Source organism: Cynocephalus volans, chromosome X (assembly GCF_027409185.1).
Source record: "Cynocephalus volans isolate mCynVol1 chromosome X, mCynVol1.pri, whole genome shotgun sequence".
In the NCBI taxonomy this organism is placed as follows: domain Eukaryota; kingdom Metazoa; phylum Chordata; class Mammalia; order Dermoptera; family Cynocephalidae; genus Cynocephalus; species Cynocephalus volans.
The window spans coordinates 131,973,297-132,117,475 of record NC_084478.1 but is presented as its reverse complement, the minus strand read 5'-3'; the positions used below and the strand labels follow the sequence as shown (position 1 = coordinate 132,117,475).

General features: G+C 43.4%; 4 protein-coding genes across 7 annotated transcripts in view; 3 read left to right on the top strand and 1 right to left on the bottom strand.

The window, feature by feature from the left end:
* The first annotated feature begins 41,895 nt into the window (after nt 1–41,895).
* On the top strand, nt 41,896–104,083 carry SEPTIN6 (septin 6). 4 transcript variants are annotated; one of them, XM_063083191.1, is made up of 11 exons: nt 41,896–42,044; nt 55,180–55,294; nt 64,285–64,480; nt 75,306–75,492; nt 77,975–78,136; nt 85,043–85,139; nt 88,091–88,259; nt 91,244–91,376; nt 93,770–93,960; nt 100,990–101,063; nt 103,070–104,083. In XM_063083191.1, the coding sequence occupies exons 1-10, from the start codon at nt 42,015–42,017 to the stop codon at nt 101,012–101,014; spliced, it is 1,305 nt and encodes a 434-aa protein (XP_062939261.1). In that variant the 5' UTR covers nt 41,896–42,014; the 3' UTR covers nt 101,015–101,063; nt 103,070–104,083. The 4 variants fall into 4 exon arrangements, with proteins under 4 accessions (XP_062939261.1, XP_062939263.1, XP_062939260.1 ...); XM_063083193.1 differs by lacking the exon at nt 100,990–101,063; XM_063083190.1 differs by lacking the exon at nt 103,070–104,083 and having other exon boundaries at nt 100,990–102,542.
* Nucleotides 104,084–107,545: 3,462 nt separating this feature from the next.
* On the top strand, nt 107,546–119,869 carry NKRF (NFKB repressing factor). The gene is made up of 3 exons (XM_063083858.1): nt 107,546–108,152; nt 116,708–116,838; nt 117,846–119,869. The coding sequence occupies exons 1-3, from the start codon at nt 107,887–107,889 to the stop codon at nt 119,801–119,803; spliced, it is 2,355 nt and encodes a 784-aa protein (XP_062939928.1). The 5' UTR covers nt 107,546–107,886; the 3' UTR covers nt 119,804–119,869.
* Nucleotides 119,870–123,581: 3,712 nt separating this feature from the next.
* Nucleotides 123,582–132,724, bottom strand: UBE2A (ubiquitin conjugating enzyme E2 A). Its single transcript, XM_063083486.1, has 6 exons — nt 132,503–132,724; nt 132,283–132,363; nt 131,861–131,886; nt 126,277–126,366; nt 125,192–125,280; nt 123,582–124,857 (listed from the first exon to the last, which is right to left on the bottom strand). Exons 1-6 carry the CDS (start codon nt 132,544–132,546, stop codon nt 124,729–124,731), a joined length of 459 nt encoding a protein of 152 aa, XP_062939556.1. The 5' UTR covers nt 132,547–132,724; the 3' UTR covers nt 123,582–124,728.
* Nucleotides 132,725–136,404: 3,680 nt separating this feature from the next.
* STEEP1 (STING1 ER exit protein 1) overlaps nt 136,405–144,179 on the top strand; it is a 20,730-nt gene continuing 12,955 nt past the window's right edge. The window contains exons 1-2 of the mRNA XM_063083447.1: nt 136,405–136,602; nt 139,389–139,506. Coding sequence (XP_062939517.1) covers nt 136,479–136,602; nt 139,389–139,506 — 242 coding nt within the window. The 5' untranslated portion in view covers nt 136,405–136,478. The remainder of the gene's footprint in view (nt 136,603–139,388; nt 139,507–144,179) is intronic.

Below are 144,179 nucleotides of genomic sequence, written 5' to 3'. Positions count from 1 at the left end.
CCACTATTTATCAGAGTTATTCTTCTTAAGATCATCAACAACTTACATGCTGCCAAATCCAGTGATCAATTTTCTCCATTCTCTCCTGACTTGTCACATCTATGTAATTGATAAAGTTGACCTCTCCCTGCTTCTCCAAGACAGCACACTCTCCTGGCTTTCCTTCTATCTCTTAGTCTCCTTGGTGGGTTCCTTCTCATCTCCTGACTTCTAAATGGTGGGGTGCCCCAGGGCTGTGTCCTCAGACCTCTTTTCTTTCCTAGTGTTTCCTAGTGGTCTCATCCACTCCTGGCTTATATACTGGACATGGTTCTTGCCTCTGGACGACTCCCCATATCTCCAGGTGAACTGCAGACTGGTATAACCAATGGCCTCCTTGATATCCCCACCTGGGTGCCTAATAGCCATGTCACATTTAAGGGGCTCAACACCAAATCCCTGATATTGAAACCTGCTCCTCCCACGATCTTCATCGATTCAGAAATGGTTACTCCATACTTTAAGTCACTCAGACCAAGAACCTTAGGATCATCTCATACCTCCCATCCAATTCATCAGCAAAACATGTTAGCTCTATCTTCAATATGGACTCAGAACCCAACCACTTCTGACCTCCTCCACTAGTCTTACACTGATCCAAGCCACCATTATCTCACACCTGAGTTACTCCAGAGTTTCCCAACTGGACTCCCTGATTTCACTGTGCAGACACTAAGGTCTAGTCTCAACACACCAGCTAGGGGGTCCTGTTAAAACATGAATCAGATCGGGCCGGCCCGTGGCTCACTTGGGAGAGTGTGGTGCTGATAACACCAAGGCCCCGGGTTCGGATCCCATATAGGGATGGCCTGTTAGCTCACTGGGTGAGCGTGGTGCTGACAGCACCAAGTCAAGGGTTAAGATCCCCTTACCGGTCATCTTTAAAAACAAAAACAAAAAAACCTGAATCAGATCATGTCACTTCTCTGCTCAGAACTGTCCAATGGCTCCATCTTACTCAAAGCAAAAGCTGAAGTCCTCATCTCTAACTACCTCCCCCTCACTCACTGTGCTCCAGGCATTGGCTAACCTCCTTGCTATTCTTCCAACATGCCAGGCAAGCTCCCGTCTAGAATGCTCTTTCCCCAGATATCTGGTTGGCTCGCTCCCTCACCTTGTGCAGGTCTTCTTGGTGAGGCCTTCCTTGACCATCCTACTTAAAATCACAACTCCCCTGCCATCCCCTCTCTCACTTGCCCTTCCCTGCTTTATCTTTCTCCTTAGAACTCATCCCCACTCATCATACTATATGTTTTACTCACTTATTTTGTTCATTATTGAATGTAAGCTCCCTGAGGGCAGGGATTTTTGTCTGTGTTGTTCACTGAGGCCTCTCCAGCTCCTAGAACAGTGCCAGGCACAGGATGGGTGCTCAGTCAATGTTCATCTCCCAGACAGACTGGTAAGTGACAAATGCAAGTTGCAGAACAGCAATAGTGTGATTTAATGTGTTAGAGAACTCACACGAAGCTCCCCTCTATATCTGTATATATACGTGCATATGGATGTGAATGCATGGAATAGGGTCCCAAGGGTCACAACGAAGCCGTAGCAGTGGGAATGGGGGAGGGGTGCCAAAGGAGACTTTAGTCATATCTGTAATGTTTTCATTTTGTCCAAGGAAAATGTATTCCTGTATTGCTTTTGTAGCATTTAAAAGAAGTAAATCATCATGTTGAAGGAATACCTGCACTCCCATGTTCATCGCAGCTGTGTTTACAATAGCCAAGACATAGAACCAACCTAAATGTCCATCAGTGGATGATTGGATAAGGAAACTGTGGTATATATTCACCATAGAATACTACTCTGCCATAAAAAAGAATGAAATACTCCCATTTGCAGCAACATGGATGAACCTGGAGAAACTTATGTTGAGTGAAATAAGCAAAGCACAGAGGGATAAATTCCACATGTGCTCACTCATATGTGGGAGCTAAGAGAGAAAGAAGGAAGGAAAGAAAGACCACAATAGTGCATTGGTCTTGCAGAGGGAGAGAAAATTCTATGGGCTACAAAGTGGAGTAGGGGGAAGGGCGGAGGGGGAAGGAGGTTGGGGATAATTGGGTGGGGGATACAGGGTACAAATGCAATTTGTGATAAGGGGTATACAGCCAGTGTGAATCTGGCCCCCACATCATGGGGACGAGTGGTGACAATCAGCTTTGTATCTCATGAATATTCATAACCAATAAAAAATAAATAAAAATAAATAAAATAAAATAATTTTTTAAAAGAAATAAAAATCAATCAATTAAAAAATGTATGTTGGGGGGAGGGAGAGGGGGATGGGGAGAGATTGGACAAGGGGCATAAAGAATAATTACGATTTGTAATAATATATATGCTAGTAATATTGATTTGATCAACATATCTCAATGTTGAACCCCCAAAATATGTATAATCAATTTTGATTCAAGAAATTTTTTTTAAAAATTGCAATTTTTCTTTAAATCAATGTTCAATGTTTACATTAGGATAATTATGCAAACACTGTTCACAGCTGGTCCATGTACTGAATTATGCTTTATTTCTTTTCATGTACAACCTTTTGTTCTCCCCAGAGTTGATAATTACCTCGGTTTCTTTTTTTTTAATTTGCTTATTATCTGTTTCTATTACTATATCCCAAAACTTATTACAGAAGAATAAATTTCATCTCAATATATTAAAAATATAAAAATATAATATAAAAAAATTAAAATTGTATGTTGTGACAATTTCTGGAAAGTGAGCAGAAAAAGTTTGAAGGACTCAGTAAGTGCTAAAAGCCATTCTTAGGGCTGGGGTCTGCCGGTAGGAGTCCCCCGCACCCCCATCCCCCAGCACATCAGATGCCTGTGCCGCATCTACTCTGTGTCAGGCACTGTTCGGAGAGCTGGGGATATAGCAGTGAGGGAACACTTTTCCTTGTGAGTTGACTTTCTGCTAGGGGAGCCAGAGCCCTCCAGCTGCTCAGTCAGGCCTCTGTACTTAGAAGGTCTGGATTCTGCAGCTGCAGGCATAGTGTCCCTGAGGGTTGATATCCAGGCCCGGGCTGTCTCAGGTCACGTAAACTTGTCCTGGGAATCCTTCCTTCTAGAGACTGGAACAAGCCACCTCCTTCTCACTTGGTTAGGGTTGGGAGATGGACTATCACTGATCAGAGTTAACATATGTTGAAACTGCAGGGAGTCTTTCTCTGCCATTCCCCACCCCCCCCAGCCCCCAGGCCCCCTAGGCCTACTCTGCAGAGCCTGAAGACACCAGATCCAAGATATTCCTTCACCTCTTGTTATCTTCAGTTGGGCCACGGCTGCCCATGAACAGGCTCTCTGACTTCTCTCCAGCTGTCTTGGCTGGAGGCCTGGAAGTGGAATTTCTCTGTTCAGTTCACTGTCATAAGGGACAGGTTCATGCACTATTTTCTGCAGAGCCTGGACTGTCCTCCCCCATCTTGTCACTTCCCTCCTTCAAGCCAGTGCCTCAAAATGCCACCCTGTGCAGTGCCTCTTGATGGAGCCCAATGAAAAGCCTTTAGCAAAGCTGCTGGGGGTGGGGAGGAGGGTTATGTCCTGGTCCTCTTTCTCCCACCAGCCTGGGCAGCCCCCAGCCTAGGCCTTGCCCATGTGCTGCATATCCTCAGGCTGCCTGCTGGCAGCAATGGGCTCCCATCACTGTCCCTTAGCTCAGTGCAGAGTTGCCCCTCCAGTTAGTAGAGCTGGTTTAAAAGCCCAACCTCCTTGTACCACACCCTCTGTCTGGGGAACTGTGGGTCCCAGGCTTGCTGCTCCTGACTTCCTGTTAGTGTGAAGAGAACCCTAACAGGGCCTGTGTATCTGCAGGGCGGGTCCTAGTGGTTAAGGACACAGGCTCTGGAGCCACCTGCTTGGGTTGAATTTTCGGCTTTACTACCTGGAGGACCCTGGGCAACTTGCAAAAACTGCCCTCTGCCTCAGGTTGCACAAATGAGAGTCCTCATTTGGAGAAGGGGAGTGATAATATTAATAATACCTACTTTACAGGGTTGTGGTGACAATTAAATGGGTTAGTTATTGCCTGTAAAAGCTCTTAGAAAAATGTCTGGCACATAGTAGGTACTCAATACAAGAAGGCTGTTATTTTCACTACTATTAATACCATATTTTATCTCATTTAATGATTATAACAGCCCTGCGGGAGAGAATGAACAGAATGGGCTTTGGAGTCAGACAGACCTGGTTTGAATCCATGCTTGGAGAATTAACTATGTGACCTGTGTAAGGTACTTTACTTCTCTGTGCCTCGGCTTCCTCATCTATGGCGTGGATGCCATAATAATTACACCTGCCTGTAGGACTGTCCTAAGAACGAAAGGAGCTCTTCCAAAGACGGCACATAGCACAGTGCCTGGCACATGCCAAGCCTCGGTTAATGGGAGCTTGGGTTTGTTTTGTTTTATGATCCTGATTCAACTGTGACCTACCTGGCCGGCCTTGAGTTTACCTGTCCCTCTCCCTGGAGATTGCTTTCTTCAGCTGCCATACAGGGAGCTGTCTCCAGCCTTCCACTCCTGCAGATGGAGCCACTTAGCCTCCTCACTCCGCTTGGATCCCACCTGATGGTCTGTGACAGGTGCCCCGCTGAGGAGCTGCTGGCCCCGCGCATTCTCTGGTCCCTTTCTTAGCTTCTGGACACCTCAGCTCCCCCAGGGATGGGACTTCAGTGTTCCTAGTCTTGACTTTGGTGGCTAAACAGTAAATATCAGGTTTAGTTGTTCCCAAGTTGTTGAGATGGCACGAGTCTGGCCACGTCAGCCTGCAGCCCGAGCTCCCAGGTGAGGAGGACGCTGTAGCACAAATCACCACTGTGCCTCCCTGACCATTTCCAGGCCTGAAAGTGACATTTCTCTGTTCAGTTCACTGTCACAAAAGACAGGTTCATGTGCTGTTTTCACCAGAGTCTGGACTGCCCTCCCACCCATTCCTGCCACTCAGCCCAGCTTGTCACTTCCCTCCTTCATCAGCACCTCAAACTGCCACCCTGATGCAGCCTCATGGAGACAGCCACTGCCCCTGCCCAACAGCTGCACCGAGGATTCTAGTGCTTCTCGCAGCAGCCCTTGTCCATGGTTCTGTCTCTCCTGGCTCCATCGTCTTCTCTGGGGCAGAGGCACACAGCCTGAGCCTGTGGGACCCCATGCCCTTACAGTGCCCTTCGCAGGGCTCTCGGCTTTAGTGGGTCTTCTCTATGAGCCTGGGTGGCTGCCACCTGGCTGACTCTGAAGCTGACTCTGGGGATGGAGTCCTGCCAAGGGCTGGCCTGGATCACTGTTGCCAGAGGAGCAGCTGCCACCCCCCATAGAGACAATGGTTTCTGTACTCACTAGTGGGCATGCCTCAGGAATTTGCTGCCCCCACTCCTTGCGTGTGGAAGGCTGGCTACAACGGGCAGCCAACGAGAGGGGGAAAGACCTTGTTGTGACTGGAGTCCTAGGTCTGCCAGTCACTGGCTGTGTGGCCTTGGGCAATCACCTAACCTGTCTGAGCCTCCATTTTCTCATCTGATAAATGGACACGAAAAGAATTACTTTATTATCTCACCAGCCTTCTGTGAGGATCACACGAGATGGTGGATGTGAACACTCTTGGTAAGCACACTGGTGACGAGGGCTGCTGCTGCGGGGTGTGGGTGCAGCATTTCAACTAAGACACAAAATGCTGATTTATGTTTGTGGGGGCAGATACAATTCGCCATAGACTCTCCTCTGAAGTACTCAAGGACTTTGCTTGAACAAGTGTCCTCTCCTGTTCCTGCATCATTAATCCCCCACCCCCACCACCAAGAATTGCCATCCACATTCAAGCATATCGTAATGTTTCCTCTCTTTAAAAACTACAACCTTCTTTGCTCAGTATCCCCGTCCCACCACCCCATTGCTCTTCCCTCCTTTGCAGCAAGACTGCTGGAATTCAAGTTATCTTTTCTGGCACTATCTACTTCTTCACCTCTCATTGTCTCTTGAACACATTCCAATAAAATTCACACCCCGCCAAGCCTCAGAATCTGCACGTGCCAAGGCAGGACAGGCTGCATAATTTGGGGGGTCCAGTGCAAAGTGAAAATGTGGGGACCATTGTTCAAATGTGTATTTGTTTCCTAGAGTTATCATAACAAATTCCCACAAACTGAGTGGCTTAAAATAACAGCGATTTATTCTCTCACAGTTCTGGAGGTCAGAAGCCCTCAGATCAAGGTGTCGGCAGGGTGCATTCCTTCTGGAGGCTCTGAGAGAATCTGTTCCAGCCTCGCTCCCAGCTTCTGGTGGCTGCAGGCAATCCTTGGTGCTCCTCAGCATGTAGACACATCACTCCAATCTCTGCCTCCGTCTTCACGTTACCTTCTCTGTGTCTTTTCCCCTTCTCTTATTAGGACTCCTGACATTGGATTCAGGGCCCACCCTAATCCAATATGATCTGATTTCAAGATTTTTATCTTAATTACATCTACTAAGACCCTTTTTCCAAATAAGGTCACATTCTGAGTGGACATATCTTTTGGGGGAGGGTCCATTTTCAACTCATTGCAAAAAGTCATTAAGAACTTTGAGACTGTCACAGAAGAGGATTAGACCAATTGGAGAACCCTGCTGAGAGCAGCGCCCTGACCAACTGCATGGGTCACATGCCCACGGAGCCAGAGTGTGTCAAGGTCATCCATGTCCTCCCTTCCTGCTGTCAAATCCAGTGGGGGCTTCTGAGTCCTCATCTTACTGGGCCTCTGGGCAGCATTACACATGGTTAATCACTCTGTCCTCCTTGAAACTCTTGCTTCCTTTGGTTCTGGGACACCTGGCTCTCCTGGTTTTCCTTTGATCTCTCTAGCGGGGCAGTCAGTTCTCAGTGCCTTGTGCTTGCTCCTGCGGGCTCCATCCTCTAGAGGATGTGGAAGAGCATCCTCCTCTGGAGGCTGGAGAGCCACAGGGCTCGGGCCTTGCACCGCTTCTCTCCGTGCACTCACTCCCTTGAGGGTCTCATCCGGTCTCAGGCCTTTAAATGCCCCCTCTGCACAGACAGCTGCTGCTCTGGCCCCTCTTGTGAGCTCTGGACACACAGGGCCAGCTGCCTCCTCGGCAGCTCCCCTTGGAGGTCTAATAGGCTTCTTAAACTTAGCATATCCACACCAAAGTCCTGTCAGTGGCTTGGGTGAAAACTTTTGAGTCATCCTAATTCCTGTCTTTCCTCTCACATCCCAAAATGCAGTCTCAGCAAACACTTCCCATCCCACGTAGAGTGAGTGAGATCTCCGCTCCTTGCCATGGCCCGCAAGGTCCCACATGAAGACATGACCGAGTCCTCTGTTCCCTCACCCACCTGTCTCCTACCAACTTCACCCCCCCACCGCAACCCCCACCCATGCTGCTCCAGCGCTCCCCCACCCCTCCTCTCCTTCCTTGATCACGCCAAGCACGCTCCCACACCAGGGCCTTCGCACCTGCAGTTCCCTCTGCCTGGCCTGATCTTTTCCATTCATCCACGAGGCTTGCTCCCTCACTTCATTCAGTCCTGTTCAAATATCACCTGGTCAGGCCTTCCCTTACCACTCTATCTAAAATAGCACCATCTGGTCCCTCTCTATTCCCATCCCCTGCTTTGTTTCTATCTATAGACAAAGTGTATATTCATTTGCTCCATGTCTGTCTCCCCAACTAGAACATTAACTCTGTGAGTTTAGGGACTTGGTTTTGTTTACTGCTATCATCCCCACCACCCAGCATAGCATGTGACACATATATGTTGAATTGAGGAATGAATCAATCTGATTGTGTTGCTGTCCCAGCTTAAAATCCCACAGTGCTCCATCACGTCTCTGTGCCTCTGCCCATGCTGTTCCCTCTGCTTGGACTGCCCTTCCTCCTCCTGGTCTGTGTGGGAAACTTTTTTTCTTTTTTTTTTTTGGTGGCTGGCTGTTATAGGCATCTGAACCCTTGACCTTGGTGTTATAACATTGCACTCTGACCAACTGCACTAAATGGCCAGCCCATGTCTGGGAAACTTACTCATTCCTCAAGACCCAACTCAACTGTCATCACCTTTGTGAAGCCGCTAGCTGCTGTAAGAGATGTATTTTCTCCTCATTATAACCCCCCCAAAAAACCAACAACAAATGTCAACCCCAATCATGTTTCCCTTTTTAAAAATTTTATTTTATTTTTATTGAAACATAATTGATTGTACATATCTGTGGGGAACAGAGTTGAATATCAATACCTGTGTGCAATATGTGATGCTCAAATCAGGATAATTAGTATATTCAACATTACACAATGTGATCATTTTTTGTGGCCCTTTACCAATTTCTCACTAACCCCCCTCCAACTCCCCCTTTCCCACCTCTGGTAATTATCTGTTTCCCTTGCCTCTCCCAAGGCAACACCTTTCCTGGAGGAAAACGATCACAACAGAAAAGACGGTTATTTATTATTATTATTATTACTACTATTGTTAATTTTAAGTAAAGCGGAAGCCGGAGGTAGAAACTTGGTCAGTCACAAGGGGGCAGCAAAGTGTTCCTACTCAGAAGAGGGCTAGGAAGCTTTTCATCACTGGCTAGGAACACGAATCAGTTTTAAGCCATGTAGTAATAAAGGATGAGCTACTTGATTTACGAATAACTGGCCATCAACCACTTCAGTGTCAGTATTTGAAAAAGAAACGAATTTAAATCTCTGCTCAGCTATTTAGTATATGTCCTTGGGCCAGTCACAATCTATTTGACCCTCAATTTCCTCATCCGGAAACTAGAGATACCTGTTTCCTAGAACCACACCTTCCTCATATGGTTGTCCTGATAACAAACTGGGATGATTAAGGTAATAGGAAAATTCCTGGCATATAGTAAGTGTTCATATGTTAAATATTATTATTACTATATAAAGAACCAAAGGAATTTACTGTTTCTGAATCCCTATTGAATCCTTAAAGCAGTCATGTGAGGACTGATGAGGGGTTCAACAAGAATTTGAATGACAGATGAGAGGTTAAATGACATGCCCAAGGCCACACAGCTAGCAACAATAATAGCAGCTAATGCATAGCAAGCACTTACTATATGCCAGATGCTCTCTGTTCTAAGCACTTTGCATGAATTATCTCGCCTCGTACAATGATACTATGGAGTGAGTACTATTAGTATTCCCATTTGACAGAAAGGGAAACTGAGGCACAACAAGTAACTGGCCCAAAGTCACATTCTGGCATGTAAGTGGGGAGCTGGGATGAGAGCTGAGGCCATCTGGCTCCTGAGCCTGAGCTCTAACCACCACGCCATCCGGCAGAAATGGGACTTAAACTGAGGTCCAGCTGAGTAAAAGCCCAAGCTCTTTCCACCACCCTGTGCTGCTTCAGGCTAACTGGCATCAAAGCCTACTCCAGACTTTCACAAAAAGCAAAAGCAACATCCCCCGCCTTGGCCCACTACGTCCCTCTCCAGCCACTGCTGTCTCTCCCTCTTCCCATCATAACCGCACCTCTTAGGTCGTCTATACTCACTGCCTCCGTTTCTTCCCCTGGCACTTCCACCTCCACGCACTCCGGTCTGGTTTCTGCCACCACCACTCCACAGAAACAGCCATCAGCAAGGTCACTAATAGCCTCCATGTCACCAAAGCCAAAGGATATTTTTCAGACCTTTCCTGAAAACTTGGAATTCTCCGATGTGGACACTGCAGATATCCTTGGCTTCTGTGACACCACCCTCCCTCGGGTTTCCTCCCCGCTTTCTGGCTGTCCCCCTCTCCTTTGCAGGTTCAGTATTGTCTCACTGGCTATCGGGTGTAGATGTGCCTCAGGTCTTGTTTCTGGGCCTTCTTTTCTTCATCTCCTCTCTGTGCTCTTCCCCGTCCCCTCTTCTCTCTGTACTGTTCCCAGCTTCAGTACCATCTACATGCCAGTGACTCCCAAATTTGCATCACTAGCCCAGACGTGCCTCTGAACTCCACACCTGTGCCTCTGACATCTCAACCTGAATGTCTCAAAGGCCTCGCCAACTCAACATGCATAAGAGCAAATGTGGCCGCTCCCCTCCAGACCTCTGGCTCTCCTGGTGGTCCATCTCTCTGTTCTCTTCCTTCACCCCCCTACTTAACCCACTGCCATGCTCTGTTGCTATGAATCTTCTTAAGGTCTCCAAAATTTGTTCACTTCCCTCCACCCCCAAAGTCACCACTGTGCTCTTCTTCCTGAGTGGAATCCCGGGATGGTCGCCTAACTGGTCTCCCTGCTTCTACTTACCCCTGTCTAGACAACTTCGATGGTTTCCCTTCATCTTAAAATAAATTCGTGGCCTAGCCTCTGAGGCTCTGTGGGGTCTGGCTCTGCCTCCTCCGGCCTCATCACTTCTCAGCTCCCACTTGCTCTCAGGACTCTAGTTTCACTGGAATCCTTTCAGTTTCTCATACGTATCCTGCTCCCTCCTGCCGCGGGGCATTTACACATACTGTCCCCTGTTTTCTGAAACAAGTCTTTGCCCAGTTAACACCTACTCATCCCTTAGATCTCAGCTCCATGATCACTGCCTCAGAAAAGACCTGTTTCCCATATTATGTGCTCTCCGCTAATTCTCCTTTTTACACTGATTATGGTTGTGACAGGTCTGTATGTGATTCTTGATTACTGGCCTCCACTAGACTGTAAGCTCCATGAGGGTTGGGATGGTGTCAGTCCTTCCCACACGTGTGTTCCCAGTTCCCAGAACAGTGCTGAGTACATAGCAGCTTCTCAAGGAATCTTTGTGGAAAGAAGGAATGAAAATGCATTGTTTTCTTTTTCCCGAGCCTCTACCATTGCATCTGCCACCTAGGATCCAGTGAACTACCCTGGCTACTTTGAGCTATTTCTGTCAGGAAGAAGAGCAGATTGGTGAGTGGAGTCACATGTGGGGTCAAGGACTAAGTGTGAGTTAAATATGTAACCTCTCCCAGGAGTGTTTGCCCTAGAGAAGTGGAAACCGTCATACTGTAGCCATGTTAGGAGATGGGAGCTACTTTGGAAATGGGGGACTCTTTCAGGTATCACTGAAATCATACCCTAAATCCCCAGTCCACCTTAATTAGGGGTGAGACCAGTCCTAGGTGTAGTCTACGACTGGCAGAAGATGTTGGAATGAGCGAGACTGAAGCCATGTTGGGACCTAAAACTGTCTGGGCTGCAGGAAAATTTAAAAGACACTGTTTTTTCTTGGCATGCATTTCTCTGAGTTCCCTCTTTTCCCATGGTTATTTGATATTTCAAACCTTGGTTATGGGGCAAGATGATATTATTTACATAAATGTAGAGTTGTTTTCCAGTCAGCCTGAAGCTGCAGACTTGCTACAAGATGTGTCCTATACAGACCCTGAGAAACCAAGGAAGACATCAATAATGCTGTATTGATTCCACCCCTTCAACAGGACGCTGAGATAACAGCAAGGATGGAACAGACACCAGAAGGAGTCCTGGTGAGACCTTGCACCAGCTCCTTGCACGGAGCCCCCACAACTCCTGTCCCCTTCTCTCCTGCTTTTCATCTCCCACGTTCCATTCCCTCAGCCCCCTCTTCAAAAACCCCTCAGTAAATCTGAATCCGGGAGATGGCTTTAGTCTGGCCATTTTCCTTCAGATTTATCAGAGAGGTAGGTTAGCCTAACATCTCTCCTCAGGTCACCAGTATTCCTGAATGAAAATGCTGACTTCCATTTTCATCAACATTTGACTCTTTGGTTGTTTGCTTTTAATTGGGAGCAGGCAGCTGGACCTGGGTTTGGTAACAAGATTTTGACAAGCCTAAGCCAGGAGTTGAATGCCCTGGGGTAACAGATTTTGGCAAGTGCTGTGGATTGATTGAATTGTGTCCCCCAAATTTCATATATTAGAAGCTTAATCCCCATTGTAACTGTTGAGGGTGGGAAATCCTATTATGGAAATTGAAAGGTGGGGCCTTGAAGAGGTGATGAGATTGTAGGACCATGCAGTAGTGAATGGATTAAAAATGGTGGTCAGGGGTGCGGTTCTGAGGGCTTTTTTTTTTTTGTCACCGGCGTACCGCGCTCAGCCAGTGAGCGCACTGGCCATCTCTATATAGGATCCGAACCCGTGGCGGGAGCACTGCTGCGCTCCCAGCGTGGCACTCTCCCAAGTGCGCCACGGGGTCGGCCCCTGAGGGCTTTAAAAGAAGAGGAGAGTCTTTCTCTCTGCTCTATCTGCTCCACCATTTTTGCAATGTGATATCCTGACATCACTGAAGTCACCACCAAAGAAAGCCCTCACCAGCTGTGTTCCCTGGACTTTGAACTTCCCAGCCTCTGAAACTGTAAATAACAAATTTTGTTTTCTTTCTGAATTACCCAGTTCCAGGTATTTTGTTATAAGCAATAGAAATTGACTAATACAGCAAGTCAAGCCAGGGTGTTTATTTGGGGCAAGCAGCTGGACTTGGGCCCTATAACAAAGAGTCATATTTATATTGACAATGAGTGGTGAGGTGTCACAGTAAATCCACGTGTCCTCTCTGAGGCTTGCTAGCTTCCTGTTCACTAGTTCAATTCTGTCTACTGAATGTTTGTTGAATGCACACTGTGTGCCAGGCACTGTGCTAGGAGCTGGGGATGCAGTGGTGACATGGTCCTGCCCTGGAGTAAGGGAGATAGACACAGCGAGAAATAATAGGGCAACATGATAAGTGCCCTGAGACATATAAGCATTGGGTGCTGTGGGAGCCTGGAAGAGGGATCCCAGCCCAGCCTGGGGGTGGAGGGGACATGCCCCTGAACCCAATTATAAAGAATGAGTAGGACCTAACCAAGTCATCAAGGATAGGGCACTAGGAAGGAAGGGCTATTGAAGTTGAAGGAACCACATGAGCAGAGGCACAGAGGTGGGAGCTGGGCAAGGCTGGCAATGCGAGGAGAAGAGGTTGGTGGGGTGAGGCATGGGCCTATCACACAGGGGCTTGGATGCCATGACAAGGCAATGAGGAGGGCTTACTGTGGTTTTTTTCACAGGGGAGTGGCATGTTTGTTGTTTGGAAAAGTCCCTCGGCTGCTGTGTTGAGGACACATTAGAGCTGGACCCACATGGGGAGACGTACCTCAGTCAGACATTGGGGGTGGGGACAATTCAGAGGGTAGTGCTTCCGGGGAGCAGTCATATCTGGGAGATGTTTGTCTGGCAACAAACCACCATGACATACTCTGGCAATGGGTTAATAACAAATTTATCTAAAAATCTGCAGTGTGCAGTGGACATGACTTGTGACAGCAAAGATGATTCAAGGAGCACCCCTAACCATCTGTCACAGGGCTGCCCCTCGCCTTCTGGCCAGAATGACCACAAGGAAGGAAGAAGTCTCCAGAAGGCAATTGTTTGTTTTAAATTAAATTTTTAACTTTTTATTTTGAAATTATTTCAAGTTTACAAAAAAGCTGGAAGATTCATACATAGAACCTTTGTATAACTCCAGTTTTAAAAATCTTTGTTACTCAAAGGCACCCCTAGTGTTTCCTGAGCATGCCAGGCTGCCTTTCTTTCAGTCACCATGAAACCTGAGCAGTCAGGATATCGCACCAGGCGAGGTAGACAGAAGCCAGTCCCAGGTGATCAAGAAGGCAGCAGAAAGATGCAGGGCCTCAAGGGCAGTACAAGGTCAGGACGTGCTGCCCAGGGCCTAGGGTGCCGAAGATCAATTGCATATCTTGGCTTGGAGCCAGCCTGATTCCTGTCTTACCTGATTCACTCAGGTACCTCCCTGGGATTTAATGTATACACTCAGTCCAGAAGGGAGTCAAGCCAGAGTCATCTCACAGAGAGACCCAGGGGGGAGGGAGCAGGAAGGTGTCGTGTGTCCTCTAGAGGCCTCATAGTCTGTCAGCTGAAATGGATACCCTCCAGGCCTGGGACAGAGAAGAGTCCGCAATTCTCCTCAGCCCCCTGTGGTAGTTAGTGCAGTGTTTCTGAAACACTTTTTAAAGCGACCTGCATTAGTCCATTTTTGTGTTGCTATAACAGAATACCCAAGACTGAGTAATCTGCAAAGAAAAAACGTTTATTTGGCGCACCATTCTGGGACAGCTGCATCTGGTGCAGACCTCAGGCTGCTTCTGCTCATGGTGGAAAATGGCAGGGCAGCCAGCAAGTTCAAGATCATATGGCAAGAGAAAGCAAGAGAGATGAAGAAGTGTCAGGGTCCTTTAAACAACCAGCTCTCACGGGAACCAATAGAGCAAGATCTCACTCAGTACCCTGTCCTGCAAGGGAGAGCATTAATCCATTCATGTGGGATCTGCCCCCATGGCTCAAACAGCTCCCAACACTGACACATTGGGGATCAGATTTCCACATGAACTTCAGGGGAACAAAGGTTGGGAGGATGAACATATCCAAAGTATATCACAACCCATACTGAGAAATGCATTTTTATTATGACCCAGTACACATGCACTCATACACACACATAAAATTATCATAGAAGTTTCAAAATAATAACCTCACTACATGTGATGCACTCTGATGCTTTTCATTCTTTTCTATTTTATTAAAAAGAAAATGCTTGATTTCAAAAGCCACTAATAGCTTGCAACTCACAGTTTGAAACGCACTGAATTAGGACTCTCAGTTTGCAGATAAGAGAAACTCATAAGAGCTAGTAAAAAAACCAAGTTAATCTATGTTGGTAGAGAGGACAGAGCAGTGGTTACCTTTAGGGGAGATTGGCTGGGTGGCATCAGGAGGAAGACTTCTAGGGAGTCAGAAACGTCCTACATCATGACTTGGGTACATGTACACAGGTGTATGTAAAAATATGTAAAAATTAATTGATCTATACACTTAGGGTGTGTATACTTTATTACAATGCTACAGGAACATGTCAGGGATTCAAGGACAAGAATGTATTTGGGTCTCAGGATGGAACTAGAACGGAAGCCATGATCCAGTGTGATCACTGGGAGCACAGGGCTGTGAATTCAGGCAGATTTGAAACCTGGCTCTGCTACTTAATAGCTGGGTGACTGTGCGAAAGCAATGTAATCTTTCTGAGCCTCACTTTCCTCATCTTTAACGTGGGGCTAATGTACATTAAGACGATCCAATGAGCTAATGGACATAAAACAGTTGCTCAGCACCTTGCCCATCTTAAGTACTCAGTAACTGGGAGCTGCATAGACTATCTGCCTTCCTCCTCTATATCTCTATATGCATCTACTTCAATATTCCCTCTGCACACTGGCTATATGTTTCTCAGTCTCAAATCCAAATTCCTGAGAACAAAAGCCTGATTGATTTACCTTGGGTCAGGTGTCCACCTTTAGTCCAATCAGCCATGGCAAGGAGAAGGGAGTAGGAGGGCAATGTGGAGCCCAGCAATCTAAACGTGATTGCCTGCTGTGGAGGAGGCCGGCTGTGGGTTGAATTGTGTTCCTTCTCCAAAGATATGCTGAAGTTCTCATCCTCAGTACCTCAGAATATGATCTTACTTGGAGATAAAGTCTTTACAGAAGTAACCAAGTTAAAATAAAGTCAATAGAGTGGGCCCTCATCCAGTGTGACTGGTATCCTCATCAAAATGGGAAATTTGGGCACAGAGACAGACATGCACCAAGGGAAGATACGTGAAGACACATGGGCAGCAGATGCCCAAGTGTAGACAGAGGACTGGAGTGATGCTTCTCCAAGCCCAAGGAGCGCCAAAGATTGGCAGCAAACCACCAGAAGCTCGTAAGAGACAAGGAAGGGTTTCGGAGAGAGCATGGCCCTGCCATCACCTTGATTTTGGACTTTTAGCCTCTAGAACTGTGAGACAATAAATTTCTGTTGTTTCCAGTCACCTGGTTTGTGCTACTTTGTTACGGAAGCCCCAGGAAGCTAATGCAGAGCCCATCCTTGTGGATCCAAAGGAGTGGTTCCCACAGAAGGAAACACCAAAAAAGTGACCACTACGCTCGGCAAGCCCCTTTTAGACCAGGGTCCCGTGAAGTCACTCTCTTTGCAGAACCAGCTTGGTGGCATAGCATCCCCAGCAAGCAGTCTTCAGGTAGACTCAACAGAATGCTGCTGCTCCCAGAACCACATGGCAATTTGAAATCTACTGTCAAGTGTTTATCACATCCAGCTTCTCACTTCTTCCCTAGGCTTGGGGGTTGCAGACGAGGGAGTGTGGGTGTGTGTGGGACACTGAGTTGAGGATCAAGTTTGAGAAGCAAAACACCAAAAATTCAAATACAAATTTGCCTCAAATAGGGCCTACTTTTATGTAAGGTAAGCCCTGTCTCCTTGATCTCCAGTTCCCAAGCATACCCTCATCAAATAATCATCAACGAACATTTAAAGTGTGCCAGTTTTTGTTGTTTCTTATTGACTGGCCAGTACATGGATTGGGTGCCAGTTATTTACAAGACACTGTGCTAAGCACGGTGAAGATTTGTATTACTATTGAGGGACATAAACGAAGCCCTCACTATTTGGAGAGACCCACTACATTCAAGGTTGGAAACGCTCGATATCATAAAGATGTCACTTGGGGCACATAGAATTCATAGTTAATGAGAGCTTTTTAAAAAACATATAATGTGGTGTCAGACTATAAATACTGGTTTGCAATATATATATATATATATATATATTTTTTTTTTTTTTTTTTTAAGATGACCGGTAAAGGGATCTTAACCCTTGACTTGGTGTTGTCAGCACCACGCTCACCCAGTGAGCTAACCGGCCATCCCTGTATAGGATCCGAACCCGGGGCCTTGGTGTTCTCAGCACCACACTCTCCCGAGTGAGCCACGGGCCGGCCCTTGCAATATTTTTTTTTCATTTAACGTATATCTTTGAGTTTACTCCATGTCAGTGCACAGATAAATATACATATAGAGAAAGTGCCGGTACAGGGATTGAACCCCAGTTCTTGGTGTTATCAGCACCATGCTCTAACCAACTGAGCTAACCAGCCAACCCTGATAAGCTTATATTTTCAGACTTAAACATTAAAAGGCTGATTTATGTAATGTCCCCACTCTGTTGTTTACATATCCTTTGCGCCTGCATCATTCAATCATTTTTTCATTCAGTTGTTATTGAACATATTCTACATGCACGTCATTGTGTTAGATGCAGAGGGTATATGAGAAATGTAAAATAGAGTTTGGTTTCTGTTGATTAGCAGACTTAAAACTGTGTAGGAGAATTGAGGGCAAGCCTTCCTCAAAGTAAAAAAATTAGCATATGACAGATAAGATCAGACATAAAAAAAATACTTTGGGAGCGAAACATTTCCCAGGCCCAAGCAGAAAGATTAAGAAATTGACTGTAACTTACCTGGAAGTTATAAGCTAAAGAAAGAATGTGTCTGTCTGAAGGAGGGTAGTCACGTTACACACAGAGAAACAAGAATTTGAGAGACAGAGTTGTCAGGAACCACCCAGTGCAATTGAGCCCAAGGGCCTCAGTCACCTTATTGAAATATCTGAAGTTACCCTTGTCTGAGGCCCCATGTCCTGCCCCGACCCAAGGAATGGGACAAGGAGAGGCAGGGCCCCTACTGGGGGTTCTGCAGCTAGAGAAGCTTAGTAGGATGAGTCAGGGAGCAAGTCCAGACTGAAATTTATTAGGAAGTGGCTGCAAATTAAGCCTCAAAGAGACCAAGGGCAAATGCTAACACAGAGGGACAGACACCAGACCACAAACGGATGCAAGGCTGGGTTGTGGAGCTGAGAGTTTATTGCTAGCTAGATACGCGGTCAGGTGAGGGTAAGCGAGAAGGGGTCAGGGAGATGGGATCAAATGATCTTGGGGTGGATTCCTGGGGCATTAGTTGTGTTGGGCTGTTTTAAAAGCTGTATTCAGGGAGGGCAGTTTATCACTGCAGTAGAGATGATGGATCAAGCTATTGTTGCTTTCTATCTTTCGCTATTAGAGGCACCCAGCTAAGCCCCTTGCTCTGGTTCTGTGGTCACTAAACAACCTCCTGATTAAATGTGGCCCCCCTCAGTAGATCTGCCTACTGGGAGATAATGGGCTGGCTAGCCCACATGAGTGGTCCTTCTCTGTTGGCCTTTATCTCTCATTGTAATGGGTTTTTTTCAAAATACAATATATTTAATTATGTGCTCTTATTATACAAGTAATATATGCTAATCATAGAAAATATAGACAAGCAAAAAGGGAGCATAAAGATCACCCATAATCCTTCAACCAGAACAACTACCGTTAAGACTTTTGTATTAGTTCAGATAAGGTTTATATGTATATTTATCTACAACACATCTACATATGGTCATATATGTATATTTACCTTTGGCATTATGTCTTTTTTTTTCCCCTCTTAATTTAAAATTCCTTCAAGTATGCAAGTGATACCTTTTCATAAAAGATTTTAACACAATATAGAATTATAAAGAGTAAAATGTGAAAGACCCTGGAAGCAACTCATAGTAAATAGCTTCATATCTATCCTTGCACTTTTTTCTATGCATTTAGATATCTTTATTCCAAGAAAATGATTACTTAAGTGCATAATGGTACACACAGGAGGATGTTTATTGAAGCACTGCTTGTAATAGAAGGTTGGAAACAACCTAAATGTTCAACAGGAGGGTTAGTGAAATAAAATCATGGTGCATTCATACAATAGAATATTGTGTGGCCATTAAAAATGATAATGTAAATTATATTTATTGACATCATAAGATGTTCATGATAGAATCTTTAGTAAAAATAGGCGGGTTCAGGTTTTTGGTCTTTATTCTAAGTGCGAAGGGAAATCTTTTCATGACATGATCAGACTTGCATTATGAGAAGATCACTGTAGCTCCAATGTAGAGACCAGACTGGCAGGGAACATGAGTGGATGTAGGTAGACCATCCCAGAGGGCAGTGGATGAAATGAGTGATGATGGTGGCTTGGACCAGTGTAGTAGTCTTGTAGATAGAGAGCAATGCACAGATACAGATTCTGGTAGTATCAGGACTGATACCATGGAACCAGGAATCAAGCCAAAAACTACCCATCACCAAGTCCTGGCCTATTTCCATCCTGAATGTCTCTTGAATCTATTCCATAAACCTTGTTCCAGCTCGGGCCTCATGCTTTCCTGCCTGGACCATGCACTAGTCACTTCTGTGGCCTCCAGTCTCACCTCCTCCAGTTTCTTTTCCACAGCCACCACCACAGAGTATTTTTAATAACAGCTTTATCGAGATATAATTCATATACCATACAATTGACCCTTTAAAAACATATAGTTCAATGGCTTTTAGTATTTCACAGATATGTGCAACTATCACAACTGTCTAACTTTAAAACATTTTCATTGCCTAAAACAGATACCCCCATGCCCATTAGCAATCACTCCCCATTCCCAGCCAATACTCCTAGCCCTAGGTAACTACTAATCTACCTTCTAAAGAGACACTTTAGATTTCTCTATTCTGGCCATTGTATAAAATTAGAATCATACAATATGTGTTTTTTTTGTGACTGGCTTTTTTCACTTAGCATCATGTTTTCAAGGTTAATGCATATATCATAAACTTCATTTCTTTTCTTTTTTTTTTTTTGGTGGCTAGCAGGTACAGGAATTGAACTCTGGACCTTGGTGTTATCAGCACCATTCTCTATCCAACTGAGCTAACTGGCTAGTCTTGACTTCATTCCTTTTTATTGCAGAATAATATTCCATTGTGTGGAAATACCACATTTATTTATCCCTTCATTCATTGATGAACATTTAGGTGTTTCCACTTTGGGGCTATTATCATTAATGCTGCTATGAGCATCCATGTACAAGTTTTAGTGCGGACATACATTTTAATTTCTCTTGGGTAGATACCTATGAGTGGAATTGCTGGGTCATGTGGTAACTCTATGTTTAACATTTGAGGAACTGCCAAACTGTTTTCCAAAATGATTGCACTATTATACACTACCACCAGCTGTGAATGAGTGTTTCAATGACTGTACATTCTTGCCAACACTTGTTGTTCTATATCTTTTTGAGTATAGTCACTAAAGTAGGTGTGAAGTAGTATCTCACTGTGGTTTTTATTTGCATTTCCCTGATGGCTAATGATATTGAGTATCTTTTCATAAGCTTATTGGGCACTCCTATCTTCTTTGGAGAAATGTCTATTTAGATCTTTTGTACCAACCTCATTTTAAAAATTGAGTTATTTTGCTTTTTATTTTGAGATGTAAGAGTTCTTTACACATTTTAGTTAAAAATCTCCTAGATATATGATTTGCAAGTATTTTTCCCCATTCTGTGTGATATCTTTTCACTTTCTCATTGATATCCTTTAAAGTACAAAATTTTTAAACTTCGATGAAGTCCGATTAGTCTATTTTTTTCTTTTCTTTTCTTTCTTTTATTATTTAAAGATGACCAGTAAGGGGATCTTCACCCTTGATTTGGTGTTGTCAGCACCACGCTCTCCCAAGTGAGCTAACCGGCCATCCCTATATAGGGATCCGAACTTGTGCCTTGGTGTTATCAGCACCGCACTCTCCCAAGTGAGCCACGGGCCAGCCCTAGTCTATTTTTTTTCTTGCTTGTACTTTTGGTTTCATATCTAAGAACCCATTGCGTAAAACATGATCATGCAGATTTACTCTTGTTTCCTTCTAAGAGTTTTATAATTCTAGTTCTTACATTTAGGTCTTTGATACATTTTAAGTTAATTTTTATATATGGTATGTCATAGGGGTCCAGTTTCATTCTTTTGCATGTGAATATCCAGTTTTTCCAGCATCATTTATGGAAAAGGGTATTCTTTCTCCACTGAATTATCTTGATACCTACTATGGTCTGAATGATTGTTCCCCTCACCTCAGATTCATATGTTGAAATCCTAACCCCCAAGGTGATATTATTAGCGGGTGGGGCATTTTGGAAGGTTAGTGCCCTTATAAAAGAGACCCCAGGGAGCTAGTCAGCCCCTTCCACCATGTGAGGACAGAGTGAGAAGGTGCCATCTATGAACCAGAAATTGGACCCTCAGCATACACTGAATCTGCTGGCACTTTGACTGTGGACTTCCCAGCCTCCAGAACTGTGAGAAATAAATCTCTATTATTTATAAGGTACCCAGTTTATGGTATTTTGTTATAATAGCCTGAATGTATTAGGACAACACTCTTGTTGAAAATCAATTAACTGTAAACCAGAGGGTTTATTTCTGAACTCTTAAATTTATTCCATTGATCTATATGTCTATCCTTACACTAGGATCACACTGTCTTGATTACTGTACCTTTGTAATAAGTTTTGAAATGGGGAAGTGTGAGTCCTCCAACTTTGTTTTTCTTTTTCAAGACTATTCTGGCAATTTTGGGTCCTTTGAGTTTCCATATGAATTTTAGGATCAGCTTGTCAATTTCTGGAAAAAATGTAGTTTGTATTTTGATAGACCTTGTGTTGAATCTGTAGATTAGTTTGGGAATTAATGCTATCTTAACAGTTTTAAGTTTTCTAATCCTTGAACATTGGATGTCTTTTCCATGTTTCTTTTGAAAATGTTTTATAGTTTTCAGTGTATAAATCTTGCACTTCTTTTGTTAAATTTATTTCTAATTATTTAATTCTTTTTGATGCTATTATAAATAGAATTGTTTCTTAATTTTATTTTCCAATTGTTTATTGCAAGTGTATAGAAATGCAACTGATTTTTGTGTGATCTTGTATCCTGCAACCTTGCTGAATTTATTCATTATTATTATTTTTTTTTTAATTTTTCAGCAACTGGCTGGTACAAGGATCCAAACCCTTGACCTTGGTGTTATAACACCATTTATTAGTTCTAATAGTTTTTAATGAATTCCTTAGGATTTTCTTTTTCTAAAGTTTTATTTTATTTTTAGTTGACATATAATAAATGTACATATTTATGGGGAACAATGTGATGTTTTGATACATGTATACATCGTGTAATGATCAAATCAGGGTAATTAGCAAATTCATCATCTGAAACATTTATCATTTCTTTGTGGTAAGAACATTCAAAATCCTCCCTTCTAGCTATTTTAAAATATACAATACGTTATTATTAACTATAGTCACTCTACTGTGGAATAGAACACCAGAATTCATTCCTCCTATCTAACAGTAAGGAATGTACCCATTGACCAACCTCTCTCCATCCCTTCCTCCCCTCTCCCCTCCCCAGCCTCTGAAACCACTATTCTACTCTCTACTTCTATGAGATCAACTTTTTTTCCCATTTTTTTTTTATTGTGGTAAAACCTATACAACTTAAGAATTTCCATTTAAAGCTTTTTAAAACATACACTTGTGTGGAAATTCTTTAGAATTTTCTATATATGAGATCATGTCAACTGCAAATAGAGATAGTTTTACTTTTTCTTTTTCAATCTGTATGTCCTTTATTTCGTCTTGTTGCTTAATTACCCTGGCTAGAACTTCCAATACAATTTCAAATAGAATTGGTGAGAGTGGACATCCTTGTCTTATTCCTGATTTTATGAGAAAAGCAGTCTTTCACTGTTTTTCTTTCTTTCTTTCTTTTTTTTTTTTTTTGGCAGCTGGCTGGTATGGGGATCCAAACTCTTGTCCTTGGTGTTAGCAGCACTGTGCTCTAAACGACTGAGCTAACTGGTCAGCCAGTTTTTCACTATTATGATGTTAGCTGTGGATCTTTTTACAGATGCTCTTTGTCATGATGAGATGTTCCCTAGTATTCCTAGTTTATTCAGTATTATCATTCCTAGTTTATTGAGTTCATCATAAAAGTGTGTTGAATTTTGTCAGATATTTTTTCTACATCTATTGAAATAATCATTTGGTTTTTGGTTTTTATTCTATTAATTTGTTGTATCACATTATTGATTTTCAGATGTTAAACCAATCTTGCATCCTTGTTATAAATTTCACTTTATTGTGGAGAATAATCCTTTTTGTATGTTGCCAGATTCAGTTTGCTAGTGTTTTGCTGAAATTTTTTACATCTATATTCATAAGGGACATTGTTTTTCTTTTCTTATAATATCTTTATCTAGTTTTGGTGTCGAATGCTTTATTAATGTAGTATATTACATTGATTTTCATGTGTTGAACCATCTTTGCATTCCAGGAATAAATATCCCTTGGTCATGGTGTATAACCCTTTTAATACATTGTCGAATTCAGTTGCTATATTTTGTTGAAGATTTTTGCATCAATATTCATAAGGAATATTTGTCACACAATGAGTTTAAAGTACTCCCTCCTCTTCTACCTTTTGTAAGAATTTGAAAAGAATTGGTGTTAATTCCTCTTTAAATATTTGCTATAATTCATCAGTGATACCATCTAAGCTTTTCCTTGTTGGAAGTTATTGAATTACTGACTCAAACTCTTTACTTGTTATACATCTCTTTAGATTTCCTGTTTCTTCTTGACTCAGTTTCTGTAGTTTATGCCTTTCTGGGAATTTTTCTATTTCATCGAAGTTATCTAACTGGTTGGCCTACAGTTGTTCATAGTATTTCCATATAATCCTTCTTATTTCTGTAAAGCTGATAATAATTTCCCCACTTTCATTCTTGATTCTAGTAATTTGAGTGCTTTCTCTTTTCCTAGTCTAGCTAAATGTTTGTCAATTCATTGATCATTTCAAAGACTCAACTTTTGTTTTCATTGATTTCCTATAGTTTTCTGTTTTCTATTTCATTAATTTCTGCTCTATTAATTCTTTGTTAATCTTTATTAACTCTTCCCTTGATGAGTTTCCCATTTGAGTGCTTTCTTTTTAAATGTAGGTGTTTACAGCTGTATGTTTCCCTCTAAGCACTGCTTTAGCTTCATCCCATAAGTTTTCGTATATTGTGTCATTTTCATTAATCTCAAAGCTTTTTTTAATTTCTTATATTTTTTCTTTGACCTATTGGTTATATGTGAGTATGTTATTTAATTTCTGCATATTTGTGCATTTCCCCCAGTATTTTCTTATTTATCTCTGATTTCACTTTATTGTGGTGGAGAACAAAACTTTTATGATTTAAATTTATTGAGGCTTGTTTTATGGCCCAGCATATGGCTTATCCTGTAGAATGTTCCATGGGCACTTGAGAAGAGTGTCCATTTCACTATTATTGAGTGGAGTGTTCTCTGGATGTCTGCTAGGTCAATTTAGTTTATAATGTTGTTCAAGCCTTATATCTCCTTTTAAAGTCTTTTCTCTATTCATTCTATCCCTTTTAAGAGTTTGTTGTTAGGTGTACACAGAGGCATTTTTAACCACCAGATCTGATTGTGTCCCTCCTCCATTTGGATACCTTGGATTCTCATCTACCACAGGATAGAGAAGGCTCCTCAATGTGGCACTCAAGGCAAAGATCCAGCTACTGGCAATTTCCAGTCTCTTCAAACTGTGCCTTTCAGCCACACTGAACACCTTAGAGTTCCTTGAACACACCGTGTTCTTTCTTTCTTCTGGTCTTTGTACAAGCTATTACTTTTGCCTAGACTATCTCTAATCTCAGCTTTCCCTTCTCCAGCTAACTCTTACTCATCCTTCAAGGTCTAGGAAGTCTTTTTAACTTGCTGCTCTTCTGTAGGTTCTTAGTATCGTGCTTACTGACCTCTGCTTATGGCACAGCACTTCTCCCCTAAAAAGGAATTGGAAATTTATCTACCTCCCCCACCAGACTGGGAGCACCCTGAGGAAAATAACAGATTGGGGTCATCCCTATTTCTCCAGCAGCCATCAAAGAGCTGAGTAAAGAGGGGAACTTCAGGTTTTATTGAATTAACAAAAAATTAAACATCTGGGTTCCTGTCATCCACAAGCCAATAGGGTTGGTGACACTGTTATGCGAAAAGTCAGAAGAATAGTTTGTATACACTAGTCATGGCTCTGTCAAAACAGATGTGTGGGCTTTGGATATTCAAGAGATATTTAGAAGGTGAAATAGGCTGGTTTTGGCAATGGATTGCTATAGGGGTTGAGGGAGAAGGACATGTCAAGGATAACTCCTATGATTCTGACCTGTGTGACAGAATAAATGGTGGTTCCATTCTCTGAGAGGTAGAACACTAGATGAAAATCAGGTTGGGAGTCAGGAGTGGCAGGAGACCATGTGTTTGTTCTTAGATGTGTTGAATTTGTTTCTTTTGAAATATGGAAGTGGAGATGCCAGATGGACAGCTGAATACATGGGTCTAGAGCTCAAGAGGGGGCTTTGAGCTGGAGGAACAAACATGTACTATATTGGATATTGTTCCCAACAATTTTTTTTTTTTTACAGCCAGTGTAGAAATGCATTTCACATGATTCTTTATTGTAGTGTCATTTGGAAAATAGTTGAAGGCCTAGCATCAGAAGTAAAACTCAGGGAAGGTGATTCTGCAAAAGTGGCCAAGTATACAGGATTCCAGTGGTCTAATTTGACTGAAGAATAGAACTTAGAGTGTTGCTTTGCCTCCCACGGATTTGTCACCACTTTTCCCCTGGGTGATGCAGCCTCCAAAAATTACTCAAAGCCCATCTCTTTTGAGCAGTGAGAAGCCCTAGAAAGGGGTTAATATCCCAGGACCTCAAGCATGAGGCATCCTTCCATTTGGAAATTAACCACGAATTGTGGTTCTCTTCCTGCATTTATTCTCCAGACCAGCAAGTTACAGGAAGAGATATCAGTGGGGTTTTGTTGCACAGTTTAACAAATTTTTTTTTTCTTTTTTGACCAGTAAAGGGATCGCGACCCTCGGCACAGTGTTGTCCACACCACGTTCAGCCAGCGAGCGCACCGGCCATCCCTATATAGGATCCAAACCCACGGCCTCAGCGCTACCAGTGCCGTACTCTCCCAAGTGAGCCATGGGGCCAGCCCCAGTTTAACAAGTTTTAACAATAGAAGCTGGTAACATGCAATTAAGTCGATCCACTAACAAAAGCTTGATCTAGCAAACATTCCTTCTCCCTCCAGCAGCATTTTAGTAACTTTACATATCAATTAGTAACCTGTGTGTCTTTGAACCAGCAGCCTTGCTGTGTTATGATTCTTATCTTGCAACAGAGACTCAAAAGCCTGGGGAAATTTTCTTGTCCTTTGTAAGGTCAATATTTGAAACTACAAGGCTTTGGAAAACCAGGTCCTGTGAATTACATTTGCTTTATGAATCCTGTACAACTCCCCCCATTTTATTTATTTAAAAGAAAAAGCAAAGGCTATAGATCAGGTTTGTATAGTTAAGACAAAAGCATTTAAAGCAAAGTTGGTATCATTAGCATGGCAAGTCCTTTTAATTTACTTCAGGTGAGGACTGATGATGTCATCGTCTCAGAGTGCAGCTGCATGGGCATCACATTTGCTTTATGGATCCTCTACATTAGAGTACTTAGGAGAATGGATGGACTATATGTCCCTTTTCTAGGGAGTCTAATATGAAGCCTGAAGACCCGAACATGACTTGAGAAAAAGGAAGGGGCCATTTGTGCCTGCTTGAGATTTTTAGCAAAAATAACTCTCTCAGTCAGTTCAGGCTGCTATAACAAAGCATCACAGACTGGGTGGCTTATAAACAACAGAAATTTATTTCTCACAGTTCTGGAGTCTGGAAGTCCAAGATCAGGGTGCCAGCATGGTCAGGTTCTGGTGAGGACCTTCTTCTGGGTTGCAGACTGCTGACTTCTTGTTGTATCCTCACGTGACAGGAAAGAGAGCAAGCTAGCTCAAATCCCATTTATGAGGGCACCACCCTCATGATCTAATCACCTCCCAAATGCCCCACCTACAAATAACGTCACACTGGGGATTAAATCTCAGCATAAGAATTTGGGGAGGACAGAAACATTTAGTCCATAACAATAACTTACTAAGCTAATTTACTTAATAACCAACATAGCACTTACTATATGCTAGTACTGTTCTAAGCACTTTACAAATTTCAACATATTTAAACCTCATAACAACCCTAAACATCAATAAAATAAACCCATAACATCAATAGTCTTACTATAATTATCTGAATTTTACAAAGAAAGAAGCTGAGGCACAAAGAGGTTAAGTATTTTGCTGAAGACCACATAGCTAGCAAGAGGCATACTGAGATTTAAATCTAAGGGGTCTGGCTCCAGTGTCCATGCTTTTTGATGCCAACTCACATGAATTAGTAGGTTCTAATCAGCTCAACATAAGAACTTAAAAAGTCCTAAACATGGAAAAGTTTACTTGCTATAAATGCGGCATCTGCATTGAAAGGCACACAAGATGTCAACAATGTCTTCAAGCCAAGAGAAATTTGGTGGGCCCAGCTGTCATTGCTTCATGACTTATGCCATGAACTTTGCAAGTCCGGTTTACCAATGATGTGATGGAGAAAAAAATAATTATGAATTTTCTCTGCACTAATGCCTTTAACCATGACCAGTTTATGAGCTATTTGGAAGAGATTGATCCCAAGTATGGAGATTTACTGAGCTGTCATCCCCAATCAAGGACTTTTTGAAATTAAAGAGCCCCCAAATCCAATTTGTTAGACCTCTAGTGATTCACAAGATTGTATTTTCTTATGGATGTGAAAAGACATCTGAATACATTGAACTCAAAACTGCAGGGGACAAACAAAAGCTCTGCTGATTTGTTCAAGCAAATCTAGACTCAAACTGGACATGTGGATTGGGCAGATGGTGACTGGAAACCTCTCATTATCTGCTGCTGAGCTGTCTTGCTTTCAATGCATTCATAGATTTTGAAGAACACTGCACTATATTTGGTGGGAAATAAGTCACAATTGCACTAGGATTCCCTTCCCTGGATGCAGGAGGAAGGGTGCAGAGGAGAGTTTAGACCACAGAGTCCAAGTCCAGAGAAAGGAGACTCTCACTTTAGGATAGACATGAAGGGCCAGGAACCTGCAGGCCAAAAAGACCACAGCAACAAGGTGGGGGTCAGAGCCAACCTCTGGGTTGGCCATGCTTGGCAGTCACCAGGCACGGTTGATTGTCCTGTATTTTGTGTAGCAACTTTGGTAGGCTGCGAAGGGCCCAGATGAGTTTAAGGCACAGTGATGGGATGGTCAGAAGAGGTCCATAGTTTTTTTTTTTTTTTTTCTTTTAATATAACAGCTTTATTGAGATACAATTCACATACCATACAATTCACCTTGTCCATAGGTTTTGATGAGTAATAAACAGTCCTTTGTTTTCATAAGCAAACAAAATATAATTTTTTTTCACCTGCCCCCTCACTCCACAAAATATAATTTTAAAGACATTTTTATCATTGCCTTGGGAATCCAGACCTTTTCCTTATTTATATTCTGCCTTTGATGAAATTATCAAACCCACTACCAGTGTGTGTCAACATTCAGCTCAGTGAACTGGAGCCACGAAGAAGTACACCATCCCTAGAATTTTGTAGGTGAACATTATCCAAACCTCTTGGGCTGGGTGGCCGAGCTCTAGACTAGGTTAGGGTCTTCCTGATGCAGCTGAAATTTGCATTCTCTTTCTTAAAACTGCCAAAATTGAAGCCCCCTTCAGGAGTCTGTCTCTGGAGTCAGCATAAGACAGGCCCAGACCGAATAGTTCCTGCTATTCATTTTGTTAAATACCAGTGCTCTAGTCTTATTATAGGATCAATCAGAATTGACCAATGGTGAACAGTAGGCCTATAAATGTGTACTTTTGAGTGAATACAGTTTAAACTTTTTTGGGATGCTTTTGTATTACTGTCCCCACCATACATATTGTCGAATAGCCAACAATCCACATTTTACCGTTATTATCAATTTATATGGCCTGTACATATCTGCATCTTTTATTATGTGACCTACAACAGAAAAACATGTGGGCACACTGCCTTAAACAAACTTTCCTAAAATTTCAAGTCTCTTGGCTAGATTTGTGATCAGAACTCCATGGCAGGTTATTTAAACCTATAATCTCTGACAAGGGCTTAGAGAGAAAGTATTTTACCTCTATTGTTTATTGAGGGCTGATGTATTTATTTTGGAAACCAATAGAGGAGGTGGTTTGTAGATATTCTATTATGAAAGTTGAGAAGCTTGACCTCTGGTTTCACCTGAATGGGAGGTCATAGGACCTCTCTTGGAGGTGGGCCATGAAGCTACTTGCAGTAAAGCCCAGATCTTCCTGAGGAAGTAGCTATGGCTCTTTGCCAACACGTCAAAATATGCTCCATTGAGTCCTTTCACAATATGGAACACAGCATTAACCAGTCACTTACCATGGTCGAAAAAAAACTTCAGTACTATTCCAGCACCACAAAGACCTCATAAGGACCCCTTCAAGGGGTTGGGGTGGTGCATGCCATACAAAAGCAAGCTTAGATGAAGGCTGTTTATCCTGTTTGACAAGATCCCTTCTGCATTTGAGGCAAGGTATTTCTGCCTTGTGTACTTCGGAGACCTCTTCAAAGTCCCCATGCTTCATGTCTCTGCAGGGGGAACTAAAGGTTCTTAGTTTTGGAACCTAGCAATCCCCCAACATGTACATTCATGCTCACCCTTACTTTTTGACTCCACCTCAAGGTAATGAACTCACCACATTGGAATTCACCCCTGTGTTTTTGTCGACCATTGGCATTTTCCAACCCATTTTGGTTATTAGTGTTTTATTCTTAGACCTCATCCTGATAATTTGATAATTTATCTTGATGATTTTACCCAACTGCCTCCTACTGCCATTCAGACCTCAACTTAGCTATCATCACATCTGTAAAGCCTTCCTTAATTACCTGAGTCTGAATTAGGTACTCATTCTCGAGGGTCCCAGAGCATCCCATTCTTCCTTTTATCACTCCGTATTGTAATAATCTGTGTGTCTTTCTGTCCCCCTACTCCCACCCAGATTGTGAGTTCCATAACAGCACTTGTTCACTGCTGTATCCCCAATGTCACGTACAGTGCTCAGCACATAGACAGTGTTCTGTGAACCTTTATTGAATAAATGAATAAGTGAATTTGTTTTACCAGCTTACCCACCCCTTTAAACTCTATGTCCTTGACTTGGTCACTTGGCTGGAGATTGACACTATGGAATGTATGATTCTAGGTAACATGACTTCTCTATGAGTCTGCTTGGTTGAATTAGCTGCAAGTCAGTGTGCCCCAGGTGACAGAACCTACTTTATAAAGTTATTTATTTATTTATTGTTATTTATTTATTTATTTATTTATTTATTTTTTTGTCGTTTTTTCGTGACCGGCACTCAGCCAGTGAGTGCACTGGTCAGTCCTATATAGGATCCGAACCCGTGGCGGGAGCGTCGCCGCGCTGCCAGCGCAGCACTCTACCAAGTGCGCCACGGGCTCGGCCCTATTTATTGTTTTTTAAAATAATTTATTTTATTTATTGAATCAAAATCGATCATACATATTTTGGGGGTTGAACATTAAGATACGTTGATTAAATCAGTATTACTAGCATATATATTGTTACAAATCATAATTATTCTTTATGCCCCTTGTCCAACCTCTCCCCTTCCCCCATTCCCTCCCCCTTCCCCCTCTAATTGCCTAGATTTCTTCTCTCCTTCTGAAAGGATAATGGTTACTCTGTTAATTTGTTGCCTAGGTGATCTGTCCAATGCTGAGAGATGTGATCAGGTCCCCCAATATTATCATAGAGCAGATGCTTCTTCTGTCACTCTGAAATGGGTTTTGTGTAAAGAGACATTCTCTTCTTTTCTTTGTCTCTGTTGGTGACTCTTCTTGTGTCAATGCACTCCAGTGGTTGGCAGACCGTCTGCGTGGTGGCTGCAGTGTCTAGCTGCTTTTGTGGCAGCCATAGTTATTGTGGTGGCTGTGATGGGCCACCCACATGGAGGTGCTGTTTTTGGCATGCTCCTTGGCACTGGCAGTATGCCTGGTTGTGGGGTGTGTTTGGTCCCCTTCTCCATGCCTCTGGTCCCTGGGCAGAGCCCAAGGCACTGGCGCCATGTGCCTGGTTGTGGGAGAGGGGTCCAGTCCCCTTCTCCATGTCCCGGGTCCCTGGGTGGGCCCCGAGGTACAGGCGCAGTGTGCCTGGTTGTGGGAGAGAGGTCCATTCCCCTTCTCCTTGCCTTGGGTCCCCAGGCAGGCCCCAAGGTGCTGGTGTGGTGTGCCTGGTTGTGGGAGAGAGGTCCAGTCCCCTTCTCCATGCCCCAAGTCTCCGGGTGGGCCCTGAAGCGCTGGCTCAGTGTGCCTGGTTGTGGGAGAGAGGTACATTCCCCTTCTCCTTGCCTTGGGTCCCCGGGCAGGCCCCAAGGTGCTGGCGTGGTGTGCGTGGTTGTGGGAGGGTGGTCCGGTCCCCATCACCATGCCCCGAGTCCCTGGGTGGGCCCCAAGGTGCTGGCATGTTGTGCCTGGTCGTGGGAGGGTGGTCCGGTCCCTGACTCCATATAAAGTTATTTAATATTGACCAATTGAATTATGGAAAATATGTGGCAAAGTCAACGATTACAATTTTATCTTAATTACTTCTAACAGGAGCAAAATACAATGACTAATTATCTTTTGAGGTCTCTCCCAGGAGCTAATGATAAAACCATGTCACCAACTTACTAAAGGTCCCTGAATGTGTATTTGCTACGGCAGGGAGAATATATGTCCAGGTGACTGAAATTCAAATCACTAGAGTGGAAACTTAAGGGGGCAGGCTCTTTGCAAGTGCTTTCTGTCCTACTACGATATTTGAAATACTTAGTTGAAAAGATGAGGTTAGGGGTGTTAGTTGGCCACCAAGAGACCTCACAGGATGCTAGTAACTTCATGAATTTACTAAGATCCACAGTCTGTTCTTCACTCTTGCAATTTAAAACATCACAGCTTCAGAAATCTAATTCATACTAGCCAAATTCACATTAATTAAAGCAGAATGCCAATTTAGTAATTTACAATAAAATACAGAACACCAAGGGCAAAAATCATAAAGGGAAACACTGATAGATTTGACTGTATAAATATTTTAAACCTCTTTACACAAAAATCCACCATAAATAAAATTAATGACAAAGGCTTGATATCTGTATATATAAAGACCTCATATAAATTAACAAGAAAAATGTGTTTCGGTATAAAAATGGGCAAAGGACATGTGCAGGAAATTCATAAAAGAAAAAATCCAATTGGCTGATAACTAAAAGTTTCAATCCTTCTTTCTCCTGCCAGTGTTGTGCTGGAACCTGCTTGCAGCCTTAAGAAGTCACATTGGTAGCTTGAAATCAGTCGTTGAGAGAGTATTCCACAGAAATCAGCAAATGATGCATATCAGGGTGGCTCTTTGCTTTTTTCTTGGACAGCCGTTATTAAACATTTACCAGCACACTACTGCGTGTATCCAGTCACTGCCTCTCACCTGGATCCTTTCCAACTACTTTTAAACCTTCTAAAGTCTTCTCTGCCATCTTCAAAGAAATCCTGACCCCAAAATCCTTCTCCAACTACCATGCCATCTCTGTTTTCCTTCCCAGCGAAACTTCTTCAAAGAATTGGCTATACTTGCTGTCTCCTTTTACTCATTCTCCAATCATTCTTCAACACACTTAAGCTATTTTTTGCCACCATCACTCTCCTAAAACAGCTCTTGCTGGGCTCAGTGACCTCCATAAACCCTAAATTCTATGGACGGTTTTCTCTTACCCTCCTTGACCTCTTGGCAGTATTCATTTCTGTTGACCACTACCTCCTTCTTGAAATCTACTTGTCCTTGGGCTTCAATGACATGTGATCCTGGTTTTCCTGCAACCTCTCTGGCTTCTCCTTTTCAGTTTTCTTTTTAGGTTCTTCCTCTCATTTTCCACCTCTAAATGTTGATGTTTTCCAGGGATTAGTCTTAAGTCTTCATCTCTTCTCTACTCTCTCCTTAGGCAATTTCATCCATCCCCATGGGTTTAATTACCACCTATCCACCAGTGAATTACATATTTTATCTCTCCTCTGAGATACAATTGCCTACTTGACATCTTCCCCTTCAATGTCTTAAAAGCATCTCGAACTCAGTGTATCCCAAACTGGAGCCAGAGACTTTCTCCCCCTTCCCCAAATTTGAGGTTCTCCCATGTTCCCCATCTCCACAAAGTGTCCTACCATGTAAGCCAGAAACCCAGGAGTCATCCTTGATATCTCTGTCTTCCTCATCCCCCACATCACTAAGTCTGGGTTGTCTTTACCTTCTAAATATCTCCCAAATAAGTTCTCTTCTCTCCATCTCCACTTGTACCACCCTAGTACAGGCCTCCACGATCTCTGCAGGACCACTGCAATATCCTCCTAACTGATCTTCCTGCCTCCATTCTTTCTTCCCTTCAATACACTCTCCACAATGAAGCTGAGGCAACTTCTCAAAACACAAATCTGATCATGTCACACTCCTGTCTTTAGCCCCTCAGTAGCTTCCCATTTCTTTTAGAACAAAAATAAACCCCTTAAATGGCCTAAGGCCCTCCATGATCTTACTATGCCCACCTCTCCAGTCTCATTTCCTACCATTCTGGTCCCTCTGCACTCCAGCCACACCAACTTTCTTTCTGGTTTTATTTATTTATTTTTTTTCTGACCGGTAAGATGATCGCACCCCTCGGCATGGTGTGGTCTGCACCACGCTCAGCCAGTGAGCACTGGCCATCCCTATATAGGATCCGAACCTGTGGCCTCGGTGCTACCAGCGCCGCACTCTCCCGAGTGAGCCACGGGGCCGGCCCTTCTTTCTGTTTCTTGAATAGAGCCTTCACATGTGCTCTTCCCTTGGCCTAGAAGGCTCTTCCTATGCTCCCTTCACCTTGCTGACTCCTATTTAATCTTCTGGCCTCAATTCAAACATCACTTGCTCCATGAAGCCTCCTATACTGACACGCTAGACTGCTAGACTAATCAAATCTGTCCCCACACTTCCGCCACGATTATAGGCCCTCAAGGTGCCATAAATATCTCAATTGCTCTTACTACAGTTTAACTTTTGCATTTATGTGTATGATTATTTGATTATTCTCTATCTTCCTTACTAGTCTGTAAGCACCATGAAGGCAGGGACCAAGTCTGTTTTTGCTCACCATTGATCTCAAACACCTAGTCTAAGACGTGACACATAGTAGGTAGTCAATAAATACTTGTGTGATTGATGAGTCACATAGTTACCTTTGTGTATAAGAAATACATAAAACTCTACCAGCTAGTATTTCTCCTTTTGCTATGGCTTCCAGGAAGCTAAGATTCATATTTAAAGCTTGTGATGGCTAATTTTATGTGTCAACTTGACTGGGCCAAGGGATACAAGAAATAGGATGTGTCTGTGAGGGTGTTTCTGGAAGATGTCAGAATTTTTGTTTTGTTTTGGGGGAGGAAGGCAGCTGGCAGGTAAGAGGATCCAAACCCTTGACCTTGGTGTTCCCAGCACCACATTCTTCCAAGTTAGCTAACCAGCCAGCCCCAAGATTAGCATTTGAATTAGTGGATCAAATAAAGTGGATAGCCCTCCCCAATGTGGGCATCATTCAATCTGTTGAGGGCCTGGATAGAACAAAAAGGCAGAGGAAGGTTGAATTGGCAGTCTCTGCCTGCCTGCTGAGCAGCTGAGACATCGGTCTTCTCCTACCCTTGGACTGGTACTTACACCATCAGCTACCCTGATTCTCAGGCCTTTGGACTCAGACTGGATTTTTACACCACTGGCTTTCCTGGGTCTCCACGTTGCAGACAGTAGATCATGGGACTTTTCAGCCTCCATAATTGTGTAAACCAATTTCTTATAATAAATCTATCATTATTATCTCATATATACAAGGGTACTTCAAAAAGTTCATGGAAAAATAGAATTGAAAGTTAATATGAATCTTTCCATGAATTTTTTTAAGTACCCGTGCGTGCATGCGTATGCGTGTGTATGTGTATGTGTGCGTGCGTGTGTGTGTATTATTGGTTCTGTTTCTCTGAAGAATTCAGACTAATACAAAGCTAATCACAGCAATTATATCAACCCACTAGAAACAGCATGTTTGAATTCTCTCTTTTAATCCCAATGTGCTATTTCTAATTTATTGACCCATAAAATCTGTTTTGGAATGAGATGGCTCTGTGTGTGTGTGTGTGTGTGTGTGTGTGTGTGTGTGTGTGTGTGTGTGTACATGCACATATATATACACATGTGTATTGGTATAAAGATAAATCAGTACATAAATGCAAATTGTTGAGAGATTGATATGAAATGGAGACCTCATCTTAATCAATGACTACTGGTGGGGATGGTGAAGCCAGTATCTCACCAAGGTGTCATTACCATTTATTCCTATCTCTGTGTCTTCTTATTTTAATCCTCTCACAGTCCTTGTGAATCATCTGTGAAGGACTGTAAGTTCAATGGGTAGAGGCCTTGTTTCTCTAGATTCTGAACCATATGTATGGGTTGATGATTAATGGCATTTAATTCACAGAACTTATATTTTTTTAACCTTTTTTTCTTGTGAAATATAATACACATCCATAAGAGTTTCTAAAGCAAAAAGATACAACAAAATCAGTATTTATAAAGCAAACACCCATGTAACTACTATGAAGTTAAGAAGTAGTGTTGGTATTTATTGTCTATACTGCACCTTGGATACTACTGCCTTATGACATGTTTGGTGTTTGCTGTGTGTGTGTGTGTGTGTGTGTGTGTGTGTGTGTGTGTGTGTGTGTGTGTGTATACATCCCATTTAGACACTAAGTTCCTTGTGAACAGAAATCATACTTTATGTTTCTCTATACATAATGCCTAGTGTAGTACCCTAGATACAGTAGGTGCTCAATACATTTTACATGATTGCACTCTGACTCTGGGAAAACCGCTGAGGAATCATTTTGGCAAACAAGAATTGTTTGAGGAAATACAAAATTATATCATTTGTCTAAATCCATGTGCACCAACCAGGGTATAAGGTATAAGTGTAATTTGTATATCATGATGTGGGTGGGGAGCGCAGCCTTCTCTTGAGTTCTGCCTCTTGCCCAATGTATAATGCCAGCCTAGGACTATTGCAATATCCTTTTAACTGGTCATGCCTTCATTCAATCAGTTCTTTGTGTGGTGACTCTAGTGATCTATGTAAACACAGATCTCACTGTGTCATGCCACTGCTCAATAACCATTCATGCAGTAGTTGTCCAACTTTGATATGCCTCAGAACCACCTGGAGAGCCTGGTACAAATCCACATTTCTTCTCCCATGTAGAGATTTGGATTCAGCAGATCTGCAGTGGATTCTTGGCCTCTGCACCTGTAAGAAGCACTGTAGGTGATTCTGATGCAGCTGGTTCAGGTACCACCCATCAAGAAACACTGCTCCAAAGGCTCTTTATTATTTACAGGTTGAAACTTCATCTTTAGCATGGCACACAAGGCCCTTAGTGGGTGGCCTCTTTCAGTGCTGACTCTATTCCCTCCATGCCACTCCACTCCCATGTCATTGTCACCATCATTTCTTGCCTGAATGGCTACAACAGAGTCCTGACTCCCAAGTTCTAACTGCTTTAATCATCCCCCAATCTTTTCCCCAAGCTGCAGCCAGAGTGACCTTTCAAAATTGCAAATATGTTCATGCCACACCCCTGCTCAAAACTCCTCAGTGGCTCCTCACCATCTATGGGACAGTTTCTCCAGCTGGTTCAGGTGACTCAGCATCTGGATGTCGTGGTGCTCTTTCCAGAATGCCATGAAATCACTGATATATTAAATTGTACCATATGAAATGAAACCCTTTTCAAAAGAACACTTCTGCTAGCAGAAAATATGTCTACATTACGTGTGGGCAATATAAAATCATAGCCACAAGCACAGATGTCCATGAAAAAATAAACTGTTGAATTAAGCATGATCAGTACTGGGATTGTCTGTTTAATATTCTTTTGCTACTTGTTCATTCGTTTTGTTGCTTGCTAGCAGATAAGCAGGAGCATCTGTCAAAGATTTAGGAAAAAGTTATGGTTAAAAAAAAGTTAAAATAGAGAAATTTCTACCCATTAACTAATTTTTTTCTCTTTCACTGCAAGCATCCCATTTGCACCAGGCACAGTTCCAGGCACTGACTGAGTAGGCATTGTCCCTGGAGAGCACAGCTTGAGAACTCCTACTCTGGAGCAGAAAGTCTAAGCAACTTGGTATAGCCAACATGATCCCTCCAGATCTGGCTCCCTCTTATCTTCCAGTCTCATTTACAGCCACTGTCCCCTCCTCCTACCACTCCTTCCGGCCGAGACTTGAAATTCCTTAAATGTTCTCTGCCCTTTCTTTTACACATGTTCTCTCCACTGTGCCCCCTTGACTGTCAGATAAACCACTACTCATTCTTCAATACTCAATCCAAATGGCTCTTCTTTGGGATGCTTCCCCTCACCTCTCTGCATCTCTTCCTCCCTAGGGTCTTCCTCCTGACTGATTATATCACTTATCACATTACTAGTTGGTTGTGGAGCTATGAGGCAACTGGCCTGGGAGCTCCCTCAGGTCGAGGTAGGGGTTCTTGTCACCCACTCTTTCTTGAGTCCTCTGGCACTTAGCACAGTCGCTGATGTGCAGTTGGGATTCAGGGGATGTTTGTGAAATGAATGTAAAATTGCAAAGGAGGCAAAAGTTTATCCTTAGAACCTTTTCAGCTCCCTACAGGGGTCCCCTCTACTCCTTTTTCGGCACGCCTTCCCGAACCCTAAGCACGCCATACCCTCATGCTGCCCATCATGGAAATCCACCAGGATCTGCCATTATTGGTAATGGCCCAGGCTTCAAACTTTTCCCTTGATATCCTACTAAACCTTACCAATCCTCTGTCCCATTCCACCAGGGCTAGCTTTTCAGATAAACCATGGTTCTCAAACTTTAACATAAATCAGAATCTCCTGGAAGAATTGTTAAAACACAGATTGCTGGGTCCCAGTCCTAGAGGTTCTGATTAAGTAGATTTGGTGTGGCACCTGAGAATTTGCATTTCTTATAACTTCCCAGATGCTGCTGCTGATGCTAGACAAAGGCCACATTTTAAGAACGACTGGAATAAATTAACATAAAACCAGGGGCAGCAGGTGATAATGCACAAAGGAATACTTAGTTCATCCTGATGCAGCCCCTTAACTGAGTTTCTGATTCAATTGGCACTGTCTGGATTTCATTGATTCCAGATTGCTTTCCCTCTGCTTTGCCTTGTCTTGCTCCTCCGATCTTCTAATATTACTTTTTAGATTTCTCTCAGGGATTCTCCACTTTAGACCAACACTACTGTCCTTCTCTTTCTCCTTTTATAAAGACACAGTTTCAGGACAAAGCCCTTTCCTGAGCTCTTAGCTCCATTTCACTGCCCTCTTCTCCTTCTCTGCCCTCCCCCGCTCCACTGCTCCCCTATCCAGTATTAGCACCCCCCACCACAGCAGTCAGAGTGACCTTTCTAAAACTTGGCTCCAATGAGAGACCACTCCAATCTAGCAGGTGTAGCCATTTCCCCTCCCAGGTGGGAAAATCTGGCTCCACAAACAACATTAGCATGCTAATGACAGTCACCTGCTGGCCCTGGGGGAAGTCATTGCTTGCTCCAGCTTCCTTTAAGACAGTGGAAATAAAGAAAACGCCTCATTTTACATGCTTCTGTTCATTCCTTCACTCAACAAACATTAATTGAGCATCTGCCAGACACTGTGCTAAGCCCAAGGGACCCCACAAGGACACATCAAACATGGACACGTTCACGGCAGTGCCTAAGAACCCAAAACGCCTCTTCATAAAGGGGATCTTTTGGTTCCACTCATCAACAGGGACAGATACTTAGGGAAGAAAACCCACCAACTGGCCACTCGTGAGCCCTCTTGCCTCCTCAGCCCTTCCGTCTTCCCTGTGCCTGGGAAGGTGACCCAGGATCAAAGACTGGGAGGCATGGATCCAGGGAGTTTCCAAACAGAGGTGGTTGAAATGAGCGTTATAATTCACACCTCTCAGTCGTAGGCCCACTACACTGAGGTAAGGTATGTAAAGCCCAGAAGACAGTGAGCTAAAACCTCTCTACACATTGACACACACACACTGAAATACACACACTGACACACACCAACACACAAACCTTTACATATATACAACACACACCGAAAATACACACTGACACACATATACTGAAACACAAACATACCAACACACCAACATGCACACACAGTGGCATACACCCACACCCACACCCACACCCACACCCACACACACACACACACACACACACACACATGCTGGCAGACACACCAACAAATACAAACCCATATAAGTAAACACATGCCAACACACACAACACGCACAGCTGACACACACTGACACAAATGCACACCTACTTGCACATCAACACCAACACACACACTGACCCACGCAAACCGAAGGCCCAGGTCCCAAGAGAGGCTCGTTTTGAATGGAACCAAAGGGTTGCAGGAGCCTTGAATTACTCACTTGGTCCCAATCTGCGAGGTCCAGCGTTTTGGCGGAGGAGGCCTCCGCGGGGTAGTCTTTAGGGACAGGCGGGCCGAATGGGGCGCACGGGTGGGGCACCAAGGATTCCGTGCCCCCCCCACCCCCCCACAAGCGCTGGGCCGAAATGTACAGAGCTCCGCTCAGCAAGGAGCGCGAAGGAGGGAGGGACAGAGCGGGGCCGGGGCGGGGGCAGGCAGGATTCCCGGGGAGCTCCGCCGCCTGCCGGCCCTTCCGGTAGCAGCTCTTAGCTCTGGCTTCCAAACGCGCACCTCTTGTCCCGCCATCACCCAAACCCCACGTCTGGATCAGAGCTAGTGGCCTCGGGCCCTTTCCCGTCCAGCTCTCCCCAGCCTTTGCCAGGAAAGGCTGGTCTCCCTCCCAGACACCCAGCCTGGAAGCGCCAGTCACCTTTGATTCTCCGCCCCCATCCGGTTGGGGCCCAAGCCTTACAGCGGTTCCTCAAACATAGCCCTGGTCCCTAGCGTCGCTGTCACCACAATCCAGGGCCCAGCCCCTCCCCCAGACACTGTCCCAGCACTCCACAGGGTCTGGGAGACTACAGCTGCCCCTCTTTCTCATCACCGCCATCTGCTCTGTGGGTCTGTGCCGTCTGTGTCACAGAAGTCCCCTGTACTGGCCCCTGATAGTGCCAAGCTCTTCTCTTTAGGCCACTCCTGGGTCTCTAACACAGTGATGGAGCACAGTGGGCACCCCCTGACTACTTGGCTCTTTGTGACTGCTCCTACTGCTACCCCCTCATTGACTCTTCTTTTTCCGGTCCCGCATCGGAATCCTCTAACCTCCTGTTCAGGAAACACTTGAGTGCCTCATGAATGCCAGGCCCACACTTGGCACCAGGGATGCACTTTGCAGAGTCCTTGTTCTCAAGGCGCATAGGGTACTAAAGAGCTCCCTGGGAGAGTGTAAGAAGCACTGTCCCGACGGGTGCAATCAAGTGCCAGGGAAGCCTTCTTGTGGTCACTCGATTTCCTTGTGTCCCACCACCCGCCCCCATTTTTCCAAGGCCCGGGCCTCTGGTCAGGTCCGTTCACGGTTTCCCTGTTTCCTACTTTTCTCTTCTCTCTCCTGCCTCTCTTTCAGCCGCTCCAGCTTTGCTCCTTTGCGGGGTCATTTCCCACGCCCCATCGGGACCCCCTTGCATCCCGGGTTTCCCCCATAGGCCTGCCACCCCCACCCCATCCCGGGTCCCTCTGCGAGACCAGGGAACCTGCCCTTTTGAGGAGTGGAGTGCAGTGTCCCGCTGCTTGGGCCTCGGGCATGCCAAATCTGCCAGGGTTCCCCAGTCACAGAGAGCTAGCAGGGGGCCAGTCCCGGGAGAGAGACGAGGGCATCAGGGCTGCAGAGGTGGAGAGGTGCTGAGAGCAAGGGACAGGACCCGCGGCGGCCGTTGGCCAGGCGGAAAAGGAGAGCAGGCAGGCACAGCCCCTGCCTTCGGAGGTTCTCCCCTCTGCACACTGTTGGCCCCCTTGGCCTGGGCTGAATTAGGGTTAAGGGGAAATCAGGGGGCGGGACAGAACGATTGGAGGCCGCTCTCCGTCACCCGCTCCTCCATCTCGCTCAACACAGCTGGGGACCTTCATCCCCAGCCCCTCGTCTGAGACTCCCCGGCGGCCCCTGCAGTGGAAGGAGTGGTAACCTGAGCTTCTGCTCACCCAGAGCGTCTAGAGCTGGGTTGGGTAGAGAAGGCGTGGGGTTGGTCTGTATGAACTACCCAATGGTGGTGAGCTCGGCTCCACGCAATTACAGCCCACAGCACCCGAGGCATAGAAACCCCAGGGCAGAAGGGACTCCTCAGGACCCCTGGCCTCGGACTCCACAAGTCACAGCTCAGCTGCGGGGCCGCAGTGCGGTTCCCCCTAACCGCCCGCTTTCTAAGCTCCACGGTGGAGCGGCAGGTGCCGCAGCAACACCCCCCACCCTGCGCCCCAACCGGCCTCAGCAGCGCTCCCGGGCCATGGGGTTCGGGGGTGAGGGGACGATAGTGGAACATCGAGACTCCAGCGGCCGGTGCTCCTACCCAAGCACCCTGGGATCTCAGAGGAAAGGAAGAGGGGATACGGGCGGCCGGGAGGAAGGAGAGGAAAACAGCGGCTGAGCTGAGCGCGGGAGGGGGGAGGGGTGGGGGCTCCCTTCCAGCCTCCGGGGTCTGGGGACTCAGGGATGTAAGGAAGAGCAGGGGGGTGTGACAATTCAGCAGAGGTCGGGACGTACCACGGAGCCCAGTGGCGTGGGGGGGGCAGAGGACGTGGTCACCGAGGGGAGCCCCCGCCCCCCTTCGCAGAGGCCTACGCTGGGGTTGCAGGGACAACTGGAACTGGCCTCGCCGTAGGGGGAGGCGGCGCGTTAAGTCCGCCCCTCCCCATAACCCTACTTCCGAGGGGGTGGGCGATAGAGGGGAGGTTGGGGTTGAAGCAGCGGCGAGGGGGCCCCTCCCTTGCACCTCCCCTCACCGGACTTGGTCGCGCCCGAAGTGTAACACTTTCTCTTTGTCGGAGGAGCTCCTCTGTTTCCTGTGCGGTAGCTCCCGTTGCTGAGGCGCCCGTGGCAGCCCTGGCGGACGCAGGAGCGATGGCAGCGACCGATATAGCTCGCCAGGTGGTGAGTGTTGGGTTTGGGTGCCAGCGCCGGGGCCGGGGGCCTGGGAAGGGCTGTGGAGACCTGGCTACCGCCACCGCCACCGCGAAGAGGGCAGAGAAGCATCCAGGAGCGGAGGCGCGGCGGGACTTCTGCTCCCGGGTCAGCGGCTCCGTCCCCCAGCCTGTCCCGGAGAACGGTGGTGGCGGGCGGATGGGGGGCTGGTAAAGCCTGCGGGTCAGCAGCTGAACTTGCATTGCCCAAGAGCTGCAGTAAGCGCCGCCGCCTCCCTCGCTGCAGCTGCGGCTCCGCCGCTGGGGCGTTGACGAATGAATGGCCGCACGAGCCGCCGAGCCCTCCGGGTCCCCGGCACCCTGGCCTTGCCGCGCCCCTGCGCACAGCTGCCCGCCGGGACCTGAGCCTCTTCAGGAAGAGGGGCGCGGGGCTGGGGTTAGCCTGGGGCAGAAGGCGGTGAGTGGTGAGGGGGGCGGGGAGGTGACTGGCTGGGGTAGGGTTTCTCCATATGCATTACATATGTGACTGCGTCTGTGTGTGTATAGTGTGTGCGTGTATAAGTGCACGCGCGCGCACTCGTGTTTTCCCGGGCGGTCGTCGGCGCCGCCCGGGTTCTGTCTGTGATCCTAAATGAAACTGCCTGTTTCTTTGAGTGTGCTCACCTCTATGGTGTGTGTCGGTCTGTTTGCTTGTGCTGTATGCCTCTGGGTCTCATTTGTACGTCTTTGTGGGATGCAGTTCGCTGGCCTGTAGGTGGCTGGCTGCGTATTTTGGCATGTTTTTGAGCGGGCCTCTGGGGGTCTGTCTTGGGTGCGTGTTCAGTGTAACTAGGCTTGCGTGCCAAAACCTGTGCAGCTGGCTTCTTTCTATGGGGACTTAGTAAAATATAAGTGTGAAACCTGCAGAATCAGTGCTATCTCTCTTTTTGTTGGCGACCGACTCTGGAAAAAAAAAAAAAAATCTTCATTTAAAGAACTGAAGTTTTCCAGCCTGGGTTGTGCAGAGAAATCGTATTGAAGTGACCTGAGGCTCCATGTTTGTTTTTGTAGACCAGAAGTTTGGCTGCAAAAGGAGGAGATGATTCCATCTGGGGTGAACAACCTAGCTTTTCTATTCATCTGGGGGTATCTGGGATTTTAAGAAGTCCACTAACACCTTGAGGTGAGGAAGGAGAGTGAGGTAGAGGTAGGTCAAATTCCATGACACCAAATACTACTTGATGAAAATCTCTGAACCGCATAAAAATGTTTCTAAACCTTGTGGCTTACTTATTTAGGAAAATAGTCCATGCAATGCAATCCTAGCTCAAAAAAAAAAAAAAAAAAAAAAAAAGCCTCTGGGTATTTTGTGTAATTGAAATTGATTAGTTTTTAAAACATGAACCCAGACTTTAATAGTATTTTCTCTATAGGATATGTATTAATGTATTCCACCCTCTTGTCCCTGTTTGGAACCTCCCCCCACCCCCTGCAGTCATGATGTGGAAGGACCAGGAGCAGATAGGAGACAATACTCTGTGATGATGGAATTTGAGAGAATTCTCTTCCCCACAAGATTGCCACTGTAATATTTATTGCTTTAGTATTTTGAGGGCTCCCAGAGTACTTTTCTGCTCCTTTTTACCTGCATTTTAGAGATGGCATCGCTTAAGTAGAGGAATTAGTCTCCTGGATTACATTTGTTCCAACGTTAGTGACCAAAAATGACACTAATGATTTTTCTTGTCAGCTAATGAATTTGCATCGACCTGTTTGTACTCTCACCAGTCCCCCTTGGCTGGATTAGGATTGCAGGACAGATGTTGCAAAGGGGAACATTCCAGAAGGTTGTGCTTCACCTCACACACAACTCAGGCAACCCAGAGATCCCCTTTGTTCTGCAGATGGGGGCTAGGGAGTGGTTTAGGGCTACTTGGTTTGCTTGGCATGGTTCCAGTTTGCTCTGGCTGGCCTCACCATACTGTACGATAAAGAACATAATTGTATGCCAGATTCTGAAGCTGAAAGAGCAGCCCAAGCACTTGAGACCTTGTTATCATGATAAATGGGTTTCTGGGAGAACTGACGTCACTCTTCATGCCCCCCTCCCCTCCAGCCAGTGAAGCTCTTATTTATGTGTCATTTGTCTCTCTGCTCTCCTTTGTGTCTGCGAGAAGTTGTAATTCACTAGGGGAAGATGGAATTAACTCAAGAGACCTTGGACGGCTGGTTTCTGCTTCTTTCTTCAAAGGAGCATGTATCCATGGTTTGGGAAGAGAAGACCAGAGAGTAAACGAAGTGTGGCTAGTTTAGGAGTTCTTTTTAATGAGCTCCGAGTCATGGTGACATGCAAGTGCTGCTCTGGTGGGGGTGGGGGAGGGGGGGACGGGTAGTTTCCTTTCCAGAGTCAGTTGAGGTTCACTGTGGCTAAACATCCTTAGAGACTAAAACAGGCCTTAGAGTTGTTGGGCAGGGCCTATATTTGGGCATGCATGCAACTTGGAAGTTTAATTCTTGTGTATGTAATACGATTCCATCACATCTGAATTAGCACCACAAAGGATTCTGTATGACAGTGCTCTTTCTCCATGAGTATTTATTTGATTGACTGATAGGTCTAGAACTATGGCTAGCCCTTGTTAACTACACACACAAAAAAGCAGTAGACATAGTTCATGGCTTTTAAGCTTACAGTCTAGTTGGAGAGACAAATTGTGGACACTGTGAAATAATTAGAGAACTATGGAAGATCCTTGGGTTGACCTACCACTCTGCCTGTGAGGTGGCTCGGGCTGCTATTAATATACACTCTGAGAGGTTACGTGACTTGTCCAAGGTAACCTAGCAGGGCACAGTGCAGGCCTCAAAAGCTGCATCTCCTGGCTCTTACACTGAGCTGTTTCTTTCAATGTTGCATTTTGGGGTCCAGACTATAAATGCTGGCCCATAGAAACAATGTCTTGTTGATTCTGGCTTGAACCAATCCCACAATGGGAACAATGATGCTTTCTCCAGTGGCACCCAGGTAATGATTGTTCTCCCTAATGAAAGAACTTTTAGGGGCTAATTGCCCTACACAGTTAGCTGGGGTTGGCCTGGGACAACTGTTCCAGAGCAGCTGTCTACAGGTGGGGAGAAGATTGTTGCCGCACTCAAGTCTTGCTATCAAATGGCAGTTACCCTTTGGTTCCCCTTGAAGCTCCCCTGCCTCAGCCATCCCTACCACTGCACACTAAAGGTATTATTATACCCCAAGTGGGAGAAACAAAACCCCAATATTCACCCATAGCTCCACTGGGGATACAGCACTGAAGAAAGTGTACATAGCCCTAAATATTACAAATTGTTGAATCTAAGTTGAGGGTATATGGGTGATCATTATACTATTTTCCAACTTTTCTATGTGTTAGAGATTTTTCAAAATAAAAAGTTGAGGAAGAGTTACAGTGTCCCCCAAATTCACATGACCCCATCCCTCAAGGAGTTCACAATCTAGTGGTGGAGGTAGACACAGATAACTGTATTATCACTGTGATAAATGCTACACACGAGAGCTACTGCCTGCCATGAGAACTCATTACAAGGGGACCTAATCCAGCAGTGGATGGGGGCGGTCGGTGACAGGAAAGGCTTCCTGAGGGCTTCAAATAGGAAATGGGTAGGTGTGAAGATGAGTGAGATCTCACTTCTGCTGCTGGGTTGGGAACATTTCATTTTTAAATTCACCCACTTTTATTTTCATTCATTCCTTCAACATATATATATATTGGGCACCAACTCTGCCAGGCCCTGTGCCAGGTGCTGGGGATATAGTGGTGGCCAAGGCACACAGGAACTCTGCCCTTTCTGAGCTCCCAGATGAGAGGAAGGAATAAGCCCTGTTTCCTCTTCACATCCTAAATTCTGGAAATGTGTTAGCGGTGTTCTTATTACAAAACTGTATTACAGCAGAGTGATTTGTCTGTATAGTATAATGAGATTTTGATCTGCAGTCATGTGTGTAGCATTTACTTTGTGGGTCTCTGCTGTAAATTTTCTATTAATTGCTGGCTTCGTTACCCAGCATGGCCCCTCCCATTGTGTGCTATAAGGGAACAAACCCATTGCATTAGCCTGAGCAAAACTAATTGGGAAGATAAGTCCCTTGGAAAAAGGAATTCCAAAACTAAATAAGACTGATTTCTGGACTTGCCTGAGTTTTTTGGATTATCAGAGCTGTGGTCTAATATTAGCATGAACAATGGAGAAGAGCTTTTAGTTGCATGTGCATTAAAACCACATTCAAGACAGGTGGAAAGAAGAAGGAAGGGAAGGAGGGAGGGAGAAACCAGCCATGGATAGATGTAACATGTTTCTTTCAACTACCTCGGAATGCTTCCATCTGTATGATTTCATTTTCCCCAACAGCTTCCTAGACAAGTATTATCGTTCTCTTTATTTTGTGGGTGCAGGTAGTGACTTAGTCCAAAGTGTTACTGTTGGTCAGTGGAGGAAACAATGAAACACCTACCAGATAACACAGATCCTTTCTTAAAAACGCTGGCCTTTGAATGATGTTTCTAAGAAATTAAAATCCTGCCATACCTCCTTTTCCTCCTCTTCTCACTGCACCCACCCCCAGCACCCTCATAGGGATCGGAGAAGAGTATACTTGGGTGATCTGGAGACTCTCCGATGTGAAAAAGATTCTCAGCTTAAATCCAAGATAGCACAGTCACGGGTTGTGTGGGTTTTCCTTTTTTTTCTTCTCCATATTTCTTTAAATAAAAATCTTGGAGCCACCAGCCATGTAATGATGGATTATTTTAAGTAACAACAGGGAGGGGGGAGGCAGAATAAATTAGAAACACACAGACCCTTCCTCCTCGATTTGGCAGGAGGAGGCTTCTGCTGCTGGGATTTGAAACCATGGGTTTCTCTGCTGCCTGCGCAGAGGAAGGAGGCCACATGCTCAGGAGGGTGAGGAATAATGTTATCCTCTTCTTCAGTGTCTTCTTATTAGAGGCAGCCATCTGCTGAATTATGCAGCGTGCTCTCAGCTGGCCCTGGAGGTGGGTCATCCGTCCCACACTCACTTAGCAGGGACCAGGGGAAAGATTTGCTGGCCTTCTCAGGGACAGGCCTCATGTTTCCCCGACCAGGGCCCTCTGACCCCTCATGAAGGCACTGGGGTAACAAGAGCAGCACTCTGCTTTCGCGGCCCTGATGAGGTGTGAGGTAGTGTTCGTTTCCTCTCACAGTGGAGGCCCCCAGCTCTGAACACTGGTGCTGAGGCAGGAACTGGGTTTTTTCAGATCCCCATTAAACGAGACCAGATGGAGGCAGAGGCGAATGCAGGCTCCCCAGAGGGCAGTTGGGCATTCACCCAGAGGCCTGTGGGTAAGCCTTTTCTTTTCTTTTTTTAAACATATTGGAGGTAACAATGGCCAGAACACCTAGAAAACTGTTTAAATTGTCTGGCTTGAAGGGAGTCTGTCTGGTTTTTGTGGGAAAATTGACCCACCCTGAGCAGGGGTTGCCCCTGGCCTGAGGTGAGGATATCTTACCTAGACTCTGACTTGTTGAGTTAGGTAGGCTCATTGGCCCTGGGGCTCTTGAGCAGAGCTGGGCAGCTGGCCAGGAGGAGACTTAGGCCGGAGTCAGAAGAGAGGGAATGGGAGAGCAAAGCGGGGGAGGGGTGGAGAGGAGGAATGTGGGCCCTCCACGGGTCCAGCGCCTCAGTTGCCTTCCATGGGCCAGAGCCAGCTTGCTGAGTCCACAGGCTTCCAGGTCGGATTCCTTGACCCTTCTCCCTCTGACCAGCATCAAGCCATCAAGCCACAAGCCTGATGTCCCGCAGTTTTAGCAGCATAAAGAAATACATCTGTCACTTGAGTCAGCTTTTCCATTTGAGAGTGGCAGTCTGTTTGACCGGGGCCTGGATCCTAGCACCGCTCTCTGCCACTAAATCACTCTGTGACTCCGGACAAGTCACTTCCTCTCTCTGTGTCTCTGTTTCCCCTTTTGTAAAATGAACGGGTTGGGTTAGGTGATCTTAAGGGCGTTTCCAGCTTGAACATTGTATGGTTCTTAATGTTTCCTTGTTCTCCAGCCTAATTTCTTTTAGGTTCTTGCTTGATTCTGCTTCCGAATGAGGTGGCAGCATTTAACTCCACCCCTTCTCAGCTTTGACTCCCAGAGCTGGGTGGGGAGAGAGTTGTAGGGAAGGCGAGTCTATGCTTTTAGCTCAGCAGGGTCTCTGTAAGTGTAATAGAAACAACCTTCCCATACTGTCTGTCTGCGTAGGTGTATATGGCCATTGTCTTCCTATAAAGGTACATGAGTGCTGAATGTTTGTCTATTGAATCCCACTTTAAACGCACTAGGAGAACTGGCTACTTAATGGAATCCTGCTGTGAATCCTTTTATAGAATGAAAAGCCACTCTGGAATTTATCTCGTGTATTAAATCAGAGTTTCATCTGTTGGATTTGCCAAAAATGGGCTTTCCCCCTGTATAGTATGGATAATCTCCCTTGCACTTTCTTGGGGTCCCCAAAGCTGCTCCACCACTAAAGGGCATTTCTTAGGTCCCTTAGGGGCGCTGCCAGCTTTTGCAGGCCTTGTTTCTCCTTGGAATGGCCCCCCAGTTTATCTCTCCCACTATAGGGCATTGCCACTATCAGTTTTCTCTTAGAATGGCTTAGTCAACATGAGGAAAACGCTGATATTTGAGGTGTTGGGTGCATAGTAAGTATGTTTTGTTTTGTTTTTGAAGCCTCTGGGAACTTAGTGCTTTTGTGGTTTTTATGGTTGATAATACGATGACTTCCATTCCCTGAACACTGGGGGCAGCAGATGGGGCTATCAGCCACCCGATTGTTTCATCAAGACTTTTTATGACATGTTTCAGGATATATGATTTGACTTTTGGTTCATATGAATCTTTATAATAATAAGTTATACTGTATAATAAGTAGTTATGTATATTATGTGTAGTAATAAGTTACAATAAGGAGAATTACAGTGTTTTATTGTATTATTGGTAAAAATAAATGTTTTATATACAGTAAAACTGCCTGAAAGCTAAATGCTCTGATTAACCAAATTTTCTGGTTATCTGTGTGTAAGGCACCTGTTTGGTTGTAGTGAAGATTTTTCTAAAATATCTGAGGCCACTTTCCTGCCCAGGAAAGTATCATCACAGAATCTTTTAAAGCAAAACAAAAGAAAACATTTTTTCCTTTTTATAAAAGTAAAATATGCCTATTGCAGAAAATTTGGAAAACACAGAAGAGCAACATCACGTACAGGCCCTCTACCCAAAAGTAACCACTGACATCATTTTGGTGTCTTTAAAAAAATGTGCGTCCTTTCCTCCGAACATTGGGATGATCCTGTGTGTACAGGTTGGATTTTTTGTTGTTGTTTTGCCTAACAGTATTTGGTGAGCATTTCCTCATGTCATTAGATATTCTTAGAAAATATTTTTGTCAGCTGCTTAATATTCCATTGTGTATCATTGAATTGATGAATTGGTTTTGATAGTCTTGGAGATTTGCAGGGTTTCCCAGAGAGATCAGTATTCAGGGCTGGGGATGGAGATGGAGGAAGGGAAGGTGTGAGAGGCTGGGCCCACCAGTAAGTGACAGATGAGGCTGCTGAAGAGAATCCTTTTTCAGTGTTTCTGTCCTTTCCTAGCATTTGGATGCAAAAGGCTGGAGGAGAAAGTTTAGGGAAAGCCCCGTCATCAGCAATGAGTTTTGCTCTCACCATTCAGAAAGACAGCTACCCTGGTTTTAGATGGAGGCAGGAAATTCTCCATTGACACAGATCCACCCTCAGTTCCCAGAGGCCTCGAACACTGCTTGCTTACTCTACCACAGAGGTTGGAAGAGAGACAGAGGGGAGGGGGACCGGAGGTGTCTACTCGGATGCTTATGGGACTTTTTATTTTCTGAATAACGGCAATGGGAGGAAGATGCACAGCTGGAAGCACCATAGCTCATTCTTCATAATAGGAACCTTAAGAATATTCAATTAAAAAACGAAATCGGTGTGTCCTCGGGGGAGGAGGCGAAGAGAAAGAGAGCCGTGTTTCTGCCTGTGATATGAAATGTGGTATAACGTATTTCAAAACCGCAGGTGACTGCAGATGAGGAGAAAACAGGAAATGTAATTGGGGAGGGAGCGGGGCTCCCTCAGCCCTCAGGAGCGCTCTTTCATTTTGCCTTCCTTTTAGCTCCTCTCAGTCTCTGCATCCTAATTACCCCTGCTGCAAAGCTGACTGAGAACTTTCTTTTCTTATATTAAAAATGTTCTTAAATTACACAGGTAATGTGTGAATACATGCGTGCCATAAAAGAATCAGACAATAGAGAAGCATACTGACTACCCCCTGACTACGGCCCTCTTTCTGTTCCCCTCCCCTGAGGTAGCCACAGTTCTTGGTTTGCTGCATGTCTTTTTAGTCCCCTTTCTATGTGTTTCCATACATTTATGTGCAAATACCCATATACAGGGCTTTCGTGCATATATGGGCTCATACTGTGCTTATTGTTCTACAACTTCTGTTTTCTACCTTATAGAACTACCACATTCTTCTGAATGGCTGCAGAATATTCCAGAATATGCATGTACCATAATTTAGTTAAATATTTTCCTATTGTTGGACATTCAGGTTTTTTCTAGTTCTTCAGTATTACAATCAATGCTGAAATGAATTTCCTTGCACAGAGATATGTGAGTTTCTGCAGAATAGATTCTGAGAGGAGGTTGCAGGGTTATGGGAGATGAGCAATTTAAAATCTTGGTGACTGTGGCCTTTCTAGCATCTCAGTTCAAGTCTTGAACATGGCACCACCTGCTACTCAACATGACAACTTGAGGTTTTACTGTCAGATGTGCTGAGCCAAGTTGCCAAGTCTATCTCCTCTTGCGCACATTGTAGACCAGAGAACATTCAATTAACTGCAATCAAAGTAATCAGGACTTCAATTAAGGAGGCCACTTTAAGGGGAAAGAGGAAAGAGATAAGATATCAGAGATTCAGTAAGAGAGTGAAGAATGTTCAGGGGTTGTCCTGGGGTCAGTGTACATTCAGTCCAATGTCCTGTCCTTTCTACTTCTACGTATTTACCTCTGAACAATGAGGACTGATATTCATAAAGATGACCTTGACATCTTAGATTCATCAAAGCAAGAGTGCTTGGTGTTCACTAGACAGGATTTCCTAAAGCAGGAACTATGTGCAAATGTATTTTTTGAAGCTTTCTTTACAGAGATTGAGGCAAAAAGTTTACTGCAAATCTCAGTTAGCAAGAAAAACATTAACCAGATCCCACGTCCCCTCTTCCCCAGACTCTTCAGTTAATTTAGGTGTATTGGACACTGGGTAAAAGATACAGAAGAAATCAGGCTTCTAAAAATCACTAGTGATCTTCACCAAATCCAAATCAATGGCCCTTTCCTTGTAATTCTTCTTGACTTTTCTTTGACCCCTGCAGATAGAAAATGATTGGGTCATCTCCTACTTTTCTGATCATTTTCCCCTCTCAGCAGAATCCTCTTCTTCTCCCCATTCCTTACACATCGAGTTTCATACCTCTCACTCCTAAATTTATATCTCAGTTCTGAATTCTCCCTGAGCCTACAATCCCACATTGCTAACTACGTATTGGATTTCTTCTCCTGGATATCTCACCATAAAATGAAAACTATCTTCTTTTCCTTAATATATAAAATGCTGTTACAAATTAAAAAGAGAAAGACAAAACCCACTTTTTAAAAAATAGGCAAAGACATGAATAGGCAACTCACGTATATATACATACACAAGACACACACACACCGTTGGACAATGAAAAAAGTGTTCACCCTCACTAACAAAATGCAAATTAAACGACATGATGCCATTTTTCAAAGACTCAATTCACAATGGTTAAAAAGGCTATGAAACTCAGTGTTTTTGGGTAAACAGACGCTCTCACATATTAGTGGTGGAAATGTAAATTTGTACTATTTGCTGTTGAATGATGTGTCAGTGTGTACCAAAGTCTTTAAAATGTGTGTACCCTTTGATCTAGTAGGCTTCAATTCGAGGAGTTTAACTTAAGGAAATAATTAGAGATATATGCAAATCTGTAAGAACAAGAATTTTTGTTTATAATGTTGAAAATTTGGAAACACACTAAATGTCTAGTAGTAGGAGATGGGTTAAGAAAATATGGCACATTCCTACACTGGAATGATATGTGGCCAATAAAAATAATGTTTTAGAAGCATGCTTAATTACTCAAGAAAACATCCATACTATATTAAGTGTCAGGTTATTAAGTCAGGTTACATAGAAAGGAATATACAGGATTATCTCTATTTTATTTAAAAAAAAAAAGGTATACAGGTTGGAGGTAAATACATATAAGTATTAAGTGATTATCCCTGGAGAGTGATATTATGGGTGATTTTTATTTTCTCCCTTATGATTTTCTATATGTTCTAAAATTTCTACAGTGAACATTGATTACTTTTATAAAATAAAAAGATTGATAAATATAATTTCTTAGTGACAGCTTATTTAAAACCAGATTTCTCGATGTTCCCACTAAACAAGCTCCCTTTCGGGGCTTCCCTCTTTCTGTGCATGGTGTTATTTTGTCAGATCCAAGCTCCCAGGGTTAGGCCCTGGCAGTCAGCTTTGATTGCTGCCTCACTACCTTTGCAATATCACTCATTGGGTCTCATCCCTTCTTTAAGGACGTCTCTCAAATTTGTTCCTTCCTTTTGAGTCCCAAGTCAGGTCAGTTCACTTCAACCAGCATTTATTGTCACAGTGCTTGGATGTCATTCTACCGGTTCAACGTTATTAGAGCCATTTCTTAACATGTCTCCCGGCCCTAGTCTCCCTTTCCTCCTCAGTCAAGCACCCTGCAGCTGGAATGATCTTTTAAAAACACTGCTTGTATCATGGCCCTCCCTGCTCCAAATCCCCCAAACCCCATTGCCTAGGGAATAAAATGATTTGGGTCTTTACAGCACTGTGCAAGGTGGGAGATAATGGGCACAAGGGAGGTGTTTGGTAAATTTCTGACAATGAAGTAAATTTTAAGAATAAGGTGTGGAGCTCTCCCCACTATCCTCCACTGTCTTCAGTTTGAAAATTCTTCTCTCCTTTTGGCACTTGGACCAGAGGCTTTGGAGCATTTGAAGTTTCATGGTGCTGAATTTGGAGACAGGAAGAGGCAGCCAGGGATGATAAAATATGGCTCAGGAAACCTCAACTCTGGTCCGTCCCAATTCCGATGCCTGCTACGTAGGAGGCTTGAAGAAAGCACACTGGCTCTTACGTCCCTGTCTCCCCCGCAGTGTTCAGGACCAAGAACTAACAGTGGGAACCTTACGTCTTACTTTGTTTGCATTAATAAAAAGAAGGGGAAATGGGGAAGGGGAAGTGGACAGGGGTGAATGTAGAACAAAGCCCTATGTGATGTGGGCCCCTCATGAAACTCGGCTGTTTTCAGGTACCCCTGTGGAGCACAGAATATGCCAGAATACGCCAACTCTGACTGGATGGTGGCATATGGTTGTCTGTCAAGAATGCTCCACTGGGAGTGTGTGGGGTGAGATGTGTGAGGGTAATGAACTTGCCAGATGGCAGTCACTGGCGCTAGCCCTGTTGCTTACGCTTGGAGGATCCGATGATGCCAGTGAGAGTGGGATCCCAAGCTGGGTGAAGGGGCTATCTGGGAACCAGTTCTGACAATATCAGCTCCTGAGAGGCTCCTCCACCACTGCAGCCCATGCCTTTCAGCGTGAAAGTGCGCCCTCATTATAGACCTTGTCTAAAAGCAGGTCCAGTCTGGCACAAGAGCTGCCTACAAGTGCTGCCTGAGATGCTGGTACAGGTCTCCTGGCACTAACCATGCCCTTCTTGGATTGCTCTCGGCATCTTTCTGGTTATGGAAAGCTTGGTGCAGCTCCACCCAACAGAAACTCTGACTTCTGACATAGCCCACCCTCCTTGTCTAGCTCTGCTGTCGCCAGCTTCCCGCCCCTTCCCTCCCCTGTGGCCGTTGGCAGTTGGCACATTTCTTGAGTACATGCAGGCCCCTTTTGTCCTTCCCCAGATCCTTGGAAGCCTGCCCCAGTTTGAGGCTCTCCCTGTTTTGTAAAACCATTAACTACAAGAAGATTTGGGCCTCGTAGGCAAAGCAAGGGCTCTCTGCTTTCCAGGGCTGGGAGTGGCTTGGCTGCAGAGTCCAGGGCACATGGAGGCTGTTCCCTATGGTCCAGGAAGCATGGAGGCAGCTCCCTCTGGCTAGAAGGAGCCACAAGTGTTCCATGGCATTATGGTTAGATCAGGGTGAGTGGGGGAGGGCTAAGGACAACCTCACAGTGCAATAATAACAGAAGCTACTGTTGACCAAATGCTTACCACGTGCTAGGAACTATGCTAAGTGCTCGAGGAACCTTCTCTTATATAATCCTCACACTAACTACTAGTTCCTGATTTTACAGATGGGGAAACTTTGAGAAGTTAAGCAACTTGTCCCAGGGCACATAGCCAGAAGGTGGTGGAGGTGGGGCTCTAACTCAGACCTACCTGATTTCAAAGCCTATGCTCTTAACCTCTATTCTATGCAACCTTTGTAGATCCCCAAAAGTCCTACAGAGAGGATTAATTGCTTTTTAAAGCCTTTTTGTAATGATTACTGAACACTTATGCATATTCTAAGCTCACTACCTGTATTAGCACATTTGAGACTCCCATCACCTCTAAGATAGGTCATATTATATGACAGATGTGGAAGGAAACTGAGTCTCAGAGGTTACCCAGCTTGTAAGTGATTGAGTCGAGATTTAACCCAAGTCTGTGTACCTCCAGTGCCAGCATTCTCCTCCCCCGATCCCGCCCTCCGCTCCCAATAAGCCCCCTCCATAATATTCTCTGCCTGGAACTATGGCGATGTTCATTCTTGAACCTAGAGGATGCCTGTGCCCAAGAATCCATGTTTTCCAAGTTGACCGGCCATTTTGCTTTGGAGCTGCGAGTAGCTGAGGGAAGAAATGACACACTGGGCCTGGGCGGGTATCACTTCCTAGCAGGGAGAGCATCTGGCTGGAGAAGTGAGACCCTGATTGCTTTTAAGCACACTTTCATTTTCTCCCCTCCCTCCCCTTCCAAATTAGGGTGAAGGTTGCCGAACTGTCCCCCTGGCTGGACATGTGGGGTTTGACAGCTTGCCTGACCAGCTGGTGAATAAGTCAGTCAGCCAGGGCTTCTGCTTCAACATCCTGTGCGTGGGTGAGTATTTCCATAGCAGGAAATTCTATTACGGAATATGGATCCTTAATGGCTGGATGTGGCTTTGCAGGTAATTAGGTTCAACAGTGTGTCAGTCTGATCTGGTTGCAAGAGTGCTTTCCCCCTCTTCTTCTTGTATCCTTCTTGCTTGTTTTAGTAAGCAGCAGCTGGAATTACCTTTTTCCCTGGCCAGTCCAGAATATGGGGGCATACCTTGGGGCAAACTGAGCTGTGTGAGACCAAGTGGAAATTCTGTAAGGGAGCTGGCTGACTCAGTTAACTGCTGTCATGTTCATTTGGACTACAGAAGACAGGAGCCAGGGCAGAACTGGGAGGGAGATGATGGCTGAGGAAAGATGCCTGCCCACCAGCTGTGTGCAGTGGGTTGGGTCTGTTTGTAGCTTTGCTATGCTTGGTACAATTTGAGCTCAAGTGCAGGGACCACACGGCTCTGTGCAAAGTTCTTTCATTCCCCTTACCCATGTCTCTGTCTAGAACTTTAATCGCATCTGTGGGAACTATGTTTTAGTCCCCTCTGTGTGCTAGTCACAGCACAAAGAGAGTTCAATAATGTTTGTGAAATGAATGAATGAGTGAACCCCACAGGAACCACTCATTATACTTCTTAAAGACTTTCTCACATTAGCTCTTTTGGTCCTTACTAGGGTTCTGGAAAGAGAGCTGAGTGAGTAACATTTGTATTCTTATGGAACAAAGGGGGACCCAGAGACTTACCTTACAGGGATTTACCTGAGGCAAATGGTAGAGCCATAATGAGGACCTGGCTGACCCCTTGTCCCTCCCACTGCTTCTCTGACTGCTGCCGGTGACATCTCTTGAGATCACGAAAACACTTTGGAAAGCACCAACCAAACAAACAAGAGGGAAAACAGTTCCTTGATATTCTAAAAGAATCTCTCCTTATACCTTAAAAATCCCAGATTTGCAAACACAATCATAGCATATACTTTTCACTCTGCAGTGCAGGAAAGCATGCTTGCATATTTTCAGTAACATCCTTCTGAAACCTAATGATTGTATAAATAGCATAATAAAGTCAGTTTTCACACTGGCTGGAACACTCAAACACTTTTGCTAATTGCCTTTTCTTATTTTTGTATAGAGTATATGGGGAACTCATTCACATTATAGATCTGAACTACCACTGAATTGGAATTTTACTTTTCAATGTATTCAAAAATTCTGTTTTCTTGGGCCGGCCTGTGGCTCACTTGGGAGAGTGTGGTGCTGATAACACCAAGGCCACGGGTTCGGATCCCATATAGGGATGGCCGGTTGCTCACTGGGTGAGCATGGTGCTGACAACACTAAGTCAAGGGTTAAGATCCCCTTATCGGTCATCTTTAAAAAAAAAAAAAAAAAATTCTGTTTTCTCACTGAGGTCATTCATTTTCTTGGGTTCTTTTTTTTTCCTTCTCCTCCATTCCCAGTACTCTTTTCCAGGTCATTTTCTGTAAGAGAATCACCTCACACTCAAGGACAAGTAGAGAGCAATAAAGCCACTTCTAAATATGGATGACAGGCAGTCAGCTAGGTTCACTCACTAGCTAAATGACTCACTCCCACGCATCAGCTTTGGAACCTATGATGAAAATATGTGCTGTACAGAATTACACATCAGGGGCCTTAGAGTCCAGATCTGGGCTGTTAAGTCTTCAAATGCTGAAAGTCTAACTCATGGTTATGATTAGGGTGCTCTTAGGAGAGGGATACAAAATAAATAGAAATCATAGGGATCCACATCCAGTATTAGCACCGCCAAATCTCTGTTTAACAAGATCTCCAGTCTTTGGCTGGTGGCCAACTTATTTCACATCATATTTGATTACCACAGTATTTCAGTACAAACATATTGGATTCCCTTGGCATTCCTCCCAGAGCTCCGTGTGACCTGAACTGAAGTTGAGGAGATGAGCAGTAAAATGACAGACTCACCCTATGCAAGCTCTCCATTGAGTGCAATTGGGTAGGCTGGCAAAGCTTTTGGAGGGAGGCTGTGTGGATCAGAATGGCTCTCTGAGGGCAAAAGTGGAAGGTAATTTGACATGGGGATCAGAGAAAGAGGCAGTCAAGCTCAAGGCCAAGTGAGTGGGAGAAATAGTAAAGCCCTGTCTTCTGGTTCCCACTCAGACATTGGAAGCTACAACTGCTTCAAGCATGCACCTGCTGGGATGGAATCACTCAAGTGCCCAGGACAGACCCTCCAAGAAGGGAGCAGAAGGAAGGAGACCCTCTTACCCACAAGGAGTAACACCCTCTCTTGTTCTCCCCACTTGTCAAGTTTCAGGAAATGGCTGCCCCAGTAGCTTCCTTCTTAGACATGCAGGTGCAACCATTGGATAGACCAGCCTGGACTGGGTTAATTTCATTCTCTATCCCTGATCCCAAAAGGCCTTCTACTCATGCATCCTGTCCTCTTGCTGTGCTCAGAATCCTGTCATTGCTCAGAGAACCGACAATTTGGGCCAAGGTCATGAATGGCTTAGAGTGGCTCTGAGGCTGCAATCTCAGCCCAGCCATGGGGCTGCATCCTGTCACTGACTTGGCAAAGGGTCCACGGCTTGGCTGCTCAAGGTGATCTTTTCTCTCACGGGACTTTCAGTGACCATACTTTCATGCCTCCCACCTGCGCATAACTGTCAGGTTTACTCCATTAATGATGGTTATAAAAAGATTTTGTTTGGGCATAGAATATGTTTCCCCAAGGTATTTTTTTTCTTTTCTGATAGGGCATTTTCAGTGTAAAGTTATGGTAGTGCTAGCTTCAATTATTAACCGAGACCTAGCATATTTTTTCACATTATTGTTTATCTTGGTGTTGGGCTGCTGATCGTAGACCCATGCCCAGCACAGTAAGTATCCTACATGCATATGTGCATGTGTATGTTGAGACAGAGAGGGAGAGAGAGAATTTTTATCCATCCAGAGCCTGATTTATATTTAAAGGTATCAATAAATGGCACCTACAATTATTATTATTTTTAGAGGGCTGTGTACATGGCCATGGGCATATTATGACTCCTTTCTAGTAGATTCCCTAGGGTTGACAATAATTACTGAATGCGGTGAGGTTCCCCTCCTCCCTCCATAAAAAAATATATTAATCCCTTAGCTCTGGAAATTACGAGGATCCCATGATCCTAGATAAAGTACAGGAAGCCTCGGAGTAACCACCAGAGCCAGCAGTACAAATGTTCAGGGGTCAGTTGCTGTGCCTTGCTGGGAAAGAGCCCCAAAGAGACTCACCCATCCAATGTGCCAGCAACAGTAATGGCCGTGTGGAGCACAAAGGGTCATAATGATAATATTTACTTTGAAGCTGCTCAGGATTCCAGGCTCAACTGGGCTCTGTTGAAGTTAGAGAAAAACACAAGAGGAGCAGGATTGAGGTTCACTACAGGAAGAGGGGAAAGGGCAGCCAGCATTCTCTCAAGGTCAGGGGTCAATTGTTTCATCCCTCCGTCTCTGGAAAAGGCAACTGCTCACCTGTCTAAGACAGGCTGCCATCTGATATTTGACAAAGGGAACAAAAACATACATTGGGGAAAAGACTGCCTCTTCAATAAATGGTACTGGGAGACTTGGATATCCATATGCAGAAGAATGAAACTAGACATGCGCCTCTCACCATACACTAAAATTAACTCAAAATGGATTAAAGACTTAAGTGTAAGACCCGAAACCATAAAATTACTAAGGGAAAATATAGGTGAAACACTTCAGGAACTAAGTCTAGGCACAGACTTTATGAACATGAGCCTGAAAGCACAAGCAACAAAAGAAAAAATAAACAAATGGGACTATATCAAACTAAAAAGCTTCTGCACAGCAAAGGAAACAATCAACAGAGTAAAACGACAACCTACAGAGTGGAAGAAAATTTCTGCTAACTATGCATCCAACAAGGGATTAATATCCATAATATACAAGAAACCCAAGCAATTATACAGTAAAAAACAAATAACGCAATTAAAAAATGGGCAAAGGACTGAATAGACATTTTTCAAAGGAAGACATACAAATGGCCAACAGGTACGTGAAAAAATGCTCAACATCACTAGTCATCAGGGAAGTGCAAATTAAAACCACATTGAGATACCAGCTCACCCCAGTTAGACTGGCTATAATCAAAAAGAACAAGAATTAACAAATGCTGGCGAGGGTGTGGAGAGAAGGGAACACTCCTACAGTGTTGGTGGGACTGTAAATTAGTACAACCACTATGGAAAACAGTATGGAGGTTTCTCAAACAACTACAGATAGATCTTCCATACGATCCAGCAATCCCACTTCTGGGTGTATACCCAAAGGAATGGAAATCATCATGTCAAAGGGATACTGCACTCCCATGTTCATCGCAGCTCTGTTTACAATAGCCAAGACAGGGAACCAACCTAAATGTCCATTGATGGATGATTGGATAAGGAAAATGTGGTATATATACACCATGGGATATTACTCTGCCATAAAAAAGAATGAAATTCTCCCATTTGCAACAACATGGATGAGCTTGGAGAAACTTATGTTGAGTGAAATAAGCAAAGCACAGAGGGATAAATAACTCATGTGCTCACTCATACGTGGGAGCTAAGAGATAAAGAAGAAAGGAAAGAAAGACCACAGTAGTGCGTTGGACTTGCAGAGGCAGAGAACATACCTAGGGATACAAAGTGGAGTGGGGGGATGGGGAGGGAGGTTGGGGATAATTGGCTGGGGGACATGGGGTATAATCACAATTTGTGGTAATGGGCATGTGCTGGTATGGATCTGGCCATCACATCTTAGGCACTAGTGGTGACAATTTGCTTTGCACCCCATGAATATCCATAACCAATAAAAACAAAACAAAACATTAAAAAAACCCCAAAATCAAACCAAAACAAAACAAAAAGACAGGCTACCAACAATGGTACGCTGGTACCATTGTCTGTCAGCCCGTCTTAGGAGAAAACTTGCTGTGGTTTGTAGCATCTACTGATTTCTGTGATGTCATTACTTCCACTGTAGCTGATTTTAAGCTACCATGGCATCACTGCACATGGGCTTGGGAAGAGATGCAGGAAGCAGGGTGAGCTGGTTCCATCATGCCACTGTCTGCCAGGCCTCTGCAAGATCAGGAAGGAGAAAGGGCAGGGTCACAGAGCCAGGCATGACATTGTCCCTGTCCATAGGCTCCCTTGGCCAGCTGGAGTTCCTGGAGTGTTTCCTTTTGGACACCTCCCTGTTAACTCAGAGACATTTCTCTTGGTTTATTCCAACATTCCGAGCTGGAAGAGACTTTAATTCCATGAGAACAGGGATTGTGGCTATCTTGTTTATTGTTGTATCCTCAGCTCCTGTAACTGTGCATGGATCCTATCAGAGGCTTTGCAAATACTTGTCAAATGACTGAATGACCAAACATATTGTGCCTATGGGCCTCGCTAGAGCATAGTGGTTAAAAGCCTAGGCTCCAGCATTGGCCTGTCTGATTCAGATGCTGGCAGTGCCACTTATTAGTTTGTGACCTTGGACTAGGTACTTCCTCACATTTTGTAGATGAGGAAAGTAAGGTGCAGAGAGGCTGAGGAACTGGTACAAATTCCCACAGCTAGTAAGTGGCTTGGTTAATCCATCTGTAAATTGAGGACAAATAGTAGTGTCTACTTCATAGGCTTGTTGTGAGGAATAAATAAGAAAATATACATAAGCATTTACAGAAGTGACTGGAATATAGTAAGTGCTCCATAAACAATAGCTATTATTGTTACTCCAACCCTCTCATTTTATGGAAAAAGAGACTGAGACCCAGAGACAGGAAAGGGCTCAGCTCAGGTCACAGAGTAATTTTGTGATAACCTGGCCAGAACTCTTCAGCTCACAACTTGCAAGGACCTAATTACACAATGTGCTAGAGTATGCAAATATTAACAGCAACTGAGGAAAGGGCTAAACTTTTTTCTTTATTACACTGTTTTTTAACCCAGAATGGGGAGGTTGACATCAGACTATCCCACAGAGCATAGTTTGAAAAAGCATATTTCATGTTATATGCTTTAAACTTAAGTTATTTTTTAAAAAGTTGTTTCCAGAATGTTACCTACATTAAGCAGAGTGAGATGAAATCCTGTTGGCTGGTAGAGCGTGAGTGAAAAAGGGTTAAGAAACCCTACTGTCCACTATGGGGAGCTCTGGCAGGGCTGGGGAGGAGGAGAGAGAAATGGACCCCTTGGGACTCCTCAGGTTTCCTGCTGGAATCTAATTGCCAAGTCCCCACCTTCCTGCAGGGGTGTGGAATCTGCCGACTTGATCCCATTAGGCTACATGTATCTCCCCCCCACCCCTCAACAGTGGGCCCGGGGCAGCATCCCAGGCTCAGGCTGGGTCTGTGCCAGCCCTGGAAGAGAGCCTCCCCCACCCCAGGCTCCTCGCTGATGGAAAACTGGAACGGGAGCACTCGAGAGCCATAGGACGAGCTCGCTTGATTTTCTGCCCTCTTCTAATATTGCATTTATCACGATTCCCTAGACACCCACGAGCTCTTTTCTTCCAGACATTTGTTATTTAGCATCTCATTTCCACAGCCCTTTTGTGCTGGCAGGCATTTGGGTGGTCATTTCCCCTGCTGATCCTCCCTGCTGCCTGCCTGCCTGGCCTGCCCTGCCCTGCCTGGCCCCCATTTCTCCAGCTGTGCAAACAGGGTGGGTCTCCTTCTCTGGAGTGCTGCTCCTGAGGGCTTTTGTGTGAACCTCAGGCTAGGCACTCTGGAGAGCACAGGAAAATGCCCATCCCCTGCTCTCTGAGAATTCTTAGGAGTGGGGAGCCAGGGAGCCCACTGTGGGTGCTGGGGACACAGGGTGCGCTGCTCTCTAGTAGCCTCAGGGCATTCAGTGAGAAGCTCAGGGAACCGAAGACGGGGTGGGGGTGAGGATGTACATGGCAAATTCATTAGGCACATACAAAGACGGGCTAAAATGTAGCTCAGACCTCAGTGCCCAGAGGGGAGGCAAGTTAGGGTGAGGGAGCCACCCTTGAGTTCCCACCTCAGCGGTGCTGGCCCCGGTTGCAGTTGAACTACACCCCCACATTGGGTGGGGTGGGTAGGTGCACGTGATACATTCCGCTGCTTGGCCAAGTCTGCCACCTCCCATAGCAAAGGCCGCACCTCACCAAATTTTTCTTGGGACCCAAATACTTCCTGTTCTTTTAGGAGAGGAAAAATGGGGCCTCTTCTTGGAGAGTCTTTGCTGCTAGTGGCTACAGCAGACCCTGGCTGGAAACACGATCTGTGTGAGGAACCATTTCCCCACACCCTGGCAATCCACCGTGTTAGTCAGACCTGGCTCTGGGAGGCTGGGTATCCAGGCTGAATCGGATGTTCTCCTTGTTCTCATTCTCTCTGTCTCTGTCTCTGTCTCTGTCTCTGTCTCTGTCTCTGTCTGTCTCTCTCTCTCCCTCCCTCCCCTCTAACATAGAAAGCTATCATCATAGACAGATATTTAAAAAAGCACCTTCTGCCATCATAGCTCATTATTCAGAATGAAAGAGGCATGGAAGATGCAAAAGCTAGACACACCAGAGGGTGGAGCAGAGATGGGGAGCATTTTCGGTTCCACATCACGCAGCTCAAACCCTAGCCCTGGACTGCCTTGCAAATGTGTGCTGATGGTCTGGGGGGGGTGGGGGGATTTGCCAGACCAGGATTTGCCTGGTGCAAACCCACTGCCAAAGGTGAAGAGAAGTCAAAGGTCACATCCCCGGGTTGGGGAGGGGGAGGGAAGAAAAGGGATGATGATAGCAGAATAGTAGGGTAGTTTGTGTATCCAAAGGGCAGCCTAGGGTAATTAACTACTGGCTTTTTTATTCCTGGTGTTCCTGAATTGCTAGGGGTGGAATGGGAGGGCAAATATAGTCTGGATCTGTGGAGGTTATAAGCGGTTTTAGTGTCCAGCCCAGCCCAGCTTGTGGCCTCATATCAGATTCCTGTCTGACTCTCATGTCATCACCTTCCCTCCAGCTTGTAACTTCTTGTGATGTCCCATTCCCTGAAGACTCCTTGGTTCCTGGGAGTGGTTCGATATCCCAAGAATAACATCCTAAAACCTTCGTCAGTCTGCCACAGCCCTTCCCCCATTCATTTCACTAGTGTGAAATTCAAGACTTTTGAAATTCCAATGGTTTAATTTATTAGTATCCCACAGCCTGTTCGTTAAACAAACAAACGGCTGGTTTGTTTGAAACTTAAGGAGAAGAATAATTTGTGGCCTGCTAAGTTCCCTCCTCATTAGCTAAAAATGGTCTCACTGAAAGCTCCACCAGGCTGGAGGAGAAGGCAAGGGCCACACAGTCTCCCCACTGGGATACACCTCCTGGAATCTACAGAGCGCTGTCTGGAGCTGGCAGGGAAGTGAGGCAAGGACTGGGAGGAGAGGTCATTTGTTTGACAAGGGACCTCTGTCCCTTTTTAAAAAAAGTTAAAACAGCCCTTTAATTTTTATGCAAAACTATACATGTTCCACTGAGAAAACTTAGAAAATACAGAAAAGCATAAAGAATGAAACGAAAACAACACATAACCCCACCAGCCAGAGATAACCATTGGTAAGAGTACATTGTATTTCTTTGCAGTCTTTTTCTAGGCATAACTATACCTTCCCATCACTGCCTATAATATAATTTCTTTTTGTAATTATAAAAGCAATGTATACTCAGGTATAATTTTCAAATAACAGAAAAAAATATGAAGAAGAAAATGAAAATTACCCTAATTCCACTATCCTGAGACGACTACTGCTGATATGTTGGTGCAGTGCCTTTCAGTCTTTTTCATTTAACTGAGATCATACAGTCTCCATACTTCTCTGTGCTTTGCACTTAGTGTTTTATCATGTACATTTTCCCATGTCAATACATGTATTTCTGAAACATGACATGTAATGGCTGCATAGTCATTGTGTGAACAGACCATAATTTATCCTTTTGCTTTTCAGGAGAGACAGGTTTGGGCAAGTCTACCCTCATGGACACCCTGTTCAACACCAAGTTCGAGGGGGAGCCAGCCACCCACACGCAGCCAGGTGTCCAGCTCCGGTCCAATACCTATGACCTCCAAGAGAGCAACGTGGGGCTAAAGCTCACAATTGTTAGCACGGTGGGCTTTGGGGACCAGATCAACAAGGAGGACAGGTAAGGAAGACGGTGGGGGGTGGGGAGGTTGGTGGTGGTCCAAAGGGAAGAGCTCACCATGGGGGTCCTGGAGAGAGCACAGATACCAGGGCCCAGCCTATCCCTCCAGAATGGCATGGGCAGGGAGCAGGCACCTCAAGCAGCTCCCCTCCCTGAGGGTCCCTGTCTACAGCAGCTGCTCCACTCCATACACTTTGCCAAGCGAACGGTGTCTTTCCAATATCCAAAATACGTTCCATTCAGCAAACATTTATTGAGCTCCTACCTTGTGCCAGGTACTGCCGTGCTCTGATGATCTAAAAAGGACCAATTTGGTCTCTGCCCTTGAGGCACTCACAGGCAAGACCGGTTTTAAGCAAATAATTTCCGTAGGGTGTATGTGCTGTAGAGGACAGGGTACAAGGAGGTAAAGGACAAGTTACAATGAGAACACAAAGGCAAGAACAGTCAATTCCATGTGGAGAGGTCAGGGAAACTTTCACAGAGGACATGCCTCATGAGCTGACTCTTGAAGGATGAACTATTTTGGCAGACAAACAAGGGAAGGGAGAGAAGGGCATTTCAGGCAGAGGTAACTGCTTGTACAAAGTCAAAGTGATGTGGAGGATTCTGGCATGTTCTAGGGAACTATGGCTTGCTCTGTTTGGCTAGACAGAGGCAGAGTACAGGCCTCTTCCGAGGCCCTGTAACTAGTTTTCAGTCATAATGTTGTGTTATTTTTCTTGGATGGCCCTTCAAATTGTATGAGCATAAGGCCCTGAAAAACCTGGATCTCCCTCTGGGCTAGCACTGTGCTAGGGGACAGTCAGGGAGAGATGAGCCTGAAGAGGTGGACAGGAGCCAGACCAGCGAGGTATTTATAGGAGGTGCAAATATGGAGCCATTGAAAGGCTTGAAGAAGTAGAATGATTGGCCTTTGAAAAAGGTACTTGGAGATAATATGGAGATGTTTTAGAAGAGCAAGAAGACCAATTAGGAGACTGTTGGACTAATTAGACTGAGGTAAGAGATAAAATAGGTGGTGAGATAGGGAAGAGGAGACACATTTGATAAATATTAAGTAGGTAAAATCAAGAGGACTTATAAAGGCAAAACAAGAATCTAGGATGAGGCCCAAATTTCTGGCTTTGGAGAGTGGACAAATGGTGGTGGCATTCCATAAGAGAGGTAATATAAGAGAACCAGGTTTTAAAATAATAAACTGTTTGGACATGTTGAATTTGAGCTATTTTTGGAATATTGAGATACTCGTACATGATGACCTTTAGTGGCAGGCAGTTGAATATACAGAGTTGGATATCAAAAGAGGGTCTAGGCTGGAATTATAGATCTGGGTTATCGAGGTATAGGTGATGTGTTCCAACCGTGGACACATGTAAGGTCACCCAGGAATCAGATTGGAGTGAGAAGACAAAAGCCTTGGGATGTTAAGTCAGCAGATGGAGGAGAAGACATCCTGGAAAGGGACTGAACAGGAATAAGCAGAGGTAGGAGGAGGGCCAGGAGAGCCTGTGGGGGTTCGAGAATGTGTGTGAGTGAGGGTGGGGTGAGGCTCAGAGATGAGGATGTGATGAGAACTGGGGTCAGGGAAGGGGGTGGGGGTCAGGCACCATCTGCGTTTAACCAGAAGTCACATGGTCATCGCACGTGCTCATCTCAGAAAGGGCCGTTCATCATTTTGAGCAGAGTGTCCACTCATCCTTTGAGGATTCTCTCTATTCTTAGATGAGCTACATCTCAAATTCTCCTATTTCTCCCTTAAAGCTACAATAGCCATACTCATTTCCTTCTAATGAATAAATATATGTAGCTTCTTAATATTTGAACTGAATTCCGTTTTCCATTTGAAGTTCTAGAAGTACACCTCTGCTTTTTCTAAGCTTGCTTATATTGTGCTAATCTTGTTTGGTTGAAAATAAATTAGACCCTGGGGAAAGGGGATATTTGGGCCACAATATGAGTGCTTGATCTCAGCTGCAGGTTGCTCAGGAACTCCTCAGTTGCATTTCTCACAGTTCTTTCAGTTACATACATTCAACATATCTGACATTGGACAATGCCTTGATAATGATGGCTTGGGAGGACTGAAGTGATACTGCCCCTTAGAGGCTAATCTACTTCCGTTATACTTGTTTAATATCCTTATTGTTTTTTTCCTGATTATAAACATGACACATACTCATAAAAAATCAAATAATACAAACTCAAATCAGTAGAAATGAAAAGCTTCCCTGAAATTGGGTGGGGGAACAGGGGTGGAGTAAGCCCCAGAGACCTATAATAAAAAAACAGTGTTTTCTACATGCTGTGAAGGCCATTTTAGCATAGATATGTCAGTGTAGATACATTGATACAGGGCATCAGAATGCCCTGCTTTACCCAAGGCACAAGCATGAACTTGGAAGAGATCAAAAGGCCAGATCCTATGGAAAGCTACCATTTAAAGGATGCTGGAGAAAAAGGAATCTGAGGGACAGAACGAGAACAGGCTGGAGAGGGGAGTGCTTAGGGAAGTAGGCTTTGGTTTCAGATAGACCTGGGTTCAAATATTGCCATTTATTAGCCCAGGGATGTTGGCAAGATACTTAAATTCTCTATTCCTGTTTTCTCACTTGTAGAGTGGGGATGACAATAATACCTACCTTAGAGGGTTGTGGTGAAGCATATTGACATGTACGATGTGTGAAATGCTTAAACAATGCCTGGCACAGAGTCACTACCTAATAAACAGAAGGTATTACTATGATCGTGATTCTTATTGATAGAAGAATGGAGGGAGTGTTGTACCATGTAGCATATGGAGGGAATGATAACTGCTGTCCAGGAAGATAAGAACCAAATAATATCCATTGGGTTCGGTAACATGAAGGTCATTAGTATGTTTAGGAATAATAATTCCAGGGAGTTGTGGGTAGAAGCTAGATAGCCACGATTGCTGAGTAAATAGGAGGGTAGGAAAGTAAAGGCACCAGAATACTAAAAAAAGCAACAGAACAGAAAAGTGAGTCCAAGATCAGATTCATGTTTATATGGAAATTTAGCATGTGTAAGTCAGCAGGGAAAGAATGGACTATTCAAGAAATGATGCTGGGAATGGGCCACCCATTTAGGAAAAAAGTTAAATGAGGCCCCTCCACACAAATACCATTCACAAAAATAGATTCCTGTTGGACTAAATACAAATTCTAAAACTGAGGAGAAAATATCGAAGAATACTTTTTATAACTTTGGGGATAGAGAAGACTTTTCCAATCACGACACAAAATTGAAAAGATTGACCAATTTAAATTCATTAAGATAAAAAAAACCTTTGTATATTGAAAGATATCATGAACAAAAGTAAAAATAAGCTACAGATCGGGATAAAATATTTGCAACCTATATAACAGACCAAAGATTTTTCTAAAATGTAAAAAGAGCTTCTACAATTTGATGAGAAATAAACAGATAACTGACAGAAGAGGAAATACAAATGGGTAATCAACATATGAAATGATGCTCATTCAACTTCCCCAGTAATTAGGGAAATGCAAAATGAAACAAAGAAATATTTTTTATCCATCAGATTTGCAAAAATAAAAGATAGTATAACATCTACTAACATGAGGTAATTTAATTCATGTTGGTGGGAGTGTAAATTGATACAGATTTTTTTTGGAGGGTAAATTTAGCAATATCTATTAAAATTTAAAATATGGATAATTTATGACCTAGTAGTTCCACTTTGAAGTATACAGCCTAGAGAAACAATGGCACATGTTCATGAGAAGCATACAGAAAGGATGTTCACTGCAGCTTTGGTTATCGAATAAAAAAAATTTAAGCAGTCTAAATTTCCATCAATAGAGCAATCAAATGAACTACGATGCAGCCATACCATGGAATTATATTTAGCAGTTAAAAGAATGAGGTGGATCTGTATGTACTCACATGGATAGGTCTCCAGGACATATCGTTAAGTGAAAAAAGAAGTTGCAGAAGAACAACACGGATCATAATGCCATTTATGTAAATGTGTCCTTCTCTTCAGTAAAAACAACAAACATTTCTCTCTATGTATGTATATGCATATACAAAGGATAATCAACAAACTGAAAATAGTGGTTACCTCTGAGGAGGGGAGAGTATGTTCATATATTACTTGTATAATTAAAAATAAATAAAAAAGAATGAAGTTTTTAAAAAGGATGCAGATGAAGTGGGCATAGACTGCTCATTTAAAAAGCTTGTCTGAACGGGAAAAAGAGATAAGGCAGTGTCTAGAGGAAGACAAGAAGGTCAGGGGCGACTTTGAGGATGGGAGAGATAATGAGGGTTTAAAGAAGGGCAGAAGCTTCGAGCATAGAGAGGAGGGAACAGATCTGAGAGAAAGAATCCATAAGACTTATTAACCAAGTTGATGTGAGGATCTACTTCAGTTTATAAACTACTGAATGTCTACTATGTGCCAGGTACAGTGTGCGTTGCAAGAGATACTAAGAAATAAGGCACAGTCTTTAGTCAAGGAGCTCACAGCTTAGTGGAGGGGACAAATATATATAAGGATTCTACATAGTGTAGTAAGTTCAATAACAGAGGTAAAGGGGGACTGTGGGAACAGGAAGGATAGCCATTGGCCAAGCCTGGTGGTGGGAATATAGGGTGGAGGTTGCGGAGAGGAGAGAGCAGGTGATCAGGAAAGACTGAGCTAAGTCTTGAAGTCTTGCAGGATGAGTACAAGTTAGCCAATTGGCATATGGTGGGTATTCAGGACATATTTGTTGAATGAATGAATGATATATACATTGGTGGGAAAAATAAAGAGAATAACTATAATTGTTCATCATTCAAAACCAAAAGTATCCATTGAATGTGTTAACTAGGGTGTTGGTGGGGGTAGAAAATAGCCTACAATGTGTTGAGGAGTGAATGAGAAGTAAAAAAAAAAAAAAGTAAACAAGTAGATTATTCTTTCAAGGAATTTCTATCTGCCATTAAATATTTATTGGACACCTATAATATGCCAGGCCCTGTGCTAGGTGTTTTGAGATGAGGGAAGGTTGAAGGATAAGAGTCAGTAGGAAGCGAGGAGATGGTAGATGAAGGAAGGATCCCAAAGAGTCGGAAAGGGATGAGATCGAGTGCACGAGGGGTGGTGAGCATTGAATGGGACGAGAGACCCTTCATCCTCAGAAGCTAGAGGGAAACATGGAAGAGTTGGCTTATTTTTAGAGGACAGGGAATGAGGCAGGAAGTTGAGGTAGAGTGAGCCTGGTGGTCTCAATTTTGTTGGTAAAGTAGGAGGTAAGACCATCTTGTGAGAGTGAAGGGATCATGAATAACTTCCAGAGCTTGAGGAAGTGGTGAAAGTTTGGAATGGTCAGTGAGGGTAATAGGAAGGGATCCAATCAGGGCCAAGTAAAGAGATTGTCATCTTGCTCTAGAGGCCCATATAAGGTTGAAGGCCATGAATCTGTAGTGGTGTCAAGACCTATAGTTTTGTGATTGCTTCTAGCCAACTTCAGCAGCAGCCGTGGTGTAGAAGCAGAGAAAGCAGATCCTGAAATTCATTCAGTGTAGTGAGTTTGCTGGGCAAGTAGGGTGGAAAGACAGGAGTGCAATGTAGATGAGGGTGTTGATAAAAGCATGGTTCAGGTGATCAATCATGGGGTTCAGCCTGGGCAGAGAAAGAGATGAGGCCAGGAAGGGGCTGAAACCCTGATAATGGAGGGGTCAAGGTTCCAGAGGACTCTGTGAGGCAAGAGGTCAGGTCAGGTCAGGATTGAAGCCATAAGAGAGCCGGAAAGATGTGCTGTTGTGGCCAGATCTTTGGGTGTTGGAGTGAGTTTTCTGGGCAGAGCTGGTCTGGCTAATGGTAAGGTGGGGAGAGAGCTGAGCAGAGGGAGTTGAAGGTTGTGAAGTTGAGGCTATCAGGAATAAAGAGGCTGAAGGTTGATGGGTTGTCTGCAAGCACACTACAGTTACCCAAAATGAGAGAAAGACTAAGAGCCAGGTACCACCAGAAGAAGATGGAACAGGTCTCAAATGAAGAATTGTTTTTACACTGAGGTGGAGGAGTAATGGTCTAGAAGGGGCACCGAGGAGCTACATGAATACCCACTGCACTTGACTCCAAGGTGCACAGGTTGTGGGAGAATGAGAAGCATATGCTGGAGATGGCTGCCAGGAAATGGTGTCCTCAGGACAGTGGTGTCCTCAGGGGAGAATCAGGTTTCCATTATGGTGAAGAGGTAGGCATGTTCTCTGAAGAGTCAGATGACGTAGGCCAGTGCTTCGCAAATTTTAATGTGCACACACGCCATTGAGGTTCTTGATAAAGATTCAGATTCTGATCCTGTAGGTCTGGGTTGGGGACCAGAGATTCTACATTTCTAACCAGCTCTCAGGTGATGCTGGCCCAAGGGCCACACTGAGTGGCAAAGATGTAGGCAATTTTGTTTATCATGCTACAGGGTTTCAGAGGGCACAGTGGAAATGTTTTGGAAGGAGGAGAGCTCGAGGAACATGAATCCAAGAGGGACAGAGCAGAATAGGGATATGTGTAGAAGAAATCAGAGGTGACTGTCGGGGTGGTAAGAGGGTAAATTTGCTATTGTCACTTTTGGCATTGTTCCAGTAGACCTGACATTGTGGTGTCTTGGCTTTGGTGCCTGAGATGGTTGTGTTCAAGTACAGTATCTAGGACCAAGCCTTGTGGGTTACCAGCAAGGGAGACTTTGATGGCTGTGTTTGTACAGAAGATTGGCACAAAAGAGAGGAAGGACACTAGAATGGCTTCCAGGTGTCTGGGAAGTGTGATAGGAAGACTGTGATGACTGAGGCCATGTAAGTGAGTGAGACCACCCAGGGACAATGTACATGTGAAGTGCAGAAGGACAAAAGAAGATGGCCCAGGATGGAACCACAGAGACAGGTCAAGAATTTAGCTAAGGTGAGTGAGAAAGAAGAGTTGTAGAGGTGGGAGATAATGGCGTCAGTGAAGCCAGGCAGCAGTGTTTCAAGAGGCATTCACTCAACATTATCAAGAAAGATGACAATTAAAAAGTTCATTGAAAAAAAAAGTTCATTGAGAGGTAAAATTATTTTTCTATAATATGACTAGGAAACCAAAGCTAATCAGTTAAAAAAACAATTCTAACAATAGTAGTTCAGTAAGGCAGCCAGTTTCAAAATAAACATACAGAAAGCCACAGACTTCTTAGTTAGACAACAATAACCAATTAGAAAGCATTCTGGAACAGCAGATCCCCGATCACAGTAAAAAACTCCTTACTGTATCTACCCACAAGACCCTACAAAATCTGGCTCTCCTACCTTGCTTGCTTCATCTCTTATTCTTTTTTTGTTGAGGTGAAATTCATGTAACATAAAAATAATTATTTTAAAATGAAAAATTCCATGGCAGTTAATACAATGACAACCACTGCCTCTATCTAGTTCCAAAACACTTTCATCAGCCCAGAAGGAAACCCATTAAAGAATAATTCCCCATTCCTCCTTCCCCTCAGCCCCTGGCAACCACTGTTCTGCTTTCTGTCTCTATGAATTTGACTCCTCTAGGTACCTCACATAAACGGAATCATGCAGTGTTTGTCCTTTTGTGTCTGGCTTCTTTCACTTATCATGATGTCTTCAAGGCTTGTCCACATAACATCACGTATCTGAATTTCCTTCCTTTTATGTCTGAGTCATATTCCGTTATATGGATATTCTACATTTTCTTTATCCACTCATCAGTTGATGTCCATCTGGCTTGTTTCTACCTTTTGGTTATTGTGAAGAGTTTATTCACACTATTCACTAAGTCCCACCTTCCCGGCCTTCTTTCTATTGCTCGACTTGTCAGACTGGTTTCTGCCTCAGGACCATTATTGCATGTCATTTCTTCTACCTGGAACGCTCTTCTCCCAGATCTCTCCATGGCTTTCATTCTCATCCTTTCAGCTCAAATGACACATCCTCAGAGAAGCCTTCCCTGAACACTGTATTTAAGGTAGTTGACTCTCCCCTCTCCAAGTCACTTTTTTATCTGTTATCTTATTGTGATGTCTTCATAGTACGTATTGCTACCTGAAATGAATTAAGAAGTATTGTCTAGACTGGGCTTATTTTGTGCCTTTGGTCCCTTTAGCAATCTAGTGAGATCTATGGGCTCATTCTCAAAATAATGTTTTTAAATGCCTAAGATATACCAATTATACTAAAAATACAGTTACCAAAATATTTAAAAATCGTGATTTAATAATCTGTGTGCTTCTCTATTAATTTCTAAAATAACAATACCTATGTGCAGACTTAATAATTATCAGAATGTAGAAGTTGTATATAGTATAAAATAGTATAAATGCTATTTTGAGGTGCTGGCAACTGGAATAGGAAACAAAAGTATCAGTGATTGCTGTTGGTTATGAAATCACAGGTACTGCTAACATTACTGTAGATTGTTACCTACATTTTTAACTGAAGAAACTGCTCAATTTCATTTAGAGATTAGTGAAAAAGATTTATTTTTTTCCTACCCAAGTTCATGGACCCTCCAAATTCTATCCAAAGACCCCTTGGAGGTCTGTGGACCCCAGGAAAGTTTGTAAAAGATTGACAGTAGTGATGAAGAGGGGTAAAGTCTGTTGGGGCTGGTTTTCATTGGAGATGGAAGAGATCATAGTAAACCAGAGAACAGAGAGCTAGAAGAAAGCTGCCCTCTCCAACCCTCCTCAGAACTTGGGTGTGGGAGATGGAGAAATTTCCAGTTGAGGAGGACATGAGAAAAGCAGTGTCTTTGAAGGACAGTCAGATACCACTTAGAGGAAGGAAGCAGTTTGTGGGGAGGTTGCCTATGGAAGTAAGGGATTTTGTTTGCCATCAACTGGAGTCCAGCGAGCACAACAGAGTCTGGGGGGAGGCGGCCACTGTGGGAAGATGAGCCACTGGGGGTGGGGATTGGGGGAGCACAGAGTGATAGGTGGAACCCTTACTATATTCCAGACAGCAGGCTAGACACTGAGGACACAGAGATGAATAAGGCAAGAATGAGTCACCTATGTAGGATCTGTCGAAAACAAATCCTGGTGGCTGATTGGCTGGTCTGGCTGGTCTGATCCATGTACCTCTTTAGAGACTCTGAGAGCTAGAGGCAGCAGCAGTAAAACAGGCACAGGGTATCACTGTAGATTGAAGGGGAAAAAAAACTAAAACACACTCTTTTCTTTCCTCCTTTGATCCCTTCTGCAAAACAAAATAATGAAGTGAAAAACAGTTATGTAATGGAGAAAAAATGATAGTGTCATGATCAGATCATTCAAACCAGCCAGTTATCCAAAAATTAAATAGAGAAGGCCAGGGGATGCATCCCCCACCCTCAGAATTCACCAGGAGTCTTTTAAGGATCTTTGTAACCTAGAGATTCTTCAATGCTATCACCCTGCAGAACAATGCTGGCTCAGAGGGATCAAAAGAAGAAGGAAAGAACTATATTTTTAGGTGTTTCTCTGAGGCTCCAGAGGTACCCTTCACCTGGATCTCCTCTGTATGCAGCTCTCAAAATCTAGGATTCTGTGATTCTTTTTTTTTTTTTTAATGCTATTTTCCCTTTCTCTACTAGGGGACCTTTCAAAAAGGCTCAGGTTGGGGGCTGCTGTAGGTGGGAGGCACTGGCTGGGCCCAGCTTCTCCTTTGATCATGTTCCCTTCTGGCAGTGGTATCTGAAAACTCCCTGTCCCGGTGGATAACAAACCTCTTCTAGCCTGAAGGGAGGCAGCCCCTCAGATGGAGAGGCAGCAGACAGACAGACAGGAGATTTTGAGAACAGAGGCAGGGCTGAAGCCAAGCTGACCTAGTTAGAGCAGAAAGAGGCTGTAGGGGTGGCAGGAATGGCCTGAGAGGGGACAGGGACTGGGAGAGGGGAGCTTCCCAGGAAGGCCCAGGACAGGGAGGAGTACAGAGCTGGCTATTGTTTAATAAACCTTTGCAAGACTAGGGGGCCACCTGGGGGAGCTGTGGGCGGAGACTCAGTGAGCTGGGGTGCATGTGTACATGTGTCGAGGGTGTTGCAGGGGAGTATCTTTACCAAAGTTTGCCTGAATTCTTAGATTTTAAAGTCACAACCTTGGAGGAAATGATGACCAGAAACATATCTGGACCTTAGGGGAGCTGAGGGGGAAGCTACACTAAACCCAGCAAGAAGGAGCAAAACATGCAGAGTGTTCTGATAAGATTGCCCAGCAGCGGGCCAAGGAGGGGTCTCGTGTACCCCCTGTGTACCCAGCTCCTGCACTAGGCACGGTGGGGGAAGATCCAGGAAGCAAAGACATGGGCCCAGCCTGAAGGACAGTCAGCCCACCCACACATACCTCCAGTGGGCTCCACACTGTGTTGGGGCCTCATGGGAGATAGAGAAGTGCCCTTCACAGGCCTGGCCCAACAGGAAGACACAGTCTATTTGCGAGAACACTAATCCTTATGAAGTAACAGCAAGCAATCCAATACCATCCTTTTTTTAAATGCTTCTGGGTCATAAGTGGGGAAGGCTGTAGGAAGGAGGTGGGCATTAAACCAAGCTCTGAGGTATGGGAGGGCAGGATTGGGATGAAGAGAGAGAAATGGGCATTCCAGGGTGAAGGCACATGGTGGGGCATGAGTTTGGCTCACATGGTGACTGAGGAAGTGGCCAGGCTGCTGAGGCTGGAGGCCCAGCAAGGGGAGAAGGAGAAATCCAGCTGGATGTTGGAGAGTCAGATTTCAGAGGACATTCTAAACTTCTAAAAGGGACTGTGTCAAAATCCACATTTTTGAAGGGCTCTGGCCATTTCCCGACTCTCGCCTTTAGCTACAAGCCCATCGTGGAATTCATCGATGCGCAATTCGAGGCCTACCTGCAGGAAGAGCTGAAGATCCGAAGAGTGCTGCACACCTACCACGACTCCCGGATCCATGCCTGCTTGTATTTCATCGCCCCCACGGGTCATTCCCTGAAGTCTCTGGACCTAGTGACAATGAAGAAGCTGGACAGTAAGGTATGGAGGCAGAGGGGGTGGGGGCGCTGGGCAAACTGGGCTCGCTGTTACTGATCTCTTGTGCAAAGTAGATGCCACATTCCAGTAGAGGTTTCATGGCATCCTCGTCCTCTCCCTCATTCCCTGTCCTTCCATAGAGATGGTGTTATTGAGCCAGTACCTGTGTCATATGCTTTGTGATCTGTTTTCCCAGCACTGGGGATGGGTTTGTCCTGAGCTGTCTTCCTGCCCTGATTCCTCTTGGGAATAAGGTGGATGCAAGCAGATGGCTGTCGAGGTCTAGGGGCACAGGCTTTGGCAATGGAAAGGTGTGTTTTCTCTTTGTCCCAGTATTAACTGGCCTGTGCTAGAATCAAACATGCAAACTTGATTTTAAATGTTTTTATTCCTATTATCGATAATAATTTTTATAATAGCAGCTAACATTTGTTAAACCCTCATTATATGCCACCACTGTGAGGTAAACACTATTGTCATCCCCATTTTACAGAAAAGAAAACGGAGGCTCTGAGAGGTTCAGGAACTTGCCCACTGTCAGATAGCTAGCTACTGGTAGAGCCTAGATTCGAACCCAGATCTGTGGCACCATATTATATTGCCTTCATGCCTGAGAAAGATGGCTGTGGGAATCAGGCATGTCCCGCTTTAAGAGAAACTGAAAAATGCAACTCCCATGCCATGTATAAATTAAACAATGATTTTTCATGTTAAAGGATTATTTGCTGTACAAAAGAATTGATCACATGATTCTTTAAAAAGTCTAATTACATTTTTTCCTAACATTTAGTGTGTGCCAGGCACTGTGATGAGTACTTTATATGCATTATTTTATCTTTCCAATTATCCAGTGTGGTGGATACTATTATTATTCCCATTTTACATCTGAGGAAACTGAGGCATAGAGAATCAAGTAGCTTCCTCAAGGTCAGACAACTTGTAATGCTTCTGGGATTTGGACCTAGCTGTCTCTGACTACAAGGTATTTTATTTTACAAAAATCTTATTTACATACAGTTATTTAGTAGCACATCCACTATAAAAACTGAATTTCTGCTGTAATCAGAATAGGAACAATTTTTCATTTTTTGTAACAGTGAGCTCACTGTCTGCTCTTGAAATGTCACCATGCCCTGCATGCCCTGTGTAGGGCAGCAGTGAGCCAGGCGGCTTGCGGCCTGGTGGGTGGGCTGGGTTAAGTAAGCAGCCTTTGACATATGTTTATAGTGTGCTGATGGGGACTTGGCGAAAAGTGTCGAGGAGAATTGGCTCTGCCTGCTATTCCATCTTGGCAAGGGTTTTGACCCCCATTTCCCCCCCAAAGACTTCAAGGGACGTGCCTCCAAGGTCCAATCTTTCTTTGACCCAGCATCTGAAGACCTGTGTGATATCACCCTTTAGAGGCACTCCTAAGCCAAAGTGCAAAGGAGGCAGGATATATCTTCCAAGTCTAGAGCTCCCAGACCTCCCTTTCAGAGTCCAGGGCCTGAGCACCACCTGTGCCTCCCTATTGGAGTCTGCTGGCAGGAACGACTGTGCTCTCCGTGTGAACCTGAGCTCAGGTGTGCTCTGTCTCACAAAGGCATCGCATTTCAAGTTTCTTTACCTCTGACAGTAAAAGTCTTGTCCCTTCTTGGAGAGATTTCAAAGACCACGGTTCAGGTGGGTTGAACCTTGGGGTGGCATTAGGCCTTTCTCCTGCTGTGTGAAGTTGGGTATTTATAACTGTTTTCTTTACTCAGAAATTAATCAGAGACTCAGGCAGTATAACTCTTTTTGCACAAGTCTTATATCAAATTGGTAACTGAGAGGGACTTCTTCACCTAACTGGGTTGGTTACACACTGTTTGTTGCCAGAAAGAGAGCTAGGTGTACATCCTCACTGAGCACTGCCCCTGCCTCCCTTCCCTGCCATCTCCCATGTGGGTCCACATCGTACCTGGCTGGGGCTCACCTGGACTGGATGGGTTAGGACAATTTACTGTGAGCAAGGAGTGGCCACCTCGCCCCTTGTCAACCACAGATTCCCCATTGTCATCTTTCTGTTGTGAATCACCCAAGCAGTGACCATGATACCAAGATATCACATATCTCATCAAGTTGGACCTGAACATGGTTAAGACTATGGACTTAGGAATAAGGCTATACTTGGAGGTGAATCTCAGTTCTGCTATTCACCTGCTCTGTGGCCTTGGACAAGTTACTTAACCTCTCTATGCCTCAAGTTCTTGTTGGTAAAATAGTAGTAATAATAACTCCCATGAAGGTTATCATCAGGATTAATTGTGTTAAAACATGTAAAGTACTTAGTTCAGAGCCAAGTACACAGTAAGTACTTGTTGTTTATATTGTTCTTTGGCTAAAGGGTGGCCAATACTAGACCATCAGGCTGAACCATTCCCTTTGGCAGCTGGTGGATGTCCTAGGTCATGCTGCTGTCACTTGCAGGTTACCAGTGATCCTACTTTGCTCCTCCTTTCCCTAGGTGAACATCATCCCCATCATTGCCAAGTCAGATGCCATTTCTAAGAGTGAGTTAACAAAGTTCAAAATCAAAATCACCAGCGAGCTTGTCAGCAATGGGGTCCAGATCTATCAGTTCCCTACAGATGACGAGTCGGTGGCAGAGATCAACGGAACCATGAACGTGAGTGGGAGCGTCGGGGTTCAACTTTCTGACCATTTGCTCTTTATTATTAATATCTTACAAAATAGCAGGAAACATCATCACCATTCATTTTAGCATAGTCAACTCTTGATTATCTAAGTGTCAGGTACTGGTGAGAAAGAATCCAGAAACAAAACAGCTCCTTTCTGCTAGTGGTGGCTGCTGCAAAGCCTCAGAGATGTGGAGATTAATAGCCAGAGACTGAGGGAGAGGAAAGGCTGACTGCAGGAAGAGTGTGGGGCAGGGAATTCAGACCTCTCCTTTCACTCACCTCCTTGATGCTGCTCTGGTCTAGGCCAGGCAGTCCCCATGGGACTGCAGGAAAGGCAAAGTCTTTCTCTCTCACCAAAACAATTCTGGGACAACTGATACAGTGAAAGAGAGAAAGGCTGAAAAAGTGGCTAGCTTCAGAGACCCAGGCATAATCTGTACTCAGATAATCAAGCCCTCTGCCCCTGGGAGGAAAAATGATATACAGCCTCCAATTTTTCTGGTAACTAGAGAGATGTTATTTTTAAATGTCAGGGTTATGCTTTGCATTATTAAGTGTGAATGAATTAGAAAAAACAACAACTTGCCATATTTCCTCTCCTCCCCCTCCCCCCCTACTAGAGGAATGAGTAATAAAGGAGGCAGACAGTCAAACATCTCCTCATGCTTTCCAATGTGTTGATGCTGTTGCTGTGAAATCTTCAATGTTGTGATTTCAAGGAGACAGCTAGTAGCTTTCAGAAAGCCTCTGCTTTGGAAACAGATTTCTTTTTCTCTATTGAGAGGCATCAGTTTTTCCTAATGACATAATGCCTGGGTATAGCCAAGCTCAGGAAAGCCTTGTAATAAAAGTCATTTTTAGAAAACTTTCCTGCTGCCCTCTAAGTTATCATTACAGCATCAGCTGCCACCTCCTATGAATTGGCCAACAAATTAGCATAGCAGGGCAGCAAGTCATTGTCTCGCCTGATTTCCTGCCCAACAGTACACCCGAGATATGTTTGTTATTAGAAGTCCATTATCCTCTTTGACAAATCTGGCTCAAGGGTAAGGCTATGTGGATTGTGGTAGGTGGAGCTATATCTTCTGTGACCGGCTGTGGGCATGGAAATAAATATAAAAAGATTAATGCCTGTCCTCTCAAGCAGTCAGGGCATTTTGATAGAAAACTAGGCTCTGTTATGAGAAAACCTGAAAGGGTGCCTAGCCTAAAGAAAAATGGAAGCCTAGAGAGAAGTTTGTCTGGGTGCCACTGGCACTGATGTCTGAAAGTGTTCAGGCACCTCAGGACATTGGCCCCCCATAGATTCCTTCCAAATTCTAATTCCCTAAGTCATCCAGCAGCTTTTAGGCTTATGGTTTGCTTTCCTGCAGATAAATAGGGACTAAAAGTTCTCAGCAGTCTTAAGGTGTCACACAAAACTACATCTCAGTACATTGTGGATCAGGAGTGACAATCATCCTGGACTCTGTTCTCAGCTCAGCTCTAGCCTCCTGCTCAAGCCTAGGGCAGGCTCAACGTAAAGGCTGGAAACTTCCCATTCTGTGAAGCGGCCATTCTCAACCACACTGTTATGGCTCTGAAGGTGTTATGAGTCCTTTGTTACTCATAATAGTCCAAGTTCGCCCATGTTTCACTGTGAAAAACTAAATTCCACTGGATTTAGGGTTACTCCCATGATAACATCACTCACCGGCATTCCAGCATGCTTCTTTGAGTGGGAGAGGGGTGGCTTCACAGCTAGTGTGCCAGCTGGGCGTGCTTGCAGAGGGGGCCTGCATGTGTATGTTGTTACATGCGCTGTGGTGGGGGAAAGGGTGGGGAGTCGCTGCTCTAATGTATGTACACAGTATTGCTTAGCCTGCCTGCCACCAAAACAGCTGTGTCGAAAGTCCCAAGAGCCTTTGGACAAGCCGTGGTATATGAAGCTGCATCACCAGAGACCTGGGCTGGAGTAGAAGGAATGGGTGCTGGCCTTTTGTATTAGTCCATTTTTGTGTTGCTGTAACAGAACACCCGAAACGGGGTAATTTATAAAGAACAGAGGTTTATTTGGCTTACGATTCTGGGACAGCTGCATCTGGCACGACCCTCTGGCTGCTTCTACTCATGGAGGAAAGTGGCAGCAGCCGGCGGATACAAGCAGATCACGTGGTGAGAAGAAGCAAGAGAGAGAGAGGGGAGAGAGGTGAGAGGAAGCAAGAGAGAGAGAGAGGTGCCAGAGTCTTCTAAACAACCAGCTCTCAGATCAACTAATAGAGTGAGATCTCACTCACTACCCCCACCCACTAGGGAGAGCATTAATCCGTTCATGAGGGATCCGCCCCCATGACTCAGCTCCCAACACTGACACATTGGGGATCAGATTTCCACATGAGTTTTGGGGGGACAGTAACATCCAAATTCTATCACCTTTTGATTCTGGATTTGACACCAGCCTCACAGCCTCAGCCATCCTAGCCAATTGTCATAGGAACTGGATTGGAAAAAGTGGAAGAAGCCTCTTGCCTAAGTGAAGAGTGTACAGCTATTCTGTTGCTCACCACTAGGGATTATCATGGAAGGAAATGAAAGTAATGAGATCTCAACCTCCCAAATGGGTGGCTCTGGAAAACCTTATTTCAGATAGAGGGGCAAGAGAAGGGAGAGATAGGTCTTGTTGCTATCAACAAGATGCCACTTTCAACCCATGCTCTGATCTCATTCAAGGTTGTAGATTTTAATACTAAAAATTGCTATGTTGTTTATATTTAATGATGTTCTTTGAATGACCCAAACAATGGCCAGGGACCAGGAAAAAGGCCCAGTTACTGAACTACGCTCAGCTGGTTGGTCATTTGTGAGGTCTGAGGTTTGTTCCCCACAAAGGCATTTGGGCCCAATGAGAGCAATTGTCTGACCAGTGGGGACACAGGGAGACCCACAGGCAGAAGCCCATCCTCTTCCTGAGACAGCAATGGTATTTCCATTGTTTGCATGTAGTTTTGCAGGAATCACCAAGGGTTGACTTGAAAGCAAATCAGGCAATGGTCTAGCTCCAAAGTATAATGGATGTGGTAAAATGAGAATAAAATAATTAATTCCAATTGGATCATCAGACACTTTAAAATGTACCAAAAGGAATTTCAGGTAGACAGAGACAGTAAAGGAAGCAAAGCTGGGAAGAGACTCCCATGGGGAGGCTTGAGACTATCTCTCACTGGAGTTTTCTGCGACTAGGAGATCTGACATCTGGGGGCACCTCATTGGAGGTCTGGGTGAGAGAGTTACACAGACTCCCCTTAGGAGCCTGCCTGTAGTTCAGCAGCAACACTGCCTTGCATCTATGAGTCTCCTCCCTGGGCTCACACATACAAAATGTCACCCCTGTCAGTCTCCTGCAGGGACCTGAAAAAAAAAGCAGAAAGCCAGGCTTCAGGTTTGAATCCCATGGGTAGGACCTGGGAGCGTGGTTGGGGGGGGGGGGTTATCTTTTCCCTATTCTGCTTGACTCCATTCTTGTTGTCATAGCCATCTGTCTCTCCAGAGCAGTGGGACAGAGGGCCAGAGCATGGTCCCCATGATTTCCTGCCTGTCATGTTTAGCTGACTTCTAGCAGATGCCATTTAGCCAGGAGGCAGAGCGCAGGCTGCCCTGGGTGGCTGGGGGAGGTTGGCAGCCAAAGTGTGGTGGCTTCACTGCTCCCTGGGAAGATCTGGGCATGGGGGTTAAGGACCTGGGCAACTCGTTTGACGTCTGTGTATCCCCATTCCCCCAAATTACAAGTGGGGTTTATAATCATCACCCTAGAAGGCTGTTGTGAGAATCAAATGAAATGGGAGCACTTGGAAATGCTACCCTTGCATATACAGAACAGGCTTTGATGCCAGTTGCAAAGGAGCGTTCTGTGGGAGGTCTTGTGTGTCTTCTGAAGTTGGTTTGGTGGGGGCTATGTGTTTGAGAGCAGGAAGGGAGGTAGAGGAATAAAATGACAGTGGTTTGAGGAAGAGGGGAAGCAAGTGACCCTGTCATTCTGACAGTGTCTCTTGATGATAAAAATAACAGGCCCAAGGGAATACTGACATTTTTTTTAATGCCTTTTCTTGGGTTGTTTTTTTTCTTCTTTCCTCTTGAGCCCAGAGAAGTACCTCCCACTTCACATGCCTTCCTCCTCCATCACTCACAGCTGAGAGCCCAGGATGAGCGAGAATGATCCAATGCAGTTTGTCTTTCTTACCTCCTCCCTCAGTCTTGTCCTCTGCAACTGCTGCCCCTTGGCTCTTTTGTGTCATATGGCCAAAGCTTTGGGGTCTCTACAGGGGAAACATTTTCCCAGAAAGTGTTTGGGAGTGGACTTTAGGCTCCCAGCACATCTTAGTTCCCTGCGTAGGAATGAATTGTGCCCAGATGACTCCCCGCTCCAAAGCCAGCTGGCAAAGGCTGGAGATGCTCAGGCCCTTGGGCAGCATTTTCAGGAATTCAGTGATCCTCAAGTGCTCCATGGCTCAATTACCCTGTTGATCATTCCCCTACTGGGACTGATGAAACATTCCCCACCTCCACCCCAGACCCACCTTCCCTGTCTGTAATCTCTCTTTACCTCTTTCCTATGTCCCTATTTCAGAAACAGTCAGTGGAGTGGGAAGGGGTTAGGGATTACCTGAGATGATCATCTGAGAGCAGCTGAAAGAGGGGAGAGGGGGATGGAAGAGCATCTTCAACTGATGGCCAAGCACCTTGGGGGATTAGTGGGTGTCCTGGAGTTCAGCTTCTCAAGAAAGCCTGTGTTTTCCTTTCTGAAAACCATTCTTAGAGTCCGGAGGTAGAAGAGAATGGACAGGAAAGACTGGCCATGAGATCAGTATGCAGATTAAACAACAAGCAACAGATTTGCTGTGGGCTTCCCAGAATTGAACTGCCTCTTGCAATCTGGCCTTGCACAACCAGTTCACCCCAGGGTTTAGAGAGCTTACCTCATCTGCTGCTCGCACCTCCTAGCGGACCAGCAAGGAGTGGGCTTTGAATCTAGAGAGACCTAGCTCTGTGCCCCTACTACTGTGTGCCTGCTTGTGAGTCACTTAGCCCTTCTGGGCCTCAGCTTCTTCATCTATAAAATGGTGATAATAAGACTACCTACCTCATAGGGTTGTTATAAAGATTCAGTGAGATGAGGTAAGGTACGGCACCTGGTACATATGGCATAGCACTTAATAAATTGCTGCTGCAGCAAATACTGGTTCTGTAGCTACTGATTTTGTTAGTACAATTGCAGCTATAGGTTTAGTATCCCTTATCCAAAATGCTTGGGGCCAGAAGTGTTTTGGATTTAGGATTTTTTTTTTTTCAGATTTTGGAATATTTGCAAAATACATACTGGTTGAGCATCCCTAATCTGAAAATCTGAAATCCAAAATGCTCCAATGAACATTTCCTTTGAGCATCACATCAGCACTCAAAAAGTTTTGGATTTTGGAGCATTTCAAATTTTGGATTTTCGGATTAGGGATGTTCAACCTGTACTTACTCTGTGAGGCCTTCTTTGGCTTCCTGTGTAGTTAGTTGCCACTCCTCTGTGTTCCTCCAGCCCTTGAACCTCTGTCTAAAACCCTGGCATTGCTGAATTATCACTGTTGGCATGTCTGTCTCCTCCAGCAGACTGTGCATTCTCCATGGGCAGGCTCTGTGCTTTTTCAATGCTGTATTCTTCTTATGCCTAGTATACAAGTAGGAGCTAAGTCAATATTTGTAGAATGGATGAGTGAGCAACTGGGTCAAAATATCTGAGACTGTGGCCTGTCTCTCCAAGCACACTAAGAAAGCTTGCTCCAGTGGACTTTTTTTTTTACCTGTTGGGGTAAAGCTCCACGTGGGCTCACCAGGTTTGTAAACAACATTTATTCAGTGGTTCCATTTGGCCAGTGGTAACTCGGCACTTGTAAGCTGGCTGGCTACCTGTGGAATGGGCGCTGAGTTTTCCCAGGCCCCATACTACCAAGTGCAGACAACTCCCTCTTCTCTGACCCACAAAGCCAGACCCAGCTCATTTCCCCTGCAAGCACCAAGCTCATACCCCTGTTTGTACCTGCCTTCCTTTCCTCTCCTCTATGCCTGTAGCACTGCCACTGCCATGTAAGGAGTATTTAAGCACCTACTATGTGCAGGGCACCAGACCATACATTTGAGCCATTGTTTACATACTATCTAATATAATTTTGGGTATATAATTTGGGCTTCCCCAACAAGATTGTAAGTCCTAGAGAGCAAGGGAATGTGTCTTCTACCTCTTTTTTCTCCCTCATGGTAACTAAAACAGAACCCAGCACAGTAACGGGCACATGGGCAAATACTTGGTGACTTGCATTTTAGGTTCAAGAGTTCAGTGTGAGCTCTGGCTCCAGAGAAGGATGAAAAGAAGGACAGGAGAGCTCGGTCAGCCATGTGGTTTTAGTATGTACCTATTCTTGGGGCTCTCACACTCTGGGGAGGGGAGAGGGCCAGTGAACCCAGCCAGCCCCCTCGGTTCTCCTTCATCCTTTCTATCCACACATAACCCCCCTCATCCCACTCACCCACCTTCCAAAGGCTCTTCTCCTCAGCAGCAACTAGGAATAGTGAATAGCTTGCTAATCTGTGTATCTACTTATTATTCTGCTTATTTTCTCTCTTTGTCTGTTCCCTATGCATTAGGCCAGGTCATTGTTATTTTCTATTGTAAATTTCTGAACAGCAGAAGCTTGGACTAGGCCTCTTATCCCCACACTGCTCGGGAGCTTAATAAATGCCTCTTGATGACGACAGTGAGGGACATTGCACTGTGAGGGCCTGAGGCCCTGGAGATGAGCAGCAGTTGTATTGTGGGATGCTCAGTGCCTTTCCTCTGGAGTGTCTGAGCTTTCTTTTGCCTTCTGTTTCAGGCCCACCTGCCATTTGCTGTCATTGGCAGCACAGAAGAGCTGAAGATAGGCAACAAGATGATGAAGGCGCGACAGTATCCTTGGGGCACTGTGCAGGGTGAGTGAGTCTCCAGGAGAGGGGCTACACTCAGAGAGTCCCTTTTGCCTCTTTGCTTATCTCCAGCCCCTGTGTGACAAGTCCCTAACTTGTCCCCAGTCTCTGCTCATTTGGCTTGTGTCTCAAACAGACAGAGGGGTTGCTAGCAGACAAATTCTGGCTCCATTCCTGGATTCTGTGATGTGAGCAAGCTCCCTTTTTTCTTCTCTAATGGAGTAGGCATTCCTAAAACAAAAACAAATGGACTTTTAGGTCGGAAGGTATGTGCAAGAAAGGATGTATACTTGCCCAAGTGCACCAGGAGATGTGCAAGAATGTTCACAGCAGTGTTGTTCATAATGACAAATAATTAGAAATGACCCAGACACCCATTAAAAATAGACTGGATAAATTGCAAAATATTCATATAATGAAATATTATATAGCAGCAAAAATGAACTATACTTACATCTCCATAAATGAATTTCAGAGACATAATGTTGAGCTAAATAAGTCATAAGAGAATACAAATTGTAGGGTTCCACTTAGATGAATTCCAAAAGGAGGCAAAACTAAACAAGATATATATGTATGTATATGTGTATCTATATATGCATATGGAATTCATATATAAGTGGCAAAACTATAAAGAAAAACAAAGGAATGTTAAACCCCAAAGTCAAGATGGTGGTTGTCTCATTGCCAGGGGGTGAGCATATGGAGAGAGGGGCATGAGATCGGGAAGGGGCATGCAGGGGCTTCTAAGGTACTGGTAATGTTTAACTTGGGTTGTGGAGACACTGGTGTTAATTTTTTTAAAATGCTTTTTAAATTCTTCTTAAAAATTGTACATGCACATTTCACATACTCTTTTGTATGTATGATTATTTCACAATTTAAAAACAATCAGATGTATATACACTCAGGAAAATTCCTTTTGTGATCTGCCTGACACACATTAAGTTACCCTCAGGGCCAGTCGGTTCAGTGGATAAGACAAGGCCCAGGACACTGCCATGGGCAAGAGAGGTCTCTGGTCCTTGGAGTCTACAGCTATAAAGTGGGCCACAGATTGCAGGGGCACCATATGAGAGGTGGCTGTTCTTCTGTAAATTCATCCCTACCACTGGGCAAATAACTGAAAGCAGGTGGTGAGTTGCCCACATCACATACAAAGGCTGGCATATTTTAGGGAGCAGCAGAGAGCCACTGGTGATTGCTGGATTTTCCATAGGTAGGACAAGACCAGTTATCTAAACTGTATTCTGCCATTTGGGGCTGGCCATGCTCCACTTAGGAACATTTGTAAATGGCTTCTGGACCAATAGTCCCACCCTGGGAATGAACTTATGGTCTGAGAGACAGGAACCTGAGGTGAGGTGAGGAGAAACCAGCAACATTGTTCCCATGACTTACTTCCTCTGACTTGTACTACCCCGTGCCTAACCAAAAAGGGGGTTTTTGAAAGTTTTTCTTGTAAATCTGTGTTGACTATTCTGTTTGAACGAGGAAGAAGTTGTATGTTGCCGGGGCAGCCTGCAGGGGACTTGGAGTCACTCCTTCTGACTGACCACTAGGATCGCTGTCCAGAGAGGGAGGAGGAGATGGCACATAGCATGATCCTGAGAAGTTGCCTAACTGATGCAATTTTTGATATTAGCTTATGTTCTATGACAGCAGGGGACCTTATCCCTAATGCAACAGGTCTTAAGCAGAGGGGTTATGTGAGCCGATTTGGGCTTTGGAAAGGTTACTCTGATGACCACAAGGCAGTCTGCTGCCACTATGCCCAACCCTGTCATCCCAGACCCCCTCTCTGCCCTCACTACCCTCTCCCAGACCCTGCAAGACAGAATCTGGGATGACTGTTTTATCTCAGATATCACTGTCCCTACACAGTCAGGCCAAACACCACCAGCTGACCCATGCCTGTGGACACCTTGACTGCTCATGACCTTCTGTTCTAGCCAGAAATCAACTTTGCTGTGATTTGGTCCACATCTCCATCATTCTTGGCCACTGCCTAAAATGCAGTCTTTTGCTGCACTATCTTGAGGAAGCGGCTTGTTCACTCAGGTCAGGCAGTGGGGTCCACTTTCACCTGGTCAACATTGCTGCTGTCAGGCCATTATCCACCCTCTACAAAACACCACCTTGGAAGCTCTTACCATTCAGATGGGCCATGCCTGCGGTCCACACCCGTCCTTGTCACTGTCATCTATCGAATCCTAGTTCTATCCCCTTATTCTTTGGAGGCTTTGTCACCTGGTCATAACCTTTGCCTTCTCCCTGCATTGCCTGAGTTTGAATCCTAACTCTGCAAGTTACTAGCTGTGTAACCTTGCCGAACCTCCTTTCTCTGCCTGATAAATTCCTATTCTTCTTTCCAGAGTCGTCTTAGGGATTCTCTCTTCGGTGAAACCTTCACTCCCCCAGGAGTTCTTAGGCCCCCCTCTTCTAGGCTTTCACTGCACCTTGGCTATACCTCCATTTTTGTAGTTTTTTCATTGTATTATATTCATCAATTTACATCTATTCTTCCACTCAACTAAGCTCCTGAGGGCAAGACTCCATGACTTCATTTCTGAATTCCCAGTCCCTCATACAATACTGGGAACAGAGATTCCTCAAGTACTTATTGGATGGATAGAAGAATGTGCATGTGCTGTTGTTGTCCTAAAAGTGATGCAGAGCAAACATTCCTGTGAGGACTCTGGTGAATTTGGGTCAAGGTGCTACTGAACGTCTTCTTAGATATTTTTATGGTATTACAGTTTTTCATTACTGCCATTTTGGTAACATCATTTGCATTTTCAGTAGAAAAGCGAATTAGGAGGTAAATTCATAAGCTCTGTATACTCATATTGCAAGGCGATGTCACTGTCAGACATTTCGCCTCTCGTTTCGTCCATTTCTGCTTCTGCTGGCCTTCCTTTCAATCTACTTTCAATACCCCAACCCCCGCTGTGCAGTTGAAAACGAGGCCCACTGCGACTTTGTGAAGCTGCGGGAGATGCTGATTCGGGTCAACATGGAGGATCTGCGGGAGCAGACCCACACCCGGCACTATGAGCTGTACCGCCGCTGTAAACTGGAGGAGATGGGCTTCAAGGACACCGACCCTGACAGCAAACCCTTCAGGTACCGCTCCCGCCAGTCCAGCCCACATGGTGGTGTGGAAGCCTTGCCCTGCAGAATTCACAGGGGAGGCGAGACCTAGAGAAGCAGGGGTGACTCACTCGCCAGTTCCACTTGCCTGTACCCTCTCCGCCTCTACACACCCTCCAGGAGAGCTACGGCGGGGCAGGCTTGGGAAGCCCTGCTGTCCTGCTGAAAAGAGCAAGGCAAGAAGGAGGTTCACATAACCAGCAAGGCTGACGCGCTCACTGCCGGGCACGCGCACGCGCACGCGCACCTACACAGGCACGCGCACGCACGCACGCGTCAGCGCCAGTGCGCTGGAGAGGAACCCTGAGCTGGGGACTAGTTCCACAGGGTGGCAGTTTTTGATTGTCCTCTATCCCTTTCTTCATCTGGCTCCCGCTGCTCAGGCAGGTTTCCAGTCTGTTCTTTACCCTGCTCCACACTCTTAAAACCAAATAGGACCAGGTAGCAGTCACTTTGCACCTATTGATGAACTGGAGGCTCTTCGTTTACCGTCCTTAGTGTTTGCATTCAAGTGCAGGTTTTGTTTTGACCATAGGATGTTAAGAATTATTGGCATATTTCTCAAATCAGAATCTGAAGAGGCTGGCGGGTTAGCTCTGTTGGTTAGAGCGTGGCGCTGATAACACCAAGGCCAAGGGTTTGATCCCTGTGCCGGCCAACTGCCAAAAAAGACAAAAGGAAAGAATCTAAGATGCTTTCAGAGGAGAACGTTTTTGAAAGCAGTTTATTATGCAGATAAGAGTGGTATACTAAGTAGAAGTGTCTGATCTATATGCCTCCTATGTGACACAAGCCCCGCATTTTAAATTACCATGTGGTACCCTTTATCGTGGCTTGGTCTCCTTTCAGGAAATGTCAAGCATTGCTAAGCAAAGCGAAAGAGATGTTTGTGGGCTAAGAAGGCTTTCAAATGGCCTCGGAGATCCCACAGAACCAGTTCACAGCAGAAAGCCAGACTGGGAGCAAAGTATAGCTAGTCCTTTGGGGATGCCTGCTTCAGGAGAGGCAGACTCACTGCCCTCCAAGGAGAGGCAGGATCAGGAGCCGCTGGAGCTACTGGGGTTGGAGGAAGGCTTGCTTGTGTCTCTGATGGGAGCTCCCTTAGCATGTTCCCTGCTTCCCCTCTGACAGCTTTAATCTGCATCTATGGAGGAAGAGGTGTGTCTCTACCTGCTCATTTAGTCCCCTCCCCTCCTCCTTTGCTCCATTCTGAATACCTCTGATTCCCATGTCTTCACCCTCTTCACTCCTTTGCTGGCTTCTTTCCATGTTGCATGTAAACATTTTCATCCTAAAGAAACTCTCCCTTAACCCTGCTCTTCTTCACCAGCCTATGCTCTGTCAAGAAGCTTGGCTCTGATGGGAAGAAGAAAGACTTGGTTTGTATTTACTGGCTCTTCTTCGTCTCTCATTCACTCCTTGACCCAATGAAGTCTGGCTTCTCTCCCCAGCACTCTATTGAAATGTCCAAGGCCAGCAATCGTGGTCTGAGTGTGGCCTTTGGGTCCCATCTTATTTGATCTCAACGCAACATTGGACGCTATTCCTCACTGCCTCCTTCTTGAGATACTCTCTGCCTTTGGCTTTTCTAGTACTGGCCTGGCTGATTTTCTTTCTATCTCTCTTGCATTCCTTCTCAGCCTGGTGTGCAGGTTCACTTTCTTCAGCTTCCTCCTTTAAATGTTGGTAACCCTCCAGGATTCTTTCCTAGGTTCTCTGCTCCTTTCATTCTTTATTCTCTTTGCAGATGGCTCTTTCTACTCTCACAGCCTTAAATACCCCCTAGAAGTAGATGATTCCCAAACTAAAATCTTACTTTGGATCTCTAAATCCATTGATTCAACTGCATACTGGACATTGCCACTGAGATGTCCCTTAGATGACCTACCTGAAACTCAAGCTGTTTACAGTCTAATTCATCTTCTTCGCTCTTAAATGAACTCCTCCTCCAGTGTTCCCTGTTGGTTGCCCAAGTCCTGGGAATTCTGCTTCCCTACTGTTCCTATAGATCCCTCCATTCCCTACAGGCCTTTAACATTAAGATTCTGCCATTTCTTGCTTGGATTGTTGGAAAGTCTATCCTTTACACCACAGCCAGAGAGGTCTTTCTCATTTTCAAATTAGATCCAGCCAGTCCTCTTGCTTAAAACCATGCAGTAGATACATGTCCAAGTCTTTAATATGGCATCCAAAGCCAGTTCTCTCCTGCCAGACTCAGGAACCTCATCTCCCACTCCTCCAAGCTTACCCAACACTCTCCAGCCATGTTGAACTATGCCTGGCTCCTCAAGAATGCCATTCTTTCTCCACATGTGCCTTTACACCTGCTGCCTCCTCTGGAGCACAGTTCCTCCTCTTCTTCACCATGCTAACTCCTATTTCTTTAAAAATAAGTCCAGGCTGAGGGCAGGGGTACTTAGCCCAGGCATCTCCCACTAGACCATGAGTGCCTTAATGGCAGGCACAGTGGCTGTTGGCTTAGTGACTAGCATGGTGCCAATCAGTACTGTGTCTAGCACATGGTGGCATCTCAGTAAGTGTTGGTTGAAATAGTTCATTAATGTGCTCAGTTTCAGAGCCAGGGTCAGGCAACATAATGCAGTGGGAGGGCCCAGATGAAGAGACAGGAGACCCAGTTTCTGGTCCCAGCTCCACCTCCAACTAGCCATGTAATCTTGAGCAAGTCACCTCACCTCTCTGGGCCTCAGTTTCCTCATCTGTAAAGTGAGATGTTCTAAGTCCCTCCAGTTCCCCAGGGCTGCCCCATCCCCCTCAAGCAGCCCTGTGATCATGCTGTCACATGCCAAGCCAGCTGCCCATACCTTGTGGATCTGTTTTTGCCCGTCTCAGAATTGGGGAAGAGAGGATAGAGGAACCCAGGGAGGATTGTTGGGGCCAGTTTTCGTCAAATAGGAGCCATTCCGAAAGCAGAGGAATTAACCTGACCATGTTCGCAGTTTACAGGAGACATATGAGGCCAAAAGGAATGAGTTCCTAGGGGAGCTCCAGAAAAAAGAAGAGGAGATGAGACAGATGTTCGTCCAGAGAGTTAAAGAGAAAGAAGCGGAGCTCAAAGAGGCAGAGAAAGAGGTAATTGTGAGTCTGGGTGCCAGACAGGAAGGGAAAGGAGGCTGAACATGGCATGGGAGCCCAGGACAGGGGCTTCTGCCTTGAGAGAGCAGCCAGTGGGAGTCTTGTGGCCTCTGGACAGGAATGGGGCACAGCATCTGTAGCCCTGCTTCACCTGGCACAGAGAGGGGACTGTAAGATCTGTGTCTTCTTGCCCCTATTCCCCAAGGTCAGGATGTTTTCTCATTCTGTGCTACTTAATTCTCTATAATCTCCCTGCCCCATATGGTATAGCCAGTAGCCACATGTGGCTATTTATGTTTTTTAAATGGTATTTTTAGACAAATAATAATTGTATATATTTATGGAGAGCAATGTGATGTTTTGATACATGTTTGCATTGTGAAATGATTAGATCAAGCTAATTAACATATCCATCACTTCACATCCTTATTTTTTTATGGTGAAAACATTTAAAATCTCTTTTAGCAATTTTGAAATATGCAATAAAATTTAAAACTTGGTTTTTCAGTCGGGTTAGCCACATTTCGAATGTTCAATCCTCATGCGACTAGTGGCTATCATATTGAACAGCACAGATACAGAACATTTCTATCGTCACAGAAAGTTCTATTGGGCAGCACTGCTCCAGAGTCAAGTCCTTAGGTCAGGTGACGGCTGATTCTTTTCCCTCTTTCTAGGAGTGTGGAGCTCAGTAGGGACAATTGATCACTTTATTGGCTGTCCTGCCCCCTCCTGCCTTCTCTGATAGATATAGGGAAAGATGATCCTAGACAGTCCTGGAAACTTTGCTGTAACCTAAGACAGCGACACCTGGGGCATTTTTTCATTTATACTTGGATATTCTGTTCCACTTCATTTTAGAGTTAAGAAATATTTGTGCTGCTCTAGTGAGTTTTTAAACTAAGGTTTGACGGTCCTATCTGGGGTCTTCGTTACTTAAGCTTTGCTTAGACATGTGTACTTAGTCTTCTAATCGATGACCTTACCTATTGGTTGGTGGGTCTCCCCTACCAACTCACCTACTGCTGCCAGATTAATTGGCCTAGGGTACGGTTTTGGTCATGTCAGCCACTGTTTCACGTCTCTGGGCCTCAAAACCCTCAACCACAAAGAAGGGAAACACTTAATTATTTCCCAAGTCTCTTCCACCTTTAATCTGCTGTGACTCTCAAGGATTATCACCAAAGCCTGTGCAAAGGGTATTGATTTTATTTCAGTTTCACTTAAAAAAAAAAGTGACCCAGTGCTTTTAGAAGGTGAGGGGATCTCAAAGATAAATAAATAAAAGTGCAGTGGACAAAAGCCAGGTGAAAATAACTGATAGGCCGCCCAAGTGACATCCCTACCCCAAATGACTAGTAAAAGCTGGGTTATATGGTTGTACAGCAAGTCTGTCATTCATCACACCTTATACTAAGCAATAGTCCCAAATACTCATAGGACCTGGAGAACTTACCTGCTTCATGGTATACTGCAAGTGCTACAGAATCCTAAATTCTCTGCTGAATCCTCAGGAAGAAAAAAGAATAAAAAGTAAAATTATGCTTGGTCTGCTCTTACTATTCAGGGTAGTTTATCACATTCTAATTTGTGACCGCCTATGCCTTTTCCTCCCTGATCCACTTACACAATATTCTTGCTGTTCTTCTTTGGGTCTCTGGTTCTATTCAGGGCTAGTTAAGCCTCCCCTTGGTTAAAGCTGAGGTCTCCACACTCGTTCCATTTTATAAAATCCTTTTATCCTTCCATGTCCAAGGCCAAGTATTTCCTTTGAGCAGTTTCGCCATTGCTGAAGTTTTCTCTGCCATCCATGGTGATCCTCCCCGATTGCAGGGGTTAAGAAAAGGCAGGAGCTCCTTACATATGGGAGATCCCATTATATAATCCTCTAAAGATTTGGGTGACCTTGGGAAAATTCCTTAACTTTTCAGACCCTCTGTTTCCTCATAAAATGGAGATAATACCAGAACATACTTCATAGGAATGTTGTAACAAATAAATGAGTTAATAATTATAAAGTGCTCATACAAGTCAGTGCTTTACCTATAATAAGCACTCAGTAAATGCTATGTTAACATAATTGATATTATTATTAGCCATGTGTGGTAACTGTGGGGACTCTTTTAAACAAAATGTTTGATTAGGCAGAATGCACTGTTCCTTGACCATATTCAGGAGTAGAGACTTTGAGATAAAATGGCAGGAGGCGAGAACAATCCAGAGCTTGGTGCCCTTTGGTGCCATTATGGCAGTACCTGGCAGAAATGTCTGCTGAGGTCCCAGTGTCCTGCAGGGTCGCAGTCTTGCCAGTCCCCACCCACCCTGGGCTTGGCTGGGCTGGGGGCTGCTCATGGGGGACTCTCTCCAATCTCCCTCTGCTTCCCTGACAGCTGCATGAGAAGTTTGACCGTCTGAAGAAACTGCATCAGGACGAGAAGAAGAAGCTGGAGGATAAGAAGAAATCCCTGGATGATGAAGTGAATGCTTTCAAACAGAGAAAGACGGCAGCTGAGCTGCTGCAGTCCCAAGGTTCCCAGGCTGGGGGTTCACAGACTCTGAAAAGGGACAAAGAGAAGAAAAAGTAAGTAGTAGGCTGCTCTGGGGTGGTGGCTTCTTTTTCCTCCTGCTCATCCCCTCAGGGCAGGAGCTGGAGGCTGAGGGGGCTGAGGGCTGGTGAACAGAGGTGAGCCATGGGCCGTTAGACCCATTTGGGTACCTATAACTGGTCCGTCTCATTGTCCCCATGGGACCCTTGGATTCCCTGAGTTTGTGAAACTGAGAGTAGGGGAGGGATGTGCACCCAGAGGCCCAGCCCCTCTGTTCAGCCTGCTTAGGAAAGCCCCACAAACTCAAGGTAGCTGATAGAGGGAGGGAAAGGAGAGGAAGAGCAAAGGCATGTGAGAGAACAAATGAAGGGAGGAGCAATTGGAGCCAAGTTATAAGAAAGAGAGGAACAAAAAGAAGGGCAGATAGAGGGTAGTGGAAGAAAGGGAGAGCCTTTAGCAGAAGCCTCTGGGCACCCTCTTTCTCCCCCACACCCACTAGAGGTTGGAGCCCATCTGGCTTCTGGGCCTGCTTGCTTGTCCTATATCTGAGGGTGCTCACCTCTCCATGCCTGTAGTCCAGCCCTCACCCTGCCTCGGTCCTCACTCGCTGCAGCCAGCAGATTTAACTGCTGTCCCCGAAGGCTGCGGCCAAGCCCTGGTTTCCCACCCCTTTGCTGTCCCTCCCTGCCAGCTGCTTAGTTGTGCCCAGCCTGGGGTACTGAGCATTTAGTGGGGAGTCCTCAGATGCCAGTCTGCTCCATGTGCTCCATCCTCAAGCTGGGGAATGGTTTTAAAATCAACCTGTCTCCCCTGGTATTTGGTAAGGCAGGATAGCGTGGGCTCCTGGTTACCATGTGGGTCAATCATCCTGACCCAAACCCTATCTCTGCTTGCTGAGGTTACCCATTCCTTATCTCAGAACCAGAAAAAAGTATTTCTGACAGGACCTTTACAACACCAAGACAACATCTAGTGGTCCCCCTGTGCTCTGTAGTTGTTTGTACACTGTGACTTGAGGAGCTCCCAGATGGAGCGTTTAGCAATATCCCTACTAAAAGGTCCTAAGGTTCCGAAAGAAGTCCATGGTCATTGCCTTCTATTTTTAGTCACATGTTACTGGACTCAACTATTGGATATTTCCCAGAAGGAAGAAACATCTTTCTTTCCTCTGTGCCTGGCTTATCACTTAGGAACAACACAATGACTTTTGTACAACAGTAAAATATTTTATATTTGAAGGCACTCAGTTTTGCAATCTGATTATTCTTTTAAGTGTGTAATTTGAACATTTTTACCAATTAGTCCACAGATTTTTGTTACTAAATTTTAACACTATATGTCAAATTAACTTTTTTTATATACCTGATGTATAAAGTTCAACTAGCCAAAGTCTCTTTGGATACACCATAACTTATCTGTCATGGTGTATTAGTTATACCAGCAGGAATGGATTCCTATTTTTAAGATCAGAAAAATCTAAATTTGTCTTCCAGCTCTAACCTGTTGCCATCATAGTCCTGAGGTGTTTGTTAACTCAATCTCTGGGGCAGCTTCACAGCCTGCACATAGGAATTAGGAGATGAGTTTGTTCAGACCGCAGCTTGACACTAAACTATAAATACTCCCTATTCAAATGTTCAGTGAAAGTTCCTCCCAGAACAGGCTTTCCCTTCATTGCCTCAAATGGACTGACTTCCCCCCACGCCAGGCAGAAGACCTTATATAGGGAGATAGTTCTCTCTAGTCTCCAGGAATATCTGGTGTTGGTGACGGCACCCTTTTCCAATACTGAGATGGGAGAAAACCTTACTGGCATGTGGCACCTCATATTAGCAACAAGGGCCTAACAGAATGGCCTGTCCTCTTCCATACTTCCAGATGGATAAGTGGCCCCAGGTCTGAGCTTCTTATGTAATTCCATGAACAACTGTTAAGTACTGGAAGACCCACCATTAGACCTGTGCCACTCTGCTCTCGTAGTGATGGTGGTGGTGGTGGTGGGTTTTGAGGGTAGAAATGGTGGTGGTAGCATTTCTTCTTGAGAGATGGTGATTGGGTCTAATAAGTCACATATTCAGAATTTCCTTTGGCTGCCCTTAAAGAGATGAAGAAAGGGTACCAGTGTTTCAGGGGTCCCTACCAGTCCACCCTTCCCTCATCCCCTCCCTGCTACTCCTAATCTCTTTCGATCTCTAATTCTTCATTGTTTGTGTCAACTCATAATATTTGATTTCTTCTCATGCTCACTCCATCTTCATCAGCTCTTACTGTTTTACAGTTAACTCTGCTGTTTGCTGCATGCTGCATGAGACCCAGGTCCTGGTAAGCTTTATTAACTCTAAATAGAACTGGCAGTGGCTTCTAGAACATACCTCCCCAAATCCTACGCCCCCAAAACACATATCTAATCATAAAAGAAGCTACTTTGTTGGTCTAACTGTTTTCCTCTTGTGATTTACAATATTAAGAAATAGCCTGGTGTGATTTCAAGTGTACATGTGGAATGCCTGTCTGATTAAAAGGGGGGTGTTTTCAGACTTTTGCTGCTAGAACAGCTAGGTAGCCTAGGTGAATCCTGTGATCAGTATTTGAGGTTTCAGTTTTGGCAGTCCTTTTCTTAAAGAGCTGTAAACATTACTTTCAGAACTAACTAAACTGTAGTGATAAGAGAAACTTTTGGGTTCACAAGCCCTCTCCTGTAATGTCATCGTCAGCATTGGCCCCCAGGTTTGGGAATGTCACAGGGAAACTTGCTTCTCTGTTTCCCTCTGGTGGCTATTTCTTATCTGAGGCGTTCAAGTTCTCAAATTTCCTTTGGCTGTGTATCCCCCCCAAACCATAATAAAAGTGGGAGAAAATGAAGAGACCTCAGATATTATAGAGAATTACTTACATTTAATTCTACAAGTACAGCTTCATGAGAACCTCTGATACGGAGTTAAGCAGGTAACCTTTAGTAAGAAGGATTCCTGAGGGCTAGATGTTGTGTCTACAGAAGTTTATAAAGCAGTCCCTGGCATCACATAGTTTGTAGGAAGAATAAAAGCAGTGATTAAGCACCTTCTATCTAACCTACTAGACTCAGGTAGTGGATGGAGAGGGACTATAAATATTTTAAATTTAACAGAATTGGGCTTGTTATCATTTTTTTAAACTTTACGATGGAAACTTTCAAACATAAACAAAAGAAGAGAGGATAGTACAGTGCAGCCCCATGTACCCACAACCCAGCCCCCAGACAACCATCAACGTATGCCAATCCTGTTTTGTCAATTACCCCTGACTTGCTGAATTATTGTAAAGCAAAACCCATGTCATTTCATCTGTAAATACTTTAGTATCACTAAGAGATAACGACTCTTAAAAAAAAACCTAACCACAATCCCACCATTATCAATACCTACAAAATTAACAATAATTCATTAACATAAAATGTCTAGTCAGAGTTCAAAACACCCCAGTTGTCTCATAAATGCCTTTTTACATTTGGTTTGTTTGGATCGGGGGATATAAAATATTGAGAAGACTTCTCCCCATTCAGCCACGTACTTTATGATTTAAATGGAGAGCCTGCTGCTGTTAGTCACTAAACTGATTGCTGCAGCTATTGCACTGGGGACTTTGGAAAGCTGGCAAAACATCCTACTTTCAAGCAAATCCTGAAGAGAAAGTCCATAGAGGATTCTGAAACATAAGGCCCATGAACTGGGCCAAATAAAACAATCCTAAAAGAACAATGAAATGATTTATTGTCTGGCTTAAAGGCAAGTCTCAGAGCCCCTGCTAGTCAGCTGGAATTAAACAGCCGATTTCCATTTAGGAAGGCTTTAAATTCCTAGAGTGTCTGTCCAGTGCTATAGTTCCAGTGCCTAGCAAAGTGTCTGACATGAAGTAGGAGCCCAGTTCACGTGTATTTTCTTTGTTCCCCCATTTTCAATGAGGACCGCAGGAAAGGTGTATGCTGGTAAATTAGATTTCAGTTAATTCGGGTTTCATTGCATGTGGCTTGACACAATTTCATTCAGGTTTCTTCAAGTAAGTCATTGTTAGTGGCCATTCTTAAAATGAATTCTGACAAAAACTGTAATTAAAGCTACACCTTACAAGTGAGAGGCAATTGGTAAACAGCTGGAGCAGCCAACCCCAACCCCAGGTAGGTTGAATTTTCCTGGCAGGCTTCTCCGCAGCAGACCACAAAAGCAGTTCCAGACCAACTAGTCAGGGGATGCTTTGGCTCCCCATGATCTGAAAGCAGCAGAGGCAACTTGCCTCCTCCCCAAAGCCCTCATTCTAGGGGTGGTTCACAAAGGCCACCTAGAATGTAGGCAGAGTGAGGCTTACTGTTTCTCCCTAGCTTTGGAATTGCTTGAAGCACTAATTGTAACTGTCTGCAACTGTATACACAGTTGCAGATGCTATATCTCAATGGCTATTGGTCCTTGGGGGTGTACAGTATATGGACAGTAAACACACATCAAAATTTATCAGCCTTCCCATGAAGCCCAGAACATAGGCCATTGCAGTGTTTTTTCGGTTACTCTTCCCCTAGGAAATAGACAAAGAATAAAATAAGAGGTGAGCATTTGTATAGAATTTATTACTTTTCAAACTGTTTTCCCATAAGATATCTCATTTTATCCATACAAAAGTTCTCTGAGGTAGAGAAGGAAGAAATGATCCTCAGTTTACAAGATGAGTAAATGGAGGAGCAGGGAGTTTAAGGGACTTACCAAGGATCACACAGTGAGTTAGTGGCAGAACAGGAACTAGAATGCAGAACTCCTAATTCCTGATATAAATTGCCAATCACCTGAGAGAGAGAGAGAAAGAGAGAGAGAGAGAGAGAGAGAGAGTGTGTGTGTGTGTGTGTGTGTGTGTGTGTGTTTGTATCCCCAAAGCATATGTATGTATATATGTGTGGGTAGGGGATGTGGGTGTATTCACTTTGAGGAAGTGACTGTATAGACATACTCATATCTGCATATACTTCTAGTTATCCCCCCAAATATCTAATAGTCTTTATTTACTGGGATAAGTGTAGTCTTCAGGTAATAAACAGGGGCTTAGATCCACAGCCAAGGAATTCTTGGGGATGCCGTGGTGTGATAGAAAGTCTTAATTAAACAGCTCTGGCCCCAGCTGTGACTCTTTCTTTGTGACCACGGGCAAGTCAGTTGATTTCTCTGTGTTTCTCCTCCTATGTCAAATGGAGACTGATACTACTTGCCCTATTTATGTCACAGGGATGCAGGTTAAATAGGAGAAAGGTCAAAGTGTTATGTGAAAACAAACCAATAATGGGTTTCCATAGCTCAGGTTTTCAGGTAACTGTGGTTTGGATCCTAGGGCAGAGCCCAGCAACCATCCCCACACACTTTGCAAGCAGGTCTTACCCCAGGGTACCAGTTAGCTGACTAGGACTGTTCTGAAGGCTACCTGAGATGAAATCCCAGAGCAGTGGATGACAGCCTAGTGCTCTATCCAGTGACTTGAGGCTACCTGGAGATTTGCTGAAGGGATTCATGAACTAGGTATCTGGATGGTGGTAGTGGGTGGGAGAGCATGAGTCAAGACCTAGTAATTAAGAAGAGAGAAAAAGTATTTTTGTGGCTGTTGGTCATTATTTTGCTAGCTAATGCCACTACTGCTGTCATTCAGGGGTGTGTGTGAGTGTATGAGAGGGAAAGCATGTTCCCAGGTGCCTGTGCAATAAGACTGTAAGACCATCTAACATAGCTATATTCTAATTTATCCATTAGTCATCATGACTTCAACAATTCTGACCTTTTGGGGGTCCATTAATCCATCCATTCACTAACCCAACTTCTCTTTTCATTTTCAGTTTGGGCTTCCTGTAAACGCCCTTTTCCTGCGCAACAGAGCTGGGCCTCCCTTTCTCTAATCCCCCTTAACATATCTGGGGGCATACAACCCATGCCCTCCCCTCTCTTCCTGCCAAGGTTTATAGAAGCCTGAGAGTCTGAGGACAGTGTCTGGCCTCTGGTCAAGAAGCCAGCAGTCACATGGCTTTGAGATGCATCCTGCATTCCAGTCCCCCTCCCAGCACCCCGAGTCATCCATGTCCCCTCACCCTGCCATCTTTGCCAGACTGTAACATGTTCAGGGGTCCCATCCACTACTCTTCCCGACCAGCTTCCCTGTTTGAACTCTGATCTCTGCTTGTTTCCCTGAGGTATTTGCATCCACCATGGCTGAGTAAGCACTGGCCAACATGGCTTCCCCATCAGTCTCCTGCACTCCTGTCAGTTGTCTTCCCTGGCCCCCAGAGCCACAGCCCATTCTCAGAAGGTTCCAAAAGGAGATACCTGATGCCTTTTCCTCTGGCTTCTTCGCTAGCCCTTTCCAGCTATGATTCACTCAAAGTAACTGCACTCAAGCTGTGCGAAAAATCTGCGACAAGTTTATTTACACCAAGCCCTGCCCATAAGACACGGCTACTGGAGAAGACAGCATAAATTTCCCCTCTCTCTAACTCTGGGTACCCCACAGATGCAGAAGGGAGAATAAACCTGAATATTATTACCAGCCTAGCGTCTTGAATGATAGCCTTATAGAATTCTCCTGAAGTATTTCAGCATCTTGGTAATTTCCTAGAGGGCTTCATACCATCCCAATAAGGTGAAGCCAGTAGCAGGAATAACAATCCCATTTCATAAAGTGGCAGACGGAGTGGTCAAAGAATCAGTGTTTCGGGGTTTGCTCTGATGAGTCATGATGATGATTTTTAATATGCGTTTTGCACATGTCCCCCAGTAAGAGGTGAGCCTGTCAGCTGGAGAGAAGAAAAGAGGGGTCCTGCCTTGGAAGGTCCTTAACTTTATCTCCAGTCTAAGGATTTGATATTCAAAAATGCCCCAGCCCTAGTTTTTGTAATGGGTCCCATCTGATAGGCTTTGGGAACCCCTTTGAAGTAGAGAGCCCTCCATTGTCAGGGCCATGAGGCACAGTGGCCTTTGTTGTTTGGCCAGTGACAGAGTGAGAGCTGAAGGTGACCTGGCAATAATCTGTGGCTAACATGCCGTCTCTCTGCCCTTCCTTTGCAGTAATCCATGGCTGTGTACTGAATAGTATTCCCTGCTACAGCTGGACTGGACTCCATTTAGCCTTTTAAGCCAAGGTTCCTATTTTAACTGACAGTTTTCCTTTGGGATGCCAGGGAGCTGGGCCCCCCACCCCTGCCATGTACTTCAAGCCCCACCTCTTTTTCAGTCCTGCAACTCACTCCTGCCTCCCAGTCCCACTGGCACTGACCATGACCTTCATCTCCTTTTAAATTTTTTTGAGGTGGTTTTTTTGATCATTTACTTTCAAAATACACAAACAAGGCTATGCCAAATATTCAGGCCTTTTTGAAGTGTTGAGAAGGGGGAAGGGGCTTCTCTGTTTAATAATAAATAATAATAGGAAGCAAAATATGAGCAAAAAGTAGAAAAAGTGAAAAGCCAACATATGCACACACTTTTTTTCTTGTTGGTAAAGCAAGAGTGCAGTTTTGATATGTATTGTTTGCTGAGTTCACTGATCGGTTGGTGGCCAGAGGCAAGTATGAAAGTGATGCTGCCAAAGCATAAGCTAGTTTCTTGGGAAAATCCAAGTCACAGAGCAGAGCATTTTAGGAGAGACCCTGTGCTTGGAAGTAAAAACCAACAAACCAACAACAAAAAAAACCCCAAAACCAACAACAACAACAACTCAGTTGCTCAGCCAGTAGCTGAGAGAGATGCTGAGTTAGGGCCATCATGTCTCCTTGGAAAAGGCTTCTTATTCGCAGCTTTGATGTGTCCAGCTTCAGAGCTGCCTCCCCAGAAACCCAAACTTCCAACCAACTGGTAATCGCCATCCTTTGGATGATTATTTGCATCACGAACAGGAGGCCCCCTCATTTGCATTTGTTTGCCAATTAACTACTTGAGGCTTGAGGAGCTCTGAATACTTCATAAGTTTTAGAGCCACACAGCCTTTTGAGTGACCTTCAGATAGTAAGTGGGAATTTTAAATTAAGGGGAAATTTGGGGTCAGTAAGACAGGTATAACCCACTTATTCCCTAAGAGGAAATTGAGGCCCAGGGAAGTGAAGGGACTTGCCGGAGGTCCCACTGATGTTTCATGGCAGAAGCCATGCTAAATCCCATGTCTTTTGACTCCCAACCCATTTCACAAAGGATTTTGACTCCCAATCCATTTCATCTATATTTATGCTCCTGGAGACAAGGTCTTTTGATGTTCGAGAAACCGAATAGCCAGTATGAGAGGATCCTTGAGGTTTTTTCCGTACAGAAAAACACCTGAAGATGGGGTGGGTGTGGGCGAGCGAAGCTTGTTAACTGGTCAGCTTTCCTGCAAGTCTGGAAGGGGCCCCAGGCAAGTGTATGTTTAACAGGTGCCCTAGGTGATCCTTATAATCAGGGAAGTTTAGTAAACAAAAATCTAACGTGTGAGTGAACAAAAGGCCTTTAAAAAGTCGATCAAGCCTATTAAAAGAATTTAAATGCTTATTTTATTGGGTAGCTTTTCTTGCTTTAGACAGAAAGGTATTTTTCCTTCTTCAATGAAAAGGCTTTTTAATTAGTACAATTGTTACTATCTTTTAAAAATACCCTAAGTACTCTGTTTACTTCTGGTGAAACAAAACCAGTCATTAGAAATGGTCTGTGCTTTTATTTTCCTAGAATGGAGTGGCTTTCCTGAAACACAGACACACACACACACACACACACACACACACACACACACACACACACACGCATCCCTCATTTCACACACACACAAACACACGCATCCCTCATTTCTTTTAAGCCAAGAAGTTTGTTTTCCCTAGCTTCAGTGCAGATTGCTTTTGTTTTTGTTTTTTGTTTTAATCACTTGGCATTCACATGTGGCTGTTAATATGTGCTTGTTTTTAATTAAAACAAGAAGCTTGAAACTGGTGTGTGGTGTTCTTAAAAACTTCTCAGCAGACTTCCCCATGGTGATGGCCCATTAGTGACCCCATTTCTAACCTGTCTTCTCAGAGTATAATCTGTGCTACCTCACACTGGCCACTCCCCTCCCCCTGTCTTACTTTGAATGGCCTTTTCTTTGGCTAATTTCATGTTTTCTTTCTCTTTCTCTCTCCCTCTCCAGCTTTTTTTAATCTTGTCTTCAGCAGCTGCACTAAGTATAAAGGAGAAGACTGCCATTATAGAAGAGTTAGGGCTCCATATTGTCTCAAACCAGAAATCACCCAATTCTCCCTCCCCTCAAACTGCGTGCACACACACACTTTCCCCCCCCCCCCCCACTCAACAAGTGTTCATGTGTACCTGTGTCCAGGCAAGAAGCTCTCCTGACTTACATGGTATTTTAAATGGAAGTGTCTTGTCCTAAACTAACAAGGCAGGAAAAGAACCGTCAGAACTGGAAAATGGACCAAATGTAACCTCAGAGAGACAACTACAGGACCACTCACCCAAGTGTAAGTGATTGGGGCAGGAGACCTCATCTGTGGCTGTGGAAGTACCATTCACAAGTTTTTGGTTGAGTTTTAAGTTTTTAAACAATTATGTGGTTCAATTGGTTGACTGTCCACGGCCACTATTAAACATTTCTGAATATGGAAGAGAAAGTCAAGTGACATTTGTATCTTCTTCAGCATTCACAGACCTTCTGCAGACTCCAGCAATGGGGAAAAATGGATCCACTATCTAACACTCAGGTGAAGGGAGAGAAGAGAGGGGGTTTAAGCTTAGTGAGAACAAAATTTCTCCATTCAGTCTTCCAAGGCCAGTTGGGGTTTTGAGGGAAGATTTTGCTCAACCTGGGAGCTGGAGGGAGAGCTTTGATGTTGATACATCTGCCTTGAACTCATTAACATACATCAAAATACCATGTAAGTGTGCTTGTTCCCATATATCCCTACCACCATCACCCCCATTCTGCTGTCCAGTGTCTCTTGAGAGAGCCTCTTTGCATGTTTTCCAGAATCTGTGTTTGTTTTTCCTTTCTTCTCCTTTGTTCTTTTTGCTCAAAGGTGTGACCAGTCACTGCCCTTCTGGGGCTTTCATTCTCCAAGAGAAACATCCCAGAACCAGCACTGTTTAGCTTGATACCTTTCTAATGTCCATGTCAATTTTCAATAAAATTCAGAGAAATGCTAAATGGCTGTGTGATCTGGTCCTAAATCATTAGGTGATGTGGCCCACCATGGTTTGCCTTAGGAGGAATGGGGGGGGGGGCTGCCTCCCAAGTGGGTGATTTGAGGGGCTCAGAGAAGTACCACCAGCCCATGAAATCTTGCTAGGTAGGAGCCCTTTCCTCTATCTGGGCCTGAAATTCCCGGCAGGGCGGGGTGGGGGTGGACAGGAAGTTCTCTGCCTTTCCTTTATTGGCATGGATTTAACTGATCAGTTGAGCGAATTACTAGGATAATAGATGGAGAAAGTGGAGCACCAGACCCTACAGAACAAGATTCAGGTGAGTTTTAATTCTGGAAAGAAAAACAACTCTGCGTTGCGTGCCTTCTCTAGTTTAATCCTGTGCTGTGAGTGTCCCCCAAATTCATGGATGACTGTTCTTTATGACTCAAAAAGCTTTCTATAGATACCAAGTAGTATTTTGTGTCCTGGGTCTGCTGGAGAGGGAAGCCTCCCATCCCCCCAAGCATTAAAGTGGGCAACAGGGAGAGTGGTCAGTTTTCAGAATTCTGGTTGCAGGTGAGGTAGGGTTTCCTTTCCTCAGCTTCGTTTCCCTAATGGCCAGATGCTGAAGACAGGACAAGTAGTGGGCATCCTGTATGTACGGAGGCCTGCAGGCCTCTGAACCGGTAACAGAGCCTGCTTCTGCGCAGCTCGCACACTAGGGGGCAGCCAAGTGAGACAGTGCTGGCCTGTGATGTCTCAGAGTGGAGGCAGGCACTGGGGTGTGGAAAAATATTAGCTCTGGGGGTAGACTTGCTAGCTTTATGCTCTGGGGCAAGTTGTGTTAAAAACTTCTCTAGAAAAGGAGAATATCAGTGACTCCTTTGCAGGGTCATTGTGAAAGCTACATGAGCTAGTGAAAATTAAAGACATGGGTGTTCAATAAATGGGATCCCTTACTAAGGATGGAGTTTTCCCTGTACTAGAAAGTATTCACCGTAGGGTCCTCTAATCCAGAGTTTCCTCAACTACAGCACTATAGACATTTGGGGCCAGATAATTCTTCATTATGTGGGCTGTCCTGTGCATTGTAGAATATTTAGTAGCATCCCTGGCTTCTACCTGTTAGAAGTCATTAGCAACCCCCCTCCCACCTCCTCCCCCAATTGTGACAACCAAAAATGTTTTCAGAAACTACCAAACATCCCCTGGAGGGCAAAATCGCTCCATGTTGAGAACCATTGCTCTAGACCAGGGGTCAGCAAACTTTTTCTGTAAAGGGCCAGCTGGTAAATAGCTCAGGCTTTGCAGGCCATGTGATTTCTGCAACTATTCAACTGTTACTGTAGCACAGTGTATTAGTTACAATGCTAACTTTGAGGAATGTTGTCAGCTTAGGTTGTCTTAAGCTGGAACTATTCAACTGTTACTGTAACACAGTGTATTAGTTACAATGCTAACTTTGATGAATATTGTCAGCTTAGGTTGTCTTAGTCCATTCGTGCTGATACAAAATATCTAAAACTGGGTAACTTACAAAGAATAGAAATTTATCTCTTATAGAGTTCTGGAGGCTGGAAATCCAAGATCAAGGCACTGGCAGTTTCAGTTGTCTGGTGAGGGCTGCTGTCTGCTTCCAAGATGGTACCTTGTTGCTGTATCATCCAGAGGGGAGGCATTTAACGCTATGACCCCACATGGTGGAAGGCAGAACAGCAAGTGACCGAATGTGTTAAGCCTCTTCTAAGAGCCTTAATCTCATTCAGGAGGGAGGAGCCCTCACAAACTAATCACCTCTCGAAGGCCTCACCTCTTAATACCATCACATTGGCCATTAAGTTTCAACACCTGAATTTTGGAAGGGAGACATTCAAATCATAGCAGGCTGAAATTAATCCAACTAGAAAACAAATCAGCTTAGATTGTAGGCTCCAAGAAAATGAATTTCACTAGGTTGGAACAATGGGAAGAGCCTTCATTCATTCATTCATTCAATTCAACAAATATCTATGGAGTACGTACAATAGCCAGGTGTAGGTGCTAACAGCAAGACAGATGAGTTCCCTGCTCTCACGAACTGACATTCTACTGGTGGTGGTGGAAGACAGTCAAACTTTTTTTTAAAAAAGTTCAAAAGGTGATACATGGCTGTAAAGAAAATAAACAGGACAATGCAATGGCAAATGACTGGAGAACAGTGGATGAGGAATAAGGTGACCTAAATTGCCAAGAACTATTTCTTTGGCCTTCAGCAAGTCACTTCACCTCTTTGGGCTTTTTCTTACTCATACAATGATGACTTGAATTTATGGTCTCCAAGCTTCCTTTCTAGTATCACATTCTTTGATTTAATGGTACAAAGACTGTCATTACTTCAATAAACATGGATGACTACCATAGAAAGAGATAGACATGGAAATAATAATTATGAAACTGTGAAAAGTGCTGTTATCTTCTGCTCTTCGCAGTTCAGTACACCCCTACACATAAGAAGTGTCATACATTTAGAAATATATCACTAAAGAGTTAAACAGAGTAATGAGTCAAAGTCACCTCACCCAGTCTTCCTACTTGTGCAGGACTATTTCTGCCCAGCAAAATTATAACCAATTCCAGGACAACTGAGAAAACTTTTTTGTTGTTTTTTTGTATCCGTACTATATTGAGTACACAGTAGGTGTTGTGTAAATTCCCGCTGACAGACATTCATTGATTAACTACTTTTGTGGCACAGGTTGGCAGAGTGATTTATCCGTTTGCTGCTGCGCAGCTTTTAACCCTCATCTTTGGGTCCCTTTTGTATTTTGTACGTTTTAAATTGATACATGAGATAAAGAATTATTTGCAATCGTGATTGGAACTGTGTAAACACGTATTGTAGGCAGCTGGAATGGCGTACGGATGACAAAGTGGTTGAGTTGAGAAGTGGCGCTGTGGATGATTTTCTTTGCAAGTGTTTTGTTTTTACTACATTTCCACAATAAAACTACCACGCTAATAATGCACGACGCAGAGCTTTTCAAGTTATCCTCTGAAGAAAAGGCGTCTGAGAGAGCTGACACTTTCTTTAAAAGGTGTAAAACTCATCCCAAAAGTAAATCCCTTCCAAAGGACATGGTCTCACTGTCGCACTGCTCGGAAATCCACGGAAAAGCATCAGACTAGCAGCTGTCACAACAATCACCTTAGGGCACCTTCCAGGGATTTAACGGAACCACGCTCTCGAACCTCAGAGAACCCTCTTAGATTCTCTTTCCGTGGTCCCCGCCCTCCGCTTGTCACCACAGTGCGTCAAAGGCCCGTAGTCGTCGTAGGAGGGAAAAAAGCACGTCGCGCGAGATTCTGCGACGGGATTTCGAAGTTAGGGAATAGCCGTGGTGCATGCGCGCTGGCCTCACAACCTCGGGGCGGCACGCGGGGAGGTAGGCTAGAGCCCAGAGGAGGGGGAGCAGCGCGTGCTGCTGTCTTTTTTTCTCGTCGTCTCCGCGCAGTGCGCGGGTCTGCGGGTCCGTGGAAGTGCGGAGCGTGGGGCCTGGCTCGGCCTCCCCGGCGCGCGAGTGAGTGCGGCGGAAGCCCTCCTGCTTCTCCTCGAGTTGGAGGAGTGCAGCAGGCGTGCGCCCCGGCGTCGGGACGTGAGCTTGTGCTCCCGGTTTCTTTTGAACGTCGCCCCCACGCACACACGCCGATCCCCTGAGAGTTGGTCTTCGCGCCTCAGCGCGCCCCTCCTCACCCGGCCCCTCCCACTGACCCCCGTTCTCGCTGACTCGCTCGCTCGCGGCCGGCAGTCGGCTTCGTCCCTGGGGTCCCTGCCTGGGGGCGGAGAAGATGGCTGGAGGACGTCTACTGTTGGGGGGCGACTTCCTGTCGCCGCCGCCGCTGCCCCCCCTGCCGCCGCCGCCGCTGCCGCCCCTCCCGCCGCCCCCGCCCGAGCCAGTGCTGGAGCAGTGGCGCTATAGCCACGAAAGTGACTGGCAGTGGGCTCTGCGGCGCAGCTTCATCTGTCGGCACCTGCACAGCTATCCCGGGGCTGCCCTCGACCAGCTCCTCGCGCTCTCCGCTGCCTGGACCAACCACGTCTTCCTGGGCTGCAGGTGAGAAAGGTGTGGAGGTCGGGTTGGGGACAGGTGAGAGATCGGTGGTGGAGGTCGGGTTAGGGACGAGGGTGAGGGATCCGTGATGGAGGTCCTGTTAGGGACGGCGGTGGAGGGATCACTGATGGTGGTCGGGATAGGGACAGGGGCGGGATGCGAAGGATGGCTTGGAGGCTGGAGATTTGGAGGTGCTGAAGGACACCAGAGGCTCCACTATTGCCCTGGGGGTTAGGGTGGCCGACAGTGGTGGCAGGGGATGACATAACAGGTAGGAGGATGCAGAAATCGCGGGAGCGGCCCGTCCAGGACCAGGGATGGAGATATAGCAGCGCTTGGAAGAGGATTATTGAGAGGTGGCATTTGCTGTGGGTGATGGTATTGGGGGTCATGGGAAATGATGAATAGCAGAAACTCGGACCTGCGTAGGGCCTTCCAAGGATGCGGTATCCGCAGAGAATATTCGACAGTCGGGGCTGCGGGGGGAAAGGGAGGGGACCCCGCGGTTCTAATCCTAGTATTCTATCGTCTGTCTTCTTCCATCCCCATTAAATGAAACACCCCCCTCTACTCGCAGCCCCCCAGCTGGGTCTTACTGTCTTCTGGGGAAGCGGTATGTATCGGGTCCCTGAGCCGCAGCGTCAGCCTTCCTTGTAGATTTGCGCATAATGTGTCTGGATTCAAACAAAGAAATGGATATATCTATTGTTTGTAAAAAATGGATTGCTCTCTTTTTACCTTAAGTGGGATAAAAGAAGGACTAACATTTGGCCTCTCAGTGAGGTTTTAGGGAGGGTGTGTGTGTGTGTGTGTGTGTGTTTTCCCCTTTTCTTAGAACCTGGTGACGTTCTTAACAGGCCTCTTTGAAAGCTCTTTGCATTCAGTAGAGACTGCGGTGTGGTTTCAACGCAGTTTTTTTGTGTGTTTGTTTTTTGTTTTGGGGGGGGGTTTGAGCAGGCTACTTGGACCTCCATCCTTCAGAACCCCCAAATCATTCTTTTGATAGACTGGGAAGTTTCTTTTTTGGACATTCTTGCCTCACAGTCAATTTTTTATTAAAAAGGATGAGAAATTCTGGAAAATGATTAGATCAAATTCAGCCAATTCAGTTCCAGGAATGACTGTAACAGATGTAGAAAAATAGTATTGTCCACTCCTACCCTTAATTGTTGAACATGGCATCCACTGTGATACTTTGCTCTTGTCACAGAAATTTATTTTTTCCCATGTTCTTTAGGTTAGCATAATTTCTATCTCCAGAGATGATTATTTCACAGGAGGAACTGGTTACAAGAGAAGAAGAGAAACCTTAGTAATTAGTCAAGTCAGATAAATCTAGTTGACTTTTGCCTAACAATGTTGTGCTTGAGTTGAAAAGGTACCTTTATCCTATAATTATGTCTTCTATCACAAAAAGCCATGCGGAATATGAATCCTAAAAAACATCTTAAATGGGAGAGAATAACCATCTTTTGTGTCTATATATCTTACCTTCCCCCCTAGAATGTAAGCTCCTTTGGGGGAAAGGCTTTTGCTTTCTTGTTCACACCTTTATGCTCAGTGCCTAAAAGGATGCCAGCTGCATAATAAATATAAGGATGCTCAATAAATGTGTGTGGAGTGAATGGATGTATACAGCTTTATAGTGTACAACACATCTTCAATATTTGTGATCTCATTTAATACAACAGCCTTGGGGAATAGGTGGTGTCTCATTTTTACAGCTAAATCAGTGGAGGCTATGAAGTTAAGTGATTTGTCCAGGGTCCCACAGTTGGGGCTAGGATCCAGGTCTTCTCATGTCCCATCTGATGCTCTTTCAACTGAGACACAGCTGCCATATTTGGGAAGGATGGACCAGGAGGGAAAGCAAGAAATTGACAGAAGCCACATCACTATATATCATGATTTCTTTCCAAGAATAGCAGCCTTGTACATAACCAGGACATTAAAAACAAAAATTAGACCAATAATATTTGGTGTTAAAAGCTCAAGCAGGGTGTTTTGTATGTGCACCTATAGTCATCACGTTACGTTGTAGCTAAGTCAATTCAGTCAATCCAATAATTGCCATAACATTATCAATAGCTTAACTGAAAAGTAATGTTTGCATTATATCTGATAACTTAGATAAGGGAGAAAAGAAAGGGCCAATAAAAAATCTTGGAAGCTAGGGACCAAGTGCAGTCTTCCACTTTAGGCAGGCTTTATGCTAGCTCTCGTCTTCAGGCAGGTAAATTCTATATTCCAGTGCTTGTTGATTTTGGCAGAACTCTTGTTTTCTGTGACAGAATACTCTTCTCTCAAGTGAACTACAGAATACATGGGAAAATAGCCCTTTCTAAACTTAAATTGTTAATTTGTTGTTCAAGGTTCATCACGTGACTTTTAGAATAGGTTTGAACAGTAGCAATGTGGAAACTCTTTGCACTTTTTTTCCTCTGCCAGGGTTCTTTGTGTTCCATATTTACTGCGGGCTGAAATAAACTCCTAGGTCAAGGATATCTTTGAAAATTCCTTGATAACAGGACCAAGCCAGGAGGAGCTCAGTTGTGCAGGGAGGCAGAGCATACTGTGTTCCTTTTGGTGATAGTGGTGATTCCCACAGAACAAGTTTGACTATCTTCTTGACTGGTAACTGTGCTTCTCAAACTTAAGTATGCCTCAGAATCACCTGTTAGGCTTGTTAACACAGCTTGCTGGCTCCCACTCCTGGAGTTTCTGATTCAGGAGGTCTGAAGTGAGGCTCCAGAATTTGCATTTCTAACGTTCCCAGGTGATGCTGCTGCTGCTGATCCAGGGACTACACTCTGAGAACCACTACTTCATAGGATAAACTAAAGCATATTTTTCAGTCTCTTTTAATCATTTTTCCCCTCATTGTCCAGGCAACCCAAGAAACTGAAATAACCAGAATTTTTTCTCTTCACTTTGTCTGTTTCATAAAAGTAAACAATCTATCATGAATTTTTTTCTGCAATTTGTAAGATGTGTCTTGTGGCTAATGAAAAATTAGTAGTTGTCTAATCAACTGTATCTAGAACTTAATTGTTCATATAAGTGCCTAAAGAACTGTGTGATTTTTACTTTAAAAATTATAGATAGTATATATATAAATATATATGTACATATATTTAATAAGGCAGAATGTTTGGTTAACTGAAGCGTTCATTTTTCCAGTCATCCTGGTCAATAGGATTAGAAGCAGAATCCTGGCCTATTCATCTTTGGTGAGACATTAATTAATAGAGAAAATGTATCTTAAAATGAAACCAACTTTGCCTCCTTGATTATTTGTCTGTTTTCTTCCTGGTTGATATGAGACGGGTATTTGGAAGGTGGATGCCATCTGGACTCATGTTGTGAAACTAACTTTGGACGAAGTAGGTAGAGTGCATAAGTTACCAGCTCATTAAGTGGGAGTGGGAGCTTTTGAAAGATTTATCAGTAATCTGGTTGTATGTTATTTACTTACGATATTAGGAGTCTTATGAATAAATTTGATTAAATAACTTTATGCTTGGAATCACTAAAAATTGCTTAATTTTCAAACCTCAGCTTTATTTAGTAGAGCAGTTTAATATTTTTTTTAATTTTGTAAGCATCTATTACTAAATATTTATTAAATTTTAGGTGCCATTGTATGTTATAATGGTCTATGTTCTTCTTGTAGGTATGGACCTGTCTTGTGTCCAAGAATGTAAGATTCATGAAGACCTGTTTTTGTCCATTAGAAATCATCTTTTTATATGCTAGACATGGTGGGACAGTTGAATAGCATCCTAGTTTCCAGAAGCTACTTTTGAGAAACATAAGACCTGTTAGGATTCTTTGGTTTTCTTTTTTAAGCATTTACAATCAAATAGGTAACTTAACAGACTTAAACGTATAATATGCATGCATCTTAAAATTACCGTATTAGACTTGCCTTAATGATACTTTATGTTTTATTCCATAATATAGAATACTATATAGCCACTAAAACTCACCCGGTAATGTGGAGAAAAAGCTTATGAGAGAGTAAATTAAGAACAAAAAACCTCACCAGATTGCAAATCGACATAGATGATCTGATAGTGATTTGGTGGGGGAGGGGAGTATAGAAAATATAGAAAAAGGAATAAAAAACAAACCCCAAAATGAAGTTGTCAGTGGTTGGGATTGTAGGTGCTTTTCTTGGTGGATTTTCTTAAATTTCTGGAGTTAAAGGTGTTACTTTTAAATACACTATGAAAAAAATATGCTATGAAAAACTGAGTAATGAAAGCTTTACTGCCTTGGCTTATTTCAAATGTAGCCTCTCTGGATAATTTTAGAAATAGGAATGAAATCCTAGAGGTCTTTTCATTATAGACTCCAGGTTAATATTTTCATTGTTCTTTGAATAGTCAGGTGTTAGGTACTATATGGTCTTCTCCATCATTATTCAAGCTGGTTGGGCTTCTTTGGCGTAATGACTTCCTAATAAAGGAAGAGAATCTGACTGTCGGCAACCTACGTAAAGGTTTATTTTTATAGCCTATGGGCAATGTTGAATTTTGTGGCAGATATATAAATGGGGAACAGTAAGTAGGTATAATTACTAATGCTGGGAGAAACCTGAGAGAAAAGTGTGTGTGAGTGGAGTGAGCCTCTAAGCGTATCATTCATGCACACCATATGACACACGTGCCATTTGCAGTTGTGCGTCACACTTGGAATCAGCCTCTAATTAAAGGTCTGGAGAATTTTGACTGGAATTCAAGGTGAGTGGCTTGGAAGTAGTACCAATTTTGGTAGCAAATGTAGGATTACAGTTTGATTTGTATACTTCATCTCATTTTCATAGCCTATTTTCATCTCATACCTTGGAAATTGGACGCCCAAATCTGAATGGAAGTGATATATAGGATGTGTGATGTTGTAGACTATGCTTTCTGATGTTCAGATAAGAGTAAATAAAAATAAAATAACTCTTGGTATTTAAATACTGGTGTCAGCGGCAGCAGCAGCAGCAGCAGTTTTAAGTAGGAAGTACAGGTTACAACTGAGCCAGTTTCCAGTAATGTGTCAGGGAGGGCCACTGTGTCTTGACTTCTGCTTTGCAAGGAAAGATGTTTGATAGGTATGGAACCTATTGTGTCCAAAGTGGAAAATGTTACCCTCTTCCAAGTTCAGAACCGATTCATGTAAAGGTGTGATGGTTACTCATTTTCAGAACTTTCTTCCCAGATGCCACCAGGAATCTCTTTTTTGGTTATAGGTTGGGAAAGGCTCTGAAGGTAGGAAGGGTGTGCAGGTACTCACGATAACAATAACTTCACTTGAGTCCATGTCTTGGTTTCTCTGCAGTAAAATGATATTCTGTCAAGCAACCAATCTATGTCATAAGGAGCCATTTTTCTTTTTTTTTTTTTTTTCTGACTGGTAAGGGGATCGCAACCCTCGGCACGGTGTGGTCTCTGCACCACGCCCAGCCAGTGAGCGCACCAGCCATCCCTATATACGATCCAAACCCACAGCCTCAGCACTACCAGCGCTGCACTCTCCTGAGTGAGCCACAGGGCCGGCCCAGGAGCCATTTTTCAAATTGTATATTTTAAAGCTTTTGGTTATGGAAAATTTCAAACCACACAAAAGTAGAGAAGAATTTAATGAACCCCCATGTACCCACCACTCACAATTATCAACAGTCTGTCATGCTACCTTTCTTATTTCCTCTATTCTGCCCCCAGTTTTTTGTAGTGGATAGTCTGGTGTATATTAAAGAAAATCCTGACATCATCATTTCACCTGTGAATACTTCATTATGTATCTGTATCATAGGAATTTTTAAAAATAGGGTCACAATACCATTATTCATACTCAACGCAATTAACAGTAATTTCTTAAAATCATCCAGTGCCTAGTTTGATTTGTAATTCAAACAAGGTCCACACAGTGTATTTGTCTGTGTCCTTTAACCTATAACCAGTTCCTCCTCTCCTTTTATTTTTATACTATTTATTTGATGAAGAAAATGGATTGTCACATAGTGTTCCCTCATTCTGGGTTTGGCTGCTTATAGCTTTGTGGTGGTGGTTAACGTGTTTCTGGGAGTTAGGCACTTGATTAGGTTCAGGTTTAATTATTTGGAGGGTAATTATACTTTATAGATAGTGCTGTATATGTCCCATTGTATCAGGGGGCACATGTTTGGTTGTCCTACCTTTAGTGATATTAAGATGATAAAGTCCCCCATCAACTTTACTTTTTAATGGAAATTTTTATTGATATAATTGTAGATTCACATGCAGTTGTAAGAAATAATACAGATACTACCCAGTACTCTTTATCCAGTTTCTCCCAATGGTAATATTTTGCAAAATTATTATATAATATCACCACTAAGATAATGACATTGTTACAACCCACTGATCTTACTCAGATTCCCTTGGTTTGACTAGTATGTGTGTGTTTTCACTTTTATACAATTTACTGCATGTGTAGGTTTGTGTATCCACCACTAGTCAAGATATTGAACAGTTCTAGTACCACAAGGATCCCTCATTTTGTCCTTTTATAACCACATCCATCTCCCTTCCACTCATACATAATGTTGCGTGTGTCAATACTTTGTTCCTTCATGCTGTTGAGTAGTGTTCCATGCTGTGTGTGTACCAGAGTTTAACCAATCACCTGTTGAAGAACATCTGAGCTGATTGCAGTTTGGGGCTGTTAACAAATAAAGCTACTATGGACATTCATGTACAGGTTTTTGTGTGAACATAAGTTTTTGTTTCTTTGGGATAAATGTCCAAGAGTGCAGTTGCTGGATAGTGTGGTAATTGATGTTTAATTTTATAAGAAACTGCCAAACTGTTTTCCAGACTGACTATACCGTTTTACATTCCCACCAGCAATGTCTGAGTGATGCAATTTCTCTACATCCTTGCCAGCATTTGGTGTTGTCACTATTTTTTATTTGGCCATTCTGATAGGTGTGTAGTGATATATTGTTGTGATTTTAAATTGCATTTCTCTGGTGGCTAGTGATGTTGAACATCTTTTCATGTGCTTATTTGCAATCTGTCTATCCTCTTTAGTGAAACATTCTGTTCATGTCTTTTGTTCATTTTTCTTTCTTTTTTTTCTTTTTTTTTCTTTTTTTTACTGTTTTGAAGTCTTTATACTAGATATTTGTCTTTTGTCAAATGTGTGGTTTGCAAATATTTTCTCCTAGTCTGTAGCTTGTCTTCTTATCATCTTCACAGGGTCTTTCAGGAGCAAAAGCCTAAATTTTTGATGAGGTCCATTTTATCACTATTTCCTTTTATGGATCATGCTTTTGGTGTCAAGTCTGAGAACTCTTTACCTCGCCCTATCCTAAAGATTTTCTCCTGTTTTTTTTTTTTTTTTTTTTTTTGAATAAAAGTTTCCTAGTTCGACATTTAAGTCTGTGCTGCAGTTTTAGTTAATTTTTGTATAAGGTGTGAGTTTAGGTTGTGGTTTTTTGTTTGTTTTGGTTTTTGCCTATGGATGCCCACTAGCTCCAGCACCGCTCGTTGAGAGGGCTGTTCTTCCTCCATTGAATTGCTTTACACCTTTGTCAACAATCAGTTGAGAATATTTGTGTGGGTCTATTTCTGGGTTCTCCTCCATCAACTTTTCACCTGATAGGTTTAGCAGCCATTGATATCATTTATTGTTTTATTATGGGTTGCAAAATGGTAGTAGCCTATCATTCCTTCATTCATTAGTTGGATTGCTTCTGTAAAAGAGATTTTCCTCGTCAACTCTTTGGTTGCTCTGAGGTAAAGATTGTATGGGAAAATGCAGGGTAAATGCTTGCTTTCTTCCTTTAGTATTTACCTGTTTGCAGATTAATGACTTGATTTTCTCCATCCTCCAATGGTGACCAATAATGAGTTTGTAAGTAGCATTATGAACTAATGGATTTTCAACATACCTGATGTGTTTCAACCCATTGCAGTTATTGTTCTTATTGATGCTGAAGTTGTCTCACTTTGCCTGTAGGAATCTATTCAAATTGGCTTCTGAGTCCATTTGACATAACCCCTGTGGTCTTTGGTAGCGTCCTTGTTTCTAGGTGCAAGAATTCTCAGGCTCATCTTAGACATTTCCTGCCCTAGACTTGTAGTCGGCCATTTCTCTAAGGACCCTGATTCCTTTACATGAGAAATGATAGAGACCACAATCTAGCTGTCAACAACCCAGCAGCTCTTCTTAGTACTTCTATTATGTCAATATAATTATTTACATATAATTTACATATATGACAAGGAAAAATCATGAGTTTATACTAATAATTTCAATTCAAATTAAAGATAAGGTCTTTACTAAAATTTCTTGATTTTTATATTTGTATTTCTTATGCTGAAAAATCTTGATTCCCGATGAGTAACATAATTACTCATTTGATAGGTGAACATTATAGGACTGATTCTTCAGTTTTATAGCCAAGACACCCTGTTGATAAAGTCCTACAGGAATAATTATAAGACTGGCTCATTTAGAAGCTTTTTTAAAAAAACTACATCCTTACCTGTTTTAACTGTACGTTATATTAACTTAAATAGGTACAGCCCACGCTTGATGGAAAAAATTCTCCAAATGGCTGAAGGTATTGATATTGGGGAGATGCCTTCATACGATCTGTTGCTGTCCAAACCTTCCAAAGGTCAAAAACGCCACCTCTCAACATGTGACGGTGAGTATGCTTGTTTCTGGAAGGTGGGATTTGAAGAAACAACATAGCTTTTTTTTTTTAATGATAGGAGTGCGGTATATGATCTTAAATAACATTGGTAACATTGGTTCTTACACATAGATAAGAGTTTTAACTTTTAGTTATGTACAATTATTTTTGAGGATGCTAAATAGAACTGAACACTAAGAATACTGAAGTCATGCTATAATGCTGTTATTGAAGTCTATGCCATAGAACCTCCCTCTAACTAGAACAACCTTATACTGTGATCATTTGAGCATTTAAGTAACTAAATCCTCTTGGATGGGTCCAGGATGGACCAGTTTTCTACTGAGCATTGTTATAGGGAGGAGGCTGTAGTGTCTATTACAGCCTCAACAGAGAGTTCTTCCATAGCTTTAAGTTTGGTAGCACCCCATAAATCATTAGCTTCCAACTGAATAGGTTAAGAAGTAAGGTTTTGAAGTTAAAAACTTTTGGAATCTTTGGATAATTTTTCTCTATGATTTTTACTTACAACTTTGTAAAGTACCATCACAGTCACCCACCTCTGATACAAAAGAGAAAGGCTTTGTAAATGCCTCTAGTCATCATCTCTGTTGCATTAGAGCCATCTGTTCCATTTGCAATCCTTAAATGAGCATTTTTCAGCACAGGAGGTGTGACTTTCCAGTACACTTCACCTTCCAGTACAGGTGAAGACTATGCTTCACCTGTGCTTTAGCTCATTCGATGCAGAAGCATCGACCAGTCATGCGTGGTAGTGACCTGCATACTTGATTCAAGAGTTTTCCCTTACATGTGGAAGGACAGGGAGCTTCCCTCCTTATGCTGGAGTCTTACATTGCCATTTGAGTCTCTTCACCAAATGACCTGAAGTTTTTGTGATGGGAAGTTTCTTGTACCAACAATGCAGCTTGCAAATAATATTGTTGGTACTGTTTTCCTGCTTGGTTCTTTTGAAATATTCCCATTTTAATAAATTGTAAATTTCACTCATTCTATAGGTCAAAATCCTCCTAAAAAGCAAGCCGGTTCCAAATTCCATGCGAGACCTCGTTTTGAGCCTGTACATTTTGTAGCTAGTAGTTCAAAAGATGAAAGACAGGAAGATCCTTATGGCCCTCAAACAAAAGAGGTAAATGAACAAACACATTTTGCTGGCATGCCGAGAGACGTCTACCAAGATTATACTCAAGACTCTTTCAGTATACAAGATGGCAATTCTCAGTATTGTGATTCATCAGGATTTATTTTCACAAAAGACCAGCCTGTAACAGCCAACATGTATTTTGACAGTGGGAACCCTGCCCCAAGCAGCACATCACAGCAGGCAAACTCTCAGTCAGCTCCTGAGCCTTCGCCATCGCAGACATTTCCTGAGTCAGTGGTAGCTGAGAAGCAGTATTTCATTGAAAAATTAACAGCAACTATTTGGAAGAACCTTTCTAATCCAGAGATGACTTCTGGATCTGATAAAATCAATTATACATATATGTTAACTCGTTGTATTCAGGCATGTAAGACAAATCCTGAGTATATTTATGCTCCTTTAAAAGAAATCCCTCCTGCTGACATCCCCAAAAATAAAAAACTTCTAACAGATGGTTATGCTTGTGAAGTTAGATGCCAAAATATCTACTTGACTACAGGTTATGCTGGCAGCAAGAATGGGTCCAGGGATCGAGCTACTGAGCTAGCTGTAAAACTCTTGCAGAAACGTATTGAAGTTAGAGTTGTCCGGCGGAAATTCAAGCACACATTTGGAGAGGACCTTGTGGTGTGTCAGATTGGCATGCCTTCATATGAATTTCCTCCAGCTCTGAAACCACCAGAAAACATGGTGGTGCTGGGTAAAGATGCTTCTGGGCAGCCAATTTTAAATGCTTCTGCCAAACACTGGACCAATTTTATCATTACAGAAAATGCAAATGATGCAATTGGTATACTTAACAATTCTGCTTCATTCAACAAAATGTCAGTTGAGTACAAATATGAGATGATGCCAAATCGCACGTGGCGTTGTCGAGTGTTTTTGCAAGATCACTGCTTGGCTGAAGGTTATGGAACCAAGAAAACAAGTAAACATGCAGCTGCTGATGAGGCTTTGAAAATTCTTCAAAAAACACAACCCACTTACCCATCCGTCAAAAGTTCACAGTGCCATACAGGTTCTTCACCCAGAGGATCTGGAAAGAAGAAAGATATAAAGGATCTTGTAGTTTATGAGAATTCTTCCAATCCTGTGTGCACACTGAATGACACAGCTCAGTTTAACCGAATGACAGTCGAATACGTCTATGAAAGGATGACAGGCCTTCGCTGGAAATGCAAGGTGATTCTAGAGAGTGAAGTAATTGCAGAAGCAGTTGGGGTAAAGAAAACTGTCAAATACGAAGCTGCTGGGGAAGCTGTGAAAACCCTCAAAAAGACCCAACCGACTGTCATTAACAACTTGAAGAAAGGAGCTATTGAAGATGTGATCTCAAGAAATGAAATTCAGGGCCGCTCAGCAGAGGAAGCTTACAAACAACAAATCAAAGAAGATAACATAGGGAATCAGCTGCTGAGAAAGATGGGGTGGACGGGTGGTGGTTTAGGTAAATCTGGAGAGGGTATACGGGAGCCTATCTCGGTCAAAGAGCAGCATAAGCGGGAAGGGCTTGGTCTTGATGTTGAGAGGGTGAATAAAATTGCCAAGAGAGATATTGAACAGATCATCAGAAACTATGCCCGCTCTGAGAGCCACACAGATTTGACTTTCTCTAGAGAGCTGACTAATGACGAACGGAAGCAAATACACCAGATTGCCCAGAAGTATGGTCTTAAGAGTAAGTCTCATGGGGTGGGCCATGATAGGTACCTGGTGGTAGGCAGAAAAAGACGGAAGGAAGACCTACTAGATCAGCTCAAACAGGAAGGCCAAGTGGGGCATTATGAGCTTGTTATGCCTCAAGCAAATTGAGATCTTACTAATTTATTTTGTAAATGCCTAATGAGGCAGATTAAATAAATAAATGAATTAAATAAATGCTACATGTTCTGGTTGCAGAGTATATTCTTAAAATGTTTCACCTTGTTCATTTCATATAGTGCTTTATTAGATATTGGAACCTGAAGAATTCTGTCCACTTGTATTAGCTTAATCCAGCAGATGATATTGTGCAGTTACTGTTTGTGTCTTTGATATTGCTGTGTCCCTCAGACTTTAGTAGTTTGTACAAGCAAGAATACATATCCAAATGGAATTTCATGTGAAAGAAATTCTCATTTTAAAGGGCATAGCACAGCAATCTGCAACAATATGTAAAGTTGATATTGACTACGATAAAACTACAGTCTTAATTCCAGACTTACTGAAAATGTCAGATCATTTTGTATTATCTATTTTCATCTTTGTGTGAAGCCAGTTATAGAATGTTTAACAGTAAATTGTGCTGTACATGTAAAAGTCCTTACCAACTAAATGATGTAAAACTTTCTTAAAATAATTTTAGTGTTCATTTATTTATAACTTCTACCATGTGATTTCCAGAATATTGGAAGTGATTTACTGTATTTTGCGATATGAGTTTTAAAAAATTCTAGTCTTCATGCTGAGAGAGCACTACTTGAGAGAGCAGTTGAAGTTTCAAAAACTTTGATTCAGTCTGAAGAAGGGAAGCTTGAACTGTTTGTTCTTGGTGCCTTGCAGAGAGACTCACAGCAACTCTCCATTATAGCTTTCACATTGTTTGGACGTGCAGCACGTCCAAGACAACCACAGCTGTGGTCAAGCTTGGTAAAAGACTGAAGATACATTGGTGCTTTGATGAAAAGGTCAGTTGGCTGGTCCCTCTCTCAAAAAGCTTATTAAGCCCAAAAAGCCAACTTTGTAACATATTTAAAACTGCTATTTTCGCTTATTTCCGGAATGTAAAAAAAAAAAAAAAAAAATGTATAAAAAGAACTAGTGTATGCTTCCTGAATAAAAAGGAGCCAGAGTTGATCAAAATGGTAGTGTGCTTATTTCTGGGCAGCAGCCTAGTGGTGACACTTTGGGTCTTTGGAGAAGGGAAGTGGTGTTTGAACAAAATATTTCAACACCAGCGCATGTGTGGTTGAACATAATGATTTAGGAACAGATAGGAATCAGTCACCCATCACGTTTTTCTTATGGCCCAACATGCTGGCTTTAACCAAATCTTAAGCTGTGTACTTCTGGGTGATTTTGTTTTTGTATCTCAGATAAGTCAAGAATAACCTCACCTATAACAGCACAGATGAATATTAATATTGACAGTTAAACACCACCAATGAAATGTTCAGGACAATTAGGTTGTTTAGTGTCTTAAAACATTTAGCATCATGCTTGACGTGTAATTGGCCCACAATAAACAGTAATTTCTTTCCCCCTGTTTTTTTATATTTTACATTAAAGTGTCCATTGTAGTTAAATGAATATTTTAAAAATACTAAGGGATTAGCTTTTACACCTGGATCTCTGTAACTTGTAGTCACCTACAGTGACTGTGTGTGATATTTGCTTTCCACTGTTTCTCTTCCTACTTCCTACAGTGTGTGTGGCCTTTCCTAATGTTGGTAGGAAGAGAAATGGTGTGCATTTTATTTTGACACTTGATATTTTAACAATGGCAAAGGGAACTAAGCTAAAATCTTTACAGATTTTATAGGATTACTTTTTTTTCCTTACCTACAATGTTCATGGTAACCTTGAGAAACTATGGTTCAATTAGTGAGCCAGAAAAACCTGTCTCAATTCTCTAAGAGTGGCAGAGTGGCTTTGGGGATTAAAGGATGTGAAAATTTTACTCATTTCTTTTTATGTTTCTTCTACCCAAAATTATTTTTTGGGGGGAGGGTAGGGGGAAGGTAGTGCAATGATACATAGAAATCTGGTTTGTTTAGATGAGCCCAACAGAACGGCATATTAATGTAGTTAAAGTTGAGAAAGCTCCCAAATAATTGGGCCAAGTATATACAAATTTGGCTCCTGGATTTGAGGGATCAAATTTCCTAACTTCTTAGACCAGCTTTGGTACTGATGCACAATTAGAGCGAAATCACTTAAATCTGCTTGCGAATAAAATAATGTTGAGAAATGGGGTTGGTAAGAATGAGCAGCTGACAACCTTTCTGTTCCATTTTTGTCCCCCTGTTCCTGTATTTTCTCTTTCTTTGAAATAGCAGTCATTTTTAACCCAGCAACCTTGCTATAAAACCTGCACAGTTACGTGAGCAGTTCCGAGTTTTATTTGGATTACGTAAATATGTTATACTGAGAAACTAACTCTGCTTTCAATTGTATATGTATGTGTATATTGAGTCTCACAGATCGATTTTTTGGATTTTTCCTTCCCCTTCGATTACAAAATGAATAGAAATATCATGCATTCTGTGGGAATTCTTTTTTTAGTACTATGTGATGCATTCACTTTGCTATGAGTAACCCCTGGGTCCTAAATAAAGGACTAATTACAACTTTGGTTCTTCATCATACCTCCTTCCCCACATCAGCAGGTGCAGAATTGAAGACTCAAGTTCAAATCTGACTGCCATTTGAAAAGGGAACTTGCAAATCTGTTTTAGTTAACTTTGTTATAATTATTACAGGCAGGCAGCCTGTGATGTTTGTTAAAATCATAAGGGGGAAAAAGGTGATTAGCATTAAACGATCAAATGAACAGTTTGTGGTGCCTTTGACCATGGATATATTATGGGAGGTCAGCTTGTGGCCTCTGTTGTAAGGTTTTAAGATTATCCCATGAAAGAGTTTGGGAATAGGGTTTCTCAGGAGGTGTACAAAAGAAAAAGTTAAATCTTTCCATTCCCACTCTCACCTTAAAATTTTTCAAGTATGATTAATGGTGTCAATATTTAAGGTACCCAGCCACAGCAGGAAGAAAAAGTTAACATAAAATGAATCCACCAAATAAAGACCAATTTCATGTAGTTCTACATAGAAACAGAAATGGACTTGAGGGAAAATGCTAAGCACATTTAAGGACATGGCTCCTAGGTGAAACAATCCAATGAATGTGGTATTCAGTGCAGATTGAACTCTCCCACACTGAGGCTTCTTTAACTACCATGTCTTAGAAGATGAGTGGTGTACATACATCACAAGGACTTAATTTCATTTAGGGACCCCCATCCCCAACCAACCAAGTAACAAGAGATGAGTTTCACAAAGTCATTGATTGTCCTTGTCTCCTTAAAATGAGCTGGGTTGCTCAGAAGAAAGCAGAGCTTGTATTAAACAAGATGATTGAGGATACCTGTACTCCCCAACTTTATATAGGATTTAAAAACACCATTTTATAATGGTTTGGTACTGTTTGTTTTTAAGCTAGGGCTTTTTAGGAGCTGGGATGTCAGGATCAACAAGTTAGAACTTGGTCTCTGAGGGTGCTGATAAATACCAGGTTTGTTTATTCTCCCCCACCCCATCACAATTTCATTCCCTTGATTGACCATAATGTATACTGAAGTAACTTTTATTTCATTTTATATCCTATTAAAATGTTTTTAAGACGCATTAACATTTAATGATTGAAAAGGAAAAAAAAAAAAAAGTGCTCATGAACAGTATGTACTGTCTTCTCTTTTTCACCCCCAAAATCAGTACTTTTGCTTTTGCCATAATGTTTTAAGGGGGAAAATGAGTAAATATGAGATCCCAATAAGAAATACTAAGAATTCATACTTTGTGAAATTTTAAGGATATTTTTATTTACAAGTTTTGAAAAATGTACATTTTTTTACATGGGTTACTTGTGCAAAGTTAGATTTAGAAGAGTGATAAATGCATAAAAGGTGAAATGGAACATTAGACAAAACATTTACAAGCCTTTATCCCACATTGCTACTTAAAAGTACTATATATCTAAAAGTATAAATAACCAAAAAAAGATTGCAGATGTTGGCTTTAAGGGTCTAATAATGCTGAAAGGGAAGAAGAAACTAAAGCATGCAGAAGTAACTCAGAATTTGAGTGGAAAATAATTTGCCACAGATGTGCTCCCCTCTCTGAATTAAAACTCATAAAAAAAAAGGATGGAAGATCGTAAGTTTATTCATCTAGGGCAGCACGGCTCCGTTAAAAAGATTAAAGGATCTCCAACTTTCCCTAGCTCAAAAACACTGTTTCCATTCCTCTGCTCCCACACCTTTTTAAAAAGCAAAAGCCCAGAAGACCAGTATTCTGAAACTTAGCATGGGTGCATCCAGTCAATATCTTGCAAGGAGAGGATGTGTCAGTTGTTACTACAATTGCTGGACTCCTTTGGCTGAGTCCTTCAATGTTCTCCTTCCTCCCAGTAAATACTATCTTGTAATTCATATTGCTTACATCTTAGTATATCGTTTTTAGCCTCCATTCCTCTTTCAAAACTGATGCTTACATGGATTTGTTTCCCTATTTTCTATAGGCCATATTCCAAACACATTCACTTCTAAATCCAACAACTGAAGAACCAGCCAGGATGAAACACTTCAACAATCATTTGGCTAAAAATGACATCCTGGTCATCAAACTGTGCATAAGTACCACTTGTATAACAATTCACTTTAAAAGCTTAGTGTAAAGTACAGTAACAAATAACTACCCGAAGACTGAAGATGAGACACAACAGAAAAGAAATTAAGCATTAGTAATTTTTGCAAGTAACCCAGGTACAGTACATTTGATTTCATAGAGGGTATTTTCTGGTGTTCATGGAGAGGGTGGAAGGGGTGGGAAAAGCTTGGTAAGGAAAGATGGAAACAGCACAACAGCTATTTTGCTTTTAATAAAGTAAATGTAATGATACTGAGGAATAAGAAGGTGACAAACACATTAAGATATATATTTTTCTTATGGCCAGCCTCTTCTTTTGCTGCAACCAGGGGTCAACAATCACGCCAGCTTTGTTCTACTATTGCAGAAACACGCTTTTCATATTCCCGCTTGTTCTCCTGGTACAGCTGAGCAGCCTGGCTGTTTGCTGGACTATTAGGATTGGGTTCATCCAACAGAGACTATAAAGACAATTTTTAAAATGTCAGTTCCTCAATGTAAAACATATTTTCAGAACAAACAGCTATTTTATAAGGTAATGACACTCAACTGAATTGTCCTAAGTAACAGCTAAAGTTGCTGTCTTTAGCATACTAACCTAGAGTTACATTAATCTGCTAGTAGCTATGTTTTTCTGGTGGCTTGGGTCTTAATGGTCTAGGCCTACCTTTCATCTATAAAACAAATAAGCTTTGGCCAAAAATAAAAAGGTCTATTACATTATGACTTTCAAAAACAATTCAATTGCTAATATAAACATATTAAAGGTCACAGTTGCATTAAGGAAAAATTCACCTGTATGGATGTTAAAATTGAAGACACATCATAGGTTGGACTCCAGCGGTTCTGAAGTATGTCCAGACATATACTACCATCTGCATAGACTAAGAGCATAGAAGTAGGTACGTTAAACATAACAAGACCACTGAGGTTTTAACATTGTATTAAAGACAAAATAGTCAAGAATACCTTGCTTTTGAAATTTAGAAAGATTCCTTAGCTGTTTCCCAGTTAACTGACTAAAAAGATGAGTCATTATTGTTAGTAGTGAAATAATCAGGGTGATCAGAGAATGTCAAATGTGACTGGTATAAAACTGGAAGATAGATACTTAGTGCTCATTCTTCTGAAAAGACTGCCCTATCATACAGGAAATCATATACACTTTCTAACAGCATCCCTAGCTATTCATAGACTTCTGGGAAATTCATCCCACCAAATTTGTAAACTATATCTCCTATTTGAAATAACAAAAGATAGCTCAGAGTTCACAAGGCATAAAGATAAAAATATCTGATACCCTGAAAAATACTTTATTAACCTGAATAAAAGGCAAGCTGTTCTAATGCTTACTACTAGAATAAAAAAAGCAAAATGCTAAGTTAGAACCATCTGTGGTGCTTTTCCAGCATACTATATGCCTGGCCCTCAACAACAAAATCTGATATTCAGTAGATCTGGTGTAGGGCCAGGGCATCTGTATTTTTTAAATGTTCCACAGTAATTCTAATATGCACCCAAAGTTGAAAACTATTGTTCTAAATGCTAGTGAAAATAATTACAAGACTACCCCAATCTGGCCTAGCATTAAAAGGGAACCTCAAGAGTATCCTAATTTTTCTTTAATAAGTAAATAACAAAGATCATTGAAATCAGGAGGCTCTTAGACTCCAAGCAAAGGGAAAGTACCTTCGTTGCTTCAGTTTTAGAACTACAGATCAAGACAATGAGAGACCACCATGAATAAGTTCAGCTTTTAGGAAACAGCAAGATGCCTAAAAAACTACTCAAGTACTATAGACAAGTAAATAGGAAACGTGGAAAACCTCCATAATAAATACTGTAGTAGTTTAAAATACTGTATTAGAAGTGATACTTGCCATTTGGATGAAACATCTTAGAGACAAATCTAACTGTAGGTGGTTTATTCGGATATTCTTCAGTGAATTCTATTGTAAGCTTAAATGTTCCTGCAGTTAAAAAAAGAAAGGTTTAAGAAAATGTATTTATCACTTTGTTCAGCAGTACTTTGTTTTTAATGCTATGTGAATTTTTTTCAAGTATTAAATAATGCAAAGATATAGGGTATAAAGGAAAGAGCAACCAGGTAAGAAATACGTCTATAGGAATTGCTCCAAGAATCACCACCCAAAGGTGATTTGTTTTTTGTTTTGCCACTATTCTCCTGCAAACTTAATGACAGTCATTATAAATTCAAAATTACTGCCTGTAGGATAGATAAGTTTAGCTACTGTACATTTTGAAAATGCCCTTAAAATAAAATGAGAAGAAACTGGGCCCAAAATTTGGCCTTCTTCCTTTACAAGACTGAAAGACCTCAAAGGCCTATTTTAGTCAGCTGCCATCCTAAGTTCTCCAGTGATTTTTTAAACTGATTAGAAAAAATGAAAGCACAAAGGTTCAAAAACCAATGCTAATAATACAAATCCACAATCAAGTTTTTTTTTTTTAAATCAAAGGGAATAAGTATAAAAGTTCACTGGTTCCTTCCGTTTCATGTAATAGTAACACTATAATGTAAGCTTAATTGAATTTAAGCCCGAAAAAACTTCATAGTCCCTCTCAAAAACCCTATGACCTTATGACTCATAAGGTACTTAATTATAAAATCAATTATTCACACTTATGGAGGGAATTAATGGCAGAACAATTTAAAAATCACATTTGGTTTAGATTTCATTCATGTCTCTAGCTAATTTATCTTTCTAATAATGTTTAGGCTATTATTGAAATGAAAGTTTTTTTCTTGAATTTGTGTCAACCCAAGGTAGCAGGAGGCCCTAAAGCATACGAGGTTATAGACTTATTTATAAGGCATGGACAAACTGGATTTCATTCAAGACTTGTAGGATGTTGTGATTTGGAGAGATATGTCCTTCAAAATGTTATTTTTAATCATGTTTGTTAAATAAACTCAAAAAAACATTTGGGTAATTTTTTTTTTTCCTGACTGAAATCTCTTCAAGTAAACTTAAGAATTAGTTACTACCTGGTATAAGGAATGCATGTTTCACTATATTACTCTGGTCCATTTAATAAATTATTTATTCTAATAAAATAGACCATACTTCAGAGAGATAATTTAATACTGGTTCCTTCAGAGTTATCAATTTACTTCCCCCCTTGTTCCCATTAATAGGGTTATCACTACTTAAGAAAAAAAGAGACTACAATAGCTTGATCTGTTACGCAGCAATACCAAAAAGTTTGTTTGTACTAGTAAACTCATTGGAAACAATTTGCTAACAAAGTTGACCTTGTTATAAATATACATTCTAAAGTTTCAGAATCACTTAAAATGCAAACTATGGAAACATTTTATGTTCCCCAAACTATTGTTACTCCCTAAACTATTTTCTTCTGAAAGCCAGATCTGAAGATACTATGTATTATAACTAAGGAAAGAAAGTAAAATCTTATGGAATAGCCAAATATACTGTAGCCCATCAGAACATACTTCACCTTTAATCACCAGCTCTTTTTGAGGAAGAAAGCACAGTTCTTCCTTTTCAGTATTATTGACATAATATACAAGAAAAGTGGGAATGTTAGAGAGTTCAAAACTTTGAGCTTCCTTGTTATCTCAAGTGTAAACGCATTTGAATCAATGTGGAGATCTGATTAAAGTGTAGCTAAGAAATTTATCATCAAGGCATTGCTCTAAAACTGGGCAGATTTAATAGCACACAGAGATCCCAGCTTCCTTAAATTAAAACCATCATTCAATATGATATCCAAAGGTGGTAAAGCAATACATAAGACAGGCATAAGCAAGAACAGTACAGCATAGTGGTTAAAAGCATGAGCTCTGCAGTCAGGCCTGGGCTTAAAGCCTTGCTTTGTTACTTTCTAGCTGTGAAACCTTGGGGAAGGCGCTCAACTTGACTAAACCTCAAGTTCCTCACCTGTAAAATGAGATTAATAATAGTACCCACCACACAGCACTGTTAGGTTTAAATGAGAAAAATATGCATAGTGCCACAAAATAAGTGCTCCATAAATACAGTAATTATTTTAGCTATAATAATTCTAAAGTTGCACATCTCTAGACCTGGTTGAAGGAGGCAAAAACCAAAAATCCAAACTTTACTATCAGAAATATACAATTAATGAATTCAGATATTAAATAGTGCTTCCTTTCTGGCCTACATCAAACACTTTGAGTTAAATACAAGTTGAGTACATACGGTGGTGGCTCACAAATTCCTTAGCGTGAGCTTTCTGCCTAATACTTGTCCAGAAGTTCCATAAGATGGTTACCTAGCCACCAAAGAAGTTCATCAAAGGTCTTTTAAAACAACTCTCTTAGTATCTTGAGAAGTGAAGCAACCTGTCCATGTCTACTCGAATAAATTAAGACTCACTCAAATCTTATTCAAGGTACACATTAAAAAGGGGGTGTTTCATACTTTTAGGCACATTAAACAATCAGAACCTCTTTAGCACAACCCTCAGAGCAATTTCTGAGATCTAAAACAAATGTTAAGGGAATTTAAAATCCTAGAATTAGTATTATGCAATTTCATACTAGAGCTTATTTAGAAAGCTAGACTCTAAAATAACTGAAAATTTAAGCCTCATCACTGTTGTAACACAATCTATACTGATTTTGTTCATCTTCCTGAGGAGGCCAAAACATTGTAAAAAAAAAAAAAAAAAAAAGTGTCATTCTATCTGTACATAGAGACCAGGAAAATTTTATAAATGTCTTAAATGGCTGGTGTATGGCAATAAGGAGTGATATGGTTGAATTAGAGAGAGTATGTTCCACCTAAAGAAATTCACAAATTCGAGTTTTTGAAAATATTGTATTGGTCAAAGAAAACACTTAATACAGGTATTTTCCACTATTTGGCCACGAGTTTGTGACCCCTGAGGAGAAAGCAAAGTACGTGTACTTAAAAAAACATTTTTTTATGACAGAAAAGTATGATTTTTTAAGATAATGCACAAAATTCTTCATCATAAGATTTATTATGAGAACACCCTTAGTGGAATTTAAGAGATTCATTTTTAAAAAGAAAAGATTTACACCCAAATCCTTGAGAACACATCTGTTATAAACAGCAAATACTAATACTTCTATTAACAATTTTCAGATGATGTGATGAAGAATATTATATTCCATAATCTTTGTATTCAGCATATACACCAAGATATTTTGACAAGGAAGTACTTCCTGCCAATGTTTTGGTAGCGTAAGCTCTTGAGAACATATTCCTCTTACATCAAGTGTGTGAAGTTAAGTCAAAATATCTTCAAGAGTTCCTTTTCTTAAGACTTTATCTCTTTAACAGTGGCCTGGCTGTTCCAGAAACTTCCACCATGAATGGTTTACAAGAAAGGTGAAAAAGTAGTTCGGGGGCTCTTAATTTATATAATACATTGGAAAGAGTGAAATCAACTATTTCGCTTATCCCTAATCAGTCTTTTCCCTAACTGTAAATTCCCCAACTGTAACTAAGGGGCATTCGAAAAATGGTCAATATATATATATATATTTTTGTAGCCACAGTGTTCTAGACATCTGAGAAAGAATTCATGGATAACAGACTGTTTAACAAAATGAATCAGAAAAGGGTGCTGTCATTTACCCTGAGTAATTACTTTTAGTAATGCCAGGATGGAGATACACATCATCAAAAATAGAGCCAGTAATAATATCAAAAGGGATGGTTCAGGTACTTAATGGATTCCATAAGTACCTTTTCAATTCATACTGCTTAAATAAAGAGAAACACCCTTGAAATATATAACATAGCCAACCCTGAGCAAAGTGATGTACTATTAACAAAGCTATGCTCAGCATAAAGCAGTCTGAGTAAAATGAGGAAAAAAGCCAATGAAAACAAAGTCTACCAGAGCTAAAGCAAATACACAGTTAATATGCACACAAAGCTTAGGTATAAAGAACTAGCACCAATCTAGTAGAGGAAAATTCAGTCTAGTTAGCTCTTGTTACGGATCAGTTCAAATGATTAACTGCACCAAACCGGTATGCCCTTAGAATCACTCTCTCCTGCCACTGTTTCTTTTTATTGCAACACTGACAAGCAGTGGTGTTTACCCAGGGAGTAAAGTAGAGAGGAAGCTAAAAGTATTCAGGTGACTGTCCACAGTTTCCTAGGAAAATCTGAGTACTTGAAACAAATTATAGAATTGATTGATACTGACTTACCTTACAACATTTTGGCGACTTGTAGCATCAAAAAGCAATCCAACTCAGCAACAAATGTATTAAGTAGTTCGCAGAAATGTTTTTGTTTCCACCTTCAAACTGAGGGGTGTGTGTGTGTGTGTATAAAGTGCTATGTGACCGAAGGAAGATAAATCATTGAGAAAAAAAATAACAGAAAGATCTTTTTCTTTTTTAAAAATACCTCAAATGCTAAAGAATGTCATGAGTTCAAATACTTTTAATCATCTTTTAAATGTATTAAACTTTCAAAAAACAATTAACTAAACACACACACACAAAACTGAGTGCATATAAAACTGTATCAGTGTCAATATCCTGGTTGAGATCTTGTAGTGTAGTCATTCAAGATGTTACCAAACAGGGTAGGAGGGGGAAACTTGGTAAACGATATACAGGGTCTCTCTGTGTTATTTCTTGCCACTGCAGATGAATGTATAATTACCTCAAAATAGAAAGTTTTTAAAAAGCAATTAACATGTGTGTTTTTAAAAGTTAAACCTAAATCAATTAAAAACTATGTACCTATTGGTACCTGAAGTACCTTCAAGTAGTTTGGATACTGATCAAGAGGGTACATTAAGGCTAACCTCAATTCTGAAGCTGTTTTGTGATTACTGACCATAAAGTCTTGATGAAAGCACACACTGAAATTCATGTGAAAATAAGAAACAATATGATACTCAAATTAGGCATTAAGACCTTCTTAGAGTAGTGAGGCTGACAGGTGTTTGATGTGATTGTAGAAACCAGTTATGTGCAAGGAATTCTTGCACCCGTCCAACATCCAAAAAACATATTGAGCACCTGCTGAACACAATTCCTGCTCTTGGGGTAGAATTCTAAATCAGATGGTCTCTGCAGTCTCTGCTGACTGTCAGCAACTGGTTGGGTTTATACTCACTCAGTACCTTGATGGGGGGCTGAATTTAGCAGGATCACAGCCCAAACCTCAGACATCCCTAACACCAGTGCTATGATGCTCCTTTTAAAAAGTGACTGCCTTACCCAGTCACTTTCAAAACTTTCAAAATAGAAAGTTTTTAAAAAGCAAGAAAAAGGGTGCAGTTTTAGTCAAGCAGACAACATCCAGAACAACCTGCCACACATTGGATTCCACGCAAGCCTTTAGTAGGCAGAGGCTAGGCAGAAGCAGGTTCCTAAATGGGAGGCACTTCCAGGATGATTGGGAACCTTGCCCCAGATGATCAGTCTCGTGAAAGGTGGGTAAAGAAACTTTTTCTTACCATCCTCAAACGGGGTCCCTTCGGGCCTGCAACACAAAGAAAAACAGTTCCCGCTTAAAGGGCTCCCTTCTCCACATCTTAGGAAGTGGCTATTCCCAGCTCTGCCACCTCCGCCTCAGGTCAGCCACCGTGGCCTGGGTCGGAAAGTCACTACAGATAGATTGTCTGGGGCTCAGAACACCGCGCAGGCCGCCGCGCCTAACCGTTACCACTCCCCGCCCCGCCCCCTCGAACCCCAATCGGTTCCCCTGGCAGCGGGGACAGAACTAATCGAGGCACAGGCTCTGGGGAGGCGCCTAGGCCCAGCCAGACCCAAACCTGTTCCCTTTCACCCTCCACCTTCGCAAGGGCCTGCCCCAGGGGGGCAGACCGAGCCGCCTCCCGTCCCCCGTCTCTCGCCACCGCGGGAAAAGCAGACTCACCCGAAAATGACCGCATTCCAGACCATTATGTTGTTTTCTGAGGGAGCCCCGCTGACTCCGGCCGGAGGATCCTCCTGCAACCTTCAGGGAGACAGGGGGCCCCAGTCCGGCAGTCGCTCCCGGCTGCTCCTGAGCCCTCCCCTCACACCCGGCCCGACCGGAACCCGCTCTGTGCCCCGGCTGGCAGCCCCCGGCCCCTCGGGGGTCCCTGACCGTTTACCTCTTGAAGTCCCTCATGAGACGCCGCCGAGCCGGGGTGGACATATCTTTAGCGGGGTCAGGGGTGGGGCATACACCGGAGTCTTGGGTCCCGGCGGAGGGTGAGGAGGCCGAGGAGGCTGAAGAAACTGAAGAATCTGAGGAGGAAGCCCCCGGAGGAACCGCACTGCCTCGCCGCCGAAGTCGAGGGTCGGTCTGGCGCCGGCTAAGCACCACCCCGGAGAAGACCGGGGCCGAACCAACCTGATAGGAAAGAGAGGGGGTGCAACGCCGAACGCCGGACCGTACCAAGACGGGGAGGGGTGTGCGTGTGTGTGGAACGAAACTTGCTTAGGTCATTAAACGTTAGCGGGAGCCAGGGGGCGGAGCGAGGTGGTCGAGGGCTAGAGGCGAGCTGAGGGGCAAGCGAAAGCCTACGATTCGCAAGGGTTTAGTGGTGGAACGGGGTCCATCTCCACTTGCTAACTCTAAGACGAACCCTGGGAAGTTTTCTGCTTTTTCCTTTCCTTTTTCTTTTTTTTTTCTTTTGAGACCAGATCATTTATTAAAATACACGCTATGGCTGGGGAAGGTCAGGGGAGGGGGGGTGATGGGAAGTCTCAAACTAGAGGAAGAAAGAGGGGGCGGAGGCAAAACCGGTTCTCAAAAAGCGGGAACTCTAGGTTGCACGCCTCCTGCTGACACAGGAGACGGGGGCGGAGGATGACTGGTTAAAATCACTGAAAACCAAAAAATAAATCGGACCTGACTAGGAACGGGGGTTGTGGGTCCCTTTTCTATGGGATGAATGTGCGGGATTCGGATCCCAGCATTTAGGCCAATGATCACCCCGAAGCAGAATAAGATGGTGGTGTGTGTCCTGGGGGAGGGAACGAGAGGTTAAGGCAAGCAGAGTAAGGTTTTTTGCTCTGGGCACTCACAATTCGGCTCTGGAACCACATTTCCCCTCGGCAATTCAACGAGCAGCTAGTATATGTTCAGAAGAGTCCAAGGTGTGAGAGTATCCGACTGCGGAGAATTGGAAGGGTAGTGAGTCTGAAGTAAAAGATGCACGTGGAAAAGCTGCAAGTTTCAGGGAAGGGTCACAATTTGTGGACCTGCAAAAGCAATAACAGCTTTAAAGAAGAATTTTAAAAGGTCAACCCCAAATAACTTAGAAGGTAAGCAAAACACACATTTAATAATTATTGAAAATATCAGAAAGGTATGTTTTGGTCAAATCATGGAGAGTTTTAAATGCCAGGCTAATGGATTCCTTGGAAAGTAGTTGAGCAGAAGGTGACATCATTAGAGCTGTGGTAACCAGAGACTGATTCCGGGAGAGCAGCTAGGTGACTCTTGCAGTATTGTAGGTGAGAGATACTGAACCAGCCAGTTACAAAGGATGAATGGAGAGGACTTAGCAACAGATTGAATATGGGGAAAAGAGATAGGAAGGAGTCAACAATGGCCAAAGCTCTAAGCTACAAGATAACTGGGGATTTGAAGGTGCCATTAAAAGAATTAGGGGACAGGGAGGGACAAGTTTGGGAGACTGAGTTCGTGGTACTGGTGACACGTCCACATGAAGATGTCCAGAAGATATCAGATGTGCTTGAGGAGCATGAACCAAAGTAGTTTGGAAGCCCCATGGCACCTGTATAGGAATAGCATTCTCTGACTGCAGAATGGAATTGCATTGCTGGAACACTGTGCCTGCCCCCACATTCCTCATCTGAAGCAGGGTTGTCATAGCAAGCAGCAACACAGAAGATTGTTTTCCAGCACAGACGATTATCAGGCTAGAACATACTAACTATAGCACAGTTGGCCAAGCATTCCTTCCACCCCCTTCTCACCTTGACATCTTGTAGAAATACCCTCTTCATAGCCAAGCACCACCCCCACCCAAGAGCAGGGGTCAAGAAATGAGAGGTCCTTTTCAATGTTAAGAAAAGTGTGTTAGCAATGCAGTTGTGTGTTTTCACAGGACTTGGCAAACCCAGGGAAGGTAAGAGATTCCAAATTGTCCATAGGTGAGGATTTGAGAATTTTCCTAAAAGGGAGGACTCTGAAATATAGGAATATATGACTAGGGAAATTGTGGAATTTTGTTCATGAAGATATTTAAATGCAGAATAGATTCTGATTTTCCTAAACTATTTTGGGTTGGGGAGCAGTGGGAGGAACAAATAAACTATCATTCTCTTATCCAGTGAAGGCAAGGACTTTTATTTGCCTACAGTTTCCACTTCTATTTAGAAAGTTTAATACAAATGGCAACCAAGAAACAGCAGAAAATAAAACTGAAAGGTCTTTCTTGATTCCCATAATCTCAGATGATAAATCAAGAGAATCACTTATAGGAAGCAGCAGTTGTTACAGTCAGTGCTCTTAGCAACACAAGTAATAGTATGTTCTGCATCTACAACCCCAAGGACATAAGGAGAGGGGACAGGGATATCAAAGTTTAGAGAAACAGGAAAATTAGGGCCTTAAATATAGGATTTCACTACCTGCTTATTCACTGAATCAAGGGGGAAAATAAGCATGGTGTGGCAGGCTGAATAACGAATTCACCCCCTCCATCTCCGTGTCCTAATCTCTGGCACCTGTGAATATCTTACCTTATATGGCAGAAGGGACTTTGCAGATGTGGTTATGTTAAAATTATTTTTTTTCTGGCTGGCCAGTGTGGGCATCCAAACCCATGACCTTGGGGTTATAAGGCTGCGCTCTAAACAACTGAGCTAACCAGCCAGCCCCATACTAAGAATCTTTTCTTTTTTTTTTTTTTTTTTTTTTATAAAAGATGACTGGCAAGGGGATCTTAACCCTTGACTTGGTGGTGTCAGCACCATGTTCTCCGAAGTGAGCTAACTGGCCATCCCTATATAGGGATCCGAACCCGTGGCCTTGGTGTTATCAGCACCACAGTCTCCCAAGTGAGCCATGGGCCAGCCCTATATTAAGAACCTTGAGATGGGAAATTATCCTGTATTAAATGGATGAGCCTGATGGAATCCCACCAGTCCTTATGAGAGGGATGAAGTAGGAGTTACAGTTCAGAGAGAAGACCATGTGATGACAGAAGTAGAGATCAGAGTGATGCAGCCACTACCCAAGGAGCAAAGGGATGATGACAATAGAATCTGGAAGAGGCAAAGAATGGATTCTCTCCTGGAACCTCCAGAAGCAACCAGCCTTGCTGACACCTTGACTTTAGGCCAATGAAATTGATTTTGGACTTCTGATCTCCAAAACTAAGATGATAAATTTGTGCTGTCTTAAGCCACTAAGTTTCTGGTAATTTGTTACGGCAGTAAATGAAACTGGAAATATTCTGCAATGTAATGACATGCTAAAATGCAAATATCAGTATAAGATTCTAACAGAATTCTATAAATGCTTTCTAAAAGATGAATATGCTCAGTTAAAATCATATGCTTGTGGATTGATACCAGTATAGGGCAGTACTTATATGCGTGAAAAAATATTTTCAAAGATGAAATACATAAAATCTAATTATGCAGAAGCTTTAACAGATGAATATTTGCAACTGATTTTGATGATAGCCTTAATTAAGTGGAGTATTATCCTCTCTATAAAAGAATGCCATTCTTCTCACTAGTAGACCTGTATTACAAAAAAAAAACTATACTCAAGGTACTCATCCTGAATACTGCCATTAAAATCAAAATCATATTTAGAGGTATACCTAAAATTTGTATGGAAGTATGAATAAATAATTTAAATAATATTAAGGATGTCACAACTAAAGCAGCCCCAGCTAACGTGGCCGAGGCAAAAGACGTTCTGGGAGGCTCAGGGCAGGCCCCGTGCATCTGAGCCTAATGAGACTGCCCAGGAAGTTTACGTGACTCGTGTTGACACGTGACCAGCATTGCTGAAAGCAAAAGGCACAACGTGTGCTTGTGACGTTATTTCTGGGCGACCCCTTTCCTTGGCGTTGAGTTTCCAGGCTGCTTTTTAAAACTATGCCGAAGGTAGTGTCCCGGTCGGTGGTCTGCTCCGACACCCGTGACCGGGAGGAATATGACGACGGCGAGAAGCCCCTCCACGTCTACTACTGTTTGTGCGGCCAGATGGTCCTGGTGCTGGGTAAGTAGCTGGGAACTGGGGGGTGTCAGCAAGGAGTGAAACTTCGGGTTCTTGAGGGCGAATAAATTCTGGCTGTGATCTGGGAGCCGCCCCTCCTTAAAGATTGGTGGGCTTTCTCCGTCAGAATCCTCCCTATGTATTTCCGCCCAACCCGAGGGCATTTTTTCTGTTTAACCTTGTCATTGTACCCAGACTTCCTTCAAAACTAAACTCCTCCTCCAGAGAAAAAATGTTCTTTATCTCCTCAATCCATTCATTATCTTCACGAACTACCTCCTCTAAAAACTTTATAACCTTTTTTCTGGATGCAGAGATAGTGTGATAGCTCTCGCTGTAGAACAAACAGAAATCTCCCTTGATCCTATATTCTTCTCCAGCTCTAACCCTATTTCTTTGCTGCTTTCATAGCAAAACTTCTCAAAAGAGTTGCCTACATTGGCTGTCTCTGCATCCTCACTTCTCATTCCCTCTTGACTTCAGGCAGGCTTTCCTTCCCACCTCACCATCTAAACCATATTTGTCAAGGTTACTAACTGAACTCTGTGTTACCTGTTCTACCAGTTCAGTTCCAGTGGTCAATTAAACCTGGTACATTTAAATCCCCCTCTAATGGCATTTGACAGACGATCACTCCATTCTTCTTGAAACATGATTTTCATTTACTTTCAAGACTCCGTACTCTCCTGATTTTCCTCTCACCTCAGATTTTTGCCTCTTCTCAATGTCTGGTTCCTTTCCTTTCTCAGACTTTTAGGTATTTCAAGGCTCTAGAACTCAGTACTCTCACCTATTCTCACTCTATACTCACACTCCAGGTGATCCCAACCATTCCCAAGCTTTAAACGCCACCTATATGCTGAAAACTCCCGGATGTTCATCTTTAACCTGTACCTCTCCTCAAACTCCAATTGCCTAATATTTCCACTTGAATGTCCAAGGACCTCTCAAATATATCATGTTCAAAATTGAATTCGTGATCCCCCACTCCATGCCCTCCAGCTGCTCCTCTTATAGTCTTTCCTGTTGCAGTCAGCTGTACCACTATTCATACAGCATCTCAGACCAAAAACTTGGAATCATTCTTGACTCCTCGCTTTCTTTCACATACCTAGTCCTTCAACAAGTCCTGCAGGTGCTTCCTTGAAAATATCTCCAGAATCTGTCTACTTCCATTCTAGTCCAAGCTGCCATCATCTCTCACCTGGGTTGGCACCAAAGTGTGTTGTTTTCCCTGCCGCCACTCTTTGTTTCCACTGGTCTATTTTCCACACAGCAGCCAGAATCCTTAAAACCAGTGATTTCATATAACACCAAGAATAAAACTGAAGTCCATGCCAAGACCCTACATGATCAGGCCCCTAGCTACCTCTCAGACTTCATCTTCTAATACTCTTCTCCTTGCTCACTGCCTTCCAGCCACAGTGGCCTTCTTGCTTTTTCTCCATCATGTCAGAAATGTTCCTGCCCCCCAGGGCCTTTGGAATTGATATTTCTTCTGCCTCCAAAACTTCCCTCAATGCTTCCTTACTTCATTCAGGTCTCTGCTGAAATGTCACTTTCTTAAATAACTCTTCCCTGACGACCTTATCTAAAATAGCACCCGTGTCACTCTTTGTCCTCTTACTCTGCCTAATTTTTTCTTGGTAGCACTTATCACTATCTGGGATCACTGTTTATCCTCTTATGCTGCCTAGTTTTTTAAATTAGCACTTATCATTACCCAAGATCATATTATATGATTAATATTTTAAACTTTTCTGCCTCCTCCACTAGAATGTAAGCTTCATCAGGGCAGGGGCTTTGCTTTGTTCTTTTCTGAATCCCTAGCTCAATGTTAGGATAGTGCCTGGTACATAGAGAGCCCTCAAAAATGTATTGAATAAATGAAATCTTGGTAAGGAGGTATGGTGGAAAGAAAAGAAAGGAGGTGTGGCTTTTGAATCACCTGGAGTTGGGTCTCAGTTCTTGTTCTGCTTCTTCTTAGATGCATGGCAGATCTCTTACCCTTTCTAAGCCTCAGTTCCCTCATCTTTAAAATAGAAACAATAAATGCGTACTTCACCTGTTCATTGTGAAGAGTAAATGAGCTAATGTGTAAACCACCTAGTGTTCTCTAACTCCCCTCTCTATTTCCTCCGTTAATCTCGCGTCACTTTGACCACTTGACTTTCTCTGTGATCCTTTAGGTACTTAATTTGCATTACATCAATTCTGTCTGCTTTATAACTACCTAGTTTGTTTCCTTTGTATTTTTATTGTTTTCAGATCAAAACTCCTCCAACTAGGATGGGTCATTTACATACTATGTATATTATATTATCTACCCTCTCTCTCCTTTTGTTAGGACTTACCCATTTTTCCAATGCCTTTCTTATAGGCATGACAAGATGCTTGATTGTCTTTTCTGATTCTAATGTATTATAACATAAACCAAGTGTACTATGACCACAGAAATACTCATAAAAATCTGAATTGTAGTGCTCAGAAGGACTTTTGGGATAATATAATCCACTCATCTTTCAAATGAAGAAAAAGTCCCTGAAGAAAGAAGTTATTTGCCAGAGATCGCCAGGGTAGTAACAGAGCTGGGACCAAAACCAAAGTCTCCTGACACCAAGTCATTTTTACTTAGAAAATTCAATAATAGGCTTCAATAAACATACTAATTATAGTAGAAAATTACAATGCTAAGGGTCCCACTGAAAAGTTTTTCTGGTTGGTTTTTCTGATTGGTTTAGAGTATTTTTCATTGACTCTAGTGACCAAATCTTTCTCCATTTCTTAAGACTGTCAGTTAGAGAAATTGCCCATGAGGCCCCGGGACCGGTCCCGTGTGATTGATGCTGCCAAACATGCTCACAAATTTTGTAACACAGAAGATGAAGAGACTATGTTTCTTCGGAGGTAAGAGGTTGATGCTCTCTGTCTAGGATTTCCCTATTGTGTTGGGGTTTATTTCTGAAGAATATAAATATTCCATCTTGTGTTGAACAGGTCATCCAGTTAGGCCCAATATTTTGACATTTGTGGTAGTTCTCTAACTTATGTTAGTGCAGCAATGTCTTTATTGTGCTTTGTTGAAATGGTGCTGCGATGTGATTCCATTGCCATTTGATAGCTGTAATTTGATTACAAATTACAGGTTTGAATGAGTTTATTCAACTTGTAGTCTTTTGGAGCATACCATGTCCCAGGCACTGAACTAGGTAGTGGATCTGTAGAGATGAATAAGGTATGATCTTTATCATTAAAGAGCTCATGGCTCAGCGAGAAAACAAGCTACCTATTAGGATAGGAAGAAATACCGGTGTTGTGAGCCAAAGGCTATGTGAAAACAGGTGGGAGTGGGCCATTCTGCCTGAATGGTGGTCAGGAAAGGCTCTAGAAGATGGTGGCATTTGTGTTTGGTCTGAATTAGGATTTCACCAACTAGATGAAGGAGATGAGTAGCATTCGAGGTGGAGGGAATATGGAAACATTAAAAGCATGCTGTGCTTGGGAAATTCAAATAGTCCTTTGTGGCTGGAGCACAGGTTACTTTCCTGGAAGGGGTTCATGCATATCGGGGTAAATACAGAGAAAATGCTGAAGTGGACAAGTTTGGATTTATCTGTAGGCAATGAAGAACCATCTCTGTTTTTTAAGCAGGGGAGTGACATGGTTAGATCCATTTTAGATTTGGGAGTCCTTGGTGTGTGTGTATATATATGGGGAATTGAAACCTGAGAAGGGATAAAATTACATAGAAAGAGTATGGAGCAAGAAGAGAGAACTGAAGATTAAAAAGCAGACCAATGAATTGAAACAGAACCAGGAGACCTGGTGATATTGAAAACAACAGAGGAGAGAGTTTCAAGAAATATGTGTGTGGACGGCAGGTGGGAGGGGGAGTGGGGAGTCATCAACAGGTGCCAAATGCCACAGAGAGGTCAATCCCAGGGAATAAAAAAGTTTTTCCATTCATTCAGCAAATATTTCCTTTACTGAGCTCCCACTATGTGTCAGATGCTGTCCTACAAGCCTGGAATATACCAGTGTATTGGTTTGCTAGAGCTGCCGTGATAAAGTAGCACAGACTGGTTGGCTTAAAACAACAGAAATTAATTGTGTCATAGTTCTGGAGGCTAGAAGTTTCAAATCAAGGTGTCAGTAGGGCCACGCTCTCTATGGAGGTTCTAGGGGAGGATCTTTCTTTGCCCCTTCCTAGCTTGTGGTGTTTGCGAGCATTCCTTGGCTTGTACATGCATCTCTCCAATCACTGCCTCCATCATCAATATGGCATTCTCCCCGTGTCTCTTCTCTTCTTATAAGGACACAAGTCATAATTGGATTAAGGGCCCATCCTACTCCAGTATGACCTCATCTTAACTAATTATATCTTAATGTCCTGTTTCCAAATAAGGTCACATTCTGAGGTTCCTGGAAAGACATGGATTTTTAAGAGGCACTATCCTACCCAGTAAAGCTAGTAAACGGGCGAAGAACTCTACCCTTATGGAATTTATATTCTAGTGTTGAACCAAAAAAAGCCACAGGTTTACATCTAGCTATGTTTAATTTAAGAAACCAAACTGTTGTTAGCTCTGACCAATGAAGAAAGTTAGAAACCACTGCTAGGTGACTTTTGGTAGCAAATAGGCATCAAACACCATTACAATAACTAGGCTTTCAGAACTGAGCAGCTGAGAGCTGGCCGGTTAGCTCACTTGGTTAGAGCATGATGCTGATAACACTGAGGTCAAGGGTTTAGATCCCCTTACTGGCCAGCTGCCAAAACCAAACTAAAAAGAAAAAGAGTATCGAGCAGCTGAAGAGAAAATTGGTTATATATAAGATACAACTAGGAGCACAGATTGTAAAACTTATGAAATTCACAAAGGAAAGCCCTCCAGGAAACATTGGGAAAACACTCCATTATGGTATATAGGAAGATTTATAAATAACGTGTCTCCCCCCATCATTTAGTTTTCTGATTTTGAAAATTACTTACTATCTTTAGGATTACTAAAATATTTATTATATATTATTATTATATATTTTATATTATATATTATTATATATTTGTATAATCATATATATTAGTATTATATATATTAAGTTAATATGTATTATTCAGTTGATACAGAAATAATCTAACAACACAAGTGGGCCACAGGTTCCTATAGCACTATAAGGCAGATGCCCTCACTTCTAGGCCAGAAAACTCCCAAGTGGCCCTAGACTGAAGTAAAAACCCTGAAATTCAGTTTGCCTGATCCTGGAGGTTAGCCAGCTTTAGGCCTAGCCTTAGTGCTGGGTAGTGCTCAGGATGGTGGCCTCTGGCCAAGTGACTCTGTTAGGCCACAGAGTTCTTAGAGTTTACCAACAGGGCATGGTAAACTTCCAGCTGGGTTGACGTAGTTCCTGCTCTAATCTTGGACAGTCTCTTCAAAGGCTCACTCAGTGTGTTTCCCTTGTTGGCCAGGGTGGAATTTCGGTCTGCTCTTACACTTCCTCTTTTTCATCTAGCTTAGTATGGGGAGCACCAGTTACTGAAAATATAGCAGTCTGCCGAACACATGCCCTGTAGCCCATCACTTTCCACCTCCAGTGCTCTGCATTCTAAAGTAACCCCCCTTTGACACTCTCATTCCCTAGTACCCTCTTTCCCTTCATCCCCCACTTCCCCAGCTGCAAATCCAGTCGGTGCTTTTCTGTCTATACCTTTGTTGACTATGTCTCTCTTGATGTAGTCTCCTTCCTTGATTTCTGTGAAACTACTTTTGTGATTCTACTTCTTCAGCTTTCTCAATCTTCTGGATTCTGTTTCTTCTGTCTGTCCCTTAAGTATTGGTATTCCCCAGGGTTCTGACCTTGATTTTTGTCCCCTCTCTCTTTGTACTCTCCTTGGGCATTCTCACCACCTTCCATGGCATTAGTTACACTTATATACTGATGACTCTTAAAATCTGGATCTGCCTACATTTCTTTCCTGTGCCACCGACCTGTATATCTAACTGCCTTCTCTGCCTCTTCACTCAAATCCAACATGACTAAGGCCAAACTCATCATTTCTGTTCTGTGGAAAATACCAGATTGGTTCACTCAGCACCACTCCAACACTTTTCTATTATACCCTCCTATATACTAGCATCTGTAAAGTTAGGGTACATATTCTAGCACCCCTCACCTCGAACAAGTAAGATTCCGAATGTGAAAAGGGTTGAAAGTAGAAATTGTTGGGTGGGGCTTCCAGGGAAAGCCCTTTTTACTCTTCTATCTTTATTCCATCCTGCTTTTTGGAAAATGGGCATGATAATTGGAACACCAGCAGCCAGCCTGGGACTTGGAAGCAAAGGCCAAAAAAATTGCAGAGCCTTTGCCCTGCTGTCTTTGGGTCTCAACCATTGCCAGGAACTGCCTTCCTCTGGACTTATTTTACAGGAGAGAACAAGCTCTTGTGTTGAAGCCATTGCAGTCAGGTCTCTGTTACTATCAACCAAATGCAGTTCCTTCCTTTTTCTCTTCCTATGATGGCACCGTGATTCATGTGGTGGCCCCAGCCAGAAATCTGGGAGTCAGTATCTCTTTGTCTCATCCACCCCTGCCCCTACCACCCTCTGCACACATCCAGTCACTCACCTTGTGCTGTCAGTTCTACCTTCTAATCTGTCTGGTGGCTGCCTCTTCCTGTTCAGCCCTGCTACACCGCCATCATTCCAGTACCCCAGATCACTTGCTAGGGTATTGAAATGGTCTCTTATCTGGTCTTTTTGCCTCTACTTTTGTTCTCCTCCAATGTACTGCAAGAATGATCTAAAATACACATTGTATCAGTCCCCTGCTTCTAATCTTTCAGTGATTCTTCATTGCTTACAGCAACACCTTTCAAACATTTCAGACAACAGATCCTTTCTTCTATGAAATTCTCACCCAGAAGTATAAACTCTGATGGGGAAGAGTTGAACCTAACCCATTAAGGACTCCTCTCTCCTCCCCTTTCCCCTATCTGACTTCATTTAGGGATCATTGTGGAGTACAATTTTTAACATCCTGGTTAGCAGGATAAAATCCAAGCCTGAAGGCTCTCTGATCTGGCTTTGGCCTGCCTGTCCATCCTCATCTCCTGGTACTCCCTTGGTTTTTTTGAACAACAATGAGCATTTATCATTTTATACAGTTTCTGTGGGTCAGGAATTCAAGAGCAAGCTTAAATGGATGCAGCCATTTGAAGTCTTGATTAGGGCTGGAGGTTTCACTTCCAAGGTGGCTCACTCACATGGTTGGCAGCTTAGTGCTAACTGTTGGCAAGAAGCCTCAGTTTCTCACCACAAGGGTCTTCCCATAGAGCTGCACAAGTATCCTCATGACATGGCAGCTAGCTTCCCACAGTGTGGGTAATCCAAGAGAGAGCAAGGAAGAACCTGTGGCTTTTATGTCTTTTATGGCTAAGACCCAGAAGGCACACACCATCATTTCTGCAGTGTCCTGTTGGTATCACAGGACAGCCCTATTCATTGTGGGAAGGGAGTATACAAGGGTGTTAATAGAGGGCAAGGATTATTGGGGACCATCTTAGAAGATGGCTACCACAACTA

What these genes read in the sequence shown, in the direction of transcription:
- SEPTIN6 (XM_063083191.1), top strand. Translation starts at nt 42,015, where the DNA reads ATGGCAGCGACCGATATAGCTCGCCAGGTG. An exon ending in TGAAGAAGCTGGACAGTAAG is followed by an intron (nt 75,493 to 77,974) that starts GTATGGAGGCAG and finishes TCCTTTCCCTAG; the next exon opens with GTGAACATCATCCCCATCAT. An exon ending in TCAAAGAGGCAGAGAAAGAG is followed by an intron (nt 91,377 to 93,769) that starts GTAATTGTGAGT and finishes CTTCCCTGACAG; the next exon opens with CTGCATGAGAAGTTTGACCG.
- NKRF (XM_063083858.1), top strand. Translation starts at nt 107,887, where the DNA reads ATGGCTGGAGGACGTCTACTGTTGGGGGGCGACTTCCTGTCGCCGCCG. An exon ending in CACGTCTTCCTGGGCTGCAG is followed by an intron (nt 108,153 to 116,707) that starts GTGAGAAAGGTG and finishes TAACTTAAATAG; the next exon opens with GTACAGCCCACGCTTGATGG. An exon ending in CCACCTCTCAACATGTGACG is followed by an intron (nt 116,839 to 117,845) that starts GTGAGTATGCTT and finishes CTCATTCTATAG; the next exon opens with GTCAAAATCCTCCTAAAAAG.
- UBE2A (XM_063083486.1), bottom strand. Translation starts at nt 132,546, where the DNA reads ATGTCCACCCCGGCTCGGCGGCGTCTCATGAGGGACTTCAAGAG. An exon ending in TGGAATGCGGTCATTTTCGG is followed by an intron (nt 131,887 to 132,282) that starts GTGAGTCTGCTT and finishes TTTGTGTTGCAG; the next exon opens with GCCCGAAGGGACCCCGTTTG. An exon ending in TAAGATGTTTCATCCAAATG is followed by an intron (nt 125,281 to 126,276) that starts GCAAGTATCACT and finishes CTATGCTCTTAG; the next exon opens with TCTATGCAGATGGTAGTATA.